Genomic DNA, 144,179 nt, shown 5'->3' with positions numbered 1-144,179 from the left:
TTTGGTGCCTCAATTCTGGGATGCAGAACTTGAGGCCTCCTGGTTTTCTGACCCTATCTGAAGTTGTGAATGCTCAGCCCTGTAACAGTCAGGCCTTGGTGTCTCAAAACTGGACACCTAGAATTAGTGGCCTTTTTTTCCAATTTTTTACTAGTATATCCCTATTTCCAGACTAGGGAGACCCAAGTTTATATAAAGAGGTTTCAAGACAGACACACAAAAAGTTTAGTCCCAAATATTTGTGCAAACACATACAGGGAACAGTTTTTGTTCCCCTTTATAGTCATTATTTTGAAAAAAATGTGTTAATATGAATGATCTTAGGGAGGAAATACATAAGTGCAAGTGATATTGCAATTTTTACCCAAATTAATATTCTTTCCTCTCAAAAATGTCTTCAAGCTAGTCTTATTTGGAGTTAAGCTATGATGTAACCATATTGCTGTTTCCCAGATCTTCCTCTTCAGTGACAAGGGAGCTCAGATGTGTATGGTTATCAGTTTTCTATAAATTTACTTAATTTTCACTTATATTTTATACATATACACACGTGCACTTATTTTTTACTCATGTATATTTATCTATGTGCATATACAAGAGTATACATACATATACTCATGAATATTAGTACTCTCCTACCTAAGACGTGTAGATAAGGAGAAAAGTTTTTCACAGAGCATATCCATCATGCTTTGCAAACTCTTAGCTGCTAATGCTTGAAAGCCTTTCACTACAATTATAATTCTAACAGCTTTTTTATGTGGGGTTTGCAAGAAAGAGACGAGATCATAAATTATCTGGAAAAAAATAAGTAAAACAATAACTGAACACTGAATCTCATCATGATGGAATTGTTTGCTTGAAAGCATACACGATCCAAAAATATCACAGGTTTACTTCAAAAAGTCTGTTTAAGATTTAAATGTATGTTGTATGAATAAAGGTGTTTCGAAGGTAATAGCATGATTTAACTAGTTTTGGAGTTGACCTTGTCCTTCCAGAACTCTCCTTGTAGCAAAATCATCACAGTTTTTGTTTTTTTGTTTTTTAACCTCCTCTCTTCTTGTCACAAAAATCCATCAAGTTCAGTGGTTAAGCCATAGTCCTTAAATGTTCTAAATACAACAAAAATGCAAATGTAACAAAAAACCCCTCTGTGTTATTTATAGCTTTTCTGATAGGAACATAATTGATTCAAATGGGTAATTCACAAATGTAATTTACATTCTGGCATCTCTGTTCTAAAGCTTTATTTTAGTAACATCCACCAGGAGAGTAATCAATTTAGCGGTGAAGCAGAGATAATAATTGTACAGAATTTTTATGATATCTTCATGCTTTTACATAAAGTTTTTACTTCTTCTTGTCCTTCAGTCTCATAATAGATGATATTTATGCCAACCATACACTTTTCCTTTCAAAGCATGATTCATTGAGTCATAAAAGAGATATAAAGTTGATCAACAAGCGAGGGGGTAATTATAAATGGCTAAGCTACTTTTCAATTGCCCTCCATTGTTATTACAGCCTCCTTCTGAGAATGCTCTTCAATTAGATTAACTAATTCCTTTATTGCATGGTATTTCCTTTCCATTTCCTTAACTGCATTACTATGCCAGTACTTTGTTTCTCAGAAAGTAATTAAAATTCTTTGACTGTTCTTCTATCTGCTATGATTTTCTCAGGAACACGGTGCTGTGTATAACCTTGGAACACTGCTTTTAAGATACCAAAGGCTGTTAATATGTTTCATCCATGTATAAATGAAGTTATGAATGAGAGAACTTCATGCATTTGCAGCTTTAATTCAAGTTTCAATTTTCTTATAATATTCCTGATGAGGTGTTAAGCAGTATAGTTGAAATAAAAGCTGTCACAAGAAGAATATAGGAGATGAAGCTTAATTTCTTCACCAAAGCTTAAGTTATCATCATAGATTATTTACAGATATACTGGTATTTCCTAATTTACCTTGATTTGATTGGAAAACCACAGCCATGCATGCATACATGATTTTTTTTCTCTTCTATTCTGTAACATCACTATCTCTATTAATTTAGTAGAATCCAAACATGCAGAGGCATTTAGTAAAGCATGGGATGTAGATGTTTTTGATCTATACATTCAAATTAAGCTCACATTGTTTGTGAATGTTTTCTACTTCACCAAAATGTAAGGGTAGCATATTCTGACTAGGCTACAAATAAAGTGGATATTGTTCAACAATTGTGCTTCTACCACTTGCTACACATAAAAAAGAAGCTTATTTATATTCAGTACCACTGGATAAATAGGAACAGAATGCAAGATGGCTGTTGCAAGATTGATGAATGAAATGACTAAAATGTCTTTCTCCTTCAAGAATGCATCAGCTTCAGTATCCACAGCAGTATGACTTTCCTGTAAATCATAACTGGAGCTCAGCAGGAGGAGCAGGATTTCCATTTCAGGGGAAACTTAAATTTCAACTTTCTTATAAAGCAAAGCAAAAAGGAAAAAACAAACAAACCCCAAAACATCTATTTAATTTCAACTTGTAATACAATTTGTTTTATGATGCAGTTTCAAAAACTTCAAAATGTTTCATTCCAATTTCACCTTTTTTGAAATTAAAGAATATAAAAGTAAAAGAAAATCTTAAAATGAAAAATAAAAATGTTTCATATTGAAAAGGTAAAACAATTTACATATTTGACCTCATCACTCTTATTTTTTCTGGCACCCAGTTTTATCAAAATTCTGTACAGATCTGTGAATCATTTTGTTTTTTTGACAAATCATCTTTTTCCAATGGCAGGAAAAAAAATTAAAAGATGTTATGAAAGGATTGTCAACAAGCTAGTCAGTACTGGCACTGAGGCTTTAATTAAGTATACCTAATTGCATCACCTCATGCTATTAGTTCCAGTGTATTCAGCAAATAAGAATATTCAGATGTGGGAGACCTCTCCAACCAAAGGAATTAGAAAACCTGCATCAGCTTGTATCAAATACATCTTGCTGCTTCCTAGATTTGGACATATCCATGGAATTAGAAATTCTCCAAACAGTGGAGGAAGACCACCACATATTTGATGCTGACCCTTTGCCCTTGTGGGTAGAGAAAGGCACTGATTCTTAAAACGTGTTTTTTTTGAGAAACTTATGTATTGTCCACCTGCATGTAGGTGTCCAAAGGGTCACCAGGTGACACTATCAACCATCTTCTCAATCAATACTCAGTGCTAAACTATTCAGAAATGTCATTACTTTCAAAACTCTAGTTTCTTTCTATTTCCCACATCTACTTTGAATCCTTAAGAGATTACATGGGTTGTAATACCCAAGGTTTGAAGAAATACTTTTCCTTCAGATCAGCTGCATCATCTTCCAATTTTCCCAGCAACGAACTAGCTCAAACTAAATTTAGGCAAGATAGGTATCATTATGGTGATATTAGGCTAAAGAAGACAATATTTTTGAGGACTTGCTAAATTAATACCATCTTGATTCAAGTTTCATGGCTTCCTTGTCTGTAGGGTTGGGGTGCAAACTCATGGTTCTTTGAAGTCCTTTGCTACTTTGCTACTTGTGAGTATATGTCATCCTGGTTTCCTGGGACACTCCAGGACTCTGTAGCCTAGTTATGGCCTGTTGGTCAAAAGTCCTGGGAGGTAGAGTGGCATGGTGCTCTAGGCAGGCAGCTGGAAAGGCACCCCTGCTGCTGTGTGGGAGCAAGGATGTGTCATGTGCGGGTGGGATGGCACCTGCTCCAGTCTGCCTACACAGCAGCAGTGGTACCTGCCTGGCATACCATGCCGCTCCACCTCATGACCATGGGTGACTTGTGCCTCCTGGCTCTGGCAGGGGCACCAGCACACTAGCAGCCGATTGCCTACAGGGGTGGGGGGCATCTCCCACGGACGATTGCTGACTGGGGGTGGGGATGTTGTTTGTTGGGGGGGATTTGTTTTAAAAACAAAAATAAAACAATTTAAGTATTTTTGTTTTTTGGTGGTTTTGTAACATGCAATATTGCAACATTAACCAGAATTTTGTCTTAAATCAGGGTCTGATATGACCTCAACTTTTCCTATCCCTTGTCAAGTGTGTTCTTGCTTTTTCAGCTTTTATTTCAATAAATTCTCCTTAATGTCAGGTTCTGTAACAGGAGAGGTGCCTGAGATTCCTGTGATGCCCCCAGTGACCACTTTAATCCTGCCTGGCTCTTGCCCTCACCTCTCAGGATCTTCCCCTGCTTCCTTGCCTCTCATCTCTCTCTCCTTATCTCAATCTCTTGTTCCCTCTTGCCGTACATACTTTAAGGGCTAAATTCGTGACCTCCTTTTGCCCCTACAGCCACACCCATGTGTTAAAGATATTACTCTCTACACTGTTCTGTCCCTTGTAGAGGCCTTAGTCCTCTTGGTTTTATCCTCCTTTTCTTCTGGCTACAGACCTCCAACCCTAGCCCACTCTGTTGGTTTTCTGTCTCTCTAAGCCCCTGGCCCCTGTGTCTTCTGCTCAGGGCTCCTGTCCCCTGTGCCTGTGTCTCCCACTCTGGGCCAGCCCTAAGCCTTTAGGGTGCCTGACCCCAACCTGGGCTGCCCTCACTGTCTCTAGCCCTTAGCCCTCTGGTCCATGACCGCAGGCTGGGCTGCATACCTCTCCACCTACTCTGATCCTTGACCCTAGCTAGGCCGCCTAACCTTGAGTGCCCTACCAGGCACCCCACCATAGCCACCAGCCAGCCACAATCTGGTCCTGCTCTACACAGCTTAAATTGCAGCATCAATACAAGACACTGTTCCCAACTAAGGGCACTTTTACATGTGCTCTGGGAGTGGCAGGGAAACACTTTAATTAGAGCAGCGCTGAGAGACTCTCTAATTAAAGCCTCACAGTGGCTTGTATATCAGCATTCCCAGGCTTCAAAATGGTGGTGGGGGCACTTGAACCAACATTTTGAAGTGTGGGGATGCTGATACGTGACACACGGAGGCTGGCTGGAGTATGGTAATTACCACGCTCCAGCAGACTGGGTTAATCAGGTGTTCTCCAACATAGTGTAATTACAGTGCATCAGAGCAGCCTCCATGCTCATGTACAGGCGTCCTAAAACCCTACCCAGCTCTGGGCTGCTGCCTTATTCAAGCCATCACTTTCCCTGAGTCCCCCTGGCAGTCCCAGGGAATAGCTCAGGTGCCTGGTAGTCCATCTGCTGCAGGCATCTCCCTCTGGAGCTCCTCACCCTTCAACATGCGGGACCAGACTGCCTGCTCTGGCTCAGGCCCTGGGTTTATATGCCTGGAAGCCATACCCCAATTTGGTCATGTCTCTTCCCTAGCTCTGCACAAGTTTTTCACTGTCAATCAAAGGCCAACCTGCCCTCCTGCAGCGGTGGCCCCACACATCCAGCCGAGCCTGCTGCATTTTCTTAAAAGGTCAGGAGCCTTCTGGCTTCCTGCCACAATTACCTCCTCTGTCCTTCCTTTACTCCCAACTAAACAGGGTTTAGGTCACCTGTTACAGGCTCCCATACACTTATCAAATGACAACACATTCATCCTGTGTTCGTATCTCCATATGAGAATCACCTTTACAAAATAACTTTCACTCAGTCGTATGATACAGGGAGGAACAGATGTTTTTTGAGCATCTTTGCAGTAGCGGTTCAATTGTTTTGTTTGTCTTAACAGGACCTTGGATCCTTGTAACTGCAAGTAACTTCCACACTTTTATAAAGATTTTAAAAGGTGCTCCAGTTAGAGACCCCAAGTACATTCAACTCTTTCATCCTTTTCCAATAAAAGGCCGGTGTGAGACCAGAATCTGAAAATGTGAGAGAAAGATTCACGCATGGGAGAAAAGATAAGATATTTTACTTCTCAAGAGAGCCTCCCTCTTTGCCATAGTTTTAAAAGACACTTTTAATATTAAAAGAGTTTCTGCTGGAATAGCTTCACCTCAGCCCTTCCAGAAAGGACAGGCAACAATAGCCCTTTATTTTTATTCTCCTCAGCTGGTACCTGTGCTCTCATTTTTGTGTTTTCTTTCTCTCCCTTAGTCTCGAAAGCAAGGCACGGGCAAAGGCAGGGGTTTCTTGGAAACAGAATAGATAAATGCAATGGGTCAAATTCTCAAAGGTGCCATGCTGGGAGAAAATATGGCCAAGCATACATTATACAGACATAACCTGAGGGCCTTACTGAGGCAGAACTTCATACTCCTACGGAGCTCAACAGAACATCAGTATTACAAATACGTGAATAAGGGATTGGCTGCACAGAAAACAAATATAGCATATTTTCCATCTTGATTCTGGCAAAATACACTGCACCCAGAATACTCTGTATCGGTCAGTGTTGCTACTTCTGCATTCGACTCAAGTAAGGGAAATGAATGATAAAGCTCAAAAAATCAGAAAGAGATGTAGCCCTATCTAAGAAAAACAGTTACAAGTTAAATAATTAAGCTACTGTTAAACTACGCAAATCATTAACTAACACCACAATTGGTCAGCATAGCAGAGAGGTTTTGAGGACTTGTGACAATGGAAGCAGGAAATGGAATGAGAATAACCTATATTATGCCTATTATTCAATATATATGGGATAATAGCTCCTAGAAGTCTTAATTGATGCACAGCTTCAAAGATGCTAGGCTCTGTTCACGTGATAGTCTGCCTTCACAAATAGAAAAGAAAGTATTGCTTCTGACTTTATCTGGGAAGAAACATAGTGAGAACAGGCAACTTACCCACCATCCCACACCCGTCTCTGAGGGAACCCTGACAGACACTAAGCTCTCCTGATTTCCAACCCCACACCTCAACCAAAAGACCGTGTTACATTCATAAGAGAATTGAATTGGAAGATGTACTTGAGAGGATCCCAGTCTATATTATTGAAGAGTCACTTCGCTTGGTACTAATTTTCTCTCCCAAATTTGTATAAAATGAGTCTGTAGATTGAATCAAGTCTTAGAATCATAGAAAATAGAATAAGAGAAAATTAGGCTTGTAACCCCCTGGTCCTTTTCTGCAGAGCTGCTTCTTAGCCAGTTGGTCTCAAGCCTGTAGCAGACCATGGGATTCTTCCATCCTGCATTCAGGACTTTGCATTGTCCTTGTTGAACCTCATGAGATTTCCTTTGGCCCAATCTTTCAATTTGTCTAAGTCACCCTGAATCTTAGCTCTACCTTCCAGTGTATCTACTGTAAACAGGCTGTATTCAATCCCGATTTGGATTCAGCCCAAATTGGGGACAGTGATTCAATTAGTTGGTTTAGATCACTGTCCCCGATTCAATTCAGCCAAATCCAAATCTGAAGATTCAATGCTGATATGGGGAATCAGTGATTCAGCCATAGATGCAGCTTTAAATGTTTTCTCTACGTGGTACTAGGTGTGGCTTGTGAATGCTGTGATGGTGGCGGTGGATGGAGCATCCCACAGGAACATGGGCCCCCCCCTTCATGTGCTCAGCAGCGAATCCAGAAGAGGACCATAAGTACTGCTAGTCCTCTTCCGGGTCTGCCAGGGAGTGCACAGCCCTGCCCCCCCTCCCCCCCTGTGCCCCCTCAGCTTGGCGATTGGCCACAGGGGAACTCTGAGTGCCCCCCCCAGACCCAGGAGGCACCAGTTGTCGAGCCGAGGGGGCGCAGAAGTGCTTCTGGTCCACTTCTGGGTCTGCTGCTGAGCACGCTGGGGACCCCCTGTGCTCCTGTGGGACGCTCCATCCACTCCAGCATCTCAGCATTCACAAGCCACCTGGTACCTTGAGGTATGTAGAAAAAACATTTAAAGCTGCATCTATGTCCGAATCGTCAAACTTTCCAGATCTCTCTGAATTGATTTGGAGGGTTCCAATTTGATTCGGAGAGATTAAAGGGTCTCCTGATTCAATTCAGATTTGGAGATTTGGCCACCAAATTGGGCTGAATTTCCACCAAATCAAATCGGGGACCAAAGCTTTGCACAGCCCTAGTATCTACTACTCCCCACAACTTGATGTCATCTATGAACTTGCTTAAGGTGCACTCCATGCCATGTTCTAGTTTGTCAATGAAGATATTAAACAAAAGAAGCCTCAGGATCGACCCCTGGAGTCAACTAGATGTTGAGCTATTGTTCCTACCCATTGAGTCTGGTGATCCAGCCAGCTTTTTATCCACCTTACAGTCCATTCAGCCAACCCATACTTCCTTAGCTTGCTTGAAAGAATGTTGTGGGAGACCACATCAAAAGCCTTGCTAAAGTCAAGGTAGATCACATCCATTGGTCTCCCTCCATCCACAGAGCCAGTTATCTCATCACAGAAGGCAATCAGGTTGGTCAGGAATGACTTGCCCTTGGTGAATCCATGCTGACTGTTTCTAATCACCTTCTTCTCCTCCAAGTGCTTAGAACTGGATTCCTTGGGGATCTGCTCCATGATTTTTCAAGGAATTGAAATGAGGCTGACTGGTCTGTAGTTCCCTGGATCCTCCTCCTTCCCTTTCTTAAAGATGGGCACTATATTTCCCCTTTTCCAGTTGTCTGGGGCCTCTTCCAATTACCATGAGTTTTCAAAGATAATGGCTGGCAGCTCTGCAATCACATCAAGCAACTCTGTCAACACCCTTGGATGCATTGTATCTGGTTCCATGGACTTGTACATGTCCCACTTTTCTAAATAGTCCCTAATCTGTTCTTTCACCACTGAGGGCTGCTCACCTCCTCCCCAGACTGTGCTACCTAGTGCAGTAGTCTGGGAGCTGACTTGCCTATAAAGACTGAGGTGAAAAAGGCTTTGAGCACCTCAGCCTTTTCCACATCCTGTGCCATTAGATTGCTTCCCCCATTCAGTAAGGGACCCACACTTTTCCTGACCTTCCTTTTGTTGCTCTTGTTGTCTTGTAGGTTGTGATAACAATAAGGGCTGCCGTATTACTACTTTTTATGCTGCATGGATGCAACGGATAAAAGACTGGACTGTTCTGGGCTGCCCATCTAGTGCCTTTTGGACTAGGTCTCAGCCCCCTGCAGTCAGTGTCTGCATAGCTGAAGTACTCAATGACTTTTTCACCTCAGTCTTCACATGCTAGGTCCGCTCCCAGATCCCCCAGGTCCGCCCCCTCTCCAGCCCCCCATCTCTCACCTCAGGGGTTCCCATCTCCCTCCCTGCTGTTATGCAGACTGTGGGGGGCTGAGACCAGGTCCAAAACACGCAAGATGGACAGCCCTGAACTGTCTATCTAGTATCTTTTGGGACCAATAAAGTCATTTAAAAATTAACATCTGACACTAATATAAATTTCAAAACTTTTGAACTTAAAATATTTCTTGGCACCTTTGGAAAACAAATACCCCTTTGCAAATCTTCAGATGACAAGCTTTGGACCCTTAAATGAATTTTTAAAATGCAAAGTGCTAACCATCACAGCAGACCATGGAGAACAGTGCTACGGAAAATTTAAAAATGAACTGCAGGAAATAAATAAAAAAAATAAAAATAAAAATAAAAATACATCCTCTTGTGTGATTCCTTCACTGGCTTTGTGCAAACTTGCACTTGATACGTGAAGAGCTCTGTCTGAAATCATTAATAACAAAAACAATCACCAAATGAAAGAACAGCCTTGCAAGCAACCATCCATAAAAAGAAAGCCAGTTAATTAAACAAATCACAAGCTATCTCCAGACTGTCTCTTTCACTTTAAAGTCCACGGTGCAGAAAAGAAAAAAAATCTCATCAAATGATATAATCATAACAGCCTCAAAATAACTCACACATATTTCCAGATAAATCACTTCTGAAATACCAAGTACCTAGGAATGGACTGTTTTTCCATCCACTGCCTTGGGTCTGATTCCTGTTTCCCAGAGAGGCCTTGGAGACAAATGGGTTGCTTCTTCCTTTGTTTTTCTCTTGCTTAAAAGTTTGTTCTCATTCCTTAAAGTGTCATTTTTAATATACAATTTTAATTAATCTTTGGACCCACTCATCACTTGACGTTTCAGGACTATTATGTCCTATGAGGCATTTAATTAGAATTGAAGTCCCTGGTCAGAGATGCGACACTTCTCCCTTTCTGAGACTTGCAAAGCTTCCTGAGTAGGGCTGGAGAAGAACAATTGCAGAGGGAAATTAGTTGGAAGAGGGCCAAAGGCAAGGTGGGGTAACTGTGCAGTGTCACCCTATCAAGCTTATGGAAAAGACAGCAGATAGTTAACATACCTAACTCTGCACTATTCTTCTGTGATTCTCTCAACATGACAATAACACATCTTCAATTGGCTTCTGGGGAGTCACGGCAGCTAGGTAGGGGCCTTGAGGATACAGTACCATTATAAGACCCTTATGAATTCAAAGTCTAATTTGAAGATCAATTTGGATTGGAATCAGAAACCAATATGAGGATGATTTTAGGACAGATAAGATGCATTTACTCTGTTGGGTGCCAGAAATCAATCTCCGGCGTTCTGAGCTAAGCCAGCTGCCAAAAAAGATGATGGATAATGTGCAAATAAAGAATTATAGTAATCCAATCTGGATGCGATAAAAGTGCAGAAAACCGGCTGTAAATCCATCTGAGCTAAACAAAATTTAATCCCAGCTAAATATCTCAGATAATGGCAAGATGGCTTCATGGTATTTCTTACATGTTTGATTATAACAAAATCTAGTCAACATCTATCTGCAAGAAAACCTGGTAAAAGCAGCAATCACCTACCCATGACATTTCCCCTCCCATGTACTTAGATCATACACCCTGTAATAATAGCAACACCTGCTTTAGAGCCACATAGCACCAGGGCATGGACATATGGCTACCACAGGCATTGACTGTACTCCTTTGAAATTAAAGCAACTCCCTCATTTATCATGTAATACTGTGCAGTAATGAGCATCATGGAAACTTGCTCATGGCATTTGTTATCACTTGTCATTTGTGTTACAACAATACCTGGACTATTGAGGTCTGTCTCTTTAAGGGCTGTGCTCCCCAGATTGAGTCTGCTTTAGGTATTGACTCTAGCAAGCCCCTTAAGGACTGATCAATCACTGAACACTTAGGCTAAGTACAGACAGTCAAAAAGCCCAAGGCAGAATCGATCCAATCTATGTAGGTTTCTCTAAGCTGCGTAGATTGGACCATTAACGAACAGACTCACGTTCACTAGCCAAGAAAGGCAGATGCTTCCCCATCCAGAAGAAGGGGGGTTCTCCCACACACCTCCCAGCTCTGCTGGGCAGCAAACAGCCCAGGCTGGACCCCTGCCTTTCACCTCAGGGGCTCCCTTCTCCCCCCCACTATGCAGACACTGGCTGTGGGGGGCTGGAGCCAAGGTGGGGGTCCATTCTCCCCTCACCTGCCCCATGTTGCTGCCGGGCAGGCTGGAGAGCAAAGGCTGTGCTACCTCAGCTCTGTGACAGCCCAGGGCTGGGGAACCTGGTTCAGCTGGAGCAGAGGAGCTGGGGTGGAGGTGGGCCTGCTCTATTTGGGGGGGAAGTGGGATGTCACAATACATCCTGTTATGCCAGGAGTCTGTGACCTAGCTTGTGGCAGGAGGTGATCTGGAACAGAAGTTCGATAGACTGGTCTAACTTAAAGTGATTCAATCTAATAGTACATCCATCTAGATCTATCTTAAACTGGATTTTGCCTTTTTGAAACTGGTCTATATGCACTGAACTTTTGTTATGTTACAGGTTTAGACTGGTTTCTGCTTACTTATACCAGTTTATGTGTAATTTCTCTCTCTAGCCTTAGAGGCCTTGAGTGGAACTGAGACATGTATATTCTACTTAGACAAAAAGGTGGGATAGGAAACAGAGGTTCAATAAGAGGAAATTGCTTGTTCTAAAATCACTGAACATTTTTACTTTCTCTGCAAGGCTGTGCCTTAAAACTTTGTCAGTTTGTCTAAGTGCAGAAGTAGGGCTGAGACATGAGATCTAGTTATCTAAAGCAAAATTGGGATGTGTTTTTGCAGACAGTCACTGCAGAATCAGTTTTATTCAGATTTTGCCTTAATTGGTGTGAAGCTTTCAGTGAACCTAATTTCAGCTGGAACTAATTACAGGGGGAAAAGGTCACAACTGTAAGACTCATGCATAACTATGTTGAAAGAATATTGACATCATATGGTATTAACTTTGCTTCTGTAAAGGACATAAATACCTAGCATAAAAAAAACCCCTTAAGAGACAGAACAAAATGTACCCATCTGTTGATTAGAAGGAAAAACGAAACCAAAAAAGAAATCTGTAAATGGAGATCTAAAATCATATAACAAGGAGGGACTGTGAAATCAGGGAAGACTGATGAAATGTCTCAGGTGAAATTTGAAGTAGCACTAGAAACAAACAACATTATTGCATCTGGGCTAAATCTTATCCAATAGATAATAAGGAAAATTGCTTTCCCTAACAGAAACAAACCAGAACAAAATTGCAAGCACTGATTATCAGGTGGAGCTGCAGATTCCTCAACCCTTCCAGGACACAACAGTGCTCAGTAGTGTAACAAAGGCAGGGCAGCAGCTATGGGTACCAACTTGGTGGGTGAAGAGGAGGCAGAAATATAACAGCTGCCAATGCTGCCAGTCAGCCACACTGCCCCTGCCACCACTGTCAGCACCCAGGAGCCACTGTTGCCCCATGAGACACCACTGCCCAGGATGCCAAGCTGCCCTATTCTGTCTCTGATACTGCCTGAAACCTCTGAACACATAGCCTAGGGACTGAAATTACACATACACTGCGTTGTCAGAAACCTGTTCAAATCTGTAAGACAACAGATGTTCAGGGCACATAATCTGCTTTCAAAATGGCCAAAATTGGTTTAAGATAAACCTGGATGGATGCAGTAGCAGGCCTAACTGATTTAGGTTAAATCGATTTATTAAACTTCTGTCTCAATTCCTTCCCAGATTCAAGATAACTTATAGTCCCCCAGCATCCCAGGATGCTTTGCACCTGCTCTGCAAGACCCCCTTGCAGACTAGGGCAAGCTGTCTGCTCCAGTTGAGCAGGGATGCATGCTCTGGCACTCCTGGCTTCTGGCCTGGGCCACTGCAGGCATGTGGCTGCATTTCCGCAATGAAAAGTGAATGTGTTCACTTGTTTGTCAGTTCTATCTACGTAGCTTAGACTAAACTGTTAAGATTGAATCAATTTGGCCTTGGATTTTTTGAGTGTCTGTACTTAGCTATAAGGTCTAATTAATCAATTAAGGCCAGTACCTTAAATTAAATGGTCTTTGGTTACCGGGGTCAAAAATGTTTCTGGTATAAGTGAAAGGAGCCTAAGGGTTGCTCCAAATTATATTGGATACATCAATTGTGTAGGAACCATTGGCAAAGCATATGAACTGGTCCCTGCTGTGCCTTTCTCCCCTTCTGGCACACTGTTGATGTGATACAGCTAGTTTATACCACCTTCATGACAGCCAAAAGCTTCCTTAGCACCAAGCAAACCTCTGTCATTCCCTTTTGGTGCAGTTTGAGGTCCCTTTGCACTTTCTGATCAAAGAAACTAAAGTGAATCAGGCTGCATTCTGGCCCAAAACAGGCCTAGTAAACTCCAGTGCGACTCAGGGAAGATCCCAGGCTCTGGTGACTTGAGAAACATCTGGATCTGGATCCAAATATGCTAGGATATTTCTCTGCTACTCAGTGATGGCAACAGACATTGTATTGAGAAATGCCGAGAGCCAGAGATTTTGCATGCAAAATGTCGGTGGCATAGCAAGCTCATTGAGTGCTAGGGGTGAGGGCAGGGGAAAGGCACAGTAAGGGTAAGTGACATGGTAGACAAGCGAGGGAGACTGGGAGGGTGGATGAGGCACAGCAGCATGTGTGAGGGGAAAGGAACCGTTCCCTCCCTGAGCTGTTGCTTCTGTATCAGTCCTCCCATGTCCAGGAATTCAGGAAAGAATTCAGGAGGAATTCAGAAAAGATCCTGGTGCCTCATTTGCTCCCCATCCCCCAGACATAGTGGGCACTTATAGACATGCTCCAATTGGCGGCGGGGGGTGTTAATCAGTATAGCTCTGAGAGCTGCGGTAATTAAAAGCGCCCAGACCATCACACACATCAGCACCCCCACGCTGCAAAATGGCAGCCAGGTGCCTTGAACTAAAGCTCATTGAATGAGCTTTAGTGTAAAGCAACCCACAGCCATTTTTCAGCATGGGGATGCTGATGCATGTGATGCTGGGGTGTGGTAATTTCCACGCTCCAGCAGACTCGATTAATTGAGTCTGCTCCGACATGCTGGAATTATCGTGCATTGGAGCATCCTCCCTGCATGTGTGTAAGTGCCCATTGGGAGCAGGGCCATGCCTATTCTCTCAGGCAGGGGAAGCACCATTCCCTTTACCCCCAGATACACTGCAGGGTACAGTGCTGTGCTCCTGTGGCTGGCCAGGGGCAATGCAGGGCTTTTTCTGTTGATGATGAATACGGTAACAGCTTGGTCAGGCCTATACATAAAATCTTGATAACCAAATTAGAATAACAGTGCATCTTGCACAAGAGTGCAAAGTGGCACCTGGGGCCATACAGAATAGAGCAACCCCAATTGGTTTTATTTTCTGTGCTAGATTATGTCAAATCAAGAATACTGTCAACAAAGACTTAACATGCTCATCATATGTATGTGTCTAAGAAAGTCAGTGAAGGCCAGGAGACTACATATGCATTTCAATTGACCTAGCAGCTAAAGAAAACAAAAGGCTAAACATGCATTTCAAGAGAAACTTGTAAAAGGTACAGAAAAGATGCCCTGTATGTGAGAAACACACCCTACTCACATTTCTCCCAACAAACAGCTAATGTAGAAGGTGTTACAAATGTCTGAACCATTCAGTGCATGTCTGGAGTTTGGGGAACAGACCATTACCGGTACAAACTACTGCAAATGTGCCCCATTGGTAAACAAATACCCCAAAACAGGATTGGTGATACCTAAGCATCTTGTCTGTCCACTCAGGCCCATCACCTGTACTGACCTATAATTGCAGGGACTGCAGAAAAACATAAGTCTTTACACCTAGACAATCCAAGAACAGGAGCCAGGCTCAATTACAATATGATGGTTAACCTTTTCCTCCCTGTTTGTTTGGACTCTAAGCAACCAACTATCCAGGAAAAAGGCTTTGAAGCTATACAATTAAACAGTATAAGAACTAAGCAAATTTTCCAGCAAGTGTGCACTCCAGGAAAAGCAGAGAGAGATCACTGCTATATCACAACCAGATTCACCAGCAACTGATCCTGCTTGTAGAAAGCTGCAATGCCAGCTTCCTTCACCGGCATTGGTGAGAAATCACTATTGCTGCTAAATATGTACTAGGACTTTGTGGAGTGGCTCATTTTATTTTGGGAAGGAGTATGTTTCTGCCATTTGGTTTTATAAGCTTGCTTGTGGTATTGTTATTAAAGCCTTTCTGCCATTGATCGACCAGGTGTTGTGTCAATTCTTGGGGCACTAGGTTTAAAAATCCGCTTTCTAAGTGCAACATCTCCACCATGGCAAAGACTCCTGGGGGGAGGAGGTGGGCACCATTTAGCTTGCTTCACTCAGCCACTGCCCCTGGATATAATGGTTGGGGTGGCACTGCATTGTCCGGCTCCTACGGCCAGACAGAGGTGGTGCAGAGCTGTGGTACAGACTCCCAGAGTAGCAATCTCAGCACCCCTCACAGTCAGAGCCTGGGGCAGGTGCCCCACCCTAGTTGCACTACTACAAAATGCTGGTTTTCTTTTACCTTGGGGTAAAAGTGTGCACATCGGTTACTGCCCTGGAGTGGAAAATGTACTGCGAGTTCACCATTTATCTTCCCTTGAAGTAACTTGTCTGTGCGCCCCAAACTTCATACTAGTGACAAAAGTCCTTAGTGCACTCTGATTGCATAAGAAACTAGAAGACACCGACATCTTTCTTCCTGATGCACCTATGTGTCTTCCTTAATTTTCTGCTGAACAAAACTGCCATGTGTCCATATCATTTTGCCTCCTGACCAGTCCCATCTTGCCCACTCCCAAATCAGTGTTTCCTTTTTGTGCCATTCCTTACGCTTGTGACTATCATCTAGTTAAAGTATCCTCCCTCTGCTTCAGCACCATGAGTCTGCAAACACGCAGCTCAGCTTGAACTGTCACACAGCAAGGATGGAGAGGATTTATTTAAGGTGGTATGAGTGGGTCCAAATGGGAGCAAGAGGATAAGAGGGCTCTTGTACACATAATGGGATTTGATCCTCATTAAATTAAATAGGTTTGTAAAATTTGAAATGGTTTATTTTAAAACATCCCATTAATAGGAAAAAAAAAAAAACAACCTTAAAAGTATTTTAGTTATGCAAGGGGAACGTTGGCTCAAATGTTTGAAAGTCCAGAACACCGAAAATATGGTAGATTATGCTCTACAGGGAGGTACTGGGTCAGCGAGGCCTCTTCTATTAACTCCAATGATATATCTATGATTTCATGTCGTGTTTTCAGGGGCAGCAGTGGCAAGGCAGCACCAGCAGCTGGGCCAGTAGCAGCACCATCTCCATTCATGTGCCACCTCTAAGTCAGCGCCCAGCGATTGTGCTCTGTTCTCTCGCCCATAGATACACTCAGTAACTGGGTTACACCCAGTACCTGCATCCAGTAGTTTGTAGTGTACTGTGGGAACTGAATATCATGCTGTTTATCTTTCTCATAGTACAATCTATGAGTTAATGAGAGATGCCTGAGGAATGAATTTTGCTCTCTTTTCAGTGTATTTCAGCTGTTATAAAGCACCTTTTACAATTACGGCAGTTGGTCAGTAATAAATCACCACAATAATGCACTACCATGAACAATAATAACAAATATATGAGAGGCCAGTCCATTGGGTCCCACTCGCTCCCCAGCAGTGCAACTTCTTTTGACCCATCAATCACATAAGAGTATTCAGTCATCCTTGCTGAATGTCCTTTGCCTATAGGAAAAGCCAAAAAGTGCATCATCAGTGTGGGTTTGCAACCCGCAATAATAAGTAAGTGGGAATGTAGGTTGAACTCACACTTCAATTTGACCCGAGTGATCAGATCCAAAATTGTGTGCGCTGATGAAACCTGCAGCCAGACAGGGCCAGGCATGTTTGTTGTGCATCTTGATGGAATTGATTTGCTGAGTTTTTGGATGAACTTTATTGAATGAAGTATCTCTGACATTTCATAGGCTTCTTCTTCCTCCTCCCCACGTGCCACCCCTCCCCACCCATCAGGACTGCAGATATGAAAAGAAGGGAATTACAAATAAGAAGGTATATAGTCCATCCATAAGCACTGTGTTTCAACCACAGATAATCAGTTATATATTACTGCATACACACACACATATATACATACACTTAGATATATATACATACAGTATATGCATATATGCAGACATATATGTGTGTGTATATATATGTATATATATGTGTGTGCATGAGCACATGTGTGTGTGTGTATGCATATAATTATACATACAGTTGCAAAATAATTTCTTTTTTGGCAGTTACGTACTTCTGAATGCCAGCATTTCCAGGCTCTGGTCTGGCATGGCATAGTCTGGTGTGGGTTCTAGAGCTAACATTCATTGCTAACCTATATTGATTCACGATATGTCTACGTTGCATAATTCAATGGTGTGTATAGAAATTTAGTAGAACAACATACCAATTACTATACCCATTGGGCCTACATGTGTTCTTAGGGCAATTACAGAACCTCAATCAAGCTGTAACTTTTTGAGCTTTAAACAAATGCTTAAAGTTACAGCATCATTGAAAATAACAGATGCTCGGCATTCGATGGTGGGGGCTTGGTGCTTCCATGCACTGACCAAGGCCAGGAGGCAGGGGGTGCTGTAGCCCGTTCTGGAAGCTGGCCAGGGCTTCCCCACCCCTGATTGCTGTAGTGCTGCTGGAGACAGCCAGATGGCATTCATTCCCCCATATGGGGGATTGGAGGGCCTCTTCACCCCACTGATGCCATTGGGCACTGGTGAAACTTTTCTGAGGTGGGGGTCCCAGCCAGGGCCCCCTAAATCCTAATCGCTGGGCTACTGGTCCCTGCCCATCTGGAGACAGTCAGCTAGAGAGCTGGCCAGCATTCATTCCCCTGTATGTGTAGGGCGGGGGAGAAGGAGCCCAGCGATTGGAGGGTGGGGGTGAAGAGGAGGTCTGGCCAGGATTTCCCCTGTAGGGAAGTGTCCCTGGTGCTCCATGGCATGGGGGGGATGGGACACTACCCCCCCCCACACACTCTCTCCTTCCCTCCCCCACTGCACAGAGAAGAGACTCTCTGCTTTCTTCCTATGACAGACCTGGGGTATGGCACGCAGATGGAAACACCTGTATTTAACTCTTGCAGGGATCCTAAAGTGCTCCACTCTAGAGCGCCTTCAGCTGATTTAGTGAGGGTTAAGTTTTTGCTAAATTGGCTGTTTTAAACTGCAGCCATGCATGTATGTTTTGTCACAGCCATAGAGTGCTTTCAAGGACCAGATCTTGCAAAAAATGTAACTTGTGTCTGCACCCTTAGATACACCAGTGTAAACATGGAGTATCATCCGGACCAGAATCAGTGACTTCAATCTAGTTACCTGTCATTCATGTAGGCATACTGAAAATAACATCAAGTCCTTAGATATATCAAACACCTGTCAGTTTAGATGAACCTGTACAGCAGACAACAAGGTTAAGTACAAGTATTTTGTTAGTACTTGCAGCTAGGGTATATGGATATTCAAGGAGTTCTTGATCTATCCTTAGCATACTAAGATTAATTTAATAAATATCACATTAAGATTATGTTACCTATTAATGGAACATACATGAATCTGGGCAACGGTGGAATTTAAATAACGTATGTCTTATGTTACGATCTGGCAAGCTACATAACATTAAATCTAATTGAATGCTTTTTAAAAAAATGAATCATTTTATCTAATAAACAGGATGAATATATAATGGATCCTCCAACTTTCTGTATACCTTCTCAATTCTGCTCTAATTACTGATCTGTTCTCTCTAGTTCCATCTCCATTATGGCCTGTGTCAAAAAATAATTTGGACTGCCAACAGTACAAGTTTAAGAAAACAAACAAACTACAATACAGCATTAACTCAGTTTCTCAGAAGTGTAAATTAGAAGAAGATGGATTTAGGAATCAAATGTTCATAAAAAAAAAATTAGGAAAAAGGGGAAGTAAAGATGAAACACTTCATCATGAAAAGGAAGGAGATATTTTTATCCATACTTCTCTATCCAGATATTATTCAACTTGCTGGAACATTAGTTCTTCAAATTGCTTTTAATTACAGGGCCTAGGAATAAATATGCACCACCATTAGCACACTCTCAGGTTGACTACAAGGGGGTGCTCACTTTCATTCCAGTCAAGGCACTATTCCAAGGTGATTTATACTCTCATTATAGGCTGTTGCCTTTCCTATGTAAATTTGTAATCAAATATTCTAAACAGGTGATGACAAATAATTTGGGTAACTACTGCTAGCAGCCTAAATCACAGTCATAGGACTTCAGGAGTCTAATTGGTGAATTTTACATACCCAGACATGCACGTGCACATGCACACGTGCACACGCGCGTGTACGCACACATGCACGCACATGTATGCCACATAGGTACATTTCCCAAGTTACTAAATCTTCTAGCAATGTCTGAATACGTGAAACCAAACTATATCAAATTGGTGACAAAAATCTTTTACTATGCTTAATTTAGCAAACTTTTTTTCTCATTATATGAGCTATTAGAACAAAGGAACTTTAATTAACTTACTGGATCTTTGGTCATATGTTGCAGTGATAATCTATCATTTTAATAGGCTGTCCTGTAAGTGGCTTTTTTATAAATGTTTCACAGAGTGAACCAACAAATTAATATCTAATAATTTCCTGTTCATGGTTCAAATATTATGCATCATTCTATGTTGTTTAATTACACTTTTATTACAGTTGTAGAATGGGCAAGTTTTGTCCTTTTAAGCAGAGACACAAAGTCACTGTCGCCATTATATCACGGATGTTAAGGAACTTTCACCATCTTAGAATCAGGCTTCTAATTCTAATTGTTATTCTGTTCAATTAAAAAAAAAACCTCTATAAAGTCTGGGAAAGGAATCTAAACCTTGATTAATATTGTCTACCAAATGTATGTCTGACTTTCTAAAAACCTGGAGCTGGGGACCCAAATTTTGGAATGAGCAGAGCACCCACCCTTTTTTTCACCGTAAGATGGCACAAGTTGGAAACACAAACCTCAAAGCATCCCAAACCAGCAGTTATTTGAAAAGAAATTAGGCCTATACCTATTTACACTTGAAATATTTTTAGATTCCTTTCCCAGCTTTCTCCTTGTCTGCAAGCACTCTGGGAGAAAAAAAAAAATCCTTTTTTCTTAGCTTTTGCTTTTATTTCGTCTTTCTATTATTGACTTAGTGCGCACAGAAAGCACTGACAGAACTTGATTTCTATCTGAGAAAGAAGAGGATGGGCTGCATGACCTAGCAGGTCTTTTCCATGTGTTAGAATGACTTTGTGAAGATGGAGACATTTGACAGATGTATTGTAGGAATGACCAAAAAGCCCCTATTAGATATTTGCAATAGGATTCAGCATTTGATCCTCAAGAATGACTCCCCTTCTGTAGAATATAGTCTCTTAGGGTATACAAAGGGGTGCCTAGGGAGGAAGCTATGAAAAAGATACATTGAAAAGGGGCAATTCAAGCCCTATCCACCTGCTTACACACACAAAGCCCATTGCATGAGGAATTTAGCCTTTTGGAGTGATGTGATGACCTACATAGACCTCAGTAGGGAACAGAGTAAAGGCAACTCTATCCATGAAAGAGAAGGTTAAAATGCTCTCCCACTCTTCAGAGGCTGTGGGACGACTGAGAGAAGTAAACACTGTAAAGCATCTGTGAAAAAGGCTAATACAATCCAAGGATATATTAGACATAACAAAAGAGGAGGTTTTATAATGCAATGGCACTGGTAAGACCCCAGTTAGAATACTATGAGCATTTCTGGTCACCAATGTAAAAAAAAATGAACTTAAATTGGAAGGAGTTCAAAGAAGGCTCACTAAGATGGTTAAGGGGATGGAGATGAAAGAAGCTTGACTTGTTTAGTTTAGCAAAACAGAGACTAAAGGGATATAATCACACTTTACAAGTATGTTTGTGGGATAGCTATGAGAGAAGAAGAGCTTTTTAGGTTGAAAAACATCACCAGCACTAGATCAAATGGCTGTAAACTGGCTACAGATACATTTAAAGTGGAAATTAAAAGAATACCTCTAAGAATCAGAGGGGTATAGGTTTGGAAATTTCTTCCAAGCAAAGTGGAGTTTTGATAGGATGGGAAGTTTTGTCCCACTATCTCATTGGGTGCTTCTACATGTCACCCTATGTCATCGTAGCGATGCGCTACATTGCTGTATGATGCCCTACAGTGATGTAGCGATCACGCGAGTCTACATATGACCAGCAGCTACTTAGCTGTAGTGGCGTGCTCCCCTATTCTAGCGCACTGCTATGGCAAAGCAGCAGCTAAAACTAACCATGCCCTGCCCGCACAGCACAGTACAGGCAATTACTGTGCTGTGCTTTAGTACTACCTCTTGGAAGTACTAAAGCACGATGCAGTAATAACGTCACCATACGGTGACGTGTAGACGTGCCCATTAAGTAACAGTTCAAAACCTAGACTGGAATTGAATCACACATTTGTTCCTAAAATTTTCAGAGAAATTTCTTATGTTTTCCACTGATACAATTCCTTCTTTTTCCACAGATGAGTTTAGGACAAAAAAAGATGATACAACCTGATTTTTCCCAGCCCATTGGGTACTGAATTCTACTCTCCAACAGGTTCTCTCAAAGTTTTGTGGAGATCTGGGGTTTTACACTCAAAAAGTGTCCCTATATCAAATACTACAATTGTATTGCCTTCTCTCCAATGCATGAGTAAGGACCACTGATATTCTGGACAACAGTTGAACCTTTCCTGTGTATCCAGGGAAACAACATGAACTAGACCAGAAGTCATCTGTGTGCACAGCCAAAGAGCTGTCATCACTATTTAGGCCTCTGGTTTGCCAACCACTTTAGTATTCTGAAGTTGGTGATCAGACCTGAAAGACAAATTAAGAAAAAACTGAAAGGGAAGGGTCTAGACAATTCCCTAATGAGGAACCTTTTAAATCCTTTCTAGAGTATACTATGTGTAGCCCAGGAGAAGGCAAACTGTTTCAGAAAACAAAGAACGGGTCAGAAAAGTGCCTGAAAACAATCAGGCAGAATATGGGCCAGAACTTTTCCCATTTCGGTTCAATTTACCTTTTCTGTCATTTAGCTCTGCACTTTCTGCTGTCAGTTAAAGGCAGGAGGAGAAATGAAGCACTGGCAAAGAGGCTGCTTCTGTGCTGTATCCTGAGCTCAGAAGAACCAGAAACCTCTGGGGAAAGTCTCTTCTTGTGAGCTTTCCAGCCCCATTTTCAGTCTAAAGCAGCTGGGATAATTTCAGATAAGCACCCAAGATTTTCTATGCTTACTTGAGCTGACCTGCTGAATCTTTCAGGGTTTAACTGTTAGTAGTAACCATGAGCAAAAGTTGATACTTAGAGAAAACTTAGATGGGAAGAAATATAAGAGAAATAAATGAAAGGTTGCTATATTATCAGGAACTTCTTCCTGTACTCCTCTTTATTGGCAGGCAGGGTGATTTGAGAGAAGGTTTCTAAGGACATACTTGTCTATTGTCCTAGAACATCTTCCCAGGTGGCTATTACTAGGTGAATATTTTTCTCATTATGTCCATGGAAATGGAAATCTCCAGTTGCTGAACAAAATCAGCTCACGGATGAAGCATATCTGGCTGAAGCTGAACTTGAGCAAGACAGAGGTGATGCTATGGGGCATAAGAAGTTTGCTTTGGTTTAAGATACACACCCGCAGTCCATAGCTTACAATTGCTCTTCGATTCCTTAGTGACACTAAGCACTCACAGAGCAGCATCTACAAATAATGCTTTAGATTACCTTCAGTTGGTTTGGTGACTGTGGCCCACCCTTGGGAACTATGATCTGGCTTTGATTATTCACTTTTGTCACCTGACAGGTGAACTAATGTAATGCTACGTACATTGGCATGAAGCTCAGCATTTAGGAAACTTCATTTAGCACGGAGCACTGCAGTGTTTCCGCTCACCAATGCAGACACACTTGTACTCCACTCTCTACATTCGTGTCTTGTGGACTTCTGAATAAAGTTCAAAGTTTGACTCATTTGTCATCAAGGTGATCCATGACCTGGGCCCCAGGATATCTAAATAAATGGCTGGGATAAGGATCATGCTGAACACTTTGTTTCTCTGGTAACATGGCACTCTGTTTAACTTCAGTTCTGTGGCTAAGTATAGACAATCAAAAGCCTGAGGTTGAATTGATAAAATCTTCTCAGGTTAGTCTAAGTTGTGCAGATTGAATTTATAAGATAGTGAGCAGTCACTCACTTCTGATTCAGGAAATGCAGTCAGATGCCTGCAGTGGCCCAGGCTAGAAGCTGGGGGTGTTAGACCACACCTCCCTGCTTGGCTGGAGCAGACAAGCCAAGCCTGGAGCTTGGGCCAAGGCTAGTCCACCCACCCTGCAAGGTGGACTTGTTGGGGAGGCACAAAGCATCCTGGGATGTTGGGGGGCTGTGAGTTAACTTGAATCCGGAGGGGCTCTGAGACAGAAATTCAATAAACTAATTTGACTTAAATCAGTTAAGTCTGATACTACATCCTTCCAGGGTTACCTTAAACCAGTTTGGGCCATTTTGAAAGCAGTTTATGTGCACTGAACTTCTGTTGTTTTACATAGCTGGACCAGTTTTTGACCATTTATACCAGTTTTTGTGTCATTTCTGTACCTAGCCTGAGAGAGAACCTTTCTCAGATGGAGAACGAACTCCCTCGGGCACTGAGAACTATTACAAACCTCACCATATCTACTCCAAATGCAAGGCACATTTCTTTGACCTTGCATTCTCCAACATAAATCCACACTTGTGTGTGCATGCGTGTGTGTATATACATAGATGAACAAAAGAGAAGACGTTATACTGCACATTCTTCTCCTCATGTGGAGAATTACTTGATGCAGTAGTGGAAGGTGCTCAGATATTATAATGATAACAGTGTAAGAAGACCCTACAGAATGCATTGCAGAGAATCAACACTAGCCAGCTCCTTAGCAGCCCACCCGCCTTCTCTGAATTGATCTCGGTACACAAAAAAATGCAACTATATTAAGCATGCCAAGCCATAATGCCCATGTACTCAACGTACCTGAGAAGCACAGAAATGCACAAAGACAAAAAAATGAGACTGCCTTTTCCAATAACACAGTATAATTTATAAAGAGATGTGCTGTCCAGATTCAAGTCTCCTCACCGCTCTCCTCACTGCCTCCATGTGCAATCACTAGTCTTTTAAAATTCCTGCCTTAATGAAATAGGTAAGCTGCAGAAAAGATTAAACTAGAAAATACAGCAGGAATACAGAATGAGGACAGGTGATTGATCTTTGAGTGGGTATCCAACAGTGCAATGAAATTCTCAGGCAGGTTCTTCTTTATTTCAAAAATGGGTTTGATTCAGAGGGATTTTATAGCAGCTAAATCATGCAGTTGGCGAGGATTGTGCAAGCTTTTCAAAATGTTATACTTTGAAAGGTGTCACATTTGGCAGAGGCAGTAAAGCTCCATGAATTTATTGTTGTTTTCCATTGAACGTTAAAATCCAGGGCAGCGAAAGATGAAACAGCACAAGTTACAGTATACTTGCGCGGAATCACCTGCTATCCTGGCTAGCACAAAACTGGCACGTTACTCCCACCCAACTGCAAATGGAAGCCACCTGGAATTCACGGCTGTGTGATGACATGGGGGATTTTTCCTAGTTACAAATAAAGGCCTTGATCCTGAACCCACATAATGCACAAGTATATTGAGTTCTCTGAAGTGAATGCAAATCATTCTTCTCCCAATTCAAATTCTCCAGTGTATTAAGAAACTATAAGCTGTTAGATAAGACTACTTTGAGATCCAGTTCTGAAAGATTTTTTGTTTGTTTTTTACAGTATTAATAGATGTTTTAGAAAATACCCGGTCTTTTGTATCCCCATGGCACACTGACAATAAAAAGTTTCGGTAGATATACTCAGTAACATATATGACAACCACAGAAGTGGTTTGCATGACAACAACTACCACAAGTACTAGGAGTGCTCTGACCCCTTGTTTAACCTTGCAAGGTGTGCTATGGAATGATATACAATATGAATAAAGCTTGGGTTTTCATTTTTTCTGCACATTGATGGGGATAGAAAGCCCTTATGTACATTACAAAGAGGTGAGATGTATTCAATATGCATTTACATGGTGGAAGAAGAAATTTTAGATTGTTGCGCACAGTAGGGGAATGTCATACTTTTCTATATACTTTAGTTCAGCATTTTTCTAATTTTATGGACCCCAATTTACATTTGTCAGTGTTTGAAGTTGGATGATATTAGTCTACTCAGGAAATGACTTAAAGGGGATGGAGGTCACACACCTTTTGGGCAGTACCATACTTCAATGATGCATAAATAAGCTGCTGCACCAGCTGTCAGCAAAAATAGATGTCCCTAAAGACATTTGATGTAAAGAACGCTGTTTGCTAGAAACAAAAGGTTAAATATGTAAAAACTGCAAGGATGATGTGAAGATGTGAATGGAATCTGGCTAAATCCTTAACACAAGTCGACCTTGGGGCATTCGCTGTGAACCTACAGATATGGAGGCACTAGTAGTTTCCCTATATTGATTTGTGGAGTCTGCATGGGGATTATCATTTATTTATAAGCTAAAATTCTCATAGAGTTCAAGACATCTGATTGTTAAGATATTCACTGTTCTTTATGGTCCCGATACAAAATGCACTCAAGTCAACAGAAGCCTTTTTATTGATTTTAATGGGCTTTGGATGATGCCATAAATGTTGGCAGCCTTATCCAGTTACCAGTAACTAATCTCTGAAGTGGTAGGACACTGTGTCATCAGCCCTCCTATCTTCAATATTAGGATCTGTTTCATGGTTGAACTGACTCTGTGTTTGCTGGAATATATTTAGGAAAAAAATAGTGTTTAATAGATGTAACTTTTCCTCATTGAAATTGGAAGAGAAGTAAAACAACTCCAAGTCACATAACTATGTTCCTTTATGTACCAACTCAATGCATAACTCTGGAAGGAATTCATGAGCTCTCTCAACCCAAGTGACTTGGCTATGCACAAAGGCTTGAATGAGACCTCTCTGCATGCAGCCAATATCTTATCATCACTTGGACACGTGCTTGACAGAATTTATTTATGGAAAGCATCCATGTGTAATTCTAGTACCCATATTTGTAGTAAAGAGTTTTTAATGTGAATAAGTGATATTACAAGAACAAATGGAGGGCACTCTTGGATCAGTTCTTCTCCTATACTTAGAGAGTCAATTAAAAACTTAATACTATTTAAAACTATACATATTCCTTCAGCAGCTAATTAAGGATTAGAGGATATATATTAAACAATATATTAGGATTTTCTAAATGCTGAGTGGAAGAGGCAAACATCACAAAGTTTGGATGCTTAACTGAATGTACCCAAATGCCAACCTATAACTTTAAAAGAAAAAAATCTTTCATAAATTTCTAGCCCAATGTTTTTAGACTCAGTTCCCATTGTACTTGAAGTTTCCATATTATTCTATAGAGGAACACGCAGACCATAATGAAAGGTGACAAGTTTTTGTACACCGGTATCTGTGTGTGTGTCCTGTACCTTTGCAAATAGCTGTAATGGGCAACAACCGAGTGGTAAATATTTAAGCTTTGGGTTTGAGTGACAATACTTGAAGTCTTGAACGCAACAGCTGTGGCCGACCATAAGTGCACATAAACAAACAATGTTGGACATATAATGTCGGCAGGGTACATTTGCATACCTTTTCAGTGTACTGTAGCAATTCTAATAGAGAATACCAATGGTATATAACAGTTTTTCATTTACTGTATAGCAAAAGGGAATAAGCCAAATATTGGCTCCATAAAGAAGCTAATCAGAAAAGTCAGGAGAACCGTCAATGCGTATGTTAAAATAATGAAATTCATTAAACAAAAACAAACAAACAAAAGCTAAACTGTTAAAACAAGACATTTGAATGGTAACAACTGTTAAAATGAACCTTGAAATCTCTGTGCAACATGAGATTTTTATTGGCAAACAATTAAATCTCTCTTTAAGTGCACTTCCCCTGTAGAAGCTAATTTATAATCTTATCAGGCATGTCTCTCAGAAGAATTTGCTACCAGCCTAAGTCTTTATCTGCGCAATGCAGAATACTAACAATTGTCTTGGATGTTTGTTTCCAGCGTCAAAGACTGAAATTCCAATTTGAGGTGCTGACTGCTTCCAGAATTCAACATTATTTTTTAAAGTGCTGTCACTTTTGTTCACGTGGTACGTCAAAAAGGAAAATATAAGGATAATAAAACCGTGCATTGCTACTAAGAAAGAGCGAAAAGGTGGCAAGGCAAAGAATCAGTTTGCTACAGCTCATTTGCTGCTTTATCATTTTCCTGTTAACCCCCAGGGACCCTGTTTTATTTTAGCCCTACTCATTAGGGTATTAAGTTTTATGATAAGCATTAAGGTAAAGAAAGTTAGAGGCAAGGTAGAATTAACAGAGTGTATTTTATATATATTTTGCCCAGCTATACATTTCTGAGTCTTGTAGTATTTATGATTATATATAGCTTAATTTGTGTTGTCGGTTCTTACATGCACCTGCTTTTGCTCCTTCTACAGTGCTAGGCATGAATCAGTAATAAATTTCCTTCCCTAGCCATAACATTCAGCAAGATTTCTTCCTCCAACTGGGCTAATAATTTCTGATCAATAGGATCCACTAATCCCTACCTTTTGTTAGGATCAGAGCAGGGAAAGAGGACTAATTTCAGGAGAGGTAAAGTAGAAGTGGGCAAAGCAGAAGGAAAAGAGTTATAAAGAGTATAAACAAGAGACAACCAGAACCGGGGAGTTGTAAGGGGCCTGTTAGCTGATGGTAAGGAGTGAGGATGGATGATTTAATAGGAGGCTCGTCCACCTCATTTATTTTTCTTGACAAACTGCCCCAACAAACTCAAATAGAGTTGGCACCTACCCCCAGCACCTACCCATTTTGTACTGTTATCTCCTGTCCTGCCTCATAGCCTAAGTTCTGATGCTAAGTGAAAAATAAAGCCACAACTATCATACAGATCATTTTCCTAGATTTGTTATATTGCTGACGCCAACTAACCTTTCAGCACAAACAGTTAATATCTTTGTCCCTGTCTCTCTTTTTATGTGCCTCAGAACACCTGATGGCTAATTCTTGCTTGAGATAATTAGTCTTCAGTTATCACAGGTTACATTCTCACCCGTTCAGCTTACAAATGCCTTGAACTTTGACCTTTTCCAATTATTATGTTCAGATCCATCCCTGGTAGTATATAGCTGGAAGGCATTCCTTCCACAAGAGGATTACATCTTCACTTACAAAACTTAGTTGTTCCCACTTAAAAAATGACAGTGCATTTCATAGAATAAACTGAGCATTGAGTTTCTTTTTCTCATACAGATGACTACTGCCGTGGAAAGGGGGAGGAAGGGAACGAGGAAATAAAAGGATTTTTTTCCTTAAAAGATATGCAAGCAGGTCTAAAACATTCCACTTCCCTTTATGCCAAAGTCATGATCCAGTGCTGAAGTATGAAGAATACCTCTCTCTCTCCTAATAAGGTCTATCAGATGTGGAACCGGCGTGGGCTGTAGGGATTTTACTTTTAACCTACTGGTATAATCCTTTGCTGTAGGTATTGCAGGCTGTGTTAAGTATTTAGCAGTATAAATACTGCTAAGGTATGAAGGTTTTCTACGTATAGACGCTACAATATAATGTATCAGATTCAAAGGAGGTACTTCTAGAAGTGCTATTCTAAAGCAGCAAGATACACCGACTGCTCAGTATCCTAATACAAATGCCAGTTCATTCTCTGTGGCATTTGAAGTTGATTTATACTCCTTCAGGGTATATGATTAAGGTATATAAGCTCAAGTTCTGAAGTGAAAAATGAATTCTGCCTCCTTTACCTCACTATGACTGAAGTTAGCATAGAAATCCCAATACTGTCTTCCAAACATTTTTTCCAGTGGTTTCTTGAACATGCAAGATATGATGAGGTGCCTCTAGAATTGATAGTTATAGGAAAATAGGGTTGGAAGGAGGTTATCTACTCTAACCCCCAATCATAGAAAATTAGGTTTGGGTGGAGGGCATGGGTGTAGAGCAAGATCCAAAATAACGGCCCATTGGACAAGTGTAGGTAAGGCATGTAATTTTCTAGAACTAAGGACAAACAAGAGAAGCTAATGAAGCTAGCATCATGTCTAACTGCCTTTTTCTCCCCAGCCTGATCAGGTATCCATTTACAGATGGGAATTGTATAAATAGAGAAGATAAAAACTGGTGGTCCAGAAAGAGAAGGTAATACAGGGTTGATGCAATCAATTGATTCAATTATTGGAATTAGCTCTTGTAAGTTGAGTCTTTCTTTGGTATTGGGTTGGTGAGAATAGACTAACGACAGGAAACCTGGATAAATGAACACCAGGAAGAAGACAAGAAGGGCTGATTGTCACTTCCAAAATGATTTTAGCTTTTATTGTTGACCATGACACCCAGCCTTCACATCTCCTAAATTACTCCTCATTGTTTTATATTTGCTGCCTTGACCCATAGCCTGAACTTCAGGGAACACTTTGTCTATACAAAAATAAAAAGAGTTGTGCCCTTTGTGTCAACACCATTAATTAACACAAGCTAATTAAGAGTGTAAGGTTAACTATTTAAAGATGGCCCTACAACCCAGAGTTTTATGACAGAGCCTGAGTATATTTTTAAGAACAGTCAGACATTATGAAGGGTAAAGGCAGCAAGCTTCTGGAATTTTTTTGAAACTAAGAGATTTTATGATTACCGATAGGATTATGTGAGGAAAACTAGGCTTGTTAAAGGATTGTTTCATTTGGAAAAGATTCCTGCTGTGGTATGCCAGCTGCAGATTTACAACGCTCATCTGGCAAAGAGGTTGAGTGGATGGAGGCAGAGACAAGATTACCTCTCTTCCCGTCTATGGTCAACTGGTCTGAAGAAAGTTGTAAAGCTCAGATCCTCAAAAGTTTTGGTGCTTCTAATGCCCCATGATTTCAGCAGGAGTTCACACCTAAATACCTTAGAGGGTCTGCATTTTGTATCTGGACCTTAAGATCCAGATATTGTCATGCACAGTGAACTGGGATGAATGCTTTGCTGCACGGATGTACCCCTTAGAGATCAAGACAGCAGGAAGTTCATGAAGATTTAAAGTAGTTAAAGGAGTTTATTTTCCAAGTGGGAAATTCAAGTGTCTGAAGAAAAGTAACGATAAATTTTGCTATTCAGCTTTCCACATAAAGTGCAAAATCATTTGAAGCACAAGGAAAGCTCAATATGAAGTATGGCTGTTAGCAAGTGAAAGGTATGGTCAGTGGTTTTGAACGATTGATGGGGATATTGCCAAGATGAAGTATGAAGGTTGTAACAGAAGGAAAATACTCAGATCTGTTATAATGCCATTTTATACCTTCTTTCTGTGATGGTCAAATAAAGTTCAATTGTACAGAACTATTGTTACTTTGCATTAACGATATCTATGGTGGTTCTGAACGTACCTGCCAGAACTCTTTATTTGAAGTGACAGAATAATTTTTCATGTGGAGATAATTTTGAAAGGCCTCCCAATAATAATGTCTTTCTCTAAAAAGGCGAGAAGGTGAAATAGATTCAGATTTTTTTAAACATTTGTGTTGAAGGTAAAATGATTATTTGAATGAGTGTGTTGGGTCAATGTTTTGTTGATGTTGATATTTAAAATACTTTCAAAATCTGTGGCCACTCTGAATACCAGCAAACACATCAGCTTCACTCAATAAAATTAATCTCAATATAATTATTATACTTAAATTAGATTTTTCCACTATTTTAGCTCACTTTCCACCCCTGGAAATACTGGGAAACTAGAAAGTTGTGTCTATATACATTTATTGAAACAGTAGCACTATGCAGGAACATGGATGGTCTTAGTCAATTAATCCTTTATTTCTGAAACACTGTTAAAATGTGACTTGACCATTTCTAATAGTTTAAAATAGTCACATTAAATTCAGCAGTACTGCTCCTGGACCAAGGATCCATATCAGCTATTTAAGATGAGTAAGTTTAGAGCAGTCCCTAAAGAAACAGAGAGCCAGAATAGTCCCAAGAAATTGTGTTAGATGCAGCCATGTGCAGTCACTGGTTCCACCCCTGCCTTAGTTAATTGGTCTTGCTGTTGTTGAGTGAAGTGCTAAAGAAAGATCGATAGTAACTGGGGGAATCATTCATTTCTTATTCTATCAATTAAAAACAAGAAGCAAATGTATTTTGTTAGGAAAAATAAATGAAAAACCAAAGAGAATGAGACAATTCTTAAAAAAGGATTTTAAAACTGAAAAATGTCATTCTCTTTCAATCGGTGTAATTTCCCCACCTCATTTATACCAAGATACGGATGTGCTGACTTTTCTAATCAAATAACTGAAACTCAGGATTTTTCCATCTTGAATTTTAGCATATTGCCTAGTTTTTTGTGCTCAGACTTTAATAGTGCTTCATGACCAAAGAATCTGACCAGCATGCTATTGCACATTAAGGAATTTGACTGATTAGCATTTGTCACATATAGTTCATTCTGTTACTTAGAGATTGCAGGTCATAGTCATGTGTCTGATACTTAGTGTAGAAGTCCAGTTTGTTCTACAAATTCACAACTGCCTCCATGAAAGCAGTCTCCTGTGCTGATGAGTTTCCTTTTCATCTTGGGCAATGGCCATACAAAAAGTAGAAAAGCTTGTTAAAAATGAGGAATTAGTAAAAAAAAAAAATAAAAAAAAAATCATTTTTCAGTGTGAATATGCATAATTTTCTTTTGTCTTGACTAGAGAAAGGAGGTACTTGTAATGCTGCTTGATGCTGAAAGGAACGCTGTTATGTGCCAGATACATTAAGGAAATTGTTCAAGAGCAGTTCATCCTTGTGGAAAAATGACCTCTGTAAAGCTGCCAAAGAGAGAGAGACCTACTGTAGAGATGATCTGCTGAGCAAGTGCTGGTCACACAAGTCAAAGCTGCTAGGAAGCTTTAAACAGAGACTCTTATTCTTTCAATATTACAACATATCTGTGATGAGAGTGAACTCACCATCTGAAGCAGTTCTCTTTCTTTTTCTGCTTGGTAATTAAAGGAAGACAATACTGGATTCCAGCATCCTTGTGTTTTCCTATATCGCTTGAGACCCCTTAGTGTGAGATGCTCAAAGTTACTTTGTCCAACTCTAAATGCTCGCTTGATCCTAGCTACATGGGAGGATGGTAATAGAGGACCCCTGTTGAGGTTGGTCAATGACTTGGCCTGAAACTATACATTTTCCCCACAAGTACCTTCAAGGAAACAAGTCCATTTAAGGAGAGTTTCTGCTTCTTTAGGAAAAGTCAACATTTCCCATGGTTGAGGAGGAGGGAGAGGTATCTTTTACTTTCTGATCAACTTTATTACTGGCATACTGAGACTGAGAAATCATTATCCTAATGAAAATGTGTAACTATTTTCTCTGGTATTGCAAAACTGATAAGAGGCCGAGAGAACGCACACATCATTCTGAATGACAGATTTTATTTAAAAAGAAAATGGCTCAAGATGCAGTAATTCTTTCTGGGAACCTCACAATCCACTTCTGCTTGGTGTAGTAATCAGATGTGAAACCCTGCCTTACCCAATATTGATTTTAAGATGGCATGACATTATTATGATAAAGTAATTTTTGGACACACACTGTTAATATGCACCTGGAGCCGTTGCACACTTTCCCATTAAGGTTGCTGAATACATCCAATAAAACCATTAATTATGCATGGAGTTTTACGCACTGCTGAGGTTGGAATTAAGTATCTACTTTTTAAAATGAACGCCATGCCAGAGAGGGAACATACCTATTACTTCTTTTTCTCTTAAACTGTTTCACTTTTTCCTTTTTGTCACTAAAAAGCTTTGTGAGGAAACTTCATTTTGTTTTGTCTTTTTTCAGTCTTTTATTCATTCCCCACCTTATTCTTTTGTTTCTTTTTACTTTCTCTTCCTTTTTTTCCTCCACTGGAAAATGAACATGTAGAACAGAAGAGGGAACAATAAAAAGAAAATATATATATATATCTCAAAAGCATGAAAAAGTTGATAGGGAGAAGGCTATTTTTTTCTTTTGTCTTTTTTGCCATAGGCCTGTGATTTTCTTTTCCCCCCTATAATTCCACATGAAAGTAAACAGCAACAGTTCCAATAATTATACATGCAATCATAGCAACTATGAATGGCCAATTTCGAATTCTAACTTGTCACTGGGATTATTGATATGTTGTTATAAATAATGACTGTCACTTGTATTCCCGTATGACTACTACTGATACTGGAAATCAGTTTCCATATGTAGGGTTTAGGAAATGTGCCAGGACAAGCTGGTCTCTACGTTCCCTTCTACTGTTGGCCAAGGTGGTGCAATGATGTTTTGCTGTTCGTTCTGTTTCCTTTTATAGCAGAGTGCCAAGCTTGCCTATCATGGGCCATACCCTCTCAAGACATTAAGTCCAGCCAGGCAGACTGTATGTGCTGCTTAATGCAGTCCTTGCAGCGGAGTTTGGGACAGCCAACCTTCCTACTGCCTTTTTCAGATTCACTCTCTTAGGCAGTTGATTGTTGTCCGTACAGATGATGTGGCTGATCCAAGTCATTTGCCTCCATCCTAGCATGCTTGGTATAGCTGCCAGTCATAATATTTGTTTTTGATGATTTTGTCCGACCATTTAATTCCCGTTATGCTGCATAGGTGGTGGTGTTGCAGGCAGTTAAATGCTTTGATATGGCGACGATAAAGGGAGCAGGTCTCTAACGTGTATAGGAGACAAGGGAGCACAACAGCTCTGTAAACTTGGCATTTTGTAGAGTTTGACCAACTCTACAAACTTGGCCAATTAGAATTCTAGTTTGTCCCTGGAATTATTGATATGTGTTTATTTGTTTGCATTACAGTAGAGTCCAAAGCGCCTACTTAGGCACAAGGCCCCATTTTGTTTGTGGGGGCAAAGCTAAGAAAAAAAGCGGAGACAAGAAAACACAGTGATGTGGTTACATAAACAAGCATGTGTACAGCTTGTTGGTTCCATATTAGTTAAGCATGTTATATTTGGGCTTCTGGGGCACTTTCTTAGCTACCATTAATGATAGCAAAAATAAGTAATGATGATGGGCTTGAAGGGGGAGAAAGATGACCTCAAAACCCTGTTGAATGTGGCAGCCGTTGAACAGAGTGATCCCTTTATCTGGATTTCAGTTGAACTCATCCGATGCAATCCTGAACCAAGGGAATTTAGCTAAGGTCTTCAAAAGGGGCCAGGATTTTATCCATAAGGTCCATCTAAAGTTTCAGATTATTCCATTCTATGGAGACTGACAAGGCAGATTTTGATTCCAAAACGTTGCTCACATTAATATTTCATTGATGATAGCTGAGAACCCGATTTGCCTAACTTGTTCTGAGTTTGATCAGAAAGGAAACCCTATACTTCTGCCATGTATTCAAACAAATCCAGGTTACAATGGTAGAGCCAGCAAGCAAATACTAGACATTTTAGTGTTCTCTTTATGAAGAAAAAATTGACTTTCTAATCTCCCGCACATCTGGGATTTACATTAGTTCAGTAACTTAAGGTTAAAGCTACTTATTGCTTTCTCTCCTCTAGGATTTTAAGTGAGTGAGTTAGCTCAGTGGAAAAACAAACTTTTTTTTTCCTACTGAATATATAACCCAAGTGACAGTTAACCTCAAAAGAAAACACTAGCTGAATTCATATAGGAAACATCACAGTGCATTTTGATATGGCACTCAGTTTAATTAGCACTTGGACAATTCCTTTTGTTCTTTGTAAACAACAGTAAGAATTGACAAGGAAGAGAAGAGAGTGTATTTGTTGCTTTCATATGTCACTCAAACTAGCCTATCACCACTCCTAAACTAATACTTTTTTACACTAACTTCTACTAAATAGCGTTAGATTTTTAAGTCTAAAACTGGCAGGTTTTCCCAGGGTTGCATCTGATATCAAAATCAAGGTTTATTAACATTACAAAGAGCACTGCTGTCCTAGAGTGCCCCTTTTATCATTCTAAGCAGCTGCCTCGAGGCAATGCATTTAACCTTGGGAAATGTGATAGGAATTCTGGGAAGTCAGAAATCTTTGACAGCTAAAGCTTTTTACCACATCTACAGTATGGCTTTAGCTCCCACACTGAAAGAAGATGAGACCCTTATTTTCACTTGATGCTTATCAATTCTATTCATTGCACTTAAAATCGAGAGATATGGTGGCTTCTACTTAAAAAGAGCGATATTCCATTTATGCGTAAAGTGGCCCAGTGATGAAAATATTTCTTCTCCCCACTGAGAATGCTATTAGGAAGAAAGCTCTCTGAAAAAAAAGAGTGTGTTAAATGTTTAAAAATAGTTCTGCAGATTATCTTATTCCTTCCTGCTGTTTTATAACAAAACGATAAATTTCACATTCCATTTTTCTACAACAACACCTATTGCTATAGCTATAGTGAAGGGCCTGAGATTGTTTCAGTTATAAGACCTTATTTGTCAGGGGTTTAGAATTGGCTGGAAAATCTACATCATTCTGATGCTTCACATAACAGTTCTCACTATATCTTTTCCTTTCCAAAGGTCCCAAAGCACTTCACACACTCTACACCGACAATCCTCCGAAATACAACCATCTCGGGGTGGGAAGTAGCCCTACTGGACTACATTACCCTGCACGATAGCACCGATGTAGAGGACAATTGGCCTAGGATGCTGGACCACATTTAAAAATGTGCTATGGGAACTTTAATGCTCACACTGGTCATACAAAGTCTCTTTTTCTAAGATTTCGGATTTTAAAAAAATCAGTACAATAAACTACCAGCTATGAGGTTCATGGCCAAATTCAGATGCGAGTCTAAGATTCACTGTACCTCAGCTATGTTGTTTTAATTTTTAGGAAATTAAGCTTCTGGACTCTTAGAATTAGTTAACTTCAGATTCAGTTAGACATACTTAAACTCTACCCACCTATCAATGCATATCATCATCTTCTCCCTTTACAAGTGAATTTGACCTAATGGGGTAATTCAAAGTGAAATAAAAGTCAGTTCTTCCCCTCAGATTAAATTTAAAGATAGGTTAATTAATTTAGTTAATTTAGGGATAGGAATTCCAACACTGCAGGAATTGCTATAGAGTAGCCATGTTCATATATACATATACAACATACGTATCATACTATATACATACACACACATATGTGGGTGTACACACTTTGCCATACACAAATATACATACATATGGATCTACACATACATGAAAATCTCATCAGAGGTATAAACACAATGCAATAGTCATTTGAAGAGAGAACAAAAACAAATAACTTAACTTAGCCAATTGCATACGTACAGTATGGCGTGTGTCTGTGCATGCATGTACACATGCATACAAACTACATTAAAGGTGCTAGTAAAGGCACCAAGTCAAATAACAGAATGAAGTGCTCATGCAACCTTAATTTGGGTCCCTTGTACATTATGACACAATCACTAATGATATGACTATACAGTATTTCTTCCACTGGACCCCTTCCTCAGGCATTGCACCAGTTGGAGGATCTTCAGGGAATCCTTCAGAATCCAAGATGCTATGATATAGCTATGTAAGGTATTATTGCTGCATAGGGCAGTGATAGTTTAGACTAGAGTTGGGAACTGTCTCTCTTTGCTTATTGTACAGATGGGCATATTACCCTGCTGCTTACCCTATGTGCTGTGATGCCCGAAGAGCTCTATTTTGAGTCCTACGCTTTCATGTGAATATCTGCTGCCATTGCAATCTATTTTGATGCATTTTAATCTGGACAGCCATTGCTATGAGGCAGATAAGCAAGTTTAGTTCCCCATGCCAGCTGGCTTTAAGGAGAGTGTTCTCTAAGAAGGTAAATGACTGTGGGAGCTTCAATTAGAGATGCCCTCTAACTTTCATAGATTTAATTTTGATAAGTCTGATGTCCTTCTGCTTAGCTCTCACCACCTGTTCAGTAATGCTTCTCACATTGCCATCTCAATTGGTGGCACTTATCTGCTCGGTCAAACACCTAGATGTACTGTTCAATGAGGAACCAAGCTTTGAGGCTGACATTTGACACATTATCAAGCTATCTTATTACCACTTTAGCTATGTGACCAGATTAAAATGTGTGTTTTCACATGCAGATGCCAAGATTTCTGTTCACGTTGTCATTATGTCCAGACTTGACTAGAGCAATTCCCTTTTCTCTGTTTCAAGGAACAAAGCTCGTTATGTCACAGCTTTCCCATTTATTTTCACAGAAACCTAGGACAAAATTCTATCTGACACCCCATAACTTGTATGAGAATTAGTTATGTGAGATCAAAATATTATGAAATAACTGACTACACTGCACTGACAGCAGTTGTAAATTTAGTTTATATATCGTCGTTTTTCCAACTCCATGCCATATGAACACAATGGGCCAGATAAAACCTGATTGTAATTCCATTGCTTTTAGTTGCATTACATTAAGAGTGAAATGTATCCAATGTATCATAAATACTTAATGTATTCTTAAGTCTACTACACTTGAATGTGTCATTCAATATTGAGCAGCCTATACTCATCTGATATTATAATAGTACATTCATGTATTTAAAAATGATTTATTTTAATTTTTTTTCCATCTGTGTTGTGCAACACACATTAGCTCCAGAGTTCTTTTCATTTTGAAGAGAGTTTCATTATTTAGTTTTGGACAGGCTTGTTAATTTTCATGCCCAATTTTTTCTCCCACCTGACTCCAAGGCTAAGGTTTTGCTCTTATACTTCCCTTGGTGTAATTTCAATTTGGAAGATTTCCCTAATATACAGCCTAACTATTACTGTTGCTAAATTTCATTTCATTAGTTCTAGTTGTATCCCATCGACCAGACTAATCAATTCCTCATTGATCTTCATATCGCTCTAATACTCGGAGTTAATTATTGTATACCCTTTAGTTATTTCTTGACTGAGTAATGTATATTTAGATGTCATAGGACATAAGGACTCAATGAAAGAGGGCTAATCTACCACAGTCTAAATTTTATCTACCACTGGATAGGAAGGGAACCATGGAAAGTCAGGAATGAAGCAGAAGTCCCAAGAGAACTTAGAGAACAACACAGTTTTCTTTGTTAAAAAAAAAAGAGAAAAGAAAGAAAAAGATTTATTTGGCCCTAAAAACAGATACCTACCCTGGTTATATGCAATCTGTGCCAAGCTATGTGAGCTATGACAGGAGTAGAAAATCATTCCCTGAATAGTGGCTGGTCATCAACAGTTAGTAGCAGATCCAGATTAGGGAGGGGGAAAAGGAAATGACTTTGAAGGCAGGAGCTTGCATCTCTATGATGGGAAGTTGATTTACCCATTAAAGTACTTAAGAACATCTTTAAGCAAGTCACACTAACCATTATGAAAATTGGCTACAAAGTCTTAAGTCCACCTTCAGCAAAGCTCCTAAGCACATGCTTAAGTATATGCTTCGGTATTTTGGTGAACTGAGGCCCTTCTGAGAACGGAATTGCACACATCAGTGCTTCCATTTTTCCCCTTAATACTTGTTTCTATATTTTACTAGAAAATTGTTAGACTTTGGACTTTTGGGATTTTATTTTATAATACATAGCACAGTACAGCATAATTCTCATGATGGGAGCCAGCTAAGAGTAGATTGTGATGTCGGACAAGCATGACGCAACTGGACTCAGTTGCAATGATCTAACTTGGACTACTAAAACGTATGTGGAGATTGTAATTCTTACATAATTTCTCTGCTTAGTCACTCAGTCTATGTGTGTGTTGAAGCAGATGGGATAACTTCCTGTCCAATGCAGGGCTATTGTGAACTATGTGTATTGTGTCTTATCAGTTAGAATCAGAAAATTGGGGTTGGAAGGGACCTCAGGAGGTCATCTAGTCCAATCACCTGCTCAAAGCAGGACCATCAGCTGATCATCAGCAGATCATCTCAGCCAGGGCTTTGTTGAGCCGGGCCTTAAAAAGCTCTAAGGATGGAGATTTTACTACTTCTCTAGGTAACCAGTTCCAGCTCTTCACCACTCTCCTAGTGAGAAAGTTGTTCCTAATAACCAGCCCAAGCTTCCCTTGCTGCAACTTCTTGCTGTTGCTCCTTGTTCTGTCATCTGCCACCATAGACAACAGTTTATCTTCATCCTCTTTGGAACTGCTCGTTAAGTAGTCAAAAGCTGCTATCAAATCCTCCCCCAGTCTTCTCTTTCACATACTAAATAAGCCCAGTTCTTCTAGCCTTTCCTCAGAAGTCATATGCCCAAGCACCCTAACCATTTTCACTTCCCTCTGATGGACTCTCTCCAATTTGGCTACATCCTTTCTATAGTGGGGGGCCCAAAACTGTACACAGTACTCCAGATGTGGCCCCACCAGTGCTGAATAGAACAGAATAATCACTTCCCTTGATCTGCTGGCAATGCTTCTATGAATGCAGCCTAGTATTCTGTAAGCCTTACTTGGCAACAAGGGCACACTGTTGGCTCATATTCAGCTTCTTGTCCACTGTAATCCCTGGGTCCTTTTTTGCAGAGCTGCTGCTTAGCCAGTTGGTCCAAGTCTGTAGTGGTGAATGGGATTGTTCCATCCCAACTGCAGGACTTTGCATTTGTCCTTGTTGAACCTCATGAGATTTCTTTTGGCCCATTCCTAAAATATGTCTAGGTCACTCTGAATCCTAGCTCTACTCTCCAGCATACCTATTACTTCCCCGAACTTGGTGTCATCCGTAAACTTGCTTAGAGTGCAATCCACCCCATCTTCCAGTATATTAATGAACAATCTTCCAGATCATTACTATTGAACAAAACCAGCCCCAGGACCAACCCCTCAGGCACTTCACTTGATACCAGCTGCCAAATACACCTCAAGCCATCGATCACTACCTGTTAAGCCTGACGATCCAGCCATCTTTCTATCCACCTTCTAGTCCATTCATCCAACCTGTACTTCCTGAACTTGCTTGCAAGAATGCTGTGAGAGACAATCAAAAGCCTTGCTAAAGTCAAGGTATATTACACCCACTGCTCTCCCCGCAGCCACAGAGCCAGTTATCTCATCACAGAAGGCAGTCAGGTTTGTCAGGCATGGCTTGTCCTTGGTGAATCCATGCTGACGGTTCCTAACCCCGTTCTCCTCCTCCTCCAAGTACTTAAAAATGGATTCCTTAAGGACCTGTTTCATGATTTTTCCAGGGATTGAGGTGAGGCTGACTGGTCTGTACTTCCTTGGATCCTCCTCCTTCCTTTTCTTAAAGATAGGCACTGTCCCTTTTCCAACTGTCTGAGACCTCCCACACTTGCCATGAGTTTTCAAACTGTTTTGGTCAGCAGCTCTGCAATCACATCAGCCAACTCCCTCAGCTCCCTTGGATGCATCCCAGCCAGCTCCATGGACTTGTACACATCCAGCTTTTCTAAACAGCCCCTAACCTGTTCTTGCACCACGGAGGGATTCGCACCTTCTCCCCAAACTGTGTTGCCCAGTGCAGTAGTCTGGGGGCTGACTTTGCCTGTGAAGACTGAGGTGAAAGAGGCAGATGAGTACTTCAGCCTTTTCCTCATGATCTGTCACTAGCTTGCTTCCCCCATTCAGTAAGAGACCCACACTTTCCCTAACCTTCCTCTTCAACTTGTAGAAACTCTTCTTGTTACCCTTCACATCCCTTGGTAGTTGCAACTCCAATTGTGCTTTGGCCTCCCTGATTTCATCCCTGCATGCCCGTACAATATTCTTATACTCCTCACTAGTCATCTGTCCAAGCTTCCTCTTCTTGTAAGCTTCCTTTTTGTGTTTAAGCTCACTGAGCCAAGCTGGTTGCCTGCCATATTTGTTATTCTTCCTGCACATCAGGATGGTTTGTTCCTGCATCCTCAGTAAAGTTTCTTTAAAATACAACCAGCTGTCCTGGACTCCTTTCCTCCTCACTCTGGCCTCCCAAAGGATCCTGCCCAACAGTTCTCTGAGGGAGTAAAAGTCTGCTTTTTGGAAGTCCAGCATCTATACTCTCCTTTCTTTCTTTTGCCAGGATCCTGAACTTGATCATCTTGTGGTCACTGCTGCCCAAGTTGCCATTCACTACTGCATTCCCTGCCAATTCTTCCCTCTTTGTGAGCAGCAGATCAAAAAGAGCATGGCCAGAGTTGGTCTCTTTAGCATTTGCACCAGGAAGTTGTTCCCAACATTTTTGAAAAACTTCCTGTTTTGCCTGTGTACTGCTGTATTGCCCTCCCAGTGGATGCCAGGGTGACTGAAGTTGATGATCTAAGTGCTGGCTCCAAGCGTGTAGAGAAGATTAAGGTCTCATCACAGTACAGGTTTAGAGGTGATAAAGCAATGATACACCATGTAATAATGACACCAGAGGCGACATGTAGGGGGGTGCATGCGGGTACACGTGCACCCCTTAAGCATGGCAGTGCAACCCCTACACCGGCAGCAAATTCCCACTGGCCACCCCTGGTGTCTGCTAGTGGTTGCCGATCCCTGGTTGGTGCTCGCCCCCGTCCTCCCCCAACAGTGCCAGCAGCATCTGTAGGAGCTCTGCGCTTATCGCCACCATGCTCTGGCCACCACCAGTGCAGCCATGCCCCCCAGCCACTGGGGGCACACGTCATTCATGAATGACACTAAGATTTGGTGATGTTTAAAAAATGTTTTTAAGGGTTTATAAGAGAAACCAGACTCAAAGATTTTGAGGCTTTTTGCTGACACATCCAGTGCTGCCATAAGAGATGAATTTGTTCTGACCTATGATGGCATATACAGTTTCAGTGCTATGCTATGTCAGTCCCTTCACACCGCTCAACCTTTCTCAACCATAATGGGTCAGTGCTTCCCCTCCTGTATAACTTGCAACTTTAGCTCCATTGTAGGTGGACCAAATATGTCCAAGCATGGAATTTTTTTTCTCCTAGTAGAGGGAGCTATGGCATGGTCATTTTGACTTCTTTTGTGCTGAGAGGATTATAACTTCAGAAATATTTGTACAACGGTTTCAGATCTCTTACTACTTTTCAGGAGATGGCAAAGTTTCAAAGACGTTAAGTTAAGTGAACTTGCCAGGAATTCAGATTGCAAGGCTTCAGAACCCTCCAGGGCACCGGATAAATGGGAGGTTTGTCAGGGGAAATCATGAGACAAATGGCCCAAAGGCAGGGCTCCTGATTTAAGCATATTGTTTCAGAATCCTGACATGCTGCCATGTTCCTTCAACAGGTTTAAGGTTTGATAGGGTGGGTTGGATTGGTATTAACTGCACTGTGCAACAGCATTGGTAAAAACACCCATTTCATATTATTGGCTGTGGAGCCAAATTGTATCCTGCTCTTCTGTTTGACCAGAATAGCTAGGGGTTGAAAGGAGACATTTGGATGTTTATCTTGCTGGGATCCTATGATCCCTGCTGATTTCCTGCCCCTGGGGCAGGGGTCTGGACTCGATGATCTTCCAAGGTCTCTTCCAGCCCTAGTGTCTATGAATCTATGACTAGATTTGGGAGGGAGAAAAAGAGGGGAAAAAATAATGTCTTTTTTCTTTAAAGAATGACACCATATTATCACCCTATTTGCATCACCCTGGTATCTCTCAAACTGTGAAAACCTTAAAGAAAATGTAGGAAGCTGACATTGGTTCAATACATTCATTAATTCCCACAAATCCCTCCAATGTATGTCATCTGGACCTGCTGAGCTGAATGTCATACTGAAAATTCATGTCCCTTAGCAATGCCCCACATGCATATTCTGTAAGGGACCCCCATCCATCCATGCTGCCATTGTCTGCATCCCCAGCTGAGCCCAGCACCCACCCACCTATCAGGAAGGGTGATGATGCTTCCCCACCTTCAGAGACAGAGGGAAAAGGCAGGTGGGGGAGAGGGGTGTGTGTGGGGGAAAGGTCTGGGAGTGGGCATGCCTCTGTGCAGGAAGGAGAAGGGAGAGGCTTTTCACTTGCTTTAGGCACTTTAAAAAGTCCCTGGAGGCTCCCACAGTACAATCCAATCTAAAAGCAGGGGGGTGGCACCCAGACCATTGCAGCCCCTCTGTATCCACCCCTGCACACCCCATCCCTAAGCACAGACAGAAGATCCTGAGCTGCCAACTAACCCCTAGAGCAAGAGGAACCCTCCCACCCCCAAGCCTGACCCCACAGCTGGGAGGCTTCCCAGCTTTTAGGTTGGGGGCCTCAGGGCCCACACCACTTCTCATGGCACGGACTGGCCTAGCTACCTGTGTCTTAAATATAACTCTGGGATCCTTACTACTCGCAAACAGAGAGTCATGCTCTAACCCTAACCCTAGCTTGGAGTTCTCCCACAGCCAGGATGCTCCGAGCTGCTTGACTACAGAACTGGCTTGGAAAGCTCCCATGCCCCATCAAAGTCCCCAGCTGGAAGCTCTCAAGCCGCCTAATCACCCCTGGAACAAGAGGAACCCTCCCAGCCCCAACCCCGACTCCACTGCTGGGAGTCCTCCCAGCCCCAACCCTAGGTAGGGGGTCAAAGGGTCCATCTTGCTTACCTACTACATGGGCTGTCCTACTGACCTGTCCCATAAATATGACTCCTGGAGCCCTACCTATTGCAAGCAGAGAGACAGCTTATGGTTCTAATATTACCTTACCACAATGGATGCGCATGAAAGGCCATCTTACTTCTTTTAACCCCCTTTGTCCATTATTACCTCTGCCTTTCTGCTGCTTTGCATATCATTCCTCAAAGATTGTGCCTCTCTCTCAATTTCCTCCTCAGTTCTCCTTTTCTACTGCTGGGTCTTTGCTCTTAAATCTTTGTCAAGCATCATATGACTGTCCCCATGCTGTGTAAATTCTTGTTCCTTTCATTTTATCCAGCGTTACATTGTATCCTCTCTTTTTTTTTCTTCTTCTTCTTTTAGATCTAGAAATACAGCTCTATTAAAGATCTTTTTTGTTAGCCATCGTCTAGTACTACACTATGCTGTGCTTCAGAACATAAGGCCATCCCTACGCTCTGCCAGTTCTCCTTAGAATCTATGATACACGCTACTTCTTTTGGTATCTCATTATATGTGTCATCGATATCTTGCTTGGCCTACAGCCACATGGCAGGCTGACAAGATGTGCTGCAGTTTGGCAGTTTCCATACAGGGCACAGCTGTCAGCATCTCTTATTCTCCATTTCAGAAAATCAGCTGGTACTGGCAAGAGATCACATGCTAAGACTAAGCAGTAACTGTGCATCCTTTTTAGTAGGGCAGAAATGGAAAAATCATTTCATAGATCGTTTTCTGTCCCAGGGTTTTGGCAGCTCTTTCTCGCTGATGGGAAATCAGATAGTTATTTCTTTTCTGTTTCAGCACCTCAAATCATATAGAGTGGGTTTCCCCATCTTGTTCTATTACTTGCTGCTAACACAGCACGCTGCTAGGAGGCATATAATAGAAAGGCTCCTCATTACATATATGAGCATATGCTCTGCCTGCTAAGAACATATACTTCAGCTGCTTCCTCAGGCCACTGTCAGAAATACAAGGTATCAGCTTACTGAAAAGGAACTTGGAGGCTTTCTGCCATGTTGACTAATGTCCTATGCTACTACATTTTGTCTAAAGCTAGGGGGAAATCATACGATACGTTACAGAGTATCAGAGAGAGGAAGAGAAGGAAAACAAGAGAAAGTAGCCTGAAAAGAGAGAAGGGAAGATCAAGAGAAAAAACGGGAGGTGAACAGAAGGAAAAGTGGGGTAATATAAATCTGGCAGCGAGACCTAAGCAAAGAGCTAGTAAGTACAAAGGAAAGTATCAATATTTGGCTCTCTTGAGCTGTGTACTAATAGATTTCAAAGACAGGGTGTTTTAGCAATATGTGAATATTTTAATAATTTTTTATTTTTATGTTCCAGGAATCAAATGGTGGCACCTGAGGAGTTAAAACATGAGCATTATGGGAAAGGAAGAAAATTCACACTCAGGGAGAAATTCAGGTTGGAGGAGAGTAGAGATACATAGAAGTTTTCAGCTAAGGTGGGGTATAGCAGAGGCTGAGCATCCTCTTCTTTCCCAAGAGACACCTTTCTGCTTTTGAGACTTTCAGCTGAAAGATGCTTAAGTGAAGAGAAACAGATAGGCTGGACACGGAGGATTCATTCAAGGTAAGCACAATTCAGGATCTTCAATATAACAATGATAGCTAAAAGCAAAGTGAATCACTACTATTAGTCAGAGGGAAAATGAGGAGGCAAAAAAAAAATGAGTGTTATCTAAGAAGCCACAAAAGGCAGCGTTTGAGTCCAGGGGCGAATGGCTTCCAGAGCAAAGACAGACAGTATATAGATAGAAACTGAACCAGGAAAGGAGGGATCATTATCTGAGTAAGATAATTTTAATATAGACATTATTATTAGGAACTGGTGGCCCTTTGTACACACATCTTCTGTGTGACTACACCTTCCTGTGAGTAGGCCCTTTACATTCAGATACCCATGTAAGCATTTATCACTGCTGCAAAAGAATATCCTGACACCTACATTTAATGCTAGTGACAACTGTGCATAGCTAATGATATTGTTTCATACAATAAACCAACATGTGGGTGTATCCTTTATTTTGGGGATACTTATTTGAGATCATGCTTACTCAGCAATGTGAGTAGAAGATGGGGCTGTGCAATAAGCCTACAAGCATCATTAATGTTCATCATGCTCAAATGTAATTAAGAATACAAGGAGTGTTTATTACTTCTGAAAAGTTCAGGGGAATGAAGGGTTTGAATGATTCCCCAAGGAATGGATAAAGGGAGAAGAAATGTTCAAGATGGGGCCCAGCAAGTTGATAGGAGGGACACAATGAAAGGATGGAGGCATTCTTGAGCTAATAATCAGAACATGATATGGAGGTTCAAGTTCTTGGTAACTTCATGAAGGAGTTGAAAGAAAATTTGATCTCCATGATGGAGATGTGTGGTCAGAGTGGTAAGAACTGGAAGGTTTTTTGCCTTTCTCTGTAGTGCAGGCATGGTCTTTGTCCTAAATCATCTGAGCATGAATTAAGCCAACACATTTTCTGTCATTGCAGTAACAAGGTAGTGAGAGCACACTTGTTTCCCCTGCTCTTTATCTTTGGGACATAATAGAGTTTTTTTGGTAGGGGGGTGGTTAGGGTTGTTGTGGCTGTGATGCACGAGGAGACCCTTTTGATGCATGATTGCCTGCATAACAGAAGTCTGGACTCACTGGCTTGGAAGGTTCCTATGTTCCTTATCAAGTTTGTTTTGGTTGACAAGTAAATTGCCTATTATGAAAGAAACAGATGGAATATTTATACCTTATAGTCAAGCTGGATGGAAGGTTTATAAATCCCTGGACAGCACTAACCTTGAATATTTCATACCTGAAACAAAACAGCATTGCCCAGTGCTATCACATGTCACCTTGCAGGGGATACAGGCTTCAGTGGATAAACTATAAAAATTTAATAGCTATCACATGTATTATAAGAAATGAAGTCAGAAATGAACTTCTAAGTAGCCTTTGGTTTCTCCTACACATTTTTATTTCATGTCCCAGACCGGGCATCTCTGCACTCCTTTCCTTTTTATTCTCTTTCCTTTGTTTTTCTCTGCAGCCTGATTTGGAACCTGCAGGCCAGGCTGCACAAGAGAAGAAAGGGCTGTAACAAGAGCAGCCTAACAAATCTATGCAGTAAATGATCAGCTGTAATGCCTGCCAGGCAACACAATAGATCACAGAAATGAGAACTTTGTTGGAAGTTCTGAAGATATATAAAGTTACCTCCCACAGCTAGGGCCACAAGAAAAGACTTCACTTTAAAATTTATATAAGCTCATGTACACAATGCAAGACTACATGGACTCAACCCCCTCTTCAATGGCATTGTTGTGCTTAACAGAAACAACAGTTGTATTGCTTTTTGACATTCAATGGGCTTAAAGTGTTTCTTTCCAGGTTACTATGCCCTTTTAGGAGAGTTGATTAGATTAAAAGAAACTGTATACGCACATGGTTACTTCCTGGAATTAGGTTATCACACAAAGTCATACACTGAGAGGTTGACAAGGGTGGCGGTAATCACTTCTTGGCTCTAGTCAGTCACTGCTGGACTCAAAAAGCCAGGAATCCATAAAATAAGGCCTGAGAGCCATACCTTTTTATAGTAACTGCTGCATTAATTCACAGAAATTACAGATATGTGTTAACTGCATTGCTAAAAGCAAGATGTGCAAATACACATAGCTTTTGCACCTCACATTGTGAAAATCTGTTGCAAAGGGTCAAAGCACTACATAGTTCTATTGAAAAAAAATTCAATTTAGCTGCAGAGCATTTATTTTGTTTTATAAAGAACAAAGGACAAAGACATCTGAGATCTTTTTCTGCCTTATTTCAGAACTAGGTGAAAGAAACCCAAAGAAATAGGAGATTCTTAAGCAAGAGTTTTCCTAAATTGACAATATCTAGTGAGAGACAGAGGGGAGGGATGAAATGAATGGAGTCAAAGATTCAATCTATATCTCAAAAAAGGTTTTGTACGTCTGACTTTCTTTCCAAATGATGCATTTTTATCACTTCAATGTTTTGTGAGCAGCAATGAGCAAACTTCAGAATGACTGGAAATGTAGTTTGATGTGGACAAGGTCTCTAAAATACGACAGGTTAGCTGAGCTTCACCTAAACTTTCAGAACTTGGATGAAACCACAATTTAGTCAGGTGCTTAAGCATGTGCTTAATTTTAAGCATTTAAGTAGTCCTGCTGATTTCAGTGTGCTTACAGTGAGAAGTTCCTGTGTACCCTATTGAATTAGAACCTCATACTCTAAAAAAGGGATAGAAATATGTCAAGAACTGACTTTCTCATACCATTTTTCACTTCTGCTTCATGTCGTATAGATCAGCTGTCATATCTGTGAAGTTCATAACTTATTTAAATCAGGAGGGTCCAGAAATGGCTATCGTCTCTGAACAAATCTCACCCATTCCCATAGCCCAGATACAGCCTCTAAATACTAAAGTTATGGAAACTTTCAAAATGCCTTCAATCAGATATGAACCTCTCTGCCTCTATACGGTGTATATCATACTTAGATAACAGTACTTGGACATGATGAGCATATGGAATAATTTAATTAAATGAACTAAACTGTAGCTAAAAACATCTGAGGTGAGAGAGGACATAGGCAGATTTCCACCACCTTTTGGTCTTCCTGTTTAGTACCTGACACTCAGAGCACTAGGGGCTGGATTAATCTTGGGCAAATTAAGACACTTCTGAACTTGCCTTAACTTCTGCAGGCAATGAGGTACCACGTGGGCTATTTCATCAGCCCAGAATCAATAGAATATGCCACCTTATTCTGGAGGGGAAGCGATGTGAGGGCCAGAAGTGCGTAGTTTATTAATAGCTGTTCTGCTTTTGTACAAGTTTGGCTATGCATGGGGAATCCTTACTTAGTTGCTTACTAATGGATCTGGCTAAGTAATGCATGCCGAAAAAAAAGTTTCCTATTGGGGCTGCTTATGTTACAGTAGTGAACCTTCAAATCCATCATGGATTTACATGAACAGTATACATTACAACTCTAGATATCACTAGTAAATCCAATAATAGGAAAATATATCCAAATGTGTCTGTCCTGCCAAAGTTAACTAGTATTACAGCATGGAGTGATAATATTAATTTTGTTCCAATAGAATTGGCTGGCGTATGTGTTTATGTGTGCCAGGCAATAGGTCATTACTGAAATTGCAAAACAAACCTGTTCACCCTTCTTGTTCCAGCACATTACATTTAGATTTTAAGATCATAACTGTTGGATACCTTTCCTGCAGTGATGTACAAGACCTATTCTGCCAGCAGCTATATTCTTTCATAAAATGACTTTGCTATATCTTTATTTCCTTACTCATCTCAACATAACAAAGTTTAACAGTGCTGTACACAATGCCAGATGTCCTTCATTCATAAGTAAGGTGAAGGCAAGTGGTACAAATATCTAATGAGCTTCTATGTCATTTTTTCTGGTGAATTATTAAGTAATAATTTATAAGCTAAATTATGTATGTGTACCTTCTAATTCAGGGGGGTGGAAATATCAACCCTTCATATTCTTTCAGTTAATGGGCATTGCTAATTGAAAAAAATGTTCTCTGCATATATCACTAACTTTCTAATCATTTACTTATTAAAAACTTTGACAATGGAAATAACATGAATGACACATTCAATGGAACGATACAGAGTGTGCATGCTGCTATGCAGAGCGAGCTCTTCTCCTTTGCAGACAACAAGCAATGATGGAAACATCATATTGCCATCTTTCAGTCCCTGCAAAAGTGAGCAGCTATCAAGAATAGCAATTGAGGTTTGTAGACACTGATTATATCCAAATGCTAGTTTTAATGCTGAAGTTGTTTTCTGTGTGACGTTCCCTAAAGTGACAAGCAACATTTTGACAATCCAACATTAAACGTGTCATCCTTTTAGGACCTGGACTTTAATGAGCTTTGGAACAGGGCAAGTCCAAAATATAGGCCCTATATCTTGGTTCTTCCTCAACTACCTAGAGCCCCACAAGGCACCTTCCTCATTTGCATTACCTTGGTGCAGAAGCCCACTGCTTCCCGCATACAAACACAGGAAACTGAAACAGAGTCATTCTTGGAATCACGCCAACTTGGCCTGCATGAGTAGGCAGCTATTCGATCCAGCTTTGGATACGGCCTCTTCAGATACCAGTGATCTGATCTGGAGCTCTGGACCGGGTTCCCGCTTTGATCCGGCCGAAGCGGCTCCGAAGCTTTGGAGCCACCTCAGAGATCCGGCCATAGGGTATAACGGAATCAATGAAATATCTATAACTTAGTTGCTTTATGTCTGATTTGGGTGAAACTTGCAGAAATGGTAGCCTCTGCTGAGAGCATGAAGCCTGCCAAGTTTCAAGAAGAGTGGTGCAGGGGTTCGGGGGGGAACTTCACCCCACATTTTTGAAAGAAAAACTCATGTCACGTGTATGTGTTACACCACAGTAAGGTAAAACTGCAGGAGTGGTAGCCCCTGCTGAGTCCATAAAGCCTACCAAGTTTCAAGGTGATAGGTGTAGGGGTTTGGGGGGAACTGCACCTGAAGCTGCTAACAGGCAAACCTCATGAGATGGGTGACACTGTGTGTGTTAGGGCACAGCAGGGTGAAAGCCGCAGGGATGGTGGCCCCTGCTGCAGCCACGAGGCCTGGCAGCTGTCAAAGAGATCAGTGCAGGGCTTCTGGGTTCTGGGGCCCTGCACCTCTAGCTGCTGACAGGCAAAACTCGTGACATGGGTGCTTGTTGGACTGTGTCTGTCTTGGGGCAGTTGATTGTCAGTATTATTTCCTCTCCTTAGTTTGTGGTTTTGTAGGTGTTAATCGTTGCTCATTAACTCATTAACACCTACAAAACCACAGACTAAGAAGAGGAAATAATCAATACAGATGCTCAACTGCCCCAAGACAGACACAGTCAGTTGCACAAGGACCCATGTCACAAGTTTTGCCTGTCAGCAGCCAGAGGTGCAGGATCGCAGAACCCAGAAGCCCTGCATCTATCTCCTTGACAGTTGGCAGGCTTCGTGGCCACAGCAGGGGCTACCATCCCTGCATCTTTCACCCTGCTGCGCCCTAACACACACAGTGTCACCCATGGCACGAGTCTTGCTTGTCTACAGCTTGAGGTGCAGTTCCCTGCAAACCCCTGCACTTATCTCCTATATACTTGGCATGCTTTGTGGCCTTAGCAGGGGCCACCACCTCTGCAGCTTTCACCCTGCTACACCTTAACACATGCAGGGTCATCTATGTCACGAGTTTTGCTGTTAGCAGCTTGAGGTGCAGTTCCCCCCAAACCCCTGCACCTGTCTTCTTGAAACTTGGCAGGCTTTGGGGCCTCACAAGGGGCTGCCATCCCTGCAGTTTTCACTCCCCTGTGTTGTAACACATATACGTGACGTGAGTTTTGCTTTCATGAATTTGGGATGAAGTTCCCCCCGAAACCCTGAACCAATCTTCTTGAAACTTGGCCAGCTTTATACTCTCAACAGAGGCTACCAACTCGGCATGTTTCATCCAAATCAGACAAAAAAAACCAAAGTTCTAGATATTTAATTGGTTCCCCATTATACCCTATGGTCCGATCTCCAAGGCAGCTCTGAAGCTTTTCTGAAGCGGTTCGGAAACTCCAATCCACTTCAGAAAGCCTAAGGAAGCCAGCGCTTCGATCCGGATGTGCCACTTCGGACTCCGAAGCGTCCGAAGCTTCTCTAGATCCGAAGCACGGTCCTAATGCCCATCCCCTGTCTCTGGTTACATCTAGACTTGAACTAGGTAATGACTCCAAAAGATTGCAGGCACAGTGCAGAAAAGCCATTAGGGGTAGAGATCAAAATGCATGGACCCCTGGGAGTGCTTTCTGTGGGGGGGAGCGGGGTGTCTGCTTCCTTCCAGCAGATAGACACAGCAATCTCATTTTGCCACAGGTGGGAACAAGCCAGCCTGTGCCTAAGTGACAACAATTGCAGTTATACCAATGCTCAGCTGTCATTTAGGTGCATACAAGTTTCTTCTAAGCAGCATGTTTTGTGTGCACAAAAGACCGATTTTCTGAAAAAAGAAAAAGGGAAGACAAAAGTCAAAAGAGAGACCAAAACCACAGGTTGATTTATTTAGGAGCGCATTAATTTTACGGGTTTTATTTGTGACCTTTGCTTGCTTCACAGTGGCAGTACTGAAACTCAGAACAAAGTAGCCCCCCTTAATCAATAAAGATTTAAGGCAAAATAGACCAACAACCATTGCATTTATACCAATGCAAGGTAGAAGGCCTAGCTGAGGTAGATGCACTGTCTATTTTAGGCCAAAGTCTGTATTTTGTCTTGAATATTTATTTGGTATCTGGCAACAGGGGCTCAAGATAAAGCTGTTGTAAGGAATGTGACAAAGATTGCAGCTCCCAGGTTTCCCCGAGGCATTTTGGCCTGATCTCAGAGAGCCTTCATTCAGTTGCCGTCACTCCATCTACCCCCAATGTAGGTCAGAAAGAAAAACAGAAATTTATCCCACGTTGGGCATATGTACTATGTCTCTAAGATCTATTTACCATCCCATCTCCCCTACAGTCATACAGTTCTGAATTATGTTCTATCTGCAGGTATTGCTGGAAATTTCAAGGTAGCTGTCATGAGCATCCTGCTTTTTTTCCATCGCACATTTGAGCAAGAGTATTCAGAAAGCTAACCTGAACCACAAATTCCCCTTGAATTCTAACCTAATTGATGGGAGTAGGAAACTGAAGACCACGATGCCTGAACTATTATATTCAAAGGAAAAAAAAATCGAGTCCAAAGCAACTACGTTAACCACTCTGTTTATAGTAGAATACCAGGCAATTTACTATACAATATTTTTCTAACACTAAACTTTACAGTAATTATGATCCCCTTGTTGGCATTTTATTACAATATACAAATGACTCTCAGAATCATTGTTACAAGGGAGATAAAAGGATCTATAGTATTTAATTGAATTTAAAGGCAAGAATTAATCAGTTCATAAACTACCATACATTAACCTCATTGTCTGTTTCAGGAGTCTAACCTCTAAAGTTGATACAAAGGTAACCTGAATCCCTCCGGTGAGAACTATTCATATCCATTAATTGTTGCAATAGAAGATACTATGGGTCTGAGCTTGTTGCCAGTTCTTCAGTATCTGAAATGTGCTCTCAGCAGAGTGGAGGACACCACTGGGACTCATTTGACTCTGACTTTCACATTAATTTTGCTGTGCTGTGAAGAGCAAAGACAAAATCAATGTCCATCAGTGATTATTCAAGGTAAAATATCTAGTGATATTGAATACCAATGGCAGTAGTGAGCATTAAACTTACTTAAGGTTTGTGGAGTTGACAATGCCATTTATTCCAGTTCCACTTCATTTTCTATGATGCATATGAGTTTAGAAAAAAATGTAACAATTATAATGAAAATATTGGACTACAGTTTCTGCCAATGCTAAGGCAACGAAAATACTGTGGATAAAACTCTTTTTTTCCAGCTGAAAAAAGAAAAAAAAAGGGATGAATCATACAAGAATGAGGTGAAGTTCTAACAATATTTCCTGACTCTTGCAGATAGTCATTTGAATAGTCAGGCTAATGTTTGGTGAAGGACGTCTCTGGGTTTTATGACTGATCTGCACATAGAAAATAATCAAGTAAAGTGGCAGCTTTCCCACCTAAATCTTTTTCTAATTTTCCCCCAATAAACTCTAGGTGAAAGGTTGACCTCATTGAGGCTAATGGGAGCCAGATGCCACTTCATGGCTTTTAAAAAAACCTCGCAAACATAGCATGAACTGAATGAACACAAGGTTTTTGTTGCATTTCTGAGATCTTTCCCCCTGAAATACTTACAAACCCATTCTCTTTCTAAGATCTCCTTGTTATTGCTCAAATACTGCAGGTTATGACACCAATTCAGCAGAGCTCTTAAGGCAGGTTTCACTTGGCAATGGAAGCCAGATGACCTCTTTCTCCTCATCTAAACCAGTTTAAAGCACTAGTAGATCAATTACAATTAATAGCATTTTGTCAACAATAATTTTGGTTCACAAAGGGCTTCGTCCCTTGCCACATTAAAAAGTTTGATTAAAAAAACTTAAAATCAATATTTGCATCGGAAAACCATGCATAACATTTTAGAGCTGCTCTAGATGAGCTACCTCCTAAACCAGAAGCAGCATCACCTTCTGCGTATACTGCTGTGGGTGGGCTAATTTATAACGACATGGAGATGAGCTAATTAGCCATGCTAATTAGACCACCCAAAGCACAGAGCAGTCAGCCATGGTTATATTGCTTCTGGAGGCTGCCCACCTGGAACAATGCGGTGGACTTGAAGCAGCCACTGCTCCTCACAGTCGACCTGGCCTAATTCTGATTGTCTGTACATATGTGATCAGACGTACTGGGAACCAGATCACCAAGGAGTCTTCCATGGGCTTATTCCAGCCAGTGTCCAAGCTGCAGGATCAACTAAAATGTGCATAAAGCCTAATGAAATGAACAAAACTCATGTAAAAATATTTTAGAGAAGAGACTGATCCTACTTACTACGTAATAAAACTTGATAAAACTCTTATGGCCTTGCAAAGGTGGTGATTTTATTTGTAAATTAAGGGATAAAATGGAAGCTGTCTCTCCCTGCTAACAGAGATGTGTTTCAGTATAAAACAGACAAGTGCTTTAAATGAGCACAAAGTAATGCTGATGAAGCTAATGGGCCTCTCACAATTCCCAAAAGCATGGGTTAAACTCAAAACAATGGTTAATACAAGCAGAGAGTTCTCCACAATGGGAATTGTTACCAAGGAATTTTAATATAAGAACATATCTTTGGTTTTTGTTTTGTTTTTTCCATTTGAAACTATTCACTGGTTTGACCTACAGGAAAGCCTTGCTCACAAGCCACACAGGGAAAAGAAAATGGCATTTAAACAAACAGATCTTTTTAAAAGCATAAGCCATAGGGGAGTGGAATTTTCTCCTATATTCAAATGTAATTTTGTTCTCTATTTTGGCATCAACATTGTCGTAACTAATTAAATTATTCTCTTTAAGTAGAAATCCCAATGAATATTTATTTATATTCTAATTACATCTTTTGCACCATAAAAGAACTAGTAGTATTTGTACACATTACTATCTGTAGTTAAGTATAGAATAAAAACCTCAGTGTCTCAGTGGCACCATAACGGTTTTTATTGTTCTGAAATGGCAGCAGCTTTCAATACGCTCTCTATGGAGTACAAAGGATGGCCCCAGCTCCACCATGCATTCTGCTGGGGCCAAAAGCCCATCAGTTTAAGTGCCCGAATCACAATGAAAAGCCAAAAAGTTTTTACACTTGCAAAGTGTTAGAGGGTATGCCATTCAAAAGCTGAGCTGAACCCTAAAAAGTGATGCCAGGAAAGGGTATAAAAATAAGAGAACCACAGTGAAGAAATCAAATATTGTAACAAAAAGTGAAAATATACATCTGACCTGATGTTGGGGGCTACAATAAATTAGTAAATTAATACTAACGCTCTTTAACTAATGCACATTTACAGGTAAGGAACAACACAAAGATGGGGAAATGATATCATCTCCAGTTCAGAGATGGCAAAGATCAGATGCATAAACATAAAAAGGTTTGTTCAAGGTTGTAGTTAGTGGCACATTCAGAACCAGAACCCAGGGCCTTCAAACTTCATGCACCTTTAATGAAACTGCAGCTTTTGCACAATGGCACATCCAGGGGAATCTGTGTGCATGCTACTCAAGGAAATTAAAGTGGCATTATAAATTTCAACTGCTTGCTGCTGTCTGGCCAGCTGCTCAAATTAAGGCAAGAGGTGTTCTGCCTGTGAAAGAAAATATTTGTTGTTTGTAAATTGATTTTTGTTTCTCCTTCCAAAGAAAAATCAGCCATGCATATCTAGTCCCGTCAGTTTAAACTATCATGCGGTGCAGCATCACAGTCATTCAGATGACACTATGTAAGCAGTCTCGTGTGATGAATTATAAGTTCAAGGAGACATGCCAAGGAGAGCCTTGTATGGTGAGACAATACTGATATGGGTCCCTGACAAAAATGCTCACCCTTGATTTTCTTTTTCTCAGTGTGTGTAGGGGTGGATGCGTGTTCATAAGGATAGCAGGAATAAGTTGGGGAAGGGGGGGATTATTTGCTTGTTTTCTGATTTAAACAGAACTGCTACATCTTCATAATAGGCAAAACCAGAGGTAGTATTCTTAAGAAGGTACACTTAGATGAAGGAATTTGGCTACGAATGCCTCTACAATGTCCCTAAAAATATATGTGTTATAATGGCATTTCAGCTTGTGTCCTTTGAAATGGAGGTGGGGGGCTTCAGGACATGCTCCTCTGAGATGGACTTTGCAAACACCTGCAATCTGGTTCAAATCAGATAATATACAAATCCAAAAGTGCTGCTTTCAGCAAAGATGTTTGAAACGATCTTTTGGCACAATCAGGAGAAGGACGCAGTGAGCAAAGTTATTAGGGCTGTGCGAAGCTTCGGGCGATGATTTGATTCAGAGGAGATTCAGCCCAATTTGGTGGCCAAATCTCCGAATCCAAATCAAATCAAGTAATCAATATAAAGGTTTGAATCTATTCAAAGCTCTCTGAATCTTCGGCAAAGATTCGGAGAACGTTGATGATTGGGGCAGTCCTCAGTGGCTGCAGCAGGGAGCTGCAGCCAACTCCGAGCTGGTAAGTACTAGGGGCAGGTAAGGGGGAACTGGGGGAGGGGACCATGGGGGGACCCCTGCCAGCCCCCCAACCCTACCCATGGCGGCCCTGTCCACCCCAGCTCCCGGTACTTTAAAGAATATCCCCAGTTCTCACTGGGTGCTGCCGGGTGGGGGGGAGATCTCCGCAGCCCCCCACTACCCCATGCTGCATGGGGGACTCTGCATGAGCCCCCTGATCGCCCCTGCTCCCCTGGCTCCCCCATGAGTGCCCTGACCAGGCCAGCTCTGGCCCTTTAAGAAAAAAAATGAAAAAAGCCCTAGGACTCACCACTCCTGCAGCAGCCTTGGGCCTTTGGGGGGCTTGTGCAGAGCCCCCCATGTGGCACAGGGCAGTGGGGATCACACCCCCACTGGAAGGAGTGGTGAGTGTGGGGTTTTCTCATTCTTTTTTTTATTAAAGGGCCAAAGCTGGCCCAGGCAGGGCACCTGTGGGGAGGCTGGGGGAGTGGGGGGGGGAGGTTAGGGGGCTCATGCAGAGCTCCCCATGCAGCATGGGGCAGTGGGGGGCAGCAGGGATCACCCCCTGCCCAGCAGCACCCATTGAGTTGGGGCTTTTTTCCCCCAAAGAGCCAGGAGCTAGGATGGGTGGGCAGCCATTGCTGGGCTGCGGGGGATGGGACCTGGCTGATTCGGAGATTCAGCAGCAGCCGAATCTCCAAATCAGATTCGGCCAAATCGATTCGGGACAGTGATTCAAATCACTGAATCGAATCACTCTCCCCCGAATTGGCCGAATCCAGAGCGAATACTAGCCGCTTCACACAGTCCTAGAAAATATACTCTTTGGCTTTCCCTTCAAATTGGCAGTAGATGGTCATGACTGACCCCTCCCCAGTATACTAGGACAACCTTCAAAGCATGCTGCTATTCTGTCATTTGACTTAAGAAGGTTTTTGGTGACTGCAGAGCAGATAGACCTTAAGTTCAAGACAAATAAGCAAGGGAAATTTCTCCTCATTTCATCCTTCCCTTCCACCTTACCACTCCATCTAATATTGCCTCATTGGCAGCTTAGTTGAAAAAGACGGTCAAAGAGCAGCTGATGCAATTGGTTTGGATCAATCTTCTACTGCTCTTCACCTTTCTTACCTGGTCATAACCATGATTTGTGAAGCAGCTAAAATACCTTTCTTCTTCCAATGTTTGTTTTAATGATCTCTATTTCCTCAGCTCTAATTAGAACAGTTACCAGCTTAAAGAAACTCCTTTTTACATTATGGTATTCCCTTGTGAAAATAGCAGCAATAATGCTAATAGGAGTTTGGTATTGCTACTTATCTTTAAACTGCTGCATATCTTGCTGGATGAATGGAAAGGAAGTCTGAAAAACTTAAGATATGCGGTGGCATTGGGAACCAGCTTTAATAAATTGACATCAGAGTCTCTATTCAGTGAAATGTTTGCTGGGGATGAATATTCGCAGTTGTTAGTGCTTGCACCTCATCTCAAGGGCAGAATTAAAACATACTTCTAACCCACACAGACATAAATTGCAGGAAGGATCCTTTCAAAAACAAAGGGCTGAAAGCCATGTCATAAAAGTGCTGCTTCCTCTTCTCCCTCTTTGTTTGTCATCTTCCTGACAAGGTGAGTTTTCTGACAAATAATCTCTCTCTCTAGAGCAGTCAGGAATGCTGATGGGATTAGTAAAATACGAGTCATCCTTCCACTACCAAGATCAGATGCAGCAATAAAACTGGGTAAGTGCCCAGCCTCATACTCTGTTTAAACAGAACAGAGCTTATGAAACGCCTTGGCCTTTTCTTATTGAAAAGTCTTGAACATATGCCTTTTTTTTTAAAGAGGTGACTTAAAGAAAGTTACCAGATTATACCATGTTTAAGCTTCTAGCCTGCATTTTAAAATGGGTTAAGAAAGGATTCAGCAGTGTCTGATGATGAAAAATGAATAGATATCGCTCTTTGTTGGAAACAGTAATGATGCTTCAAGAAACATGGCTCCTAGGTAACTGTTTTACTGTTCACAGATTCACATGGAAGTTTAGGGCTGGAAGGGACCTTGTGAGATCGTTGGGTCCAGCCCCCCTGCTCTGGGCAGGAAAGACTGCTGGGCCCCTTTATTCAATCAGTTTAAACTACTCATATGAATTTATACTAGTTATTTGTTATGGGGGGCATGTCTACACGACCTCTATGATGAGCCTGGCAGTGGTGCTGAGAAACATTCCCTGCCTACTTGACCCCACTCAGTGCATGCCAAAGCTCAGAAATTAGGCATCTGAGCCAGTTTCACACAGCCCTGAGCTCATGCTCAGAGCTGCCCTTGAGTTTTCAGTCTCAAACGTGCTGCTTGATTCATGCTCAGAGCTGCTTTCCACTGCCTAATTCTCAGGCTTTGGCACAGTCTGACTAGCAGCATATGGAGGAAGGTCCAGGTGTGTTTCTCAGGTGTCCCCCGAGGCTCCCCATGCAAAGGCAGAAATATTCCCTGCTTACTTGGAGAGGCAGAAATTTTTCCTGCCCCTGCATCTTCCAGGGAGGCTCCAGCTCAGATGACTGGGGAGGACCAGAACCTGCTTTCAGGGACACTTAAATGCTTTCAGCAGGTGTTAAGAGGTATGTGCCATCTTCCCTTCATTATTATTCTAATACTTTTTACCTGTGCAGCCAGTGTTCCAGCTCGGCTGAGGTCTGCTTACCATTTCACAATCACCAGTTTTATTTTCCCCCAACTTTCAGTCTAGCTCAGTTGCTGTCTTTTGGGCATGGTGCTTTGCTATATTCTGCAATGCCTAAAGTGCTCTTTTCCCTGAAAGACTCCGTAGACACTCTTTGTCTCTGGCTTTGCATAGGGATTTGGTGAAATTAATTACTGTAACTACCTTGCATCTTTTACTGGAATAGTAGCTCACAGGGATTTTTTTTAGAATTTAAACTGAAAAAAAAAATCTGCATTGTTGAAAGGCATCCTAAAGGATGCTTTTTATGGATTGCTTTTACAGACTTCCATAGCTTTTTATTATTATTGTTATTAAAAAGAAAGCATGCAAACATTGGAGCCTGTAAAATCTACCCATAAAGCCAAAGACCCCAAAATATGCCCTGAAAGACACTGTATTTTAAACCAAAACAGTAGTACCCACCCTGGGTATTATTAGTTTGGCAGCAGGATTATAGGTATGAACAGGAATTCATTCCCAGTCCTAGAAACTTCTGGGAAATTTCCAGCACTAGAAATCATTCCAGGAGAGTGAGCATGCAGGTGTTATAGCTTGCAGTCATCCCTTCTCCTGTGCTCCTCACACCTTCATCAAACCAGTGATTCCAGTCTGGGGATGGCATGGGGAGCAGTAGCCACTTCATTCCTGGTCCCCATGCTGGGCTGTGTCAGGTCTGGGAGACATGCCAGAGGCATTGCCTGGCTGCTCCTCTCCTCCCTTTTGAGTTGCAACTCCTCTATGATTGGGAAGAGTGAAGCTGTGGGGAAATGTCCCTGCCTCTGCCAGACTAGATTCCCCACAGAGTGAGGAACACACAAGGAGAAGCTGCTGCTTGACTCCTCCCAATCACAGAAGGGTCCAGCATACAGGTGTTTATTTTAGTAAGAGAAATTCCTTTGCAGGGAAAATCTTCCAGGCGTCAACCTAGACAAGCATTCTCCTGGATGTTTCCTCCCGGAGAAACTGAATGAACACTTGTATGCTGGCAGTTTCTATCAAGAGTGCTGTGATTCTCCTAGTAGAAAAGTAATGCTTTTGTGTGGTCTGTGTCTTTGGGCCTTATCGCACAATAATTTGGGGTAACTTCTTGAACTGTTTACACTTGGATTGCCTGCTTGTTAACACACAAAACTAGTTTTGAGTACTTGTTAGGCAGCTCAAAGTTATGCCACTCCAGGGCTGGATTATCTCTGATTGTGATGAGGGCACCTACTGTTGATTGGTCACCATACCAGCCCACCACTTCGTTTAGGGCGGTCTGCCCAGTTTTTCCTGCCACGACTCGTTGTAAATCACTCTGTTGGAATAAGTGGGAGCCTGCCCATTTAATACCTCAATGCAAGGGGGTTCACACACGACTTCAACCTCTTCTTATGGTGTCCCATGACTCACAGGTGACATTCTAGAGTTGCTTTATGATCCAGCTTGAGGCCGGGACAAACTCAGTCCCTTGCTAGGCCACACACATTCATCCTTTCACTCCACCCCCAATGGGCCTCATTCATACTACCTGCTCTCACCGGACCTCTAGCACTCCACTCACTCTCACTGGGCCTCTTACTCGCTGCCCTGCATGGGGCTACACTCCGCCTGCCCTGCTCCCTTGAGTGGATCCTATAGTCTGTCAGGCTTACTTACTCACATACCTTGACCGTCCCTGGTGCAGCCTTTTGGGTCTCTTCTGTGAGCCTCATCTGAGCGGTGACCAGTCAATTTGCTTGGCCCTAGACAGAGCTCTGACTCGAGTCCCTCCCCAGGTGACTCATTACTCTCGCCCCCTCCACTAGGGCTTGGAGTCTTACACCCCTTGGGCTCAGGTTCCTCTCTCTAGGTGTGTCTGGTTCCAACTCCACCCTCTCACTAGGGCCTGGGATCTTAAACCCCCTTGAGTTCAGGTGTCTCTCTCTAGGTGTGCCTGGCCCCACTGCTTTCACTATGACCCACTGGACAGTAGGGGCTGGGGTTTTAAGGCAGCTGCTGGTACTTGTATCATTGCTAGAAAGTCATGTTTCCAACAGCTGTTGTCAGAGGTCTTCCCCAGCAGTCTCTCTTTGAGGCCCTTTTTACAACTCCAGTCCTGTCAGCAATATTACAAGAGCTCTTTATCATGTCCGTGCGCCAGATTTACAGGGTGCTCAATGCCACAACCGTCATGCAGTTGCTTTGTGAATGCCTTTATTTATTGGCAGGCCCTGAACGTGCTTACTTAAAGGCTGAGCCAATTGGGGTTTGTTGGTCTGTGCCTGACTACCGCACCCTAGTTTTCCAGTGTGGCCTTGTAAGACATTCACATGAATTCTGTTAGACACTTTCTGCATTTTGGGGACAATACAACCACTGCATGGCAATAGTGACACAGGATAGTCTTTACAGAACAAATCAGTGTAATTAGTCTTCAGAAGTACCGAATATCAGGACCTTATGTCTGGCTTAAATTAGAGTGCATCTTAGCACAACCATCCTCCCCGCTTCCCCAGTCTTTTGTGGTTTCTTTTCTCAAGCTTTCTGTGGGATTCAATGAGTCTCTCTGCCCTGAGAACTTTAAAGACCAGCATCCATATCTGGGTTTCTTTGCCCTCCCTTTGTGGAAATTTCATTCTTTTCCTGGCAAAGCAGATAAGGAATTCACTTTCCTCACCCTCATCTACCATTGTCCTCCAGTTGTTTCCATCTGAATATATACAGTCACCGTCTCTCTAGGGTTCTCTCTCCATATGAATAGTCCTTGATGTTTCATTCATACCAGCTCAGGCATGCTATTTAACACCCCACTCTCACCCTCCCTCCACATCCAATGAGTTGTAACACAAAATGAACAGGTAAACTGAGTCACGTATCTTATTTTAAAAAATATTACAAAAAAATCTTACCTTCTCCATACAAGGCTTCTTATCAATTGCACTGTGGGCAAAATCCTCCCCAACTGAAACCCTGATTTCAGTAAGGCTGTGTGACCCTGCTGAGACCAGCCTATTATAGTGGGGAGGGCAGTAGAAATGACTCAACACCATAACAGATACCATAGTATCTTGGCAGCTTATGTGGTTGTATGTGCCTTGCACTGGCCTTCTGCACAGCAGTGAATTGCACCTTCAATAGATTCATCAGAAAGCTGCAAAGGTCAAGAAATGATCCGTGAATGGTTAAAGGGTCTCCTTCTAGGTTAATAAATACTGTCACATAACTCTGGTGACTCATATTTTGAAAACAATTGAAGAGGGATTATTCATAGAGAGGACTCTGTAAGCAAGCCACATGCCTTGAACAACTGCAAAGCACTTTGTATTTTTTTAATCACATATGCATGACAAAAAGCATTGAACAGAAAAGAACTAAATTCACTGGATAAATGATTCATAAGAAATGAGTATCTGCTCTGTCTATGACTAAGAGAAATGCAATGACACACAATACACTCCTTAAACTACTTGAAAACTCCTCAAACTCCTATAAAAGTGTAAGCATGATTGCTTCTTTTTGTAATTAGCATTGTTTGCTAACATGCCTTTTACTGGCAAAGAGCATTTGCTTACTTTTAGCACAGAAAGGTATTTCCCATAAAAGCAAATAAGAAAAATGGTTTCAGATACTGCATTGTTATTTGTGAAGCTCCAGAGCGTAGAGAGGCAACATGGAATTGTTTTAATTTGCAAAGAATTCTTTGTGTGATTACTTTGTTTTGCTGCAATTTAGATCTGCCAGCTTGGAAATGGCTATTTAAAGGTTTGCGGGGGTTGTCAGCATCATTTTAGCACTGCATAGGTTTATATTAGCAGAGGGTGCTTTCACAATCAGCTTGTGTCTTGAATGTCTAAATCTCCTAGCTTTACTAGGCAGCACAGATACCTAGGGATATATTTTCCACTTGGCTGAGACTTGAAATCCTTTACTGGTGGCAAAAGTTGGCTGTATAAAAAAATATGCCTATCATATGAATTGCGCACACAGTTCAATTTCTAGCACAAAAATATATATCTCTCAAGGCTTAAGAAAAAAAAAATTATTCTAAACGTATCTGTTAACTGAGATTCAGTCCAGCTTCCCAGGTGAAAAATAGAAAAAAATTGGCAAAACTATCATTTTCCCAGAGACCTTTTTGTTTTATTGTACAGAATCTATATCTTTTATTCCAACCTACAATCTGAATGTAAAGATTTAAAAAACCAAACAAACCTAATTTGTTTGGGATGCCTCTTAGAAGAAGGCTGAATTTAGCCCTCAAAAATATATATTGATATCACTGATATGATTAAAAAAAAGATGAAAGCTGTGAAATATTATTTGTGTTGATAAAGAGCCACATCATCCACCTGGATCCAACAGAGTTGTGATGAACTGGAAGGCTGGACACAGCGAGGTTCATTATGTGCTAGAATCACTTATGAGACTATTTGTAAACTGGATGCTAGTGTCTGTACAAACCTTTTTTTCTCTCCCTGAAAACATGCAGGACCATTGGCATTTTTTCCAGTATGCTTGCTTTCCAACATCAAATTCACATGCTGTGTTTTCTAATTATTCTGAGTTTAAAAAAAATAACAGTTACTTTCATTTGATTCCAATACGAATCCCCACCTTTTTCATAGACTTAAGTAAGGGATAGATCATACCGTAAAGAAGCCATTGCTATCTGCTTGGTCAATAGGAACATTTTAAGTGTGTTCTTGATGTATGGCAAACTAGTGGGTTTCTCTAACGGTTGCTTTTGGTCCTCCAAATGTAAAAAATAAGAGCTCTGTTCACCCTTGTACAACCCAAAGTAGACACATTTGGAATAACCATGCAGTAATTTAAACTACAATCACATTTCCATTGTCTAGGATAAAACTGTACATCTACTCTGGTTATCTACAACAGAATGTATTTTGTGTCTGTATAAAGACAAATGTCTAGGTCATTTTAACTTGTTAAAGATATAGTGGAGACCAAAAAGCCAGTCTGGGTTAATGAAGAGCAGAATAGTAGTATACCTGAGGTTACTGCCAGATATTTTCCCTTGAATAGTCACACAGATTTTAGATGGTAAAAGGCCTGTAGGCCTTTTGTGTTCACCTTCCATAAATATATTTCCCATCAAATTCTACCATCAGGCATATTCACAGAAAGCAAATGTCAAAGTTGTACCGGGGAGTATTATTAGGAAGTGAATATCTGAATCACCATTCAGAAGCAGTGTAAAACCTTTTCATTTGGTTGGACTTTTAGCAGGTGGGGTTAAGCTTGGATGTTCTTTGGGAACCGATTGTTTTATTATTTTATCTGTTTTTGTGACTGTAATTGTAAGCTACCCTGAATCTTTTTGCAGAGGGTAGCATAGAAATCAAATAAATAATCCATGCCAAATGTACTGAAGCCCTGATTAGAGAAGGGTGGCAAATAACTTTCCTGTCCCAGGAAAAGTTTTGAGATATCAAAAATATTCTCAGTCCCAAAATGGATATGAAACACAGAAATCTTGAATATTTTAAACATTTTTTTCAATCAATTTGAAATATTTCTTTTTGGATCTTGTCTATTAAAAAAAATATTTTCTTAAATAAAAAATAATTTCCAAATACAAAATTTGATTTTTAAAAGCCCAAATCTATTTCTTGGCAGGAACCTTATTTCCTTTGTTTTTAAGGGTAAACTCTTTGAAATTGATAATTTCCAATGAAACCCTTGATTTAAAAAAAACTGGTATTTTGCAACATTTCATCAAACAATTCTTGACCAGTTCTAGCCCTGTTCAGGTCCATGAACAAAACCAATCAGTGTGTGAAGTTCATCCATGTAGAGAAGATTGACAATAGGCTGATTCACTACTAGATCTTTTCAGGAGGATTCAAACGGAAATTATATGTTGCAAACATTTGTGCTGGCCTGCTGCATAATTCTACTCATTGTGGACATTCAGATTTAATTCATAATGCTTTAATGAAATAAAACAATGATTAAATCAGGGACATTCCATAAGCAAAAAAAAAAAAAAGATTCAATAAATGGTTGGTCATGTATTTTCCACTGGTAACAATTATGGAGGAACTTTCATTTAATGAAAGACTGAATGAACTAGAATTAATATTTTTCTTTAAAAAACACAATGGTGAAAAAAAAGACAGTGAGAGCAAACCCTCTGAACTGAAGAAACAAACCTTTGATCCTTTTATTGCCTTTCAGAAATAAGACCACACTATATATTCAAAATCTATGCACTTGCATCAATTGATTTACTATGCGACAATATACTTATTATTACTGTTGTTTTTATTGCACTGTCAGTGAGGTATTGCAGTGGATGGGCTGTACAAACATATTTGTCAGAATGTATTTTTAGATGCTTCTGCTTCCAAATCTAGTATCTCCCTTGCATAACTATTTATTATTTCTTTATTAAGTTGTAGGGCCTCCTTTCCATGACCGGTTGGGTGAAATGGGAAAGTCAACAAAGTGGAAGGTCTGGGGAAACATCTAAAGTCCCTTTTAAAAAAAACAAGTAATAGGTTTTTATAAGATACTTTATTCATAGTGACATTCAGAGTGCTGTGATGGTCTTTGTCACTCTATACACTATTCCTGTAAAAGAACGAAACAAATCCATTTGCAGATATTCACAATTTAGCCTACAGACCGGGGGGGGGGGGGGGGGGGCTTCTGGAGTTGATGAAAATACATTTACAACTTTCATTTCTAACCACAGATTTTTTCCATGTCTCCTATTTAGTCCCATCTCTATGGGTCAGAAACTTTCACACTTAATTGCAGTGAGTTGTTCTTATGCAAGTAGTTCCACTGAAATCACAAGGCCATTTATACAATAAGATACTCCTAGCCTGAGTGACAGAACCTAGCCCTATATATTTTTTTACCTCTAAAAGTATGTGGATAGCATTAACAAGAACCGAAGTCTGTATATAATACAGACTTATGCACAGAGATGACTCTGTCATAGGCAACTGGCAGTGGGTGCATGTGTCCCCCCTGATGGGGCCACTCCCGACACTGCTGCTGTTGGTAGGACTGGTGCCCCCCCCAACAGGGCTGCTGCCGTTGGTGGCTTCTGTGGGTGCCCCCCCAGATTCAGGAGGCACCAGTCACTCATGCTCTCTGTAATGCATCAGACTTCACTCCTGTTCCTATTTTGCTCGGAAGAATTCTTTAGCTACTAATACTTTTACTTCTGAATGCCCCAAGAGAATCTTAGATTGCATTTATATCCCTGAAAGAGACATCACTAAGCCCATAAAGTCCTTTTATAACAAAAGAAAACAATCTCAAGCAACTAAAACACTGATCTTATATTTTCAATTCTGAGCTAAGCTCTGTTCTAGGTGACATGTCACACCAGGTCACTTTGACCACACTGGTAATGTTATATGATTTGTCTGCACACCTCACGGTGTGCTGGCCAGAGATTTATCAATAAGATTCTCCCTAGAATATATACAGAGAGATGTGTTTAAAAAAACAGTCTTTCACACAGGATCCTGTGCCAGGAAGTTGGTTAAATGGTTTCTTTTCTATTTCCCACTCACTGTGGTTAGCAGGGAAATGAGCATCAAGCTGCATTGTGTCTTTAGGCACAACCTTGAGCTTGGGGCAACTTGTAGCTGTTCCTTCCCAAAAACAGCATTGGGAAAATGTTCACTCAGGCACCTTTCTACCAGAACACCTGTTTACCAAGAGAGAAAGAGAGACTATGCTGCACCCGCTCTTTATAAAATGCAGGCACCCTTTTGGCTCTTGCATCCATCCAGCTCCAGTGTGATGCAGCTATGGCTCTGTTTCCTCTCCATCCTTATCACCCCTGATTGTAGACCTCTTCTTGCATGGTGTCTGCAGCCCATACTATTCCACAGCCAGCTCAGACTTAGGATTTAGATAGGTTATGCACAGAGGCCAATATAGGAAGGTGGATTATACCCTTAGATACTTTAGGGCACTAGAGGGGATAGTATGAGGGGTAGGGTATGTCAGATCAATACATATATATACCAAATAAAAGCACATATGTGTAAAGTTAAAATGCTTTATCCCACTTAGTTTGCAGAAGTGAAACGTACTAAATGAAACAATAGAGAGAAAGAAGGGGTGTAGAGAAATAAAACACTAATAATAGCAACTGAATGAACAGACGTAGCCTGAATGAGCTGAGGGTAGTCATTTCTGACGTGTGGGGATACACTAAGTCAAGAGTATTAAATGCCATTTAGGCCTGCAATAGGCATCCTAAGTCTGGTCATAATAACAAAATATTACTGCTGCCAAAATAAATCCAGACCAACAGGGGTTTGAAACAAAGTAAACTAGCCTATTTGTTTTACTGTGTTGACAGTAAATTACTGGAATGCCCGACTCTGTCATTGTCTGATAGTGGAGTAACATCTGTAGTGAATGCAACGGAAAGCAAGGAAAACAAAATGCTATTTCTTATTTAGATAGAAATACACCCTCCGTGTGGCACAGCTGTTGTGACTCAACAATAACAGACTTATTGTAACAGTGCATATCCTTGCACAGGGATTGATTTTGGACTTGCTAGAGAGCTAGATTAGAAGAAAGGGTGATAACCGACAGTTACTAGGAGCACATTGGGGGTGGACAGCAGGGGAAGAAAGGGATAGACCATGTCCATTAACTCTAATCAATATAATAAACCTCCCCTGAATGGCGTTCCATTTTTTTATCCAGGTGTACATTATTTTCACTTATTGCTCTTTACTTTGAGCCTTGATGGGAGTCTCTGCCCTTCCTCCTTCACAAATGGAGAATCTACCAAAATGTAGTTACTCAGCAGGAGACTATACAGTGGAGTATAAAAGAACCTTTTATTAAACTTAAAAGGATTAATGCATTTCTTTCAGCAAAGGCTCAGCAGGTCTTTCTAGGCAAGCACTTGATAAGACTACAAGGATTTGTGTTTTCTTGTTTGTTTGAAACATTTGTCAAACCCAATTATCTTACATGAAATCTCAAGTTGTTTGTCTGGGATCAAAACTGAGCATGGGGGGGGGGGGGGGGGCATGGCCCGCTTGAAAAACTCCTGGGCTGAAATGCATGTATGCATGTCATGCAAGAGGGAGCAAGGTGGGATCAGAAAGATTTCAAGAGTAGGAAATCTCAAGTTTACCCCTATTTTTTCACTTGTAGCTTCACCACAGGCAAGTGCTGTGTTCAACACAGCTTGTCAAGATTTCAGGTTTCAAACTAAATGTTCTGAGCATTGTCCTTTACAAATTCTTTTAATAGTCTTTTGCTCCCCCCTCATCATTGTTAACAGAGTACAAAGGAGCCAGAGGCTGCAACGCTGAGCATTACAGATGTGTCCTGTGGCCTCACAGACTTCACAGCCCTCCTTTAGGCACCAAGACTCCCTATATGAATGCATGGGGAGAGTCAGTGCCTAAGAAATGGGAGCCAAAAAGGCTAATGCATTTATAATGGAACTACCTAACCTAGCAAGTGGGAAATTCCAAGGAGAGGGGTAGGGCTTAAGTGTGGGGAACTTATGGCTTAACGCCAGGTAGAAAGGAGATGCTTATCTCTGCTAGGCATTCAAAACTGTGAATCATTTCCAGGAGGCAGGTGTCTAGGATGACTTGTTCCTACAAAATGTGGCAAAGGATGAGAGGAAGGGGGAAGAGAAGGATGCAGTGACACCTCTTTTACCTGAAAGCTAAATGTGCCCATCCTGCTTCAATCTTCTACTGGTTAGGGCACTTACCTGCAAATGTGGGCAGATCTGGCTTCCAATCTTTGCTTCAGCTATACTTAACTAATTAATATATAGCTGATAGGGCAATTTTTTTCCTGTTTCCCAGCATCCCTCCAACCTAATGACTATTTAAACATTCTGTACACATTCTTCAACAGGAAGGATTCAGAGACCTGCCACATCAAACTTTCCATTAGCTTGGTGGCAAGGGAATTAAGCTGGGGAGTGAGAAGCAGATGCACATCAACTCAAGTAAGGTTGTGGGACCTAAATTAATTCCCCACATGCAGGTTGGGCACTTTAGCTATTGGGCTGTTGTTGTAAAGAAGGGCACAAGTACCACCTAGAGAGTGTGCTTGGAGAATATGCTCCCTGTGTTGAGCTCCAGAGATGAAGAATGTGACAGAATGCGTAGCTCGTGCACCCTAGTTAGACATGTGCAAGGCCAGCTAGCTGCTTAGAATTGCCAAAGCTTAGCAGGATCTAGGAATGCCCAGACATAGATGTTTAGTTGTCCATGGAACATTACAAAGAGTCACACTGGTACCTAGGGGCCTTTGGGCTAGGGACAGACATTCAAAAAGCCTGAGCCTGAATTGATTCAATCTTTGCAAGGTAGTGTAACCTGCAAAGCTTGAACCAATTTGGAGGTGGATAAACATTCCCTTTTTATTCTAGAAATGCAGGTACATGCCTACAGTGGCTCACGGTAGAAGTGGAGGGGTTTTCAAGCAGCCCTCCCTTCTTTTTCATAGTGCTGAACTGAGGGAGGGGGGGGGGAGGTCCTGGCAAGATGCTCCGATTAGGAAGGGGTTTAAACCCTGACCCTGGCTGCACCATCTCAGGCTTTCCCCTGCTCGCTGCTCAAGGGGTAGGAGTGTTACACCAGCCCCCCACCCCAAGATAGCACTCTGAGGTAAAGTGGTGGAGTGCAGTGCATGCATCTGTTGATGATACTGTGCTTTTCAATCTCCCTTTCCCTGTCTGCAAACCTTACAGGACTGCAAAATAGAAAGAGGATAAAACCGTAGTGTTTATCAGCTCATAAGCAAAACAAAAACCTCTCTCATAAGCTCAAGCTCTTCTTAAACAGTTTTTTCCAAGGAAGGAACAGAGCGATATTACCAGCTACCTGTCGATTAGCTCCAAAAAGCCCTAAGCAGACACTGTCCTGTCTGCCTTTGTCCTGTCTGCCTGTTCCAGTGAAACTGGAGACACAGACACCTCTCAGCATTAGCTAGCATACCACATTCCTGGAGGCCATGGGGCTGGGGTCTGTGCTGTGGGAGAGAGGAGGGACAGATTGGGAATCCCTTCTTGAGCAGTGAGCAGCAAGGGAAGCCAGGCAGACACTGCTGTGCCTGCAGCCTCCCCCTGAGCTCTGGCTATGGAGGAGACGGGTGGGGCTAGCCTGTTCTTTGGAGCAGAGAGCATAGCTTAGCCCACCCCAGCCCAAGGCTACAAAGCATCTGGGAGGCTGGGGGATTCTGGTTTAACTTAAACCAGCAAGGGGTCTGGGACAGGTGGCAGGTGCCTAAGTGATTTGGTGGATGAAGACCTAAGAATTAAGGATGAAGACCTAAGAATATGCTGTTTGTGATGCTTATGTTGATATATCTTGAGTTACATATCAAACCACAAAAATACATTTTTCATCGGTTCTAAATAATAGTGAGAATTACATCATCATTATATAATGGAAATTTGTAGATAAAAACTATAACCTGAGTTAAAGACTTGAAATGACATTAGCTCTAAAATTGAAATAAACAAAGCAAACTACATATTGAACATGATCTCCTGCATAATTTGGGATTTCAGTGTATTACAGTGCTCTTAATCAAAGTCACCTATCTTGTAACCTTAACTGTTTGAATATCTCTTCTGCTTGAATGTCAATACAAGCCAATAGTGCAGGTCAATGAGGCTGCTTCACAGTTCACACACTGTCCTTTATCATCATCAGGCTGTACTTGTTGAAGAGCTCAACAAATGAAGCACTAAGCAAAAATCAGCAAAACTTGCATCTTTGGATGTACAAAAAAAGAAGTCTATGTTAAAAAATATAAATAATAATTTCAATGAAAAATAGAGCTTGTTGACAGATTACATGAACTAGAGACACCTTGATAAGGGCAGTGAGGGCGAGTTGACATTAGGTGCAGTTGTCCTATGGTAACTATAACAGACAAGCTGTATCTTCTCTGTGATTGAATAAAGGGTGTTTACCCTTGGGGGAATATTATGCCACCCTCCCCTACACTAATTGGATGAACTTAGAAAAGTGGAGCTTAATTTAATTTGTGCAAGCACACACATTTTTGGGTCCTGTGTTGCAAATTTGATCATCCTTAGATCCCCTTGACACACATGGGAGCTAATACTTAGCAGTTCAAAATCAGTCAGGATGAGTTTTGAACTTGCTTGCTGTCAACCCAACTTGCTTGTTTTGAACTTGCTCCCAGTTTTGAATTTGTTGTCAACCATTCATAGGTGTGCTATGATTGTGGGTGTGAGGGACAGGAGAGGAGGCAATCAAGTGTGACCTGGGAAATAGTCCTTTATTTCTTTGCCTATCCTCAAAGACTAATGGTGCTATTATTTAAATTAGTGTGGTGTTTTCCAAATGTAGAGGAAGGCACATTCCCAGCTGGAGCTATAAGAATATGTAGGGAAGGAAGAGGATTGTTGGTTGAGTTTTATTTGGTTGCTTTACACATCTTGTTACAAATGTTCCACAAATTGTACAAAATTCTCACCCCCCATCTTAATCAGTTTTTGTGCCCTACTACTTAATGCCAGCCAAATACAAATAGACTGTCTGACTGTAATCCCTGCTGCCCTTCTCATTCATTGTCCAAACAGTATGTCTTTACTAGTATTTAGGGCTGACCTCAAGCTGCTCAGGCCAAATGGGAGTTCAGGCCCCCAAGACCTCCTTATAAGCTGCTGAGTATTAAGGCTGTACAAAGCTTCAGTCCCCGCTTCGATTTGGCAGAGATTCGGCCTGATTCAGTGGCCAAGTCTCTGAATCTGAATCAAATCAGAGGACACTAATCTCTCCGAATCAAATCGGAACTCTCCAAATTGATTTGGAGAGATTCGGAGATTCAGACACAGGCAGCTTTAACTGTTTTTTCTACATACCTCTAGGTAGCAGGGGCTCATCAGTGCTGCAACGGTGGGGTGCATGTGGGGGCTCCCCAGCACACTTGGCTGCAGACCCAGAAGTGGACCAGAAGCACTTCTGGTCCACTTCTGGGTCCGCCGGGGTGTGCAGGCCCCCCCCCCCCCCACCGCTTGCCCCTGTCTTGGTGTCTGGGGCCTCCTGGGTCTGGAGGAGGGCACCCAGGGTCCCCTGCAGCTGATTGTTCAGCCAGGTGGGGGGGGGCACAGCCCCCCACCCCCATGCACTTCCCCGCAGACTCGGAAGTGTACCGGAAGTGCAGCCAAGTGTGCTGGCCCCCTCTGCCCCCCCACTCCTGGGACGCTCCATGCACCCCAGCATTGCAGCACTCATAAGCCCTGCCTGCTATCTCAAGGTATGTAGAAAAACCTTTTAAAGCTGTGTCTATATCTGAATTGCTGATTCCCCAAATCAGCATCAAAACTTCAGATTCGGATTCAGCCGAATCGAATCAGGGACAGTGATCCGAATCAACAAATCAAATCACTGTCCCCAGTTCAGGCCGAATCTGAATTGAATAGGGCCTGCTTCACACACCCCTACTGAGTATCAACTCAATTGAGTGCCATTTGCAAGTGCCATTTGAGGCAATCAGCGCCTTGCAAATGGCACTCAACAACCTGAACCACTTATTTCTGAGTCCATTTTGTATGTCCTTCTAGGATTTTCAAAGAGGAATTTGAGAGTTATCACCAGTTTTCTCCAGCTTTTCAAAATTCCATCTTTCATGAGTAATAGCAGCATAAATCCAATAGGAATACCTTCAGAAAGTACAATCCAATGAGACAGGACAGGTAGGTAACAGTCTCTCTCGCCATGTTCAATGCATTTATTCTTAATGTAATTTCTAGGTGTATAACAAATATTTCTGCTACTTAATGCAACTTTTATTTCATTTTTGCTATCTATTTATGACCATAAAGGAGAATCTATAAAGAATGGACTTTAAAAATACTAAAACAATCTAATTGTGCTACCTTGATTTGCTTTGATATTAGACTATAAAAATAAATACAAGAACCTTTAAGTTTTAAAACCTTATCTGCACTGCGGGTTTTTAAGCAGTGAGGTCCCATTTTAATTAAACCACCTTCCTTTGGTTCTGCACAATCTGTGTTCATGGCCTGTTAGAAGAAGCATTTAGTCAATTAACTATTTTATTAACCAATTGATTTTTTTCTGTAGGTCCTTACCTCCTTGTACCTGTTAGGAATGGTTATGAAAGCTGAATAAATTGGTTTCTTTCATCTCTAAAAGGCAACAATAAATAATAAAACAGTTTGAACAAGGTTTCAGTGGGGAACCTAAATACGAATAAAAAATACCTGCCGTGTATTATACAGTGTAAAATACTAACTGCTAGGAGCAGCACAGTATTTCAATAAATCATATTGTCACGCTGACCTTTATTGATACACTGTTTTTCAACTTAAAGCATCAGTCCTGCTGCTTTAAAAGATCTTTTGTTGTGAAAGAGCTGCAGATTCATCAGGTAAGAAAATAATGATTTGATAACTACAGGGTTATCTAAAGCTACACTAAAAAAAAAATAAGCTCTCATAGGGGCTATTTAAATCCTGATGTCACAAGAAAACAAATAGACATTCTGGAAATAAATAGAAAGTGTGATTTATATTACTAGCTAGTGAGCTCACAGAGGGAGGGAGAGAGAGAGAAACACTTTCCATTTCTAGTAGATAATCGACTGTTTAATTTTACGGAACATTCTCTTGTTATAAAGTATAGCAACTATGCAATGGCAATATGGCATTATAAAATGCAGTTCACCACACTGGCTGAAATTCAGCAGATTTATTGGTTCACTTGTATCAAAGGCTGGATTGGAAAGGTTAGGCATTTTTACAGTAACAGAAAAGACTCCTATCATAGTAAAGTTACTCTTAACATAGCTAAATATGTACATACTCCTCCCTAAGCTACCTGTCATCTTTAAATACAGAAGAATGGAGGAAACTGTCCATAGGTCCAGTTCAGGATCCAGCATATGATTAACATGTGCAGTAAGTATGAGGTTAATTCTGAGTGAAGGTGGATTCAAGTGCATTAGGGTATTTTGAGCTGTTTTCACAAGGCTGTTGCTATTAAATGGTGAAAATTCACTGGGGCACCCCAAGGGAAGATAAAATCTAATGGTCACAAACTCCAGGAAGACTGTTTTAGGCCGGACATAAGAAAAAACTTCTTTACCGTCCAAATCCCCAGAATCTGGAATAAACTCCCCCACCAAAGTGGTGCAAGCACCTACCTACTCTGGACACCTTTAAGACACACTGGGATACCTATCTTGCTGGGATCATTTGACTCAAGCTGACTTCCTGCCTCTTGGGCAGGGGCTGGACCCAATGATCTTGTGAGGCCCCTTCCAGCCCTGATGTCTATGATATCTTTGATATTCTATGAAACCAGACACCCTTCTCTTGTCTCGATTGGTAAGAACATTGTGGGATCCTTTGTGCTCATGGATTTCAGTATGTTGTCTCATAGTGCATGAGGTTAGAAAACCAAAATGCAAACTGTATGATGAAGAGGGAGGTTTAGGGCTCAGTTAACATAACACTCTTGCAGGACTGTCCGTAGTATATACCACTTCACCCTAGCCACAACCATCACTCTCTCCATTGTACATCTAGATTTGGAAAGAAAAGGTATGCCAGGCAGAAGAGGGACACTGATGGTGGTTATTCAGTACTTCCCATGTTCCATGTGCTTTCAGTGGTTCATTGGTCTAAATTTGATGGGGTCTTGGAAGGAACTGCAGTCTACATATATTCCTTGAATAATGTCCCCTGTCCCTTCCTCCCTTCCATGTTACTGCCAGATCTGCATACAAGGCAACTCTGCTGAGTTTGGATAGTGGGATAGTTAGGTGTTTCTTCATCTGCAGAGCCTTCCACCACATGCTTTCTCCTCCATATATTGTTATTCTGATGTGTTAGTCTTTGAAGTGAATCACAGGTTTCGAGATCAGAGGTAAACTCAATGGAAAACTGATTGGGGACAGGCTGATCCTCAGATGATTCTTAGTTCCTCCCTCGTTTGCCCCCTCCTGCCCCCTCTGACCACCCTGCTTGCTATCTCCTGCACAGATGGCCATTTGACTTTCCTCACTGTGCACCATGTACCCTTCTATATTCTCCCGACATCTCTTTTGCTATTCTTAGCTTCCCATCCACCCACTCTTCCTCTCCCCAGCTCCTGTTTTCCGTGGCCTGCTCACCTGTACTCATTCCAACAGGTCACCTAGGAAGTCAAACTTTACCTTGACACCCTCCTCTCCATTAGCAGCTCCATACTTCTCCTTTTCAAGCCATGTGACTATCAGGAAACACAACCCTCATTCCCCACCCTCTCCCCACCCCCCACAAGATCTCCTTAAATCCCCCTCCCCCTTTCCTATCTTATTGCTCCCCACTTACAAAATGTGAACAAAATCAGGGGTCAGATAGCATTGCATTCTCATGCCATTGAAATAAAAAATTAAAATGCTACCATATGGGGCATTCAGCCCAAAATTAATCAAAATGAGCCAGGATGTTGCCTTTTCTTTCCCAGAATGTGCCATCTCTGAGGCAGACATGTCCTTGGCTTTGCTGCAATGATTGCCTTGTACAGTGATGCAGAGAATAGCTGAAGACAGTAGATTTGTTGACATTTTTGGATATACCTCTTGTGCTCCCTGTCTTGCTGGCCCTGGAGCACTACAGGAAACATGGGCCAGAATAAAGTTGAATGATATGTATTTGTCACTCACTCAAGTGGCTTCCATTTCAATGTCCCTTGCTATCATACTTTCATTGTTATTTGGAGCTACTGAAATTTCAGCTTCTCTGGAGCCCGAGCTGTTGGGCTTGTCAGCTAGTTCAAAATGTCCGCACAGTATGAACAGAATTTACTGTCCTCTGTGCAAACTGTTTTGGTGGCTCTAATAGCTATGCCTCTTTTATGCTCTAGTGGGTAACAATCTGCCTTTTTCAAGAGAAAAAAAGTTTTGTTTGATCGAATGTCTTGCTAGTTTTATATTAAAAGTAAAACCTCAAAAACTCACAGGTGGCTGAGGGAGTTCGCAGTGAATTCAAATCATTGCCTGGTCTTACAGTTTCTCCTTGGATTTAAAATCTGGGTGACAAAAAGCATTAGATTTTTTTAACTGGCAAGACTAAAATGTGAGATAGCCCTTGTATAATATGGATTCATGCCACCACGCCATGCTTTCAGTACTGATGCCATCAGAACCCAATTTGCTTTTTGCCTGCATTTGCTATTCCAAATGTTCTTTGCCTCTTGAAATATTTCCTCATTGCATTGCTTCGTAGTACTAATTTGCCAAACCGTTTCATTCTTTAGCAAAACTTTACAAACTTGCTAAGTTCACCTGGAGTTTTTAAGGCCCTGGGATTTAAAGCAAACAAACAAAAACAAGCAAAAACTCGATTTTTTTAGTCCAATTTTTGTATACTCTATGTGGTTTGCTGCTGTCAGCCAGAAGGGCCCCTAAGGGAGACCCAAGGTCGCTACTAGCTGAAAAGAGACATTGCAAAAGCAGTTAGGATGAAAGAAAATCCCCCTGGGGCTTTGGACTTACAGTTTCCTGGCTCTTGCGACTCAAAATAAATGTATCACTGTCTGGAGTGAGCAGCCATATTCTCTCTCGTGAAGTTAACACTGCAGTTAAACATTGCAGTTAGGTGAAGTGGATGAAAATCCTTATCCATATATTATATATGCATCAATGCCTTTCCTCTATACACTAGGGGACAGAGTGAATTCCTGGTACCACTGAAGTCAGTGACAAGATCCCATTTACTTTAACGAAGCCCAGGATTTCACCACAGAATCACTTGAAAAAAAAAAAAGACTGTCTGAATGCAATTGCTTCAGGGAACAAATCATTGTACAAGTTCATAGAAGTGCAAAGTAGGATGATGATAAGGCAAGAGAAGCAAATATGACATATGTCCAAAACCTGCCTTTTCCACTCAAAGTAAGGTTTACTTTAATCCTTCTTAAAGAAGCATATGGTACCCTTACAGGAAAAACCCTTTAAGATTATAGCAGATGAACTTTGAGGTGGATTTGGGATTAAGGCCAGGTACAGACATTACACTTTTACCAGTATAAGTGATCAGAAACTGGTCAAGTCATTGGAAACTGTTACCCATAACAGTACAGAAGTTAGGCATACAAAACCGACGTATACCCATAACAGAGCAGCAGTTCAGCACACACAGACTTGTTTAAAAGAGATGGAACCCAGCCTAAGAGTCCCCCCACCACCGAAGGGTGAGCACATGGTCTGTTCACTACCGATCTAAACTACACCACTGACAGAAAACCACGTAACAGATCAGTTCCTCCTTGGGCTTTTTTGAACCTAGCCTAAGCCTCCAAATGAACTGGGTTTTCTTCCATTGACCTTGACCTTGAGTAAGTTATTAAAAATCTCTCATTCCCCCTGTTCTTAAAATGCATCCCCCCACCATTCTCAAAATAGGAATACAAATACTTCCCTACTTCCTCTAAATGTCATGAGGCAATATTTATTAATGCATCTGTGACGCCATATGAAGCTCATTTTAAAAAAAAGACACCTACACTATAACAAGCAAAGCATTAATAGGTAAAAGAAATATAGTCAATACTCCTCACTTTGGAGAATGAAGTTGTGAACATCTGGGAATTTAACTGAATTAATTTTCTTACATGCTTTCAAAAGTTTGCCCATCTGTACGTCATACAAGACAATTAAGTGAACCATCCAGTCAGCAGTCTCTCCTCTGCTTGAGAGGAAAGAAATTAAACTCCAAGAAAACTCCAAAAACATAAACCGTGCTCAGGACTGAACCCTTATACAAGGCCCAGCTATGAACCGGACCTTTTTCATTCAGTTTAAAATTGAAGGCTTGCTGAGACGGAAGAAAAACTACAGCTAAATTGTATAATGTCCTCTCTTAGGAATGAAGAGAGAAGGTGGTAGCCAGCAGTTTATGCAGTTAACCTTTTTACTCTATGCTGAATGTGAGTTACTCACTTAAGTTTGATTTTAGGTAATTCCTCATATTATCATGAATGAAGTTTTGGGCAATGGCTTATCAAGCATCTGAAGAATGAGAGATCGTGGATCTCTAAAGTGAGATGCTATTGTTTAACATTACTGTTTAGCTATGACTTGCAGAAAATGCACAAAAAACTTCCTGGATTGGATACCTAATAGGGCTGCGTGAAGCTTCAGTTGCTGATTCGATTCAGAGGAGATTCGGCCCAATTTGGCAGCCAATCTCCATATCTGAATCGAATCTGGAGACCAGGTAAAAGGTCTGAATTGATTCGAAGCCTCCAAACCAATTCAGAGAAGATTTGGAGATTTTTTTTAAGTGCTGGGATACTGGGGCCAGGTGGGGCAGCCATTGATGGGGCTGGGAGAGCGGGCAGGGGATGGGGCCTGAATCTCCAAATCAGATTCAGCCTAATCAATTCAGGACAGTGATTCGAATCACTGAATCGAATCACTGTTCCCCAAATCAGCCAAATCTGAAGCAAATACTAGCTGCTTTGCACAGGCCTAATAACTAATGCTGTGCTGAGCCTGTAGCTTTACGTCCAGTGCGGTCTGTTATGTCATGTGACTGATCCAGCTAGATGTGAGACATCGCAAAGCCATAATGTCACTCAGGCCAGTTTTGAAAAGGAAGATTTTTTATTCTTCTTCTTACAAAAATGGGACTCTTTGTCAGCTGTCTGTTAAAATTAAAGCTGTTGTAAGGTCCTCATGGGAGAGTTATGCTCCTCAAGCCCTTGCAGGCTTACAAGCAGCTCATTGTTGTATTCCCAAAGGACTCAGGAGAACATCCATGTCAAAATACTTGTTCGGTTTCTGATGAAATGTGAACTCTTATTAAAAAAAAAATTGCCAAAATGCTTGCTATAGAGAAAGTCAAGACACTAACCACATCCCAAATGCCAAATATAAGGGTAAAATGTATATTATACCCAATGATGTTAATTGGAGATACTTGCAAACAATTAGGGGGCAGGTTGAGCTAGTTGAATACCCTGAGAATGAATGAAAAGTCTGTGGGAAGAACACATTAAAAGGAAGGTATGCTCAACACCTGCTGAGAATGGGATACCAAATGCTCCCCCAAATAATGTCATGTTAAACCCCACTGATCTCCTGGTGATACCAGTTCAGTTTGACTCATGCTAATGTTTTCCATTTAGGAGGCAGGAACTAAAACTGCTTCATTTAAATAGCTTAGGTAAAGGTGTAAATAGCTTTGTCTCAGAGGTCAGATGGTAGTATCTACTGATTTATATTGCTGTTTATACTGTGATCATCACTCTGCTATTAAAAGCACCTCACTTAAAACAAAAAAGTTATACAAGACCTTTGATCCTCTCCCCACTGGCCCTGAAGGCATGAAGTTACACTTCATTATCATAGGAAGATAATAGAAGGTTTTTAATTTGTTCTTCAATATGGTGAGACTACTTGGGTTTCCAGATTAAAAGGTCTATGTATTGGGCAAGCTCATCCATTTCCTTGCACCTCTTGTTTCTAAACTGAGTTGATTGTGATGATGCTGAGAACACTGTTTAGGCACCAGCAATGTTCAGCCCACATTAACTGCTTTACCTGGTTATCTACCAGGCTACCTTGCTGACTACCACAATCACCGTGACCAGAGAATGGTGACAGGCTTCACTGAGAAAACTTCAGATTGATGAAGTAGTTCTGGTTGAAAATGGATCCTTGCCAAATTCATTGGTAGGTTGTGCATAAATTGGAGGTCAGATATTTGGCCAGGTGTAGGTCCTCTTTGTACACTTCACTTAACTGTGCAAATATGACTAGCAAGTGCCAAGTGAATGCTTGCTACTGCTGGCCTAGACTTTGAGACTGTATTCCTAGATCAAAGGTTCCCACGGAGGAGGTTGTGACCACAAGTGGGATGGCAACCTCAGAAATGCAACTGGAAATGGGGTCACCAACAGAAAAGTTTCAGAATCATTGCCCTACAAGAGCCACAAGAAGGGAATAACTTAGTTTGTTTCTCAACCTCAGCATTTTCTGCTAGGACAAGATGGCACATGCCTCAATGGATACAGCAGATTTGAAAACTTACCTATTATGCTTCATCATTGCTCACGTGGAAGGAGTTCAAGTAAACCAAACAGTACAGAAATTTATAAGCCACTGGATATGTCCTGAAAATGGTTAAATATAAATATGGGACTCTGAGACAGAGTGAATATAATTCATCTTCATCAAGAAGAGTAAAGCTCACTGGACAACATGGGTCCAATGTAGAAATTAAAATGTAACCCATATTCTGCAATTTATGCACATTCAAACAATCTGCAGCTTTTATTAAGTTTCCTATCTCTGCAGTTAAGTTCTGCCAGATCAATCCGTACCTCATTTTCATTAGGGTCTTGACAGTTTATACTGAAACTAGCTTGGTTATATAGAAATAAAGCTCGCTTTTCTGTGGCTTTCCTTTGTTTAGAAAACTATGCCTTTGGTAAACACTGGATGGAGCCATTAAATTACATTTACAGTAGAGGCAATATACTCTATACTTCATACCATTCAGAGAGTAGACCTTATATATAAGGTTGGGAGAGGACTTCTGGAAAATAAAGTAGTTGGTCTACTCAGTAGACCATGCTGAGTATATAGATATAAATGTTTCATGCAAGAAAGTAAAAATCATACAAACTCTTAAGCCTTTGCTTAGCTTTATACATATGAATAGTCCCAGTCAATTCAGCTTCATTATTTTGGTTATGTTTGTTGTAAAGTTAAGCACATATAAGTGTTTGCATGATCTGTGCCTTAACCTGCACATTGTTTTCAACCACTTTACATTTTATTCATGCAAATGTATGAGCCAAATCACATAATCTAGTTGCCAATTTGTTTCCAGGATGATGATGACAATAATGAGAAAAAAGAAAGATGATACTGAAAATAAATCATTAGTTCTAAGTGAATGGATAAATAGGGTTGTTTGCATATTGAAATGCAATTCTATTATATCAAGCAAAGCCATTATAGATGTCAGTTCTGGCTAAAATGCATTAGCATTTGGGGAAATAAACAAAGAGAATTTAAATACAAATATCTATTCCTTAACAAGTTGAAATAATGTTTTTTAACTACTGACAAAAGAAGAAAGCAGAAGTCAAAACCTTTGTAAGTAGTGTGAAGCACTCCCACATCTTCCAGGTGAATTTCAGCAGTGATATTCTGTCCTCTTGATAGGAAGTTCTCTGAACATTGCAATTGCAAAAGGGGACAGAACAATACTTGGCCTTGAAAATGAGATGTGATACTGAAGTACACCTTTTCAGGGAAACAATCTGCATCTTTTCAGAGATGCAGATCAGAAATAGCAGCCTGTGAAGACAGAGTATGCTGAGGGTGGTGTGCTGCTGAACTTGCTAGGGACCATTGCAACTCCAGAACAAATTAGAGCAACCATAGGATTGCTCAGCAACTCTGAATATTGACAGGACCTTTTACAATGGCTATTGCTCCTCTTTTTCATATGACAGAGTTACCTGTCATCAACATGTCTCTATGGTTATGGCTACATTGCAGACACAGGTGCAGCTACAGTTTTTTCTTAATGAGTTTTAAAGTAGCTCTCTCATAACAATATAAGCACAGCAGCATGAAGCCCAGCGCAGGCTGTGCAAAACCCAGCGGGGATCTTGGGTAACCATCCACACCGCTGTAGCCACACATCCTTCTTGTTGCTTGACATTCATACTTGAAGATGAGCTTGGGGTATATCTATATGAGATAGATTACAACTTTAACTGTGCACACTCACCCAATGCCATAGACTCAGAGAGAGGCCCTACATATACCCAGATCATTTTCTTTTTGTCTGGGCTATTTGTGGATGAATGAACTATTACAAGAAGGGTAGGCCACTATGTAGTACAATATTCTGCCTCTGATATGTAGATCTAAGAGGAGAATTTCTCACTTTTCTGATTTAGAAAAGGTTTCACCTTCTATTCACATTAATTTTGATTCACTGAATAGACATATATGGCGATTCATTGCCGTGACACACACCTGTACAACCTAGCTGACTTCTGTGAGATTGCAGAGGTGTAATGCAAGGCAGATTGTGAATTTCTGTCTCTATTCATAGCACTTTTCTTTAAAATTTTCAAATCCAGAATTCCAGAAACAAGGGTGAGTGGATGTACAAACCCTCTTCTTGGGTTGCTTAACGTTCTCTCTTTAAGCAGCCCATGCACCACAGCTACATGCCTGCAAAGAGAGATGGCCAGGGAAACTTGCTGTGAAGTAAGTGGTTATGTTAACTTACCAAATAAAATGGGTGGAGGTCCTAGATAGTGTGTTAGATTGACCTTTCAGGTCATAGACCCAGATGTAATATGCGCCTACCATACAATTTAAACATAAAACATTTAAATTAACATGTACTGTCCCTCAATTATCTCGTCTGGGGATGGAAATGACCTTTCACTATAAATCAGCCTGACCTCTCTGCTGCTGACCTGATCTCTGCTGATATTCTATCTAATCCAGGTTTACCAAGTTGTTGGGTTCACACTTCTATCTTATAGTAATCACACTTCAGACTGTTGGATCGCATCCTATGGAGCTTTCCCCTTAATACTCATATTAGGTTTTTCTACTGCCCATCTCTCCTAATTATTCTATTTGGTTATCTGAATAATTTCTTCTGTCTTCTTAATGTTCATAAACTTCAAGTACTTAAAGACCGTGACCAACTTCCTCCTTAGTCACTGATCTGCCAAGCTTAGCCCATTTCATTCTTTCCCAATAAAACAGCAGCTGCCCCAGACCACATTTAATAACCCTTTTCTGAACTCCTACTAAGTTTTCAGTATTTCTCAAGGATTGGACAAAATATTCCTAATGTTGTTGCACAATAGCCATATTAAGGAACAACTCAGTTTTCTTCTGCAAGAAGATGCCTCTGCCCCTACAACCTCCAGTTTGTCCAGCTGTTGGACCCTGCTAAGACTCTCCCAACGTGTGTCAGCCATTGCTATATTTTTAGGCATGTGGTCACCTGTCCATTCGGAACTGATTTAATCCAGGGCTAGCAGTTTATTTTACATAGTTTGCTAAACAGCCATCAGATAGTAGCAATTACCTTTACTCTGTGCTAAACTTGGTTGAGAGTTGAAAATGATGAATAAGAGCTATAAATCCAGCACTTTTCATGAGCATTACACTCACTTTAAAAAATTGGAGTTAGGCAGTGATGCATGTTGCCAACTCACCCTATCTATCAGATATTTGACTTTGCTCTCAACCATAAAGACAGGATGATAGTAATTCTTTTTCTGTCAAAAGTTAAGTAGACATTCTTTATATATTAGCTTTTATTCATGGATGTTTGCATTAGGTATTGGGAATTCTTATTTTACCAGTTCTAATCTTGTGAATTCTGATTTGCTGAATGTACATGACTTATCCCAAAGGGATCTCAGAGAATCATAATCTGAGTGCGATCAAAGCTTGGATATATGGCTCAAGTTAATTTTGATTTCAAATAACATAAATTATGAGCCATCAGAAGTAGACATTTCTACAGGCTATTGAAATGCTGCAGTGGGGTGCAGATAAGAATCCTGTTTATTCTTTCATCTTCCCAGTAACTTGTACTATACAAGCAAATACATTGTATCCCAGAAATTCAAACAAACTTTTCATTTTTGCTGAATAATAGCTTAACAATAGGTCTTTTGTATCAATGAACATCATGGGAAGTAACCTTCTAATATCAGTCCTGTAGACATTAATCTGGGGCATAAATGTCACTCAAGAATTGTTCTATGGCCTTTTACATACAGCACTAGAATAATCACAAAATAAAACATCAAGGACAAACAGATGTAATTAATATTTCTAACCTCTATTGAGGATTAATAGATCTTCAGCTATTATAATTATTGTAGCTGCATTCATGTCAGTGGAGCTATACCAATATATATCCACAGAGGATCTGGTCCTGAATATTCTGCCTTACGTTATACAAGTTAAGCCTCTGAGAGCTTAGACAAGTTCTTCTAGCCAAATCCAGCCTCTCTTAGGCTGCACAATTAAATAGGTCAGCTTCAGCAGCCTGATAAAAAAGACTTCAAAAAGATAATGCCATTATGGCTTTGATGTTGTTGAAGACTCGCATTGCATTTCTAAGTGAATGAATCAGGAGCATTAGCTCAAGGGATGAGTAACCTGCCATAACAAGTAGGAACAAACAGTAAGAGTCCACAATAATATCACCTCTCCTTCAAATAGAAGTTCACTCTCATTTAGGTAAGAAATTGGATACATAAACCTCAGCTAACTATGACCTTACCCCTCCAAATGTCTATCACCAGGGGGTAACTATTGCATCAAAAAGAATTTTAGTTCTAGAGGCCCTGTAGCTCTTTATAATGACAAGTACCTCTTATTATTGTAACCATTGCTCATAAATTAGAGTATGGATTTTGTGTTCCTTTGTGTAAGAGTACAAGAAAGCTAATTCAATACTCTATGGGGGCAAAAATCCATACCAAAAGAAAAACAATCTTTTCAATGCTGACATCTGATTTAATAATTCTATGATAATTAACTAAATATCTGGAGAGGTCATGGAACTAGTTTCCATTAGTCTATATTTCTTTAAAGAAGAGATTTAAATATTTCTTCAGGGGCTACTCTGTGTCTGCAATTTACCATTTCAACAGGCTATGCAAATAATTTAGTGCCTCTTGTTTCACTAGTGATTGGCAATTATAATGATATAGGACATTTCCACTGAGAAAGTTATGTTATGGGGAGATGGATTACCAGATAGTCACAACTAGGCACAAATCAACCTTTGGGGTTTTTTTTTTTTCTCTATGCATTAAGAAGAAATCGCCAATCATTGTCCTATGCCTTATGTACATTTGGGGCTTAAATTTGGTCTCAAGCGAGAGGCTAAAGCAGTGAATAATGTAGAGACACTCTTCCCCAACAACAGTTAAAAAGGGCTTTGCACCTTAGGAAGATATAGTGCTTTATGGAACAGGCATATGTGTACCACCTTTTCTTTTGGTGTTTTGTATGGTCTGGCTACTTGATTCTAGGGCTGCTATTTTTTGTGAGTGGTCAAAGCCAGGGTTCTAGCTTTAGCTGTAGAAGATTAGCAAAGAGAGATATGAAAGCTTAGGACAGCCATTGAATTCAGGGGATGATAAGGTCCAACAGTATGCCTTATCACACCTTATACATACTGGGAAAAAAATTTCATTGTGTTCTTCCCACATACTTACAGGTGGGTGAATGCGACTGATATCATTCAGACTAGCAATTCCTCCTGTATTCCCTCCCTTAAAAGGCAGCTCGCTACGCAGTGGGTGCATCTACATGTGCAATTACCCTGATGCAATAAACTCCAGTGCAGTTTGTGCCGGACTCAGCTGCTCCCAGGCACAGCATTTACACATGCATCCAGGATCACAGCAATTTGAGCCAGGATGGAACATCTCCAGGCTGGCAAGGGGCCCAACCCCAGGCCCTAGGTAGTGGCATTCGGTGCAATCAGGGCTGGCTGGGGCACAATGGTGCTACAGTGCAGGGCGAACTGGTAGGCATCCCCTACATTGTAGCATCCTTGTGCCCAAGCTACCCCTGTCAACATCTACACATGTGTTACAGAAGCATAAATTACTCCACTGTAGGATAGTACTTATCCTGGACAATACTATCCCACGGCAGAGTTAATTATTTTACTGCACCCTAATATGGGCGCATGTGCAGATGGTGACACTTTACTGTGGATCTAATTAGTCAACTCCACAGTAAAGTGCACACGTAGATGCATCCAATAAGAGCAAACACCTTTTGTACCTAACTCTCCATCCCAGTATACCTTGTGTAGATATCACACCCATGCCGCATTGGTGAGGAAAATGTTACCACTAGTCTGAAGGCGTGTACAATTCAGATTTGAAAATGATTACAGGTCCATGCTATTCAGCTATGAGAGTTGTGCTGCTTAATTCTCAGTAACTTGTTCAAGGGCATATAAAAGTGTTTTCTTATATTAGGAAAAGTAACTGTCCAATATAGAAAAAGTAATCCTTAAGACATTTTACAATGAATTATGTGCTTAAATGACTAGTGTTGCTGCTCCCTGTTTATTGATAATTTTCAATTTTTAAAATATAAATGTATACATACATAATACACACACACACACACACACATATATATTTAAACAGCAGAAAATTGAGTTTTCCTGCATGTCTGTATACTTTCAAGCAGAATTAAATCAATAGTAAAAGCTTTTAAAAGCACTTGAATACACAGATTGTGGAATGCATGTATTGGATATGTAGTTAGCAAGGCGAACTGCAAGGCTCAAGACTTAACAATTTCAATAATAAATGTTTTTATGTCCTTTTCCAAGCAATTTTAGATGAATAATGAAGCTGCCAGCAATCAGTTTTAAGTAGCATAAAGCTTGTCTTAAAGGCAATTACTCTCATCAGCATGGTGTCTCAAAAAATTATCCATCACGACCCTGAAACCTGGTCACAGTTATAATGATTTCTAAATGGAGATTCCCACCATAGCAATTTGCTATCAGTACTGATATGTCTCTGGCAGGTGAGAGTTTGTTTATATGAGGAATGCCTGGCAAGTTTACATAGTGTGACTTATCCCAATCATATTGATGGCACCGCTATTTGTGAATCAATAAGGACTTATTTAAAGCAGTAGGTCCCAGTGTCTAGAAAATATATCAGTTGATTTTCCAGATTCTTGCATCTATGACTGAAACCCGTTGTACTTGACAGATGCATTTGCTAGACCAACAGACAGTCATAGATCTTAAGAATCATTGTACCAAAGTAGTCTAATATCTTATCTCTGAGATGAGACATGGGACTTCTATTGCTCCTAAAGGCTGCCTATAGACGTGCTCGTTTGCATTCTAATTAGAACACTTTCAATTACTCGAGTCTGCTCTGCAGTCTATGTGTAAAGCGCCAGCATCACCTCACTGGCATGTGTATTAAGGCCCCCATCCCCTCCCCACCTTGCTTTTCAAAATGGCTGCAGGGCACTTGAACTAAACTTCATGGAATGAGCTTTAGTTGAAGTGCCCCTGTGACCATTTTGAAATGTGGGGAGGCTTAATACATGTGACGGTAAGCCGTTTTAATTAGAGCGGCTGTCCAGAAACCACTCTAATTAACTGCCGCTGAGCACATTTATAGTCAGCCAGAGATCCCATCCATACATCCTCATTCTCCCGTGCACTTAACAGTTCACTTGAGCTGTGCAGGGGGACCTGGCTATACCCTTCAGTCACACACATGCCAATTCTCAATATAACACAAACTAGTATGGTAGGTGAGGGTGGACAAAAGTGAATAGTAAGGGGTGTCAAGCAATATCAGGTGCAGGTGTCAAAGTGATGAAATATCCAAATTAGTTTGGTTTTGTAGATTTGGGCCCTGTTTCTTTCTTCTTCCTTTTTTTTTTTTTTTTTCCTTTTTTTGTGGATTTAAATATATGCTTCCAGGAATGAGTATTATTTCTGCTTCCATCCTTGGCTCTAATTACACACAGGAGAGACAGGAAGGGGAGTGCAAAAGTACTGGAAGACAGGAACAGAAAGTTGTGGCCTTTTTGCTGGTAGACTTCTTGTGCTTATGGTCCTCATTGCAGAGTTAAGGAGCCAGGCCCAACTTCAAGCCATGAAAATTCAGCAGAGCTTCTGGAGCTGGGTTGGACTGCTGCTGAGGCATGAACTGGCAGTGCATACATAGAAAAAATGCTTCCCAGAAAAAGGCAACTGCCATTATCTCCATTTTATGGGAATATACGCTAACAAATTGCACTAGGATCTAGAGAAATAATCATACCCACCTCCTATATAGCACTTTATATCTCGAGGTGTCAAAATATTTTACAAAGAAGGTCAGTATCATTACCTTCTTTAGTAATAAGTCTCCATGTTACAGGTGGGGAATGGATGTATAGTGACTTACCAATATACACCCAACAGGCTAGTGGCAAAGCCCAGAGTGCTCACATCTCCCAAGTCTTACTCCACCGCTCAGGCCACACTGCTTTGAAGAAAAAGCCGAGGCTCTTCACAGATGACTCATCATCACTCAAAAGTACAATTGCTAGCCTGATCCATTATGAATCACAGGACATGCAGCAAATTCAACTCAGGGGATCACAGAGAAATATACATAACTCTTCTGCAAACAGTCACAAGCTAAGGCTTCATTATTACATTGCAACACTTCTGGCTTTCAAAACTCAGGGTGAACTCAATTAATAATAATTTGCAAATAATGTTCACAACTCTTCAGAATAATGTGTAACAAATACTGTAATTTGGGTTTCCATTCATTAATAAATCCCTACCCTTCATGAGAGCTGTAGTCACGGATGGTCTGGCAGCCATTTGGGCTCTGCAGTTACTGAGGATAATCATAATTCTTTAGGGAAAATTTACACACTGTTTAGCAACTATGGACCTTATGACTATGCCCAGAGGCAATTAAGTTTTTTATAATGGCAACAGAAGGATTCCAGTGAGTTGTTTTTTTTTTCTGTATCTCTCTCTCTCTGATTCTCCCTCCCGCTTTCAAGTGTGCACTGAAAACAGTAGCTATAATTACACATGCCACTGAAAATACAAATAAAGTACCTCCCAAACCATAGTTATAGCAGATACCTGTCTTTTTTCAATAATATTTGGCAGGATGGGATAGAATGGGAAATAGGGACACCATATATTTTGGCTATACTGAAGACCATTGGGTAAGTTTCTGTTGGCTCTTTGGATATACTATTTGCAAAAACGATTATTCTGAGGGAGTGGGGCAGGCTGTGTGAGTGTGTGCACATGCACACGCACACACACACACACAGACCAGAGCCGTTACATTTTCATCTCTCCTTCCCTATGATAAATATGCAATTATCATTAAAAAATCCCTATGTGTAGGTACATCATTATGTTATATATCTAATCCTATTAAAGACAATCAGCAAGCTTTCATCCCAACAATCAGTCTTTCTGACTTAGGGATCACTTGGGTGAATGAGATCCCTAGAAGCACAGTGAGGGAAAAATAGACTCTGTTTAGGAAATGTTACTTCATGATCATATTTGCACAAGAAATAAGGGCTATTTCTTGCACTGCTAACATAGGATATATTCAAAGGAGTCTTGCATGTGCACAAACAGTTGTTCAAGGAAACAAAAACACAAGGACATGTTCAATGAAGGACTTTTTAACAGATTCAAATGGATTCTCTCAACAGATCAAGAAAGGAAAGTCAGCATCATTTTATTAGGTGCCACACTTAGGCAATTTGTTTTTTATTTCAATAACTTGTGTGTTGCTGCATTAAGGTGTATAGCAAGGTTACCTTTAAACATTTTGCAATGTCACTGGCTTGTTCCCACCTCAGCTGTGATTTGTCCTTCTTATTAACCTCAAATGCATAGGAAAGCTAATTAGATTGCTTCTTTTTGTCATGATTTCATAACTCCTTAAAATTCAATATTTCTAATTATGGAAAGAGTAAATAGAGATTCCAAGGTCTTCTGCTGATTTCAGAACACCCACTTTATTTACCAGAAATAGTTACACTATAGATATATTTAAAAGAAAATAGATTGCTAATAGGTTGGTCCTCGTGTACTTCATTCTTCAAACAGCAATTTTTCAACTTCAAATACTTTTCAAATATGCCTTCTCATCTAAATTAAATTAGCAATATGAACAGTACAAGAAAACACTAGCCTTGCAAAAAAGATTGCTATTTAAAATGTAATGTTGAAGAATATAACATCAAACAGTAGTTGTAAAGGCAAATTGAATGGTTTTATAGATGAAATACAATGAATTGGGGGAGTAAAAACCCAGGCAGAATGGGGTTCCATATACAGTACAATGAAGTATATAGTCCATGTCAGTTTAAGCTTTGTAAAACACCATTTTGAACATATCCCTGCACGCTTGTCATTAGATTGTGGCAGCCTACATACTAATTATTGTTATTTCCATGTTGTACACTAGTTGCAGAAGACTCAGAGGCACTGTACTGTGGGGACACAGCTTGGGGACAGCAATGAATCTCCTACAGCCACTCTTACTCCCAACTACTAGGGGCTCTAGAAGTAGACACAGAAAGAAAGGTATATTCTGTGCCGGTCAAGTAGACTTTCTGCTCTCAGGGTACCATATTTCACAGTGTATAAGTCAAGTTTTGAAGCCCTTGAAGCCCAATTTTTAACTCTTAAAATTCAACTTAGACTTATACACTGTAACATCATCCCCTGTGAGTGGCACCAGGCTTGGCTTTCAGCTTGCATGGCCCAGGCAGTGCCACTTGCAGGGGATAGGGCTGCGCCAGCTGGGTGCTGAGCCTGGCTTCATCTGCTGCTAGCTGTGCTGCTGAGTGCAGAGCCCAGCCTCGTCCCCTGCAAGAGGTGCTGGGCTGGCACAGACATGCTTAGAGCTCAGCAGCACTGCTTGCAGCAGACAGGGCCAGGCTTGGTGCTTGGTTGGTGCGGCCCAGGTAAAGCTGCTCACAGGGAATGGAGGGCATGTCAGCTGAGTGCCAAACCTGGCACCACTCACAGGGGATGTAGACAGGGATGGGGCTGGGCTCACTGCTCAGCTGTTGCAGTCCCATCCCCTCTGAGTGGCCATGCCAGCTGGGCATCGAGCATACTGCTGCTCACAGGGGATGGGGCTGCACCAGCTAAGTACTGATCCCAGCCCCATCTGCTGTGACTGGTGCTGCTGAATGCCAAGCCCAGCTGAGCCAGCCGAGCACCGAGCCTGGTGCTGCTTGCAGGGGACATACCTGGGCTTGGTGCACAGCAGTGCCACTTGCAGCAGGCAGGGGTTGGCTGGCACATCCCCATTCCCTGTGAGTGATGCTGGGCTCAGTGCTCTGCTGGTGCAGCCCAGGCAGTGCCGCTTGCAGAGGATGGCACCACACCAGCCAAGTGCAGATCCCGTCCCCTGCAAGTGGTACTGAGGTACATGTCTGCCCCCCAGGTCCCCAGCCTGCAGGGGCCGGTATAAGTCAACCCCATATTTCTGATCCAAAAAGTTAGGAATTTTATATATCTGGTGTATAAGTCGACCTAACTTTTTGGATCAGAAAAATGGGGTCCACTTGTACACCGTGTCGACTTATACACAATGAAATATGGTACACTTGCTAATGCTTTGGGATATCTTAAGAACATAAGACTGGAATAGGCCACTGGGACGTTGAGTCCAGTCCCTTGCATTCTCTGGCAACATTTTACCCAAGGATTTTCCAAAATCATTGTTTCAAAGCCTCACACACAACTGCAAGGCATGAACTTGGGAATACCTTCTAACACATACTAGATAAAAGCAAAGGAGAAAGGTACATGGCCAATGTGCTGCCACTGCAGTGTCAAAAAAATAATTGGTTAATATTTTCTCAGAGAAACCTAGGAAGAGGATCATGCCCCATAGTATGGAGGAAGGCAACCCCCTGACAGTCCCTGCTCGACTGATCTAAGGATAAAATTCCTGCCTGACCCAAAATTTGACAGTCAGTGGGCACGTCTACATGTTCATTGATGCACAGTACTAATCAAGTACCAATTAAATGCACAGTAACCAGAATTACTGTGCAGTAGTGCTAATGAATGCCTTTTTGGTGATGCTACTGTGCAGTAGCATACTAGCACTTGTATTTTGACCCCCTTGTATTCTGAAGTGCTCTGGGTAAGAATACAAGGGGGTCACAGGGAAAGGTACTTAACGGTGGGTGTATACTACAGACCACCCAACCAGGGGGAAGAGCTGGACCGGGAATTCTTGGGTCAGCTTGTGGAGGCAGTTAAGTCGAGGGATGTGGTCATCATGGGTAATCTAAACTACCTGAAAATTTCCTGGGAGGAGCAGTCAGCCAGGTCTGACTGCTCACGTAGGTTCCTTGCTGGGATATAAGACCGCCGCCTAACCCAGGAAGTCCACAGTCCCACCAGGGGGAATGCCCTGCTGGACCTGGTCCTGGCCACAGACGATGACCTGGTAAGGGGACTCCAGGTCCTCGACCACCTGGGCGATAGCAATTATCGCCTACTGGAATTCACCATCCAGTGCTGGGTGTCAAGGGCCTGCAGCAAGGCGGTAGCCCTTGACTTCAGGAGGGCTGACTTCAACGAGTTGAGGAGATTGGTAGGAAAGGCATTGCGGTTCTGGAGAGTAGGGGAACCAGGCGTCTAAGACGAGCGGTCGTTCCTTAAGGAGATGATCCTCCGAGCCCAAGGGGTGACAGTCTCAAGGCGAGAGAGGGCAAGAGTGCTCAAAAGCCCTCTTGGCTCACCAAAGGCATTCAGGAACATCTAAAAGCCAAAAAGGATGTGTACATCCAGTGGAAGGTGGGGGCCATCATCAAAGAGGATTATACCTCCATAGCAAGAGTATGTAGGGGGGCTGTTAGGAAGGCTAAGGTGGAGATGGAACTAGGGCTAGCAACAAGGATCAAGGACAACAAAAAGTCCTTTTTTAAATAAATAGGGCACAAAAAGAAGGCACCAGGCAATGTGGGGCCCCGGCAGGATTCGCTTGGCAACCTGGTGGGTGCGCCAGATGAAAAAGCAAACCTTTTTAATACATTCTTTGCCTCCGTTTTTCTGAGCAGGGACTGGGACTTCTCCCCCACTGAGATATAGGACAGACTCAGGATTGACTCCTCCAGGCCTAGGGCCAGGCAGGACTGAGTTAGGGAACTTCTGGAGGGGCTGGACATGTTCAAATCAGCAGGTCCAGATGCTCTGCACTCCAGGGTGCTGAAGGAATTGGCAGGGGTCATCGCAGGGCCCCTAGCACAGCTTTACGAGTACCCTACTTCTATGAATCTATGAGCACTGTCCATGCTGTGACGTGCTACTGAGCAGTGTTATTAGGTTAGTGCGCAGTTAGTGTTTCATGTACATGCACCCAGCATAATCCTGAGTAGAAGAACAAGACCCTCTAGTCAGGAATCTTGGACTTTTCTAAGTACCAGGCAGATTATTAGGGCACCCCAATCAAGAACACCAGACTGTTGCTATGGCCAGTACCCCAGTGCTTTAGAGGAAGACAAATCCCCAGCCCCTGGAAAAGAAAATAAATCCTTCTTGGCCCCAGCAAAAATCCTTCGACACCTGGGATTGCTATTCTTTGCTTGCAATGTTGCTATACAATAGTTTATCCACTGGCCTCCATTTGAGGATTATACAAGTATTCATTATGAGTAAGTGGTTGCATCAAGCTTTTGTTCCCATTAACTAGTACCTACTTACTTCTTCAGAGGGTAGTAATATATATTGGGGCAATACCATATTAGATAAGATGTCTCCATGTTGTGCCTTGTATTTGTCTCTTTAAGATTTCCCCCCTCCCCCCTCCCCTCTGCCCTCTTAAAAAATGAACAATAATTTTCACCACAAACTGTCCCTTCACAAATAACGAAAACTATGCATTAAATGTGGCTGGTCCACCATGCAAAGAGGAGTTCTGACAAAAAATTAACTCACAGAACTGATAATCAGACTTAAACTGTTCTCCCTGATAAAGGACTTGGCCCATTCATTCTACAGCAGAAAAGGATAATGAATCAAATAATTATATCTGTCTGCAGGCCAGATTGTAGAAATGGATGGAAATTATACATTCTAACATAAAAATTAAAGGAAATAATTTTGCTTGTATTTTATAGCTCTGATTTTTTTTCTTCCATCAGTATATTTAAGACTAAGTTGTAGGAATGGAGTTTTAGCCATATTGAAGACAAGGCTTTCATTGACTTAACAGGGACCAGGATTTCAACTGTGGCACATTCCGTACAAAAGAAATAGATTGACTTGGTTTATATTTAAAATAAATGGGCCAGGGCCTCAGTTGGTGCAATCAACATAGCTCTATTGAAATCAACTGAGGTACAGTGACTTACTGCACACAAGAATACAGAACATTGAGTTTAAATATTCCTCAGACATTCACTGATAGAAAATGTTCTTTTCTTTTTGCTTCCTATCTCAAAATATGTCTTGACCTACAAACCCAATGCTTGTTCTGTTTTTCTTTGTTGCCTGTGTATAAATGTGCCTTTGATAATTTTTTTAAGGGGGCATGTATGTTTGGAGTGGAGGAATCAAAAAGTGATATAAATGGAAAAATCTCTTATGGCTTGACAGTGGCCCCAGCAGAATAAATGTTCCAATAATCCATGCTCAAAGTGACAAGAGGACACGTGTGATTTTTGGCTTCACTCCAAGTCAACAAGGGTCATTTGTAGCCTTGAGACATTCTTAAGATGATAATATTATATCTTTATGCCTTATTTAATACATGCATCAAGAAAAAGTTTTGGATGAAATACCACCTAAGGACTGCCATACCAAAGAGTACAACAGATAATATATCATTAAAAGGGCAGCAAAGAAGGAAGGTGGACAGTGATGTTAAAGTGACAATAATTCAGTTTCATCTGTATCCCTCGTAAGACAGCTAAGTTACTATGCATTGAGAGCTAGACACCTGTTAAAACCAGCAGAAACTAAGAGGATTGGAAAAGATATACTTGCATGTCATCAGTACCTTTGTGAATAATATAATGTGCAGATATTAGTTGTATGAAGTTAGCCAATTTATGCATATCTGTAGTACGCACTAAGTTTCAAAGTTTTAATATTGCTCAGTTGATTCTCATATGATTTAAAATGGTATAAAATAACCTTGCTGCTGGAGAAATGGAGGGACGAGTGGCTGAGCAGGAGCCTGGGGGCTACAACTTAACCCTTCATGGGCTACCAGTTGGACTGCTCCGATTAACTGGAAAGATAAGCAGAAGTAGGTCTGTATGATGTGATTTCCAAAAGGCAAGCTAATAAATTAAGCATACAAGTTAGTGAAAGAAATAGGACTGAAGAGCTCAACAACTTGACTCTGGAAAGAGTTGGAGTTTCTTGAAGTCAAGGGCACAAAAACTACCTGGAATGTGCATTTCAAGGATAGGAAAAACTTGTTGAGAGGAGGTCCAAGGCTAAGTGGATGTATAACTACTTCAAAAAGAATATTAGGAGTAAGCAGAGAGTCTACAGGGAATGAAAAGCAAAAAAAAACCCAAAAAAAACTGATCAGCAGAGAAAGCTATATTTCAGAGGTCAAGAAGTATAGGGATAAAGTGAAAATTGCTCAGTCAAGCTGACTTAGACTTTACAAAGGAAATTAAACAAATAGCAAAAGGTTCCTCAGTGACATAAATGAAAAAAAATAAGGATGAGAGATGTGGGACCACAGGAAAGAGTGAAGATAAGATAGATATTAAAGGATAAGGTAAGTATGACCCCAAAAGTAGGAGTACCTTCTGCTTCAGTTTTCAATAATGATGATGATGTTGAAAATGGTAGCTAATGTCAGATTGATAATGGGAATGAAGCTAAAAAACAAAAAATTACACACATGGAGTGGAAGCAAAACTCAGACCTCAGAATTCTGATAGAAATGTTACATGAAATCACAGGCCCAGTAGTTAAGACTGCCAATAAATCTAACAAGTTGGGAGCTGTACCATATGACTGGAGAATAGCAAACATATAGTCTGTATTTAAGAAAAGGAAAAACAGCAAGCCAGATAACTGCAGGCCTGCTAGTCTGAACTGAATAATATGCAAGGGTTTAGAGGAAATTTCAAAGGAAAGAATAATTAGAGATATAGCGAGAAATGGAAATTGAGATAAAATGCAACATGGGTTTATCAAAGGCAGATCATGCAAGCTTAAACTTGTATTTTTCTTTCATAAGATAACTGATTCTCTAGACAAATGAAATGTAGTGGATCTAATCTAAATTAAATTCACTAAAGCATTCAATACACAGCCACATCAGAAATTATTAGTTAAACTGGAAAAGAGAGGAATTAGTAGAAAAACTGTAAGGATAAGAAGCAAGATAAAGGAGAGATGACACAGGGTTGTGCTGACAGGGAACTAGTGGGCTGAAGAGAGGTGACTGAAGGACTTCCTTAAGGATCAGCCTTGGAACATATCTTATTTATGACTTTTGTCACAAAAGTAGGAGTGACACAAACTTGTTTATGACCCAAACCTGGAAGGGACTGTTAGTGCTGAAGAGGATTGGAATGCCATACAAAAAGAACAGGATGATCTTAAATGCTAAAGGAATATAAATGCCAAGGAATTCAATAGGACAAAATGTAAGATCATGCATAGGGGGACTATTAACAACCAGTTTTATTGCTGGGAATCACCAGTTGAAAATGAAAGAGGAGGAGGATGACAACTAATGCACACAGGTCTACCAGAAGATGAGTGTAACATCCAAATTTAAGGAAGTGTAGAGAAGAGGAGACTCCAATGATACCCACTGAAACCAGTGAAAGAGAAAAGAGCTCTTCAAGAGGCGTGTTTCCAGAGCAGCTGCTCTGTAATGCTAGAGAAGCCCCAAAAGGAGAGAGGAGAGAGCAAAGGCCTGGATGGAGGAGGAAGAGAGGGACACAAGGAATCTCAGGGAGGAGCCATGTGTCCCAGGACCTGAGAAGATGGGGAAAATGGCAAGCCAGCACTCAACTGGCTGAGGAGCTCTGAGAAGCTCCATTAAACTGGGAGTCATTGACAGGAGGAGCGCCGCTGAGGGGGTGGTGCCCAAGCTGAGACAACTGTCCAGAGAGGAAAGGCTAGCTGAGAGAAGCGTGGCCAAGTCCCAACTGAAAGCAGTAAAAGTTTTCCTTTTTTTTTTTTTTTTTTGTGGGGGTGGGGGGAATCTGTCAAGTTGGCATCCTGGGAGTCCAATGAATTAGAGAGTCTAGGGACCAAAGCAGCTTGTCAGGTTTAAGAGGGAAGGACTTTATTTGGACTCATACCCTCAGAAGTAAAGGGCGAAATTGGTGGCTGCAGCCTGAATGGGTTTTATTTTGTTTCATTTTGAATTGTTTTGTTTTACATTTTCAATTGTAAAAAGGGATTTTATCTCGAGTGAGACTAAATGCTGGACTTACCTGAGCCTGATGAGGAGGGCTGTTAGTCAGTGTAGAATGAAATCCACACCTCCAATCGTCAAGATGTGTGAAAAACTAAAACATAAAGAAAAGAAATTTAATAAATAAAAAAGTAATAACAAGAAAGACCACTGTGTAAGATGCAGGTTTATGAAAGTCAACTTAACATGTACGTGGTGCTAGACTGGGGTATAGGGAAGGTTGGAGCCCCAGGAGAAACCGATCTCGAGGTCCCAATGTGAAGTGGTGTATATAAAGAAAACCTCCCAATATACATCTTCTCTCAACATCAAGACATGGCAAGCGAGAGTCAGGGCCACCACTCAGACATCCCCACAAGGGATCGTGATATGTATGATTCAGGTTGGGAAGGTTTCCATTAGTTCTACCCTTCATTAAATAATGCAATTTCTCACAGGAAGATATTTTGGAACAGGAGTAGAGGATGGGCTAACAGGATGGTCAGAGAAGTGGGAGACTATCATATAAGAGCAGACTAAACAACCTTGGTTTATTAGGCCTAGTAAAATGAAAGCTAAAAAGGGACAAGTTTGCTCCCTTTAAGTCTTAGGGCAAAAACTTTTATGGTTTTAAGATGATCTCAGGTATCCACAATAGTAACAGAAATCTTGTGAGAATGGGCTTTCTTGTGAAACTTGCAGCAATCCTTATATCCAATTAAGCATAATTTCTATAACACTCATCTATCATGCTATAACCTACAACAGTATTAATGGATACATTTCAGGACAATTTCAATATATGATGATTTAAAGCTAATGATGTAAATAGATATGTCCCAAATGACTTAGTAGACGTGGGTCAACTCCTACTCACATGAGTTAAAGTTACTTGCCTGAGTAATCATAGATTCATAGATGTTAGGGTCAGAAGGGACCTCAATAGATCATCGAGTCCGACCTCCTGCATAAGCAGGGCTGGCAGCATGGACAGCTGCCTTCACATGGTAAGTCTGAAGGGGATGGGGGAGGGAAGGGGTGTGGGGGGCAGATCAATGCCCCCCACAGTGAGGGAGGGGGCAGGGGCAGATGCTACCCAAAGGGGGGTGGGGGGAGGACATGGGACAGAGCTGCAGCTCGTGGGGTGGGGACAGCTCCTGCTGCTGCTTGCACCCTGGGAGGGTGGGGGGACATGTGCCCCTGGATCTACGTGGCGCAGGGTAGGCTGCAGCTGCGGGTGGAGCCGGAGGTGGCACTGCGCAGCACTTCTCGCCCATGGCTGGGCTTAGCATGGGCTCTGGCAGCACTGGGAGGAGGCTGCAGCCACCCAACATTTTGCTACAGCTCTGTTCCCAGCTCCACGCTGCCACCTGGAGCAGCCCTGGCTGAGCGCCCCTCCTCCATACAAGTGCTGGGAAAAGCTGTGGCTGCGCCGGGCAGCTGGTGGTAGCATGGAGCTGGGAGTGGAGCTGTAGCAAGATTTGGGGTGGATGCAGCCTCTTCACAGTGCCACTGGAGTCCACTCCGAGCCCAGCCCCCAATGAGAATAGCTGTGCAGCACTGGCTTTGGCATCACCCACAGGTGCTGCCTACCCCATGCTGCACAGATCTGGGGGCACACTCCCTTTTGCCCCCCACTCCCGGGGTGCAAGAAGCACCAGAACCTGCCCCCACCCCATGAACTGTGCGTCTGTCCTGTGCCCTCTCCCACCACCCCTGGATAGCACCTCCCCGGCCCCTTCTTCACTGCAGGGGGCATTGATCTGCCTGCCCCCCACGCCCCCTCCCTCCCCTTCCACCACACTGGATTTACCACCTGGAGGCAGCTGTATCAGATATCAGATCAGTATCCACCGAAATGGCTCCTTAAATATCAGCTATTGGTAATTGGCCCCCAAAATCTCTATCGGTGCACCCTAGTAAATACACCCAAATAGTATACATTTGTTTCTAATGTTCTTATTTTCAGTAATAAATTGGTGCAGAGCTGTGAGGTTTCATGAGACCAGAGCATATATTTTGTACAGAATACATTTTTGGCATAATCATTTCTCCACTTATCTTTTTTTTCTCCTGGATCCCAAGTGGAAATTAAATTAACATTTTTAACTGCCTGTTTTAACTTTGCCATAATAAAACAGAAGAGTTATGTCTAAGCTTTGGAGCAACAAAAATCAAATCTAATAGTTGGTAAAGCAATTTTTCTGAAATTTGTAAACACTATACTGCCTGGGAGAGCCTGCTGTTGTTAGTAATTTTGGACTGAGTCCTTTATAGCTGCTTATTCTAACATGGCTTTCCATCCTGTTAAAATGTCATATGGATAAAGGAGTAAATTTTGACAGCTGTGACAGGATTATCATTGCCGAGGAAATCATATCCCTGGTACTCATATGTTTCAGTACATCTATTTTGCTTTGTCTTTGGCCCCGAGTGAACCAAAATTACCTTTCCAGAGAAGGAGAGAGAGATAAAAAAAAAGAAACAACACATTTTTATTCTCTTATGAAATCTCTGTTGTATATTGAAATAGTAGGAAAAAAATATTGTTGGATTGGCATTTTGTGTTGTTCAGACTTCGAGGATAAGGCCAGATTTATATTTTCAAGGACATAGCCCAAATCCATTTGATTTGATCACAATTAGCCACTTGGGATTTTTGTTTGTAAATACATTAGATGAGAAGTATTACAGAAGTCTTGACTGGTATTAGGCCCTCAATCTGTTCATTCATGTGCAGTGTGGATAAAGGCAACCCAAAATTATATTTGTGATGCTCTAAAAATTACTCTGAACTTTAAGACCATGAGAATTGCCATACTGAATCAATAGTCCATCTAATCTGATGGAAGCTGAAATCTTAATAATCTGAAGATGTTGAAAGGCCCCTGCATTACGCAACTGTAACTTTACTCCTTTGCACTCTTTGTCTACTACCAATACAAAAATCAAGGAACCTGTGGATTGAAAGACAGACAGCAGTTGTTACCAGCACTGACATGGGGGATACCGAGTTCTGGGATTCACTCTTGAAGATACTTGATATAAACCTGTGATTTGGGAGTTTTCTGTATCATCCTCTAATATTTGTAGATTCTACTGCTATATTATACAAAAAAAAAAAATCATATGTCTACATATATACGATAGATATCAACATAAAAATACACATTTAAAAATCTAATGGGTACTCAGCATTAGACATCCTAGATCATTATCCTTTGGGGAATACTCAGTATTTTATTAGTTATTTCATTAAATAATTCATCAGTTTATTTTCCTGAATCCAATGATTTATTTGTGTCTGGAATTATCTGGATGGCTACAAACATCTCCAAAGCATTTTTGCCTTAGGTTGACTGAAACAATAGGTCATTTCTTCTGTTTTCTAGCTGTCTGGGCCTCCATATTCACTTGAGGGTGGCTAGAGGTCATCTTGACTAATTTCTTTAAGTTGGGACTGCATACCCTACATACAGAAGTATTTTTGAACTCTTTTAGTGTAGATAAAATGGCACAACTCCTTTCTCCCTACCCTGTATAGCTTATTCTTTGGTGAGAAGATTAATAAGCACCTTTACATCAGCTTATCTGGTTCCACACAAAGCTTACACTATTATAAGAGTATGGGAAAAAACAAGAAAAAGAAAACAGTTTTTACCCTAACTGGGCCTATTTATATTTGTACAAAACCTGTGCAGAAACCAAGCCTGAGGAAGAGAAGCTGCATATTATGCATTCTCTCTGACTAGTTGCAAAAAACCTCACAGTTGTTGTGTTTTGAGGCTGGTCTAGTACTTTATCGCTCTTTGGTAGCCTCTGCCTTATACAGCTTGGGGATCAATGAATAATTTTCAGTATTTGCAATCATTTTTTATTCTTATTAGACTTACAACCTGTTGAGAAAGATCAGTTCTCTTTTCTGTGGTTGCATACAAAGACTAACATTCCTGTCCGTGTATTGAGGCATTCAATATTCTGCTCTTCCCTTTGCACAAACATTTCCCAATACAGCAAATCAAATTCAACCTCCTGTAATTGTTACTGTGTTTTACAAGGATGCCCTGGAGAATGATCAACCAAAACAAGATCTTACAAACACCTGGCCATTTGTGAAACAGTCAACCTATTCAAATAGAGGTATCTTGTATTTAATAGGCTAACATTTGTGCTCCCTTATGGGTTCCATATGAAAATGGTCACTTTATCAACAGTGCAATGGAAATGTTATATCTGAGGTCCACTCTATATGCTACACATATTATGCAATTAACTGCTAAACTGCACAATTAATTTAGACTTGCTACAATTGCAAAGTAACTATCATGCCTTATAAATGTCTATCCAGCTATCAAATTAGAGCAGAAAAAGTGTAATAACTTTATGGCTGGTTTCTAACCAGCTTTAATTTGCACATGTAGCATAGATTCATAGATGTTAGGGTCGGAAGGGACCTCAATAGATCATCTAGTCCGACCCCCTGCATAAGCAAGAAAGAGTGCTGGGTCTAGATGACCCCAGCTAGATACTCATCTAACCCCCTCTTGAAGACCCCCAGGGTAGGGGAGAGCACCACCTCCCTTGGGAGCCCGTTCCAGACCTTGGCCACTCGAACTGTGAAGAAGTTCTTCCTAATGTCCAGTCTAAATCTGCTCTCTGCTAGCTTGTGGCCATTGTTTCTTGTAATCCCCAGGGGTGCCTTGGTGAATAAATACTCACCAATTCCCTTCTGTGCCCCCGTGATGAACTTATAGGCAGCCACAAGGTCGCCTCTCAATCTTCTCTTGCGGAGGCTGAAAAGGTCCAGTTTCTCTAGTCTCTCCTTGTAGGGCTTGGTCTGCAGGCCCTTGACCATACGAGTGGCCCTTCTCTGGACCCTCTCCAGGTTATCCGCATCCTTCTTCAAGTGTGGTGCCCAGAATTGCACGCAGTACTCCAACTGTGGTCTGACCAGCACCCAATAGAGGGGAAGTATCACCTCCTTGGACCTATTCGTCATGCATCTGCTGATGCACGATAAAGTGCCATTGGCTTTTTGGATGGCTTCGTCACACTGCCGACTCATGTTCATCTTGGAGTCCACTAGGACTCCAAGATCCCTTTCCACCTCTGTGCCACCCAGCAGGTCATTTCCTAGAGTGTAGGTGTGCTGGACATTTTTCCTCCTTACGTGCAGCACTTTGCATTTCTCCTTGTTGAACTGCATCCTGTTGTTTTCTGCCCACTTGTCTAACCTGTCTAGGTCTGCTTGCAGCTGTTCCCTGCCCTCCGGCGTGTCCACTTCTCCCCATAGCTTTGTGTCATCTGCAAACTTGGACAGAGTACATTTCACTCCCTCGTCCAAGCCACTGATGAAGACATTAAAGAGTATCGGTCCAAGGACCGAACCCTGCGGGACCCCACTGCCCACACCCTTCCAGGTTGAAACTGACCCATCTACCACGACTCTCTGGGTGCGACCCTCCAGCCAATTCGCCACCCACCGGACTGTGTAGTCACCCAAGTCACAGCCTCTTAACTTGTTCACCAGTATGGGGTGGGATACCGTATCGAAGGCCTTCCTGAAGTCTAAGTATACGACATCCACCCCTCCTCCTGTGTCCAGGCATTTCGTAACCTGGTCATAAAAAGAGACTAGATTGGTCAGGCACGATCTGCCTGCCACGAAGCCGTGCTGGTTTCCCCTCAGCATAATTTGTCCTGCTGGGCTCTCACAAATGTGAGCCTTGATAATTTTTTCAAAGACTTTGCCAAGGATGGAGGTGAGACTGACTGGCCTATAGTTGCCCGGGTCCTCCTTCCTCCCCTTTTTGAAAATGGGGACCACGTTGGCCCTTTTCCAGTCCTCCAGGACTTGGCCCGTGCGCCACAAGCGTCCGAATATTCCCACCAGTGGCTCTGCAATGATGTCGGCCAGTGCCTTCAGCACTGCAAGGTAGCTATGCTCCTGCAGCTAGGAGCCCTGGCAGCTGACAAGACTTTCAGCCACAGTAGTGCATGAGATACTGCCCCAGCTGAGACTCCCATCAGCTACGGGACTCTCAGTCATGGGAGCTTTCTACTTGCTGATGCAGAGGGAGCCCAGGATGACAATCCCAGGCTCCCCCTGCACTGAAAATGAGGCACGAGTAGATCTGATGCTGAGTCCTACAATCATGCATGTGTGGCATCAGGTCCCATCATGCTGTCACCTGGACATCTAGACTGGGGACAGAAGTTACACATAAACTGGGTTAGGTCATCAGAAACTGATTTAAACCTGTAACAGAACAGACGATCAATGCACATAAACCAGTTTCAAAATGGCTGAAACTGGTTTAAGATAAACCTGATTGAATGTAGAATCAGACTTAACTAATTTAGGTCAAACTGGTTTATAAAACTTCTGTCCCAGACCCCTTCCTGGTTCAAGTTAAATCACAGTCCCCCAGCATGCTTTCCAGCCCTGGGCTAAACTGGGCTATGCTGTCTGCTCCAGCAGAAAAGAGTTGGGGTAATTACAGAAATTGAGATGAGATCTCAAATGAAAAAGATGAGAAGTATTACCCCTCCCCCGCCAAACCCTGGCTGGGGTCTAGGGCCAGGGAAGGGGATTAAACTTTAATTCCCCTGAATACAGAGCTGCCCTGCCCTGCTAAAAAACTTACTGCTGGCCGCGACTGGACTACAAATCCCACAGTACCTAGAAGCAGGAAGAGGAAGTGATGAGCAATCCTGTAGTCCTGCTACTGTAATTCTGGACTGCAAATCCCAAAGGCCTTGGGGGCAGCAGGAAGAGGAAGTGAACACACAACCCATGCTGGCTATGTGCCAGACAGCCATGCCTTAGCACCCCCCAGCTTCTGGCTTGAGCCACTGCAGACATGTGGCTACATTACCCAAATGGAAAGTGAATGTCTGTTCAGTTGGTTCTCAGTTTAATCTCTGCAGCTTAGACTAACCTTCAGAGACTGAATTGAATCAGCCTTGGGCTTTTTGACAGTCTGTACTTAGCCCTAGAGGGGCCCTGAGCGGCACAATATTTTGACAGAAACAAAATGGCAAAGATTTCATGGAGGTTTCATGGAACATGTCACTGCATTTGCATATCTCTGCATCATAAAATGCATGTAATAAAGAAAGTGACCTAGGACCAGAATGCACCTAAAGATAGGGAGTGATTAAAGCAAATGAGAGTCAGACACTTAACTCTGCTTAGGTGCTTTTGCAATATCCATTTTTGGCACCTAAAGAGTTTGCAAATCTGGTTCCTGATATCCAAAAGGCCCTGTACGTGAACTTGGTTGTCTCGTAAGTATTGAGAAATAAATACAGCTGTACTATAGTACCAATTATCAGAGACTATTTAATTGCCTACCCAAACCTTGCAAACACTTGCAGCAAGCATTTCAAAAATTGGACTTCACTCTTTGACTTGCCTGTAGGCATTTCATGCTAAATTAACTAACCTCACTGATAATCATCTTTTGAAAGGCTGGATAAAAGATGTCAAATTCTTATAATTGAAACGAACCTCAGAGTTTTCCCTTCTACTCACCATTATGGTTTTATTTAGAGGATAAAGTGAATAGGCCCCTTTAGAACAGTGGGAAGCTTCCCATTAAGGTCAGTGCGCTTTGAATTAAGTGCATAGTAGGGCAAGTTGTGTTTGTGGCTATCGTTGTTTTCTAGTCAATGCCTTTTCCCCTTGATTTTTGCTATTGTTTGCATTGTATAAAAGCGATACTGAGGGAATGGTGAGAGCAGTATGTTATACATAGTATGCCTGAGGCTGTTGTTGTTTGAAAGATTTTATAGCTTTTAACACTGACAGTATCCTGCCAAAGTTCCTCTAACTGCTTACTCAGGAGTGAAATATAAACAAGAAATATGCACAGAATTTAAAATCCTTGAGAAAGCCATAATTATATTCATGGACACTTTGTTTCTTTGGTTACTACCCACATATTTCTACTTAATCCTAGTGTTTCTACAACAGCAAAGTTCATGATACTGTAGGTAAGGTTTTGTCAGCACTTTCATTACTAACATCTTTATAGTCTGTAGCTTAACACAGCATGCCTTATGCTGGTTTAACAGCATCTCAGAAAAATGGAAAATGAACTCAAAACCCAAGAATGAGAAGGTGAAGGGAGCTTTAAGGTATCTTTGTGTCTGTCCGGTCCTGAGCTGTTCCTAATCTAGACAGACCCCTGGCATAATGCAGATAGTTCTGGAGGCCTAAGTTAACGCAATTTCTCCTTGATACTGGACTACTGCCTGGAATCTTTATAGTCTTTGTAGTATGGTCCTGTCCACAGCACAGCATGCCTCCTACACCAGGTCATTTAAGGGTGTCCTCATGCAGTCTCTTGCGGCAATCTCTCATAGCTGCTGGTGAGATATAGATCTTCTAGGGCCCCTTTACACTGCTTCAAACCTGCATAAACCAGCATAAGCCTACCCAAGTAAAGCTGAATATCTTACCCATAACCATGGGTGACTGGTGCCTCTTGAGTCTGGGGGGGCACCCACAGAAGCTGGTGGCAGTGGTGACAGCAGGGACAGAGCTAGTGAGCAGCAGGGATGGAGCTAGTGAGCACCCACAGAAGCCAGCATCCGCAGGGATGGGGCTGATGAGCACTCACAGAAGCTGTCAGTGGCATTGGCGGTGGGGACAGGGCTGGCAAACACCCACAGAAGCCAACAGCAATGGGGATGGGGTTGATGAGCATCCATAGAAGCTGTTGGCAGTGGTGGGGATGGGCCAGTCAAGGGGGGTACATGCCCCCCGGTGCCCCCTCTACCAGTCTATGGCCCATAACATATGAAACTGGCCATAGAAAGATGAAGGACTGAGGAGGGACTGCCATCTCATGATCCCATGATCACCTCTTGGCAAAACTGGCTAACTGTGGCCTCGGTCCACTGGCTGGGGAATTGGCTCCTTGGTCGGACCCAGAGGGTGGTGGTTGATGGAAGTCATTCATTGTGGTGCCCTGTGACCAATAAGATCCCTCAAGGCTCTGTCCTTAGACCTGTTTTGTTCAACACCTTCATTAACGATGTAGACATTGGTATCAGAAGTGGACTAGCCAAGTTTGCCGATGATACCAAACTTTGGGGTAAAGCATCCACACCTGAGGACAGGAGGGCAATCCAGGCTGACTGTGACAGGCTCAGGAAATGGCTGGAGGAGAACCTGATGGTGTTTAATACTGAAAAATGCAAGGTTCTCCACCTTGGGAGGAAAACCCTGCAGCATTCTTACAGGCTCAGCAGTGCTACGCTGGCTAGCACTACGGATGATAGGGACTTTGGGGTCATGATTGACCACAAGATGAACATGAGCCTTCAATGTGATGTGGCTGCTAGTAAAGCACGCAAAACACTGGCTTGTATCTATAGATGCTTCTCAAGCAAATCCCAGGATGTCATTCTCTTGTTGTACTCGACCTTGGTAAGGCTGCAGCTGGAGCACTGAGTCCAGGTTTGGGCTCCACAATTCAAAAAGGATGTGGAGAAGCTTGAGAGAGTGCAGAGGAGAGCCATGCACATGATCAGAGGTCAGGAAAACAGACCTTATGATGAGAGGCTGAGAGCCATGGGACTATTCAGCCTGGTAAAACACAGGCTCAGGGATGAGCTGATGGCCACCTTTAAGTTTATCAGGGGTGCTCACCAGGATCTGGGGGAACATTTATTCACCAGAGCACCCCAAGGGATGACAAGGCTGAATGGTTATAAACTCCTCCAAGACCGTTTCACGCTGGACATAAGGAAGAACTTCTTTACTGTCCAACCCCCCAAGGTCTGGAATAGCCTGCCATTGGAGGTGGTTCAAGCACCAACTTTGAACGCCTTCAAGAGAAATCTGGATGTTTATCTTGCTGGGATCCTATGACCCCAGCTGACTTCCTGCCCCTGGGGCAGGGGGCTGGACTCGATGATCTTCTGAGGTCCCTTCCAGTCCTAATGTCTATGAAATCTGGGGAGTCTAGTTGTTTTAATCCAGATACTTAGAGCAAAGACATTCCTTCAAACCTATCTGAGATCAATAATAACCCAAACCCTTTCCAGAACATTTAATAAAATGAATTTAAGCAAGCCATGAGACTAATTGCTTGAGGCATTTAGTGGAAAAAAATCATCTTTGCTTTGACAGCATTTTCATAATTTAATTTCTGAATAGACTTTGTTACTGATAACACATGCTTTTCTTTGTGCTTATCTGACAGAACACTCATTTTTCTTTTTTGTTATGTGTTCTTTCATAAAACATAATTTTTGGTAAAGAATAAATAGGCCGTTTCCAGGTAGATTGAGAGGGTTCATCGTCGGTTCTCTTAGTTAATTGTACATAGAGTAGAGCACGTGGTATTAACCTGATTAAATCATATCCTAAGGGCCTCTCTATACATTCAGGTAAAGGTGCTATGGGATGTAATGCACAATCCCACAATCACGCATCCTGCCACGCCACATGTGCATGGCAGGAAGCATGATTGTGGGTTCACACATTACATCCCATCATGCCTTATTACCATTGCAGGGGAGCCCAGGATTTTGCACTGGGGCTCCCTGCACTGACTAGAAGGAAGTTCCCATAGCCATGAGCCCCCTCAGCTGGGCGGCTCCCAGCTGCAGGGGCAACCACCCCTGCAACCCCAGGGCTGGGAGACTGCAGTAGCTTGGTCTCTCAGCCCTTGGGTTTTGTGGTCCCCCAGAGCTGGAGGATCACAGCTACACCCTGCAGCTGCTGGGACCTACCTGGGGCCCAGCACTGGGAGGCATGCTGCAGGAACCCAGCAACAGCAGGATGCTGCCGGGACCCAGAGTCCACAGCTGCTGGGGAGTTCAGAGTCCCCTTAGTTATGAAACTCCCAGCCCTGGCTGAGTATGGTGCATCCCTGTGGCTGGGACCCCTGTCAACTGATGGGGCTCCCAGCTGCAGGGGAAAGCTACATGTGCAAATTAAAGCTTGATAGCATTTTTGAGGTCTAACTTTATAACTGGCTGGAACTTTTTATAGTGTGATAGGTATTTTGCATGTGTAGCTAGTCTCAAGGTGACTGCACAGTTAACCAGTTAATTGCACGATACCTGTAACATGGAGAGGAGGCCTTAATTGACAGAACTGGCTCCATGGATCGATTACCTCTTTTTAGATCAAAATGCTCTCCAAAAGCAAATCAGCATGTGTGCTTGTGGCATTATTCTGGGGAAAGAGTCAAAGCAGGGTACTCATACAGCAACTATGCAGTTGCTCAGTGCCTTTAAAAAGTGTGGAAACAGGAATGGAACAGGTGTCCCCCACCATACTCCAAATGGATGCTTATGTCAAACAGCTAAGCCAAGCACCAGTTTAATGTCATGTGCCTATCCAAATATTTGGGATTTGAAATTATATTTTGTCCAGTATAATTTTATATAAAATTGTAGCATAGCATCTAAAAAAAAAGCCCAAATAAACCTTCTCAAAATTTCTCTCTTCCTCCCTGTGACTTATGTGATTCCATCGTTTTTAGGCATTTGTATGGGTAAGATTGAGAGATTTAGATATAATATGCAGGGAAATACAAAAGGATATCAGTTAAGCTTGAGGGTGAGTCTAATTGACTTTCAGTAGAAGCTGAGCACTAGAATTGCTTAGGCAATTTTCTATATCTCATTGGACATACATCTCACCATTAGGTATGTAAGTAACTATTTATCTGGCCCATAATTCACCAGTTATTTTACTTTCAGTATGATAATAGTATTGACACAGACAAAGTGTATTTCTATGGCATTTTAGCATTTTTATTCTTTTTGTCCCCTCACATTGACCAATTATTGCTTTGTAATCAAATGACTTAATTATGCCTATATTTTAAAAAGTGGTAGTTATTTCATGTAGCTGTTCATACTTACTTGCATTATGTTTGATTTTTGGCTTATGATTCAGTTCCAAGTATCTTTCCTTACTGTGTTGTGTTACAAAATGGCAAGAATAATTATGACTTAGTTTTGTTTGATCACAGAATGAAGGCATCTACTTAGCAATGGCATTATAGGGCTCTGTAAATTATTTTAAAGGTAATAGGGTTGAGGGGGACAAAAGTAGAATTCCAATTGCACTTTTTAATGCCAATTAAATTTCATATAAGAGTATCAGCATTTGACATCTTTATCCAGCATTTCAAAAGATGGTTTAATTCCAAAAATGCATGCTTTTTATACCTCTCCAAAGCTAGAGAGAGTCCATCATTAATTCACACAGTATTGAAGGGAGAAAAATAGTGGAATTGTATTGAGCTAAGAGTGAACCTTCTTGCTTTTGAGAGTTACTTTCACAATTTTAATATGACTTAAATGTAGATTTCTGTCTTTAATTTTACTCTTCAAGTCATGTGAATATTTCTCCTTGTGAAACCTGACAGCGTAGAACTACCTGAAACTGAAGGCTTTTATACAAAGGTCAGATATGATGTAGACAGTCACTTAAGCTTCCTCTCACTACCCTGAAAATAATGCCCTCTTTGATCTAAGAGGCATTGTCTGCAGGAATAAAAAAGAAATTCAGTCTTCATACTAGCTCTGCTCTGGATGTCTCCTGAGCAGAGAATATCACCTGTATCCAGTTGTACAAATTATATGTAGTACAGAGAGGTGGAGGGCTGTACATAAGGGATTAAGCTATAACCTCTAAATTCAGAAAGAGCTAAAAGCTGCAGCAAGACATACAACTTTCACTTAATGTTGACCTCTGACCTGGAACTGAACAGCAAAATGCTGAAACTTTAATAATAATAAAAAAATACATATATCACGCGTTCTCTCCTAGGCCACTTCCATTAACAAACCACATTTTTACTTCAACCAGTCTTGTTGGCAATACTAATGCTGAGGATGAACAGAGCTGTGAATTTAAGTTAGCCAGGCTCTTATGACATACTGATGATGGACTCTCTATGGTATATTGTACATTTTTAGAGCTTGAAAACTAAGGCTATTGAAATGGGTGGAAAATTTCTACTGAAATAATGGGGTATGGATTCATTTCACCTAGGAATACATTGCCAAAGATCTTAACTTCAGCTGTGGTACTGGCATAGGCATAGTTTGGCACCCTGGGCAAAAATTCCCTTGGCGGAGAGAGGACTGGAGAACACCAGGGATGAGGGGAAGAGAAAAGAAGGGTCTTACTTGCCCCAGGGGCTCAAAGGCCTCCACCGCTCTTGCCCTATCCTCACAGCCAGCTTCTACAGATGGGTGGCAAGGGGCTGCTCCTAACGCAGCAAAGACTCTGAATGGGAGGTGGGTACCATTCTGGCACCTAGGGCTGGTGCCCCTCTCGCCCCCTGCCAGCTTTACTACTGAGTACAGGTGTTGTACCATCTTGGTACAAAACCCAAAAATCTGATTTGCAAACATGTCACTGGCAAGTGTAGGCTGGGTTACCAGAGAGCCAGGGAAGCAATGATGGATTCCCAGATATGTCAGATTAATTTAAGAAAGGGCGAAAGCTGAGAAATTTACAAGGACGTTGCCTTCACTTGCAAAGTCCAAGAGTTTTTGGTACATTGCTAGCAAAAAACTTTGTTGTAATTGGTAATCACATCTGACCCACAACCTTGCTACTGCTGATTATTTACATTACAGTAGCATCGAGAGGCCTCAACCAGTTAAAGGCCAACTGAATTAGGAAATACAGAGACAGAGAAAAGTAGCCACACTCCCAAAGTGCTTACAGTCTAAAATGAGACATGCCAGATGGGTGAAGCAAACAGAATCAGCGGGGGGGGGGGTGGTTGTGCTGAGTGGGAGGGCAACATTAACAGCTCAGACTAGTTTGCATGTTGTTGACATGTACACATGCATGTCTGTCCTCAGCCTTGTCATGTACTTTGGTAATACACATTTTTTCTTGATTTATATCCATGCCTTACATGATACATTGAGGGAGCTAAGCAGATATAGATACATGCTTCTGAATTGTAATGAACCCCAGTCCAGGGTTTGCTGAGAATATAAGGGAGAACCTATGGACAGAAAGTGAGGGCAGCCCTGGGTCCTGCCTTCAGGAGAGGGCATAAAAAAATTGCCCGAAGCAGAGCCATTACCCAGGGCATGGGGCTGCCCTGTTATGCTTCTAGTAGGAGGTGAAGCAGTTCTAGAGCTCTGAAGGCACTGGATTAACCAAGCAGTGCAAAGCATGCATTGCATTTCTCCTGCTGATACAATGACTTGCTATGTCTAGCATGCCCCAGTTTAAAAGCAATGTGTGCCCCTCAGTTCATTTAACTTCTTACTTCAGTCTGTTTTGTCCTTTCGAAATAGACATTGGTAGATCATTTTTTCCTCAAACTTATTTTAAACAATGGCTGGAGAAAACAGGAGCATATGCTAGAAAAAAACAAAAGACCCCCCCCCCCCGCATGAAGCCTGTATCCATGTTGCCAGCATTTGTGATTAGCCTCGTATCAGTGCAAGACCGTAGGCTGGGCCATCACCCAGGGAAAGAAGTGGTTTGTAACCTGATTCTGCTGTCACATCACTTATGAAAAATGCATACTCAGAAGCTCTGCAACTTCTCTACAGCCAATGTTTCCATTCTTATGCCACAATGAGAGTATTCAATAATTTATTTAATATCCAACTTTCACTTGGGTTTGATGGTTAGGGGATTTGGCAAGACATATTAGTATTCATGGGTTCAATGAAACTAATATTGCACTATCTCTATTTTTTGTGCAATTCATTTTATACTGCATGATTTTCAAGGTTCAACTGGGGCAAAATTCACATTTTGACTTCAGCATGCACCAAAGTTGCCTTTGACACTGACAGATTAATGCTGAATACAGAGCGCTTTCTCCTCCATTTACTGTTATCAACTGTAGCACCACCTGGAAATGTGTTCTTACTGGATTATAGATATGTAAATTATTCTGGTTTCAAACAAAATATAAATTATGACCCATTCACTAGGCTATATTGCTGTATCATTGCTTGCTATTTAAACAGGAAAAAGTGGCTTTCAATAAAATATCTGTATTGGCAAACAAGATACTGTTAAAGTAATTCTTTTAAAACACCAAACTTGTGAGACGTGATTTTCATGGGGAAATTATCTAAAACCTAAGAAGTAAAAGCATTTAAAATGGAGTAGGAAACAGACATTTTTCCCCATGCATATGCCTATTTTTGCAGATAACCTCTTTATATTTCAATACTGCCAGTTGCACAAAAAAGGTAAAAACAAAAATTAGACACACTTAAAGACATGCTTCCTCTGCTAAACTATTCTACTGGGACTTGGTATGGATAAAAGTAAACTGTTAAAATATTCTGCATGGCTAAGCCTGCTATCTCCGGGTAATATTCATTTGTTAGGATAACACTTTTAGGGTTTAGTACCTAGCTTCTTAAGGGTAAAAATAAAGACTCTATCTGTCCATTGGGATTATTAACGGCAAGTGATTTGCACGTTAACATCAATAGCAATAATGAAGATGTCTTTTCCAATTCATCCTGGGGAACCTTGAATGAGAACTGTTATTTGTCTGGGGCTTCATTCTTTAATAGAGTCCAAAGATAATTGACTATTGAAAATTCTATCTAAATCAACCAAATAAATCTTTCGCTTACCAAATTAATAATTTCATTGATGCCATCAGCCTTCAATTCTCACTCCATTAAATTCCTAAATTCATGTTAGAATGGCACAGCAAACAAATTAAAATGAGATTCTTATAAAAAATGAGAATGATAAGATTGTGCCTTCTGAAAAAGCAATTTAACTCCAATAAATTATTTTTTAAATTATTAAATGAGGCATTGCATTAACTATAAAAAAGGAGCATAAAAGGGCACTGGTCTATGAACAGCGAGACATCTATAGACCTCTACAACCTTGAACAATTATATCTGTAATAATTGCATCATAAAACTTTATGGCATCTCGTACAATATTTCTTTTTTTTTTTAATATAGCGTTCTGATCAGCGTCACAATGAGACAGTGAACCAGAAACACAGCTAAATGTTTTCCAATAGTCACTTGCTGTTTTATTCAACACACAGAGCATTAAAGCAAAGCATTGCTTGAATATTACAGATTACCAAGTGACTCACATTTATAATACTGCAAGTTATACTAAAGCTATAGCAAGAATTCCAGGTACAAGACGAGGAAAATTGTGTAATTCAGATTATATGCTTGAAATATGAAAGTCTGGAAGCTTTAAATATCAGGGCTGTGATCTCTGCTTTGGAGTTCTGGTCTGGGAGATGAGGATCCTAGAGAAGGAACAAAAAGGAACAGGAAAAAGAATGGAGAAAACTTTTGCTAGCAAGACTGGGCAGATGATAATTTTTTCACCTGCGTAAGAACCATTGATCTGTGAAGAAATCCTTTGTTAACTCTCATTGATAATATGGATGTAAATATTATGTCAACTAGTTATAGTTGCAAGTTAAGAGTTTTGACTTTTTTTTTTTTTTTTTTTTTTTTTTTTTTTTTTTTTTTTTTAGATAAACATGCTAACTTTCACTAGTTTATCAGGACATACAGAATCCAGGACTAGTGTCCCAAGGACCTCCTGCCTGCACAATTCCCTCCCCATAAATTCCCATTTCTTTCCATCTACTGCTTATATTAAATTAATAACAAACCTGCAACATTTATTGGAATAGGATTATTCATTGTGTACACTATGGCTAGGTAAAGACATTCAAAAAGCCTGAGGATGAATTGACCTAAATTACACATTTTCCTGTAAGCGGCATAATTTATATCGGTAACAAACATAACACATATTTGTGCTTTGAGAGGTGTGGTGGGGAAATCTTATACCAGGTTCTGCCATTTTTAAACCAGTCTGTGTAGGCTGACTTCTGTTCTGTTATGGGTATAGACCAGTTTCTGATCACATATACCAGTACAAGTATAATGTCCATACCTGGGCTATGGGAGAAAGCCTTGCCATAGTGAAGTTTATAGGAGTTCTGCCATCAATTTGAATGAAACCAGGATTTTATACCATATGTAAAACACTCCACGTAAACCAGATCTATTACTTACTCCTGCATTTAGGGGACATATATGATGACTACTGCATCAAGTTTCCCTTAGTGGAGGCTCATAGACACTAATTACTAGGGTTACTAGTGGGCAGTATTCAATTCGAATTTGGATTCAGCCCAATTTGGGGGACAGTGAATCCATTTGCTGATTCAGATCGCTGTCCCCAATCAATTTGGCTGAATCTGAAGATTTGACTCTGATTTGGAGAATCAGCAATTTGTTCATAGACACAGCTTTATATATTTTTTCTACGTACCTCGAGGTACCAGATGTGGCTCGTGAATGCTGAGATGGTGGGGCAAATGAAGCGTCCCATGGGAGCACGGGGGGGGGGGTCCACTGCCGAGCATGCAGGGGACCCCCCCTTCCCCTGTCTTGGCTATTGGGTGCAGGGGGGGGGGGGAGGTTCTCTTCCGACCCAGGAGGCACCAGTCACTGAGCCATGGGGCCAGAGTAGTCCCCTGCATGCTCTGTGGTGGACCCAGAAGTGGACTAAAAGTACTTCTGGTGCACTTCTGGGTCTGCCGCTGAGCCCACGCTCCCTTGGGATGCTCCATCCACCCCACCATCTCAGCATTCATGAGCCAAATGTTGTACCTTGAGGTAAATAGAAAAAAACAAAGTTGTGTCTATGGCCGAATCATCGAATCTCTCCAAATTGATTCAGAAGCTTCTGATTCAATTCAGAGAGATTAATGGGTCTCCTGATTCAATTCAGATTTGGAGAGTCAGCCTCCAAATATGGCCAAACCTTCTCCAAACTGTATCGGCGACCGAAGCTTTGCATAGCCCTACTAATTACATCTCCCCATACTCTGCTTATATGCAATGAACCACCTTATTCTGGACTAGTAGGACTCTGCAAGCTCTGTGCTATTTCTAATTGCTCTGGTTTTAAAAACAAAATAGAAGCATTTTGGCACTTCCCCTCAACCAGGGTTTTTACACACTTTCAAAATGTGTTTGAACTTGAAAAAGTTGAAAACAAGACAACATTAAACAGTCATAGCCATGAACCATAGACCTACACAATGATGTGACTACGGTTTATATGAATGCACCAGAGAGTTTTGATACTCCTGATCTCAGTACCTTTGATTTCTCAGTGATGTCCAGAATAAATAAATACCTTGTTAAAAGCCAGTATGTTAAGGTAGAATGCATTGAAGTCACTGATTCGGCCTTTGATTTTGTCTGACAGAAAATTAAAAATGAATGAACACAAAATTAATAATAAATGTATTCATGGCCTTATTGGGATTCATGACTCTTTCCCCAACATTAAACAAGTACAACCAATTGTTCCTCTTAAAGGGGAAAAATGTCACAATTATTCAAGTGCAGACTCTCCAGACACCATTGCAGTGTATTTGAGCTGAGGTATGGTAAATAGAAAAGAAATACAAAAGCTCACATACTTGCCTCAGGGTCCAAGATCCTTGATATTAAAGATTTTCAACAAAGTCTATTCTGTCCCCTCTTTAAATAATAATAATACTCATGACTTACAGCTGCAAGCACAGCTAAAGCTGTAAAGGCTAGACTGCTATCCCTCCTTTGCATTGTGTAGACTTTTTTCTTTGAAGGTAGCCCCATTCAAACAAATTGTGACTTGTCAAGTAATGGGCTATTTAATATGGGTAAGAGTATCAGAATTTAGATCCTGTCATATGGGAAGTCATCAGTCCAATGTAAGGGGGGCAGAGGTTTATAGAAATGGTCACTGGAACATTTTTTTTTTTTTTTAAATGGACAAAACCCTTTTTCCCTTACCTCACTTTCAGGGATGAAAATGAAAATCATATTGACCAAACAACAATAACAAAATTGCAGCCTAATGGAAACAGGGAATTTCAGCCCAAATACTTAGAATTGGGCGAAGGGATACGGCATGTTGCAACTCAGTACAGGTCTTATAATGGGAAATGTCAGATAACCTTAAAATTTGTGTGGTTCTATAATTTATCACTTTGAAAGCATCATATTTACGATACTTCATAATGATAGGCAGAAGTACCTTGTGAAAAAGGAACCCCCAACCCCTTAGTCATGTGCCTCTGACTAAGCATGCACATACCACCCCCACCACCCACCCACACACACTTTTCTCAAGGAGGCAGGAGTAAATCTCCAGAAATTATTACCACACAACAGAATAATACCTTTACCCAGATGGGAACTACAAAAAGATCCCCAACAGGAATTAGGTACATGACAATGTAGCCCTTTCGCACATACATTATAATCTTTGACTCAATATAGCCAACCCTATCTCCTAGTCAAAGCTTTGTGTCACATGGTTTCAGAATTTTTTTTATGGTCCTGCTGAGTAGTTCACTCCAGTTCTTGTGACTGCTACATTAGCCTGGACTGTCCTGTTGGCTCCAGACTGTTTTTTGTATCCCCACCACAGCAGCTGCTACTCTTGTACCCTCTGACAAGCACGCAAACCAAACTGCCCCCGTGCCAAAAGCACAGTTTTCAACTCCTCCTCTGAGATTAGCTGTCAGCCCCTTTTACACCCAGATGACCCCTTTGCTAATCTCCCAGCTTGGTTTTGGAGCCACAACTACCCTTACCAGCAGCAATCAAGAATTTTTTTTGCTTAACAGTCCCATCATTTTTGGTCAGGGAGGAGTGCTACTTTCAGCCTCCTAGACCTGTCCTTCTGTCTGTCCCACCAGGAATTCTGGAGGGTGGTATTCCCCTCCCTGCTTCTACCCAATCATAGCTACGCTAGGTGATATTAATATTGCAAGTGTTGTATTTCAGAGTTCTGATTTACTGTATTTCTTATACTATGGCACACATGTCAGTGCCTAGAGAACCCCCATTGAAACTGCAGCCCAATTACACCATGCACTCTGTACATATATAAGAAGACATATTCCTCGGCTTGAGAAATTTACAGTCTAAATAGACAGAAAGGAAGACAGGAAACAGCAATTGGGCCATTTTCTATCTGAAGAACTGAGATCCATTGAGATTAAGTAACTTCTTTCCTTGTAAATAATAGATTAGACATGCAACTGGGTTTTGGGGAGGAGGCAGGAGCTGCAAATACCGAAAAGCTTGAGATTGTTCAAAGCAAAGATAAGTTTATGTCCAAATAAGAGAAGTTTGGGTTCCCTTCAAAGAAGCTTATGGACAACAGAAGCAGCTTACTCAGTAAGGCTTGTCTACAGCGGCTCCATGCCATGCCTGGGAGGGTGGCCATGATGACACCCTGCTCCACACACACTAACTCCCCCAAATGTATCTGCTTCAGAGTGACTCAGTACTACTTTGTCTCCCTGGCCTTGGTGTGCTTACTGGAGTCCACTCAGGTGGATGCATTGTTTCATTGCTAAGATCTGGAGTACACAGAGTGGAAGTATATCACAGAGCTATAAGTATATCAGCAGAATACATCTGGGCCTGGGGGAGCATCTATTTACCAAGCCCCCCCAGGGGAGGACAAGAAATAATGGGCACAAACTGATTGAAGATTGCTTCAAGCTAGACATAAGGAAAAACGTCTTTACAAGTCAAGTACTGAGGGTTTGGGACAGGCTTCCCCCAGAGGTGGTACAGTCCCCCACCCTGGTGACCTTCAGAAAGCATGTTGATGCCTACCTTGCTGGGGTCATCTGACCCCAGTAGTCTTTCCTGCACATGTGCTGAGGGGGCTGGACCTGATGTTACTCAAATTGCCAATTGCTCAAATCATGAGTGAGACTTTATAAAGCAAGGTGCCATGTTTATTGATCATGAGTTAGACATAGAGGTTTGGGTACACTGTTCATACAAACACACACAAATCATCATATACATCATTACACACAGGCATACACATACACAAAAAACCATTTCATCCACACATACACCAGATATAGTTACCAGCAATAGTAGCTCAATATCAGCCCGGGGTGGCCAACCCAGGCTTATTGAGTAGATGATGATGATTTGAAGATAGCAGATTTGAAGACAACAGCTGGAGCAGGGAGAACAGATGCATCTGTGCTCCGATGAAACAGCAGTAGAGAAAGAGACTCGCCCAACTTGGCATTTTCAAAGTGTTCTTTTATAGGGACTGGCATCCTTTGTTTCAGTGCTTTGGGGTTTTCCATACCCAGCTTTTGTTTTTGCTGTTGTTCTTCTTTTGTCTTTCGCTTATCTTAGCCTTGGAGTGTTCTTGCTGCCCACCTGGCAGGATGGGTGCCTTCCTTCTCCTCATTATCTTCTTTGTGCCATAGGCCTAAAAGGGATTCTTCAGCCATCCATTAATCAGTTTACTGACTGGTAACTTACATTTGGTGCCTTGTTGCTTACATAAACAGTTAAATCCTCTTCTCCCATCTCTATGCTATTCTCTCACCATTCACCCTTTTACACACACTTATGCAGAGTTCATTTACTTATGTCAAACAGAAGGATACAAAATGGAGTTTTCAAGTTGCTTTCAGCACAAGACTCACATGGTTATTATATTTCATTATTATTACACTCCATGTTAACATCAGCTACATTAGTTCAGTTCATGCTACACTGATGATCTGTAAGGTCCCTTGTAGACCCAAACAATTATGAAACTATAAGTGGGGAGGCAGGGCATTGCAGACATGCTCTAGGAGTCAGAAGACCTTGAGTGATGATCACTGTGTCAGGGGAAGGAGAAGGTTTTGCTTTACCTGCACCCCATCCATTGCATGACTACACAAGGGGCTCCCACAGGAGTAGACACCAGGTTGTTTTCTGCACTTCTCCTTATGGAGCAGAACGACAGGAGCTGGGAAGAGTCATAGTTCCATCCCTTCTATACTAGCACAAGCACAGTGCTTCAGTTAAGGCAGTCTGGCTCTGCACTGTCCCTTCCACAGAACCAATTATCAAGCCCAAGTTCCCCCTGCTGTCCTCAAGAGCAAAGCATTTTTGCAGTGTTAATGAAGGGGTGACATTCTGCTGTTCAGAATAATGCTGATTTATGAGTCGGGAATTGGTAGCCTTAAATCAGACTCAGTAAACTGTGGGGTGGAATGTCTAATATGCCAGCCCTTTTAGTGTCATGGATATTCTCTCACGTTTTAATTTATATGAGACATTAACTACTATTATCTTTTCAATGCACTTGTTTGTTTCCAGTTGACATTTTATTCTACATCACTGTATTTACTGATTAGATCCAGAGTTAAAAGGAAAATGAATACAAATGAAGGGGCTTTGTGCTAATTACAACTGGGGTACTAGTGCTGCTAGTCTGTAGCTATTTCTCCAGAAGCAGGTTCACAAAACAACACTAAAACAACTCTATATCTTTGACTGTGGGGGAAAAAAAAAATGTTTTTTTCCTGGCAAAACCTATATTTGCACAGCTGGTAAGAAAATTGATTGTCCAGACTCCAGTACCAATCCTTCAAGCCCACATCACAGGATATACAGATCAAGTGTCCTTTTAAGTTATAAGAGCTTGATATAACCCAGTTCACTCAGGAAAATCAAGGAAGATTTGCCCTGGTGTCAAAGTAAATTATAGTACCATAAATAACTGTGATGCTAAATTAGCAGCAAAGAAAACAGTTCCTAAAATACTTTTCATTGTTTGAGAAAATGGTAAAATACATGGGTACACATTAAGAACGAAAGAGAGAACGAAAGAGGGAATGAAAGAAAATTATATGGAGGATTTTTATTGTTTCAGTAGGGGCCCTTCCATAGAGACTTCTATGTCTTTAAAGAATTAGTTCATATTGGACTAAAATCACCAATGGGGTAACTCTACTGACTTCAATCATGCTACCAAAGGGACCAGTTTGGCCCTACTAGGAGCATTTCCACTGATCTCAATTGGCTTTGGATCAGGCCTTCTGTTTTGTTCTACACCAATGTGTAAGTCAGCACAGAATTTGGCTCATTGGGACACATTAAGTTTAAATTCTTGTCAAAACCATACACTATTTCCAATCCATAAAATTAAATAGGAGCTCATAAACTTATAAATATGTTTATTAGTCTTTCACAGACAGACACAGACTAGTAAACATTTCAAAGTCTGCATCCCGCAAGCCCCAAGGGTGTCTTCTTTAAAGAAGTCATTGATTTTTGTCATCAAAAACCAAGTATTCAAGTAACCGTCTCAAACACAGGCTGATGGTAAAGTACCCTGGATTCCCAAAGGTGCCATCTGTAAAAGGATCATTGATTTTGACCTTTTGGGTGGATTTGTCTTTTTTTTCTAGTGTTTTATTATGTGCATCAATAACAGGGAAGCCAAGGAAGACAAAACCAGAGAGAAAAAAATATAACTTTTGAGAGATTTATGTTTGGAACTCTGCCAAGAAAACATTTTGCATTCAAGTATTCCAGTGCTACCAGCCCCTAATCCAAGAAAATCTCTGAAAACTGAACATGACTGACAAAATCATCTGCTCAATGATTCCAATCGTCTATTTTTTTCAGCCCTAACCCTATCTAGCATAATACATCTATTAATGTGTTATCTCCCCCATTATCAAAGTGTAGCTTTTTATATCTCACAAAATTATGATGTTAGTTAAAAGGGGGAAATAGGCAAAGGTCAGATATTGCTGTCCGTTATACTACATTAAACCTAGACTATCACTACTGAAGTGAATGGAGCTGCTCCTGATTTACAAGACTGTAACTGGCAGCAGAATTTGACCCAAGGTATCTTGTGTAAAGCATGCTTTTAAATTACTTCCATTTAGCAGGTAGAGCTGCAAATAGGACTCGTCTTGCTCCACGACTTCCCACTTGGAGCAGGGGAATGACAGAAATCCACCCCCAACACACACAAACACACATTCAGTCCCAGTGCAAACTATTTCCAATTTTAGACTGGCACTGGGACCAAATTAGTGGATAATCAACTCTGCTGGATTACCATCCCAAATGAAGTATAAGGAAGAAAAGGAGCATGGCTTCAGAGTAACAGGGCATGTGCCAAGATGTCTGGAGGGCTCTTCACATACAGAAGCTTCAAAACAGTGGAAACTCAGCTCGCTGCAGCTGTTTAGCATATTTCACCTCTAGGTGAGTAAAGTCTGCATGCAGTGTCAAACAGAGCTGCCTTTACCTACCCACTACAACACCGCCAGTCTGCCAGTTGAGAAAGGAGCATGGAAGAGTGCCTTTACTGGTGCCAAACTGAACCTGGCAGGAGACCAGGCCAGCAGGTGAAGCGATGGCCTCTTGCCCTTGCTGATCATAACAGAGGACTCCTTTGTGATGCCAAGTCCTCTGTCTCAGTAGCCTGATCCTAGTCAAAACACTTCGGGCTGTATTTTACTGCCACCTGTATGGCACAAATTGCCCGTTCTGATGAACTTTGAACGAGAGGCCTTGTAACCTTTATTTTCTACCTTCCACGATGCCCCGTCAGTATTCTGCCATTGCTGTTCGCATGTATCTTGGGTCACATTAGCCTGAGGTACAGTGGGAGAGCACTGTCCAAATGTGGAGTCATTTAGGTAAAATGGATGTGGCTTGGCCCATTAAGCAAGCTGCATCTGTTCTTCCCTCCCCAAGCATATGCTGCTTGTGAAAAATAAGCACAAGTTACATCCACACAGTTTCTCTCTCTGTGCTCCAGCTGTGGAGCCTGGCGCTTGTGTTCCTTTTCAGTTCCTACAATGGATTTAACTAAGGGCAATTTTGCACATTAGTAAGAATTCTTCTAAACAAAACAATCCTTTCAGTGAAAATGAAGAGGCTTTGAAAATGATTGCAAAGTGGATTATGATCACTTACAGTAGATAGCTGTTGACAGGATATTGCTGGTGATTGCCGTGAATATACATTGATAGATGCCAGAGAGGAAGGGCATAATTGAAATGATAAGAACATTTCAACATACACTCAAACAGATCATGCTACATTAAAGAATTCTTGTCGTTGCAATGAAAAAACTAAGTCATTTGGCTATCGAGTGATGTGCATTCACAGCAGCCCATGAGTAATTTAATAATCTGAGTCGCCCAACTGATTCTGGCGTACCTTCGAAAGAAATGCTCTTATCCTCCTGCATGGGGTTTGGCACAGTCACTTAACATGTAAAACAGAACTTCACCGACAAAGGAATTTGCTGGATATGAAGAATGTTAATCCTTTTGGTGACCTCTCTTTTTCCATCTTCTTTGAAGCTAGATGTTGATTTACCGATTATCACCTTGCCCTGCAATAAGGTCAGTGTTATTTCATAAATTGGCTTGGAACGCCAAACCCACTAAATGCTCCAGCTGAACATGTTCCCATTGTTCTTATTTCTGAAACTGTTACCTAGCAAGGCAGTTATTTTTCCATCATATCTGACTGCTGTCTCTCTGTATTCATTAACCTTTGCTTATGATTAGGCTGACCATATGGAAATCCCAGAAATCTGGGACATTATCCCTCCCCCACCCCATGCTCTCACAAGGTTGGCAGGCCGTGTGCTGGGCAGACAGCAGTGCCTGTCTGTCCATCTGCAAGGTAGTCCACACCAATCTGACTCTCAGCCAGACTGCACCCCACTTCCTGTGTTTCCAGGATGCCCATTACAACTCTCCACGGCTGGCCGGACCACCCTCTGAAATCTGGGACTGCCCCGGCTAAACTGGAACATATGATAAAACAGATTTAACTGACCATAAGAAAAGCATGAATCTTTTGTTACCTTTTTGAGAAATATATACAATTCTGTAGTTCTTCACAGTCCTAGAGATACACACAGACACATGCATATAGGAATTATAGGACCATGCATATGTGCTGAAACATGCACATGTGGTGCTCTACTATAGCACCAAAGAATGAAATAGAGAATAGGGTTACCTTATTTCCAGTTTAAAAAAAGAGGACACCTGTGGTGGGTAGGGTGAGGGGAGCGGGGAAGAGTATATGATTCAGAGGCGGGGAGGTATTGATATGCCTGTGCCCTGCCTCTGCCCCTCACTCTTAAGCCACAGTCCCCCTACTATCCCCCACCCTGCCCTGCTGCTGCCTCTCACTCCTGACCCACTGTATCCTGCCCCCAAACCATGCTGGTGCCCCTCACTCCCAACCTGTAGCCCTCTGCTGCCCACACAACACACACACACACACACACACACACACACACACACACACCCCTCCTCTCTTTCTCTCTCTCACCTGCCTGCAGCTACAGGGCCTGCGCACAGAGCGCATGATCCCCTGGCCTCCAATCACCTTCCCCGGCTGCTCCCAGCAGCCAAGCTGGAAGTGCTGGGAAAAAGCAGAGGCAGAGGAAAATCCCAGGTATTTGCTTGCATTTCCAAAACCTGCCAGATGGAGGACAGAGGACCAAAAAAAGAGGACGTGTCCAGGAAAGCCCGGACATATGGGAACCCTAAGAGAATTCACTAGGGTGAATGGCTTGAGGGGCCTCTGCCACCATTACAGGGACTGGGACAAACTCAAGCATTCTTAATGGATGGATTCTTAACTTCCTGGAGTTCGACTGTCTTCCTCTGCATTTGCTTTAGCAACATGATTAAATTGAGCTTTCTTCCACATCTGCCTTACGTGGCTAAGGAATCTATAGGATCTCAGGATTTGGATGCCAAAATGTGTGGTTTGGGTAGGATCTCACTGTCTGGACAATCTTTTTGCTGATTTAAGTCTGCATGGCAGATGAGGCCTTTTATTACTTCTGTCCCCCAGAGCTAGCAGAAGGTCTACTGGGGTCCTCAAAAGCTAATGATCTGTGCTGCCTTCCTACTCAGAATGTCCCCTGCTTCTTTACGATCCCATCTTGCTCTTCGAGTTTCTAGCCCATCTCTTTCCTGACCTCGATATGATTCTGTTCCTCCTGCTTCTGTCTTTTCCCTGGGTTTTGGGTGAAAATTCCCGCAAGCTTTCAGTGATGAGCATGTATCCCTACATATAACAGCTGTGCTTTTGGCCCCTTGCCTCTTCTCTTGGTAAAAACTGTCCACATTGACTTTCTTTCCCTTCTCCCACAGGTCCAATTCTCACACCATCTCAGCGAGGAAGAGGGAAAAGGGGAAGGGAAGCTTTTTCCTTTTTGCTTTGGATCTACCTTCATCCCCCTGCCACTTTTCATGTACATCCTCCCATTCCTAATCCTTTTCCTATCTCCCCATTCTAGGTCCCACCAACGCAATTACCCTCTGTGATTAACATGCCACACTGCAGGGAGAACCGATATGCCATTCCCAGTGGCAGCAGCCACGGGGGCTGCCACCTCTGCCAGGCACAGAAGACAATATAATCATCCCTAGGAGTCTGCCTAGATTCCAAGGCAGGATCAGCAGAAAGTAATATGAAGCATTAATAATCCCAGCTCAGCAGCGGATCCTGTATTCGAGCCAGAAGCGGGAGTAAGACGAGTGGTTAAAAAGTCCCATAAGACATTAGTACTGTGTGCAAAATTGGAGCATAATGCTGGAATAATCATTGGTGTGAGCTCTCACTTGTTTCCTTCATTCTTGCACAGTCATTATTCCTTTTGGGACGCTGTCACTGTGTCTGCCAAGTGGTGGTCAGAAACCAGAGGATAGCGACCAATTAGTGGAGCTCTCATTTGGTGGGAGGTCATGCTGTGTGTTTGTTCTGCGCACGGCAGCATCTGACACTCAGAAAGGGATTCTGGTGGTGTCCTGGCAGCCGCTCTGCCTGAAGAGCCAAAAGGGAGCCTCCCTCCGGGTAAGTCAGCAGGTGTTAAGTGTATGCTAAGCTGGTCTCAGCTGGAAGTCACTCTTTCAGTGTTAAGGGATTGTTTTGCATATCCGAAAGAGTTTGCTGAGCTGTTTAACTAGAAGTATTGAAGGAATAATGCCGCTTTTATCCATTTCAGTCTATCATTAATAATAAAAGTAGCTTTTCTTTCTCATTTCTGCCTGGTTTGGTAGTACTATGAATTTATGAGGGATCTCTAACCGGAGAATTAAACTAAATCAAAACCACTTCCTATCCACAACAACAGCATCACAGATGTGACTTTTGACTGAGAAGATGATGCACAATTTTGTACCATGAAAGAAGGAGTTAAATCACTGATCTTTCTCTAGTGGGTGTACTACCCAGTGGTCTCATTATGAAAAAGCCCCTTATTTATGGAGAGCTCAGCGATTGCTATTTGGAAGGGTCACCTGCAATTCTGTTCTTGTTGCTTCCCTTGGGGATTGCATGACACGTTTACTATTCATGCCGAATCCTGATTTAACATGGTTCAGCTTTTGGGTTTAACAATATACGCCTTACTTCAGAATGGAGGGAAAAAAATCCATACTTAATCCCACATTAGGTTTGTGGTGTCTAATGTTAAAAAGGAGCAAAGAGCATGAGGTTAAATTTAAAGATATACATCACACTATAGATCACTGACAATTAACTTTCAGTCAGTAGCAAGCTTTTTAAATGATGCCTCCAAGGGGAGTCAGTGTGAATATAGGAAATACCAGGGAAGAGGGAAAGTTGTATAAACAGAAAGAGTTTTGAGGGGCAGAGAGGGGAAGCACGGACTTTAAAAAGGCACTATAGTTGGAATTTTAGAATGAAAAGGCATATAACTCTGGTAACAGCCTGATCCAATATTAAAAACCTCAAATTGACTTCAATCAGTGTTAATGAGACAGTTTTCAGATTAGTTGCTCTAAATTTTTCCAATGAGTAAATCTTTCATGGCTAAAGGAACAATACCTTTTTTGTGTAATAAGTACCGTTAGCAAGCTGAAAATTAAATAGTCAAGGCTGTATTCTTTCCCTTAAACTGAGCCTGATCTCCGCTCTCTTCTTCTCACTCTTTTTCTAATGAAAAAGCCCCGGCTGTTGTCATCTTAAAGGAAGACAATAGAAATGGGAGACTGGAAGACAAAGGCAGACAAAATGCATTAGCAAGAAGGTCTACAAAACAGTTGTTAAAATGGAAAGCTTTTTCCTTAATTGAAGAGTCCTGCCTGACATCTCTGTGCAGTAAAATGCAAGAGAGCAAGTGTCTAAACAAAGGGAGAAGCTCTTCATTAGGAGTTTTGTCTACCACATGGTTCCCCCCCCCCCCCCCCCAAAAAAAAAAAAAAAAGCTTTACAAAGTCTAATGTTCCATTAAAAGGCAAGGAATTTGCTCTGGGAAACCATTTAGGCTTAAAGACACTGTTTTAGGGAAAATTGGAGTACAGACGGTGACTTCCAAAGCCATCTTCTGAAAGGTCACCTTTTTGGTGATATCAGAAGCATGCATCAATGTTCAGTGGGACACTGATGAGACCCTATTGTCACCAATTGAATCCTTTATACCCAATGGACCTGATTCTTATGCACAGCTTTTATATTGCTTAGAAAGAACAACCGTGAGCCATCATCATTTTTACTGCCAGAAGAACGTAAAGGGACTCTGATCGTGAGAATCAGGCCCATAAGGCTTAAAGGGTAGAAAAACATTAAGGTTAAGGAGGGTGATTGATTCAGCCCCCGTGTTCTCCTATTCTTCATTTACATTTAAGCGAAGTGCACAGATATTTGCTTATAACTTTCTATTTCCCCCTTCCCTCTCCACGTCTGCTCTTAGTGCCACTCTGACTCTCTTACAGCCAGCAAGGTTCCTTGAAGGTTTTCATCATACTTAAAAGGCAGGACAGGGGAGCCCTAAATTAGCTTCCCAATCAACTTTTTAAAGTAATACTTAATAAGCCCAGAGACTTTTCAGGAGCAGTTTAGTGCCACTTCCCTTCCCAGTCTTGCTGTGACACTCAACAGCACTTGAGAAGTGGCTGCGCTGAATTGGAAGCTGATTTAGGTCTCTTCTCCTTCCTCGTCTAGCAATACATACAAGCCTAAGGAGGTTTCAGTTAAGGACCAAGGAAAAGTTACCAAGGAAAAAAAATCAACTAAATTTTATTATATCAAGTGCATTTTACAGATCCCATAACCCTCCCTTCTGCCTGACCGTTGGCTGAAACAATGGAAGCTCTCCAGATATGGCTAGAGAAAGAGTGAGAACAAAATATTGCCTTCCTATTAGTTTAATTCTTGATCTTCAGCCAAATGGGAAAAGATCAGTGAGCCTAAGATTTTTGCAGTGTTTTGTGAACAGCTTGCTGCAGCTCTTTTGATTAACCCCCAGCCCTTATTATTTAACCACAAATACATTAAGGTCATACATATTGAATTATTTTAATGGCAGTCTAGTGTTTAATAATAAACTTTATTCAAGAGAATTGAACAGTTCCAAGGCAGCGCTCTAGAAATGTGATTTTGGAAGAGCACGAGTGACCAGTCATACGAGGGAGAAAAAAAAATGTACCACATGGGACTAGCAGGGGTCAGCACAGTCTCCATCATAGGTGAATTGTCACTGAGACAGAAATGAAGGGATAAAACAGAAAATAAAGAAATAATAAAATATCAAGTAGTAAATGTCAGACAGCTTGTTACTAAAAGACAGGCATTGTCAAAAAAAATAAAAAAAATCAATAATTAAATTACGAGATGGTTTAGGACTTTCACATTCCTTTCTCCCCATATCCAATACGCTTTTCTAGTCACTTTGATAATTTTGTGTCCTTTATGGAACTTGGTTTTAAAGGCAATGTAATATTTATTGGCTTACAAATCAGTCTGTCTTACATTTGTTTTTCTTCTGTTTACCTCCAAACTTTTGTAAATTTATGTATCTAGTCACTGAAATATTTATGCAAGGAAGTTCCAGAGGGAAACAATCTTGTTTTCACAGATTGTACTCGGTGCCCTGAGACAACGCCGTGGATAAATAAACAATAAAAATCAGAGAATTATTTCTGCACATATTTGATGACAGCGCATGCTCCCCATGATTTCTGTAAATATTTGGAATTTGTAATTACTGAACTAAAAGGCTAGATCCTCAAATGAGGTATGTTAGTAGAGCTCCTTTTGAGTCTACAATAATGAACCATTTGAAACCTGCTGAGGATCTTGCCCTTACATTATTGTTCTTCTTCATCAAATTTGATATGGGTCTTATGTTTGAAAGAATAATAAACCGATCAGGTCATCTGCTGCATTGATCTAAGAGTTAGCTACTTCATTAGATATGCTGTTCATGGTGCTCGATTAAAAATGTACCAGCTTTGAAAGCAGCAAGGAAAAACAACTTCTTTGTGAAGATTAATCCTTAAAATCAGCTTTCCTAAACTGCCACACACCGGAAAAAAGAAAATAAGGATTTGCACTGGGGGAAATGGATTACTCAAAGAAATGGCAATGGGAAACAGAGCTTTTTCAATTCCACATTTTCAGCTGCAACACTTTCTAGTTCTGTGATAATCAATATTGTTGCAAGCCAGGTGTGCTGTATCTTAGGAGAAATAGTGATCTCAGTCTGACTATAGGTCACAGATTCTCTTCTCGTTTCCCAGCTACTGTCATCCTTATTAGCATCCTTAGTAAGGGGTTTGAGGATCCAGTGAACGCAGAGAATGAAATGTTCTGCTCCCTCTAATAGTGGCCTCTATAACTGGGAATAAAGCTGTTAAGATGAAGCTGTGTGTCATCACCTATGTTGTATTACATTATATCCCCTTAATCCAGCCAAAAACACAGGTACCAAAATGGTGCCATCAGTTCAACCAATACCACTTCCATTCTTCAGTCCCTTTTATTATGTCCCCTTGTCACATCTTATCAAGAAGAATTTCTCGTTTTCACCTGCAAGTTCTGCACAACTCTGTGATGTCTTGAGCATGTCTACCTACACGTGCATTCATACTTTTTTCCCCTCATGTGCATTAAATTTAGTACCTCCAGTATGAGATATTAAATAAATGCGTGTTAAGCTGTCCAAATGCGTAGTAGCGAAAGTGCATACTTTTTCAGTGATGCTTAATGAGCCTATTTTACTGTGTACTAGGCATATTTGCATGGGTCTTTTACACAACACTTTAATGTGCAGTAAAATAGGCTACTGGGCATTAAAGCACACAGGTAGATACCCCTTATTTCTTAAGTTTTGCTACTTAAAAGAGTACATCTTGTATTCCTGTTCTTTCACTCACATGCACCTCACCACAAGTGGTGTTCTCGTACTCCCAGGTATGTGTCTTTTCCTATCATGCCCTAGGTATGGGGCAAATCACCAAATTCCATGCATCAGACCCCAGAATTTCCTCATTCAAGACTTTCTTAAAGAAACTTTTTCTTTGATGTCTGGAAGTGCTCATTCAAATGACTTCTCAACCCCAATGCTTTCTAAACAGGAAATGGGAACAAAGGAATCCAAGTAACCATCTTTCCTGGAATTCACAGTGATTGCCACCTTGCTAAACAACCCAGAGAAGGGAATGCCTTTTTTATGTGCCTTTCATACAGAAAAGCCCACCCTACTTAAGCAAGAATAGGGCAGGTCTTTAGCCAGTGTAAATGAGCCTACTCCGATTAATGCCAGTAGTGCTGATGTATGCTAGTTGAGGATACTCTCGCAAGATAATACTTAAGAAATAATAATAAAATCTTTCCAAACACAGAAACTTAGAAAAAAAAAATCAAATTATGTCAATCTTGTAACACTAGGCAGAGGCAGTAATGAATGCCAGTTTATACACTGTAATATTGTACCTTGCCATATGTTCAAGTAGCTTCCCTTGGAGAATTCCATCTCTCTCATATGGACAGAAGAATGAGAACAACAAACTGTTGAAAAGGTCACCAAGAAATACAAACATCACAGATGGCATAGGTGAAAGCACTGCAAAAAAGCAGAGTGAAAGAAGAATGTGTAGGAGTATCAGTCTTTAATTGGCAGTGCTGAGATAGAAAGTGCACTTGCATGCTACCTTTATTAATATTAAAATGACTATTGTAAATATAGCTTATGATTATTTGCCAGCTGGTCCTGATCCTAGGGAGATGAAACACAACCTTATTCCTCACTGACATTCCACAATGAAACTTCCTTTTTTCAGTAGATTAAAAGGGCAGCCAAGAAACCCTGTGACCCCAGTCCTTCACTTTGATGTCCTGTGGAGGAGAAGGTTTTCCCCTCTCTCTTTTTACAGAGAGCTATTTTATAATTCAGATTCTTCTACTACACTGTTCCTGTCTTGAGCTGGAACAAACCCATTCTCTATCTAAGCGATATGCAGAGACATCCAACTACTCTCTATTCCATCTACGAAAGAGTCACAAAGCAGTAGATTCCCAATTTTTGCAGTAACTCTCTGATACTTCATAGATAACAACAGGTTACAAGATCACATCGCATCAAACTCAAGAAATAAATACGTGGGGAACGTTGTTCAGTTCTCATGACTAAAGACAAGATAAGTGGAGGCACTCTAACAGGTAGCTGGTTACAGAGCTGAGTTTGATGAAAAAGATAGTGTGCCCAATTCTAATTTAAGATTTCTGTGTTTGTCAGAAAGTTTTAAGTTTTGACAACGAGTAAAAATGGCTTTTCTCTGTGAAGTCACATGCCCTGGTGACTATTAAAAAGCTGACAGTTTTCCAACAGCTGGTGATCTCTCAGGGCATCTTTACATATGCTCTGGGGATAGGAGGAGGGGGATGCTTTACAGTGGCTCCGAGAGCTGCTATAATTAAAGTGTTCACAGCATCCTGTGTATTCTAGCTCATAGATTCATAGATGCTAGGGTTGGAAGGGACCTCAACAGATCATTGAGTCTGACCCCCTGCCTAGGTAGGAAAGAGTGCTGGGGTCAAATGACCCCAGCCAGATGCCTATCCAGCCTTCTCTTAAAGACCCCCAAGGTAGAGGAGAGCACCACCTCCCTTGGAAGCCCATTCCAAATGTTGGCCACCCTTACTGTGAAGACGTTTTTCCTGATATCTAGCTTAAATCTGCTCTCTGTCAGTTTGTGACCATTGTTCCTTGTTACCCCAAGAGGCCACCTGGTGAACAGAGCATCTCCGATCCCTTGCTGCGCCCCCCCTGATGAATTTGTAGGAGGCCACAAGATCAGCTCTCAGCCTTCTCTTGCAGAGGCCGAAGAGGTCCAGGTCTCTCAGTCTCTCCTCATAGGACTTGTCCTGTAAGCCCCTAACCATACGAGCGGCCCTCCTCTGGACCCTCTCGAGTCTATCAACATCCTCCTTGAAGCACGGCACCCAAAACTGGACACAGTACTCCAACTGTGGTTTGACCAATGCCGCATAGAGGGGAAGTATCACCTCCTTCGACCTATTTGTCATGCATCTGCTGATGCATGATAAAGTGCGGTTAGCTTTGCTGATGATTTCGTCACACTGATGACTCATGTTCATCTTGGAGTCCACTATGCCTCCGAGATCCCTTTCTGCTTTTGTGCTGCTGAGAGGGTCACTGCCCAGCCAGTAGGCATGCTGGATATTTTTTTGTGCCCTAGGTACAGAACTCTGCACTTGTCCTTGTTGTACTGCATCCTATTGTGTGCTGCCCACTTTTCTAACCTGCCCAGGTCTGCCTGCAATTGTTCCCTATCCTCTGGAGCGTGCACTTCACCCCACAATTTAATACTGTCCGCAAACTTGGACAGAGTACACTTTGCACCCACATCCAAGTCACTGATGAAGATATTGAAGAGCACAGGTCCAAGGACTGAACCCTGCGGGACCCCACAACTCACATCCTTCCAGGTTGATACCAGCCCATCTACTACCACTCTCTGGGTGCAACCGCTAAGCCAATTTGCCACCCACCAGACCATGTCAACCTCTGTTACAGCCTCTTAATTTATTTATGAGAATAGGATGAGATACCGTATCAAAGGCCTTGCTAAAGTGCTAAAGTCCAAGAAAATGACATCCACCTCTACTCCTGCGTCTGAGCATTTTGTGACCCTGTCATAAAATGAAACCAGATTGGTCAGCCATGATCTACCTGCTACAAATCCATGCTGGTTTCCCTGCTGCATTATTTTTCCCACTGGATTCCCACAAATATGATCCTTCATAATCTTTTGAAAGGATGGACGTGAGACTGACTGGCCTATAATTACTTGGATCCATCTTCCTCCCCTTCTTGAAAATAGGGACCAGGTTGGTCCTTTTCCAGTCCTCCAGGACCTGACCTGAGTGCCACGTGCGCTTAAACAGCTGTGCCAGTGGTTCTATGACACCGTCCAGTGCCTTCAGTACCCTCGGATGCAGCTCATCCGGGCCTGCTGATTGAACACATCCAGTCCATCCAAGTGACTCTGCACCAAGTCACTGTTGGCAGTTGGTGGGCTGGTGCTCATCTAAGAATCCATTAGGAGACTTACCTTGAGCCCTGTTCAGGAACACCAAGGCAAAAAAACTCATTGAATAGCTCAACCTTGTCCCCCCTGTCTGTCACCAATTGCTTCTTCTTGTTCAGTAGGTGTCCTATGCTGCCCTGGGCCTTCCTTTTACCCCCTACATACCTAAAAATATACTTTTTGTTGTTTTTAATTTGTGTTGCCAGCCTCAGCTCTGTAGTTGCTTTGGCTTTTCTAACTGCCTCCCTGCAAGTGCGGGCCAAGTAGGTATGATCCTCCTTGGTAGCTTCCCTCTGCTTCCACCGCCTATATGCCTTCTTTTTTGCCCTTAGGCTCCCCTGGATTTTCCTGTTTAGCCAAGGAAGTTTTTGGGCTCCTTTCCTGCTTTTCCCTTGTGCCGGGATAGTCTCCCTCTGTGTCTAAACGATAGCTTCCTTTAGAAACGACGACCTTTCCTGGACTCCCACCTTGCCAATACTCCTATCCTGCAGTGTGTCATTGACTAGACTCCTGAGCACACTGAAGTTAGCCTTCCTAAAGTCAAGCACTTCCACCCTACTAGTTATCTTACCTACCCTACACCGTATGGTGAATTCAGTTGATTGGTGGTTACTGTCCCCAAGGTGACTACGAATCTGCAGGTCCCCTACCAGGTCCTTCCCCATAGCCAACACCAAGTCCAGTAAGGCATTCCCCCTAGTGGGACTGTATACCTCCTGTGTTAGGTGAAGGTCCTGCATGCAGGTTAAGAACCTATGTGAATGGTTGGATTAGGCTGACTGCTCCTCCCAGCGGATGTCAGGGTGGGAGGAGCAGTCAGCCAAATCCAACCGTTCTTGTAGGCTCTTAACTTGCTCGTTTGACCAGCTTCAGTTAAAGTGCTCCCACTGCCATTTTGAAGTGCGGCAATGCTGAATACATGAGACAGAGGCTACTGGAACACACTAATTAGCACATTCCAGCAGGCTACATTAATCGAGTCTGCTCCAACATACTGTAATTACAGTACATTGCGGCAAAGTTCCCGCACATCAACAGGCACTCTGAGACAGAGCTGTATGAGAATTGTATATAGTTAACAACCCTAAACATATAAATAATCATGGCCAAGGATGGTCCAAGCAGCTGTGGTACTTCTGAAGCTATTGATGCCAACTAGAAGCTTTATCTTTTCAAAGCTCCAAGATGGCACACAGTATGTTATAATCTTTTGCAATTCAGGATAGCAAATGAAGATGTGATTACTTCAGACCAGTGTACATTTTAAAATATTCAACAAAGAAAAGAAAAAATATTTGGAGGAAGGAACCAGACTCATATTAAGCCATTTCAACAGAGGATGGGCAGTGGTCAAGTGAAAGAAGGAGACTCTTCTTCACATGGGGAGAAGGCACCACATGGGTCAAAGATTCTCACTTAGTTTGGAAGAACTAACAACAGTAAAGTTGTGATGACTTCACAGCAGTTTCTCTAGAAAAATCTGTTGGAGGAAAAATGTGCTAAATTCCCGATCATTTGGATTTTCATGCTTAGTGCCTAAAAAAAATTCATGGCAAAATGAAGACCATGGATAAACTCAAAATTTAGCCTAATCATTTTACCAGCCAGAAACGTCATCTCCATGGAAGGACATGGATATAGGAAGAAGCTTTTACATGATAAACTAGGGTGCTAATTTTAAATGGAACAGCTATTCCTTGCTAACTCATATAGTCACTCTTATTCCACAGTTTATTTCCACAGTTTAGTTTAATTAATTGCAGAACACCTCAATTTAGTTTAATTCACTGTCGAGAAAATATTAGCAGAGAATAAGAATGTCCACAGGAAAAAGCTACTGTGGAAGAGGGACCCCAAGCTATTTCAGCGTGTAGACAGGTCCTTAATGTTATGGATATCAGTAGGCAAAAGATCAAATAAGCATGTCAACGTCTTCTGTGGAATCTGCTCTGTTCCTGAAGCTTAAGTCCCAGTAGTCAATGTAGACTTGAAAGATGATAAGAAGTATTACCTAGGCAATTCTTTCTTGATTTAGAGTAAAACTCAGCTCTCAGATCTGTATGACAGTTATCTTGGACTTTCTGCTTTCCCAGAGCACTGAGCTCCCAGTGTTCCATCCGCATTAATGTGGAATATAAAAATTAAAATCCACCTTGTAGAGCTGGAATCATATTTTCACCTTCCAAAGGAATCCACCAGAGAACACTTGTTAAAATTCTAGTGACACAGCTGAATTTTTTTTAACCTAAAATGCCTGCTTTAAGAGAGAGAGAGAGAGAGAGAGAGAGAGAGAGAGAGAGAGAGAGAGAGAGAGAGAGAAGTACCAAATAAAAGGAAAAAGAGAAAACTGATAGGAAATAGCCCTTGCTACCTCTAGACCTAGTCTGTCTTAGTACTCTTGTGGCCTTTCAGATACAACATGGTGGTTTATATGAAGGGTCATAGTCACTGTATTAAAAGGTTAGGGCTCACAAAAATTTTTAAAAAGGAAATATTTAATATAAGAAAAATGTCTTCAAAGCCTTTGTGAACATGTAAGTGTTTCAAAAAGGGGGTGGAGTGGAGGGGAGGAACTCTCTCCCACACACTTATTTTTGCCTTTCATTTCTTTTTTTCCGCCCCCCTTATTAAGGAGGAGAAGTCAGTTTGCCTTATTGTTCCTTGGTGTGCCTACATATGGGTTCATAAACGTCTTCTCTCAGAGTACCGCAGTTCACTTGCAACATGATTAGGTGTTTACTAGAGATTCTAATCATGGCAAATAAGTGCTCTGAGCTCAAGAGATCACTAAGTTTTCCTGGCTAAACCAGAGATGAAAAGCAAGTTTAAAGAGAATTAAAAAGATGGAAAATCACCCTGGGTACAAGTCAACGGGATTTCAAGTCAGATAACAGCCTTCAGAATTTAAAGCATTGTATTATGATCATATTTATAACTCAGGATGTAGATACATAACATGATGACTCTATAATAGAGTAATTCATCTGAGATTTAACACCTGACGTAAATGTACTCCATCGTTGTCAGCAGCAGTCCCTCAATATAAGGATAAGTTTTCCAGTAAATAGGGAAGTCATTGGCGAGTCCATAGATGACCGAGGAGGGTAATGCAAATTTGCATGTTGCATATGTGGAAAATGGTGAGTTTGTAGCATAGGCCTATTTTGGAAGCTGGTTGTAAGGCACCCTTATGACATGGCCTTTCCAATGGAACTGGTGCCATATAAACATGGCTTCAATACTGCTTAAACCAGAACACAGGTATTCATTTTTCTATCCTTGCAATTGATATGGAGGATTTTCCAAAGACATCACTGATGGTAACATTGCAAAGCTTTCAGATGCTTCCAATACATTATCCAAGCTTCACACCCATACCACATGGTAGGGCCGACAAGAGCCTGGTAGACTATGTACTCCATAGTAAGGAGTAGATGCACAACCAGCTCTCTGAAGCTAGGTGCTCAGTTACAATGCCTAGTGCAGCACAGGGTAGATGGCTGGCATCAAACAGAAATCTACGCTGGCATGAAATGGGCTAGAGAAGCAGACCCCTAATACAGCCCATATAGTAACTCCCATGTACTAAAGTTTCTACATGTGTTTCAAGGAATAACCTTGCCCTGGATTTGAGCGATTCACCAACTAGGAGTTATAGTGTTTACTCCACTTTTGCTATATAGTAAAGTCAATTTACGACATAGTTAACATGTTGTACACCCACTGTTATTTTATATTTTGTTTCAGGGTTCAGCCTCAGTATGAAAGAGAAAGAAAGAAGAGGAACATGGATAGAATATGTTAAATAATTTTAAGCATCTTTTTTTCACTTGAGATTTAGAGAGCTTGACTTGGGGGTGTGGGTAGCATGCAGCCAGATGCTGAGCTGGGGGAGGACAGGGGGGAGGTGGCATGCGGCCAGACACTAAGTGGGGAGGTGGGGACAGTGTGAGAGCAGGTGGGGACAGAGTACCCCTGCCTCCCAGGAGAACAGCTGGAGCAGGGCAGGGAAGCTCACTGGGCTGGGGCAAGGGCAACAGCACTCCTCTGCAGGACAGGGAAGCTCACTGGGCTGGTGTGTGGTGGTGGTAGGCACCACATGCAAGCTTCCCCATCTGGCAAAGGGGCACCGCTGCCCTTGCCCCACCCCATCCTGATCCTGGGAGGCGGTGGCACTCTATCCCCACCCCGTCTGCCCACACATACCCCCTAGGACCAGTCCAAGTACTCCCAGGGGTAAGTGTACCCCCCCCGCTTGACAACCATTGACTTACAGAGACAGAGTAGAACCACAAAATGGAGCCTAAACTAAAAAGGAGATTCTACCATTTAGCCCAGGAATTGGAAACATTTTAAGAGCAGCAGGCCAAAATAATGCAGCTTGATTGGAAGGTGGGACATGGCTGCTGCCACCTGCCATTCATGTCCTGGCTTCACAGGCTGAATTAAATTGCTTGGTGGGCTGGATCTGGCCCATTGGCTACCAACTGCTGATCTAGACTGTTTCTGGAATACTCATCCCAGGCGAGCAAGTGTGTTCTGGCTATCCCATATTATCCGCCCAAGTACAGTGTAGCCAATACAATTTTTTTTTTAAGCCTTAGTTATGAGGTCCCATAGTACTGCCAACAGTTACAGTACTATTTTCCACTCAGGCTTTGATCTATAAACCACATTGAATTTGTTGTTTAATATTAATGGCATAAATTTTTCAGACTTTCAGCCATTTCATAATCTACTTCAGCTTCAATTTGTTTTTATTAGGTTGGTTATTTTGATAAATTTCCTGAATTAAAGCTTCTTTGCTTCATTTTATTTATTCATCAATCAGACCAACTGTCCCTCCTATAATTCCATAGTTTAGACTATGGTCAGCTCTCCATGAGCTTACAGAGGCAGTGGATGCTAGATGTCTCCCCTTTCTGCACAAGCAGCAGAGAGCTACAGCTTCAGTCCTTTCACTCCTTTTGGACAAACAGTCACTGATAGCCAGACCTAAAAGGGAAGAATTGGGTGATATGTCAGCATTAATCCATCAATAATTTATGATATATGATATCATAGTAACTGCTCCCTTCTTACATTCCAAGTTAGCTTCTTGGTAGAACCCTGATTTTCAATATCTCCAACAACAAAGAGAAAGTGAATTGATGAATGCTTCTGGGCAACATCTGAGAAAAAATTTTCTGTAAACATGGTAGGGAGATGAAAAATCATAGACCTTCCCTTTTCCCTCCTCTCTTTGCCCCATTATCTCTGTCCCTCCCCCCCCAGCAATTGTAGCCCCAGTGAAATCAACTGGTGTTTCACCAATAGAGGCCAGTTATGCCAAATATAATACTACTAGGTAATCGTCCATCAAGAATGACAGATTTCAGGGAGTGTTTACATGCCCCCTCCTCACCCTTTGGGGCCAACCATGTAAAGACTCCCACTGCTGCCACTGCCTCCTCCTCAAGCTTCTAGCATGGGGGCTTCCTGCCCCCACCCACCTGCACCTCACAGCAGGGCTTTCCCCTGCCTCCCCCCCCCCGATGTCTCCCCTGTCCTGCTGGCTGTTGTCGGGGCCAGATGGCAGGGGGGCGCTGCCACCATGACCCCCCCTTCCCCAGCCCCCTCCCTTCTGTCTGCCCTGACAACAGTTGGCCCAGATAACAGCCGCTACCGTGACCCCCCCGCTTGGCCTCCCTCCACCCCACACGGGCCCATGTAGCCTCCCTCCTTCCCTACCACCTTCCCCTCTCTACCAGGTGTTGTCAGGGCTGGGTGAGGGGGACAGGGTGGTACCACCATCATGACCCCCCCCCCCCGGCCATCCAGCCCCAACAACAGCCACCACCATGACACCCCCTTTTGCTTCAAGCCACCCTGCCCCATGCCAGCCTGGGTCTGTGCAGCCAAATGCCATCCACCCTCTCAGCAGCACATGCACACTTGACCAAGAGTGTTAGGGACAGACAGACAGACAGACAGACATATAGACAGACTACAGCCGTTATATAATACCATGGGGTTCAAACACTTTTTGTGAGGGGCATTCATAAATGTCCCAGCCTACAAAAACAAAGCATGTTGTGTTTCAATAGCCTGTGAAGCATTTCACTTCTTTTCTTTCTTGCATAAGCAGTTCAAACATGGTGTGTATTCTAACATTTCCTCCCTCAGTTCACAAACTACTGAAGGTCAGTGAAACAATGAGGGAAAGCCTAAGGCCACGGAGTCGCTGGGTATCTTCTCGTACAGCTTGTCTCTATAGGCTTCATTGGAAGCACAAGAGGGACCACACTCATGATTAGAAACCAAAAGAAACCTGACAGACATTTTTATGACAAGAGAGTCCCCTAAATACAAATAGTGCTTTTGTTGTTGTTGCTAAGAATGGTTGACAGCAACCTGAGCAGCACACAATGACAGCAAGTCATGCTGGGCAACCCACAGAGGACCACAAATCAAATACAAGGGAAAATGGAGGGATACCAAGAAATGAAACATTAAACTAGGTAAAGTACCTATTATTATATGACTAGAAAAACAAATCACAGGAAACACTGAAACCAGCTACAGTTTTCTTGAAAAGGCAGGTGATTGAGTTACCCTTAATCCTACATCTTGTGCAGTGCATTATACCTGTGCAAGTTAGATGTAAAATGCTACTGAATCAGAAGAGCTCTCTACCCCAATTTTTGTTACTTTGTTCATAGAAGATGCACAACAATGGAGAACTGGCCCCAGAGTATATGCCTCTGTCAGGTCCCACTTTATGCTCTGCTATAAATGAGACATGCAATGTTAACCTATGCTGATGACATTGAGCAAGAGCCTAATAAGTTGACTTGCACTGAGCAGCATCTTACTTGGTGCATAGGTCCCCTGATTTAAGGCACTAAGCTTTGAGCTGCTAAGGGTGAAGTTACTTGTTACATTTAGATGAGGGATAGGCAAAGTAAGGCCTGTGGACCACATCTGCTCACCAGGCAATTCCATTGGGTCTGCAGGGCCCCTTTGCAAGGTGGCTTCTCTATAGTAGGTACTGGATACAGAAAGCCTCTGCGTAGCAGAGCTTTTGCCTGGCCACCCTGTGGCTGTCCCTAGCCTCCCTGTGGCTGTCCCTAGCCTCCCTGCATGCCTGGGAATTCAGGTAAGTGCAGCCAGCCATGCACTATGGGGCTGGGACAGGCTGGCCCCACATGCCATCCCTACATGCGACTGGGGACTCAGGTGGGAGCACTATGGGCTGGGTGGGGCTGGCCCCACATGCTGCCACCACTTGTGGCCAGGGATTCGGGCAGGAGTGTGGGAGCTGTGTATTATGGGGCTGGTCCTGCATGCTGCCACCATGTGTGGCTGTGGCCTGGGGTAGGAGCGCAGGAGCTGCACACTATGGGGCTGGGTGGGGCTGGCCCTGCACCCTGCCACTGTGTGAGACCAGGGACTTGGGCAGGAGTGCAATTGGGCTGGGCAGGGCTGATTTTTTTAGCATGATTTTTTTTTCTAGTTTCAAGATGGATGCACCCTCCATCCCAAAAGGAGTACTTCTGGGGCAAGGAGAGGGACTTCTGGTGGCAAAGACCAGGGGTTAGGGGTGGGACTTCCAGTATCAGGATGGCTAGCGGGGGGCAGGGCTACCTTTGCAGCCCCTGACAGCTCACCAAAACTCATTAAGCAGCCTTCCAGCCAAAATAATTGCCTTCCCCTAACTTAGACCATACTAAGGGCACTTAAAATGTGAGCATCTGCAAGTGAAAGCTCATTATCTCTTGCTAAATGTCCTCTGAGCAGCTCAAAGTTATGCTGCTTCTGGTGAGCGTTAACTCAGCTTCTGTTAGGCTGCCTTCAGTCTTCCCCATGGAAATAAAATGAGAATTTTGCAGTCCTTCAGCATCCCAGGATACACCACTCCCAGCTGTTCCTACTACCTGGAGCAGCAATAGAGGTTCTAGCCATGTCCCTGCTTACCAGCCCTGTAGTAGAAAGTCAAAGCTATGTAGGCAAAAAAACAATATTAATGCTTAACATGTAACTGCTTATAGCATCTACATGAAATATTTACTGCAGAGCTGCCCAATTAGCTGCACAGTAAAGTCTCAATGTCTACAAGTGTGGCCCTATTAAGCCACTGGGAATTAATTAACTCTGCCATAGGTTAGTGCTTGTAAATACAAGTACTATCCTGCAGCAGTTCTTTATTGCACAGTTACACATGTGTAGAGGCTGACAGGGCTGGCTGGGGCACAAGAGTGCTCAGTATGGTGGCTGTCTGCCAGCTAGTCCCACACTGGAGCATCCTTGTGCCCTGGCCAGGCCCTCCAAAGCATTTTGAGCTGGGTCGGAGCAGCCCCGGGCTGGCAGGCTGATCCCTTGGCCCCTCTGCCAGCCAGGGCTGCTCCAATCCAGTTCAACATGCTGTGGTCCTATATGCAGCACCCAAGGACACTTATCTCTGCTACAATATGCACTGGAGTTTATTGCACATTACTAGCATATGTAGATATGCCCAGCATGTCCTACCTTTAACACCACTTAATATTCTATACATTTATTATTGTCTAGGTGTACTGTGCAACTTCACTCACTCACTATGCCAAATTCATGAGACTCTGCCCTTTTGTTTGCAGCCCCATAGATACTTATTTGTTTCTAATTTCCCGTCCCAATTCAGCAAAAAGAGCCCTCTGTCCATCTGTATTTAGGAACATGCTTAAGATCTTAATATGAAGTATGAAACTTCAGATGGACTTAAACATATGTCTAACGTAAGAGCGCATCATCAGATTCTTTGCTGACTGGGATGTGCTGCTGAATTGGAGCATAAATAAATCAAAAGCACGGGGGAAGGTGTCACAGATGAGAAGATGCATTAAAGGGAGACGGGCCATAGGAATCACTCTTTTCATCCTGTAGGGGAGTCAAGGTGAACAGTGCAAGGTGGATGGACAATTCTCCATGCAAGTTCATTTACTCTTTCATTGGTGCTATTTCTTCAAAGACAGCAGCAGGTGGGGAATGAAATGGGCAGACTCTCTTTAGTTTGAAAAACTTCCTTGCATTGCCATGAAGGCTGGAAATTAATACTTTTAGTTTTTGTCCACTGGAAAAAAAGATGCATCAAAGTATATCCCCAGGGGTAAAACAGCACATTCCTTCCCCCCACTCCTTCCCAAATGCATACAAACCAAAAGGCCAAATAAATGTTGGCAAACAGAAATGTGATGAGTTATAGTATTTTCTTTGCTACAGTAGCTAGGAGGAGAAAAAAATCCCCCAGAAAGATTAAGAAGCAAACATAAAACAGGTCTTGAAATTCCTCTTTGTTGATGCCCTAGGGCAGGTACTTTTTCAACAATACACCTATTTTTTAAAAAGTACCTGCCCAGTGGGTACCTGACTCATTGAGTTCTCAACTGTGTTCAGAATCAGAGGCACTGACTTGGTTGGTTTAGTGAAACATACTACCGTTCCCCTGATCAGAGCAGATCTTACGCCCAAAGAAGAGTTCAAGGAATTATATACTGAATTATTATTTAATTTGATGAGATTTAGTACAGCAGGGCACTGAACGTGCTAAACAGGAACCAGATTTTCAAGTCCAGAAAAAATTCCTCATTTTACAGCTGCCTAAAATGCAAGTAAGGAGGCGACTTGTGTAATTTTGCTTTGTGTTTCCATCTAAAACCTGGTTACACAATATATTGACAGGGTCTATTGTACTGATTAAAGCCCCCCCCCCCCCCCCCAACTTCAGCATTCAAAGTAAAAATCTTATTATTGTTCCCTAATTGACGCATGATGTTTTTGTAGGGGTAACTGTTCATTCTTAGGGAAACCTTCACAAGATTACTTCACCCCCCACCTTCTGTTATCTTAGTCCCCTCCCCCATTGGCTAATCCTTTCTTTGATGTTTTTCAGTTGGTTTTATTTTTATTATTTTTTTAAATTTCAAATGCATTCAAATTCTTACTAAAGCCAGTGAGGTTTTGCTGCACTTGAAATTTGCAGACTTACAGTAAAATGCCAGGTATATTGAGATGAATCAAACCCATCTGAGCATGAATGAAATGTAGTGAAAAAGTGCCTTCTGGCATCATTTCTGGGATTAGTAATTTGAGAAATTGTGGTGATGCAAGGGAACAGCATGAGAAAGCCATTTCCTTCCCCTTTGTCCAGTCTAAATGCAAATCTGAACTTTCTTGGCAGTTCATTTGCATATTAATGCATACACTATTCCACTCCAGAGATCACTTTAGATTTTCTAAATTAAGTTGGGTGGGTGGGCTGAGGGAAAGGGGTCATTTTTGTTACATCAGCCTGTGTATTCCCAGACACTGCACAGAAAAGCATGGACAGTTGGAAATGATTTCAGTGGCCTGATCATACTTTCCATTCACCAGCTAGCCCAGTGAGGATGTGGGAAAGAGGGGGTACAGATGACCAGAAGGAGACAAATGTTTCATGTTACTCTGAGGAAGAGCAAACACAATGAAATTAAGAAAGGGTAAGAGTGCACTCCTGTCTAATTAGCATTTCTTCCTAGTAGCTTGAGAAATGTCAGCCACCAGTTGGTGGCAAAATAAAGATGTTATGTGAGTAATAATGAATTAAATTGTGGCTATTTGCATTGGAATGCTAAGATAATGATCCGAAATTACTATTGTAAATATTCCCCTTGACAGTTCAAAATTAGACTTAAAGCTAATAGTACTTTGGATGAACTTTAAGCCATGAAATCACTTTTAATGCTTTGCAGTCCTTTTGGCTATGACAAGATGCTTCAGAAAGTTAATTTACCTCTGTTTTGTTCAAGCTGTTTGGTAATTGATGCATATATCATGGAGGTTTTAATGAACAACTACAGGGACTATTTAGTCTATTCACTAAGTATAACTGGAACACTTGATTACTACTCCTATTTGGAATAGACCAATTGAATTGAGCACAGCAAACAGCGTCAGGAACCGTGGTGGTAGGCTGTTCTGCTACATGCAACATCCAAGGGCAAACATTTTTGCGCAATTCAGATACTTTTTCTTGCATTAACTACAATTCATAGCTCTGATATTAGCAGAAGTTGCTTGGAGAGAATTTGTGCGTCTGCCTATACACTCGAGATCCTGTCACAGTGAGGATAACCGGAAACGCACCAAATCCACAGCTATCTTCACAGCATCTGTTGTGTGAAAAGCTCTCCAGTAACAGTCCATTATAATAGTTCATTTAAAATGAGGGTTTATTTCCAGACTGTGGAGCTTAATTACATTATAATGTTTTGCCATAAGAAATACTTTATTTAAATAATGATGAAAAAGCTATAACTTGCATAGAACTGAGACATACTTATGGTAAGTGCTATCACTACAAAAGCACAGCTGGGCAGCTCTGTGCCCTGGGCAGACATGAGACTCCTGGGGCACTGCTGGCTGCCACTAGGGCTGTGTGAAATTTGTTTTGAAAGCTGTTTTGATTCGACACTGTTTTGACACATTTCAAGCTTGAAACAGTGGAGTTGAATTGTAATGAAAGGCTTCAAAACATCCTTGGAACAAAATGAGGCT

General features: G+C 41.7%; 2 long non-coding RNA genes across 2 annotated transcripts; one reads left to right on the top strand and one right to left on the bottom strand.

Annotated features, from left to right (window-relative positions):
- Positions 1–52,142: 52,142 nt before the first annotated feature.
- Positions 52,143–54,515, bottom strand: LOC109283350 (uncharacterized). Its single transcript, XR_009455299.1, has 3 exons — positions 54,343–54,515; positions 53,356–53,522; positions 52,143–53,254 (listed from the first exon to the last, which is right to left on the bottom strand). It is a non-coding gene; the product is annotated as an uncharacterized LOC109283350 (long non-coding RNA).
- Positions 54,516–59,052: 4,537 nt separating this feature from the next.
- LOC109283349 (uncharacterized) lies at positions 59,053–125,314 on the top strand. The gene is made up of 2 exons (XR_002090465.2): positions 59,053–59,363; positions 124,571–125,314. It is a non-coding gene; the product is annotated as an uncharacterized LOC109283349 (long non-coding RNA).
- Positions 125,315–144,179: the final 18,865 nt, after the last annotated feature.

Source organism: Alligator mississippiensis, chromosome 10 (assembly GCF_030867095.1).
Source record: "Alligator mississippiensis isolate rAllMis1 chromosome 10, rAllMis1, whole genome shotgun sequence".
NCBI lineage: Eukaryota > Metazoa > Chordata > Crocodylia > Alligatoridae > Alligator > Alligator mississippiensis.
The sequence above is the reverse complement of the archived record's forward strand: the minus strand, read 5'-3'. Positions and strand labels throughout refer to the sequence as shown.